The sequence below is a fragment of the Hemitrygon akajei genome, chromosome 9 (assembly GCF_048418815.1).
Source record: "Hemitrygon akajei chromosome 9, sHemAka1.3, whole genome shotgun sequence".
NCBI classification, from domain to species: Eukaryota; Metazoa; Chordata; class Chondrichthyes; order Myliobatiformes; family Dasyatidae; genus Hemitrygon; species Hemitrygon akajei.
Window position 1 is genome coordinate 117,847,873 of NC_133132.1, and position 144,179 is coordinate 117,992,051.

The window sequence follows — 144,179 nt, forward strand, 5'->3', positions numbered from 1 at the left end:
GAGAGTGAAATCAGTGAGAACACAGATGTTAGTGTAGCAACCATAGAGTGTAAACCTAGCCATCAACATAGCCATGTTTTCGGGACAATGATAGAGAGGACCATTGTTTATTTCAATGTTTAATTCAAAGTCAATTCAATGACAAATTGAGGTCATGGCTCCCTCTAGAAACTGGAATGTTGTGGCCATACAGAAACATGGCTTGGCTGGCAAGTCAGTGCCCCAGGATACCAATGCTTTAGACTTGACAAAGGAAAAAGGAGTGGATGGGGTGTTGCCTTTTTGATAAGGGAAGACATACTGTAACATCAGTGCTTGCAGAGGATATTCAGAAGAGATTATCTAAGAAGGCCATTTGGATAGAAGTTAGAAATAAGAAAGTGATAGTCACTTTGATAAAGCTATATTATAGAGACTCCAATAGTCAGTAGGCAGATGCTGGAAATCTTGAGCAACACACACAGTTTCTGGAGCAATTCAGAGGTTATGCAAAACATGTGAAGGGAAATAAACAGTTGACATTTAAGATTGGTGATCCAGAACTATACAAGAAGTCCAAGTACGACCTACAGAAAGATATTTTAAGAATGAGAAAGCAATTCCAGTGGAGGTTAGACGTGGAATCAGATACACGTCAGTTCTGGCAAGGTTTGCAAGCTATTACTTCCTACAAAGTGAAACCTAACATGATGGATCACAGTGATGCTTCACTCCCAGATGAGCTCAAAGCCTTTTCTTTTTTATATATACATTGTAATTTATAGTTTTTACTATTATGTACTGCAATATAATGTTGCTGTAAAACAACAAATTTCATGACATATGCCAGTGATATTGAACCTGATTCTGAGAAACAAGGGAGTAGATGCCAGAATAAGAAGGAGGGAAGAGTACGTGACAGCAGGTAATAGCTGAGACCAGGTGGGTGGGTGTGGGGGGGGGGGGATTGATGTAAGAAGCTGGGAGGTGATAGGTGGAAGAGGTAAAGGACTGAATAAGGAGGAATCTAATAGGAAAGGACATTGCACCAAGGAATAAAGAGAAGGAGGAGGTGAAACAGAGGGAGTTTATGAGCATGTTATGAGGGCAGGGGAGGAGAAAAGAAAAGATGAGAAGGAAACCAAAATGGGAAGAGGTGGAGGCAAAAGATTTTGGAGTAGAGTTGGGGTAGAAACTACTGGAAGTGAGAGAAATTGATGTTCATGTCATTAGGACATTGGCCATTGTTGGAGTGGGGCAGTGTTAGAGTGGTCTGGCTTTGGCTCAACAGGCTTGGGGGAGAACAGGCTTGGAAAAGCACAGACGCATACTCAAAATAAATTTACCTAGTCTATTTCTGACACCTTTCTCCCCTTTCTCGATCTCTCTGTCTCTATCTCTGGAGACAATTTATCCACTGATATCTTCTATAAATCCACTGATTCTCACAGCTACCTGGACTATTCCTCTTCCCACCCTGACAATCGTAAAAATACCATCCCCTTCTCTTCCGGTAAGATAGTGGCACATATACACGCAGTGGCTCTTGGGGGATAACAAAAAGTGCTTTTTTTCCTTGTTAAATGTGTTTATATACATACTAAGACTATTCTTGACTCCAATAACTACCTGTACGGCAACTCTACTGTGTTAGTGAGCTTTTCATTGTTTGGAGTGTCTGGCCGGGGTGTCGTAAGAGCCAGCCAATGGTTCAGAGAAGGTGAGCTTCAAAGGTGGGCCATTGGGCCAAGGATGTTGACATGGGCCATCAGGCCTGGGGATTCAAGCTAGGCTGATGGGCAGGGGAAATCAAGTTGGGCATGACAAGCGAGATAGGATTCGGAAGAGCTGGCCTGGGTACAGACCATGCTGCTGCCTGTTATTCAGAGGCATCAGAGTTGGTGCCTTCGAGTTGGCACAAAGACGATTTGCAGCGAAACCGCGAGTGACTGTCTTGGACATTTCTTTTGCAATTACAAGACCCTGTGGGACATTGATTGCCACGGGCCTGCTTCCCTTGCTTGGTTGTGAGACAGGCGGCAAGGCAGCAGTGTCGCCTTGATTGTAACTAGGACTAGGCCTCAGTTTTTGGGCTTCCATTGTAGTGTGGCATCCAGACTCATTTGGGGGTGTCCTCTCCTGGTGGTGCTACTCTCCAGTGATGGATTGGTAAATTACGGGCAGGAATGCCGGGAACCATAAAATTTGCAAGAATTGTCACTCACAGGGACTTGGACTAAAATATTGTTTTCTTACATGACTATGTTCTTTTATTTCCTTTCTTGTTATGTTGATTCCACATGTATGTTTTTGCACCTTGGCCCCAAAAGAATGCTGTCTCATTCAACTGTATCCAAGTATGGTTTGAATGACAATTAAACTTCATTTGATTTGATTGATTTGATTTCAATTCCTCTGTTTCCTCTTCATATGCTCTGAGGATGAAGCTTTTCATTCCTAAACTAATGAGATGTCATCCTTCTTCAAAGAAAGGAGTTTTCCTTCCTCCACCATCAACACTGCCCTTACCCACATCTTTCATTACATGTATGTCTGTCCTCACCCCATACACCTACTACCCCACCAATAATAAAGTTCCTCTTGTTCTCACCTACCACCCCACCAACCTCCAGATCCAGCACATAATTCTCCAGAACTCCTATCATCTTCAATGGAATCCCACCGCCAAGCTCCTCTTTCTCTCCCCCACCCCCTCTTTCTGCTTTCCACAGGAATCACTCCCTACACAACTCCCTTGTCCATTCGTTCCTTCCCACCGATCTCCCTCCTGGCACTTATCCTTGCAAGCAGAACAAGTGCTACACCTGCCCCTAAACCTCCTCCCCCACTACCATTCAGAGCCCTAAAAAGTCCTTCCAGGTGAGGCAACACTTCATCTGTGAGTCTGTTGGGGGTCACCTACTGAATCCAGTACTCCCAGTTTGGCCTCCTGTATATTGGTGAGACCCAACGTAGATTGGGAGACTGCTTCGCCGAGCACCTATGCTCCATCTGCCAGAAAAAGTGGGATTCCCCCAGTGGCCACCCACTTCAATTCTACTTCCCATTCTCATTCCCATTCCGACATGTCAGTCCATGGCCTCCTGTACTGTCAAGATGAGGCCACTCTCAGGTTAGAGGAGCAACACCTATATTCTGCCTGGATAGCCTCCAACCTGATTACATGAACATTAATTTCTTGAACTTTTGGCAATTCCCCACCCCCCTTCTCCTTCACCATCCCCCATCCCATTTCCCTCTCTCCTTACCTGCCCATCACCTCTCCCTGCTGTTCCTCTCCTTTCCCTTTCTTCCATTGCCTTCTGTCCTCTCCTATCACATTCCCCCTTCTCTTGCCCTTTATTTCTTTTACCAATTGATTTCCCAGCTCTTCACTACACTCCTCCCCCCCCCCATTTCACCTATCACTTACCATCTTGTACTTCTTTCTCCCCTCCCCCACCTCCTTACTCTGACTTCTCATCTCTTTTCCCAGTTGTGAAGAAGGGTTTCAGCCTGAAACAGTGAATGTTTATTCTTTTCCATAGATACTGCCTGGCCTACTGAGTTCCTCCAGCATTTTGTGTGTATTACTTTGATTTCCAGAATTTGCAGATTTTATTGTTTGTTATTCCCAGATGGTTTGCTCCTTCCAGGGTTAGGGACATCTCAGATTGATTCCACAACATTTTTAAGTGGAAAGGTGAACAGCCAGAGGTCATGGTCCACAATGGTACCAATGACACGGGTAGGATGGATGATGAGGTCCTGCAAAGTGAGTTCCGGTAGTTGGTGCGAAGTTCAAGGACAGAATGCCCACCATTGTGATCTCAGGATTGATCCCCATGACACGTGCTAGTGAGGTCAGAAGTAGGTAGATCGTACAGTTAACACGTGAGTGAGGTGTTGGTGCAGGAGGGATGGCTTCAGATCCTTGGATCATTGGGCTCTCTTCCAGAGAAGCTGGGTCCTGTACAGAAGGGAAGATATAGCATTGTAGCTATTAGTGAAACTTGGTTGCAGGACGGGCAGGACTGGCAGCTCAATGTTCCAGGGTTCCACTGTCTCCCCTTGCCAGTCAAGGAAAAGATCATGGCAGTGCTCAGTCGGGACAGACTGGAGAGTTCATCTAGTGAGGTTCTATGGGTAGAACTGAGGAGTAAGAAAGCTATGATCACATTAATGGGATTTTACTGTAGACCACTCAACAGTCTGCAGGAACTAGAGGACCCAATTTGTAGAGAGATAGTAAACAACTGCAAGAAAGATAAGGCTGAGATCTAGGTGATTTTAACTTTCCACATATGAAAAGGCTGGATGGGAAAGAGTTTTTCAAATATGCTCAAGACAGTTTCCTTAATCAGTACATAGGAGTCTCAACTAGAGAGAGTGATCCTAGATCTCCTTTCAGGGAATGAAACAGGGCAGGTGACTGAAGTTTGTGTAGGGGAACACTTTGCATCTCATGATCATAATACCATCAGTTTCAAGGTAATTATGGAAAAAATAGGTCCAGTCCTCGGGTTGAAATTCTAAATTAGAGAAAGACCAGTTTTGATGGTATCACAAAAGATCTGGAAAGTGTGGACTGGGAAAGGTTGTTTTCTGGCAAAATATACTTTGTAAGTGGGAGGCTTTCAAAAGTAAAATTTTGAGAGTATGGAGTTTGTATGTTCCTGTCAGAATAAAAGTCAAGGGTAACAGGTACATGGAACTTTGGTTTATGAGAGATTTTGAGGCACTGATTAGGAAAAAGAAAGGAGTTGCATAGTAGGTATAGGCAGAAAGAGGCAAATGAAATATTTGAGGAGTATAAGAGATCCAAGAAAACACTTCAGAAAGAAATCAGGAGGGCTAAATGAAGACGTGAGGTTTCTTTATCAGATAAGGTCAAGAAGAATCCTAACAGTTTCTACATACATATTAAGAGCAAAGTGATAGCAAGGGACAAAATTGGTCCTCTGGAAGATCAGAGTGGTAACCTATGTGTGAAGCCAAAGAGATGGGGGAGATCTTAAGTGAGTTTTTTGCATCTACATTTACTTGGGAGATGGACACAGAGTCTATAGCTGTGAGGAAATGCAGCAGCGAGGTCACAGACCTCATACAAATTACTGAAGAGGAGGTGTTTGCTGTCTTGAGGCAAATTAGGGTGGGTACGTCCCCAGTGCCTGTCAAGATGTTCTGTCAAACCTTGTGGGAAGCCAGTGCAGGAACTTCAGGGGCCCTTGCAGAAATATTTAAATCACCCTTAGCGACACTGAGGTACCAGACGATTGGAGGGTAGTTGATGTTGTTCTGCCACTGTTTAAGAAAGCCTCTAAGAATAAAGCAGGAAATCATAATCCCATGAGCCTGGCATCAGTAGTGGGAGCCCTAAGGGACCAGATATATGAGTACTTGTATAGACAGGACTGATTAGAGATAGTCAGATATATGAGTCCCATAGACAGGACTGATTAGAGATAGTCAGCTTGGCTTGTTGAATAGTAGGTTTTGTCTAGCCAATCTTAATTAATGATCTGGTTGATATTATGGTAAACTGGATCAGCAAGTTTGCAAATGACAGTGTTACCAGTCCCGTGAGTTTCTCCTGAGCATAATGTAATTGTCTTGTGATATTGGTATGATGTAATTGTCTCCTGATAGTGGGGTGATGTGATGGAATATGATGGCATGCTCCAGCCGGTATAAAAGGGGAAACTGTAATTTGTTGCGTAGTTGTTTTGCTGGGAGTCACAGTAGGTAGTTATGTAATCGTAGAAGGAGAGGGAGAGAGGGGGAGGGAGAGAGAGATTACCAGCTTCGTACGAACCCAAAGAATTGGGTAGAAATCAACGGCATTCTGTGTGTCTCGAAGTGATTGATGTGGATTGTGGCACACACTTTTGGTTAGCCCCTGCATGGTCTCGGGTGTTGTGTGGTGACCACCTCCAGCAAAAGGTCAGTTACTATGAGAAATCTTATTCTTCGGGATCTCTTCGGAAAAGGTATTTCTCGGCTGGGATTTATGTCAACAGTTCCATCTTTTTTCTCAAGAATCGCTCCTCACTGGTTCGGGAAGTCTCCTCTCACTTATTTTATGAATCATATGGACTTATTAAAGTACCACTTTAAGATTCTGCTTGAGTAAGGTCTGTTAAGAATTGTCTCTAAGTTTGACTGTTTGATAACTATAGATGTATCACACTGTGAACTTCTGTTTAAGTTAGTTGTTTGTTTACTTTTCGATGTTTTTGAGTAGAGGTTGACAAATTTTATTGTTTATTTATAAAAACCCAACTCAATTTCATATCTATTGCTGTTGATACATAACAAAAATTAGGGATGTAGTGGATAGCAACGAAGACTATTAAAGCTTGCAGTTGGATCTTGGACCAGCTGGAAAAATGGCAGATGGAATTTAACGCAGACACGTGTGAGGTGTTGCATTTTGGCAGGACCAACCAGGGTAGGTCTTACATGGTGAGTGGTAGAGCACTGAGGAGTGTGGTGGAACAGAGGGATCTGGGAATACAGATTCATAATTCCTTGAAAGTGGATGAAGCCCAGGGACTATTCGATCAGCATACAATGCCAAGTCTTTCCATCTTGACAAGATCAGCCTTCATGGTTGCCAACTTCTCTGGGCCCAGTCTAAGCACGTGGCAGACCGGTTGTGGAAATGTGGTGCTCGGCCCCATGTTTTGTGACTGTAGTGGAGAATGTGGGCTTGGTGAGGTTTGAGAATTTGTCCAGCAGTCGAGTAAACTCACATGCAGTGGTGCATGCACTTGACAGAGTTGTTGTGAGGAACTTACTGGGGAGCAGAGTAATAACCCAATGTCCTTGACATCCACAAGCCGACAGTTCCTAAGATCAACTAACAGTTCTTGGGCACACAGGAAGTCAACACTGAGCAGAGTTCTAGCCACTTTAGCTAGGATGAAGTCCCATGTCTAACATCACCCACTAATGCAGAGTCTTACCTGTTGTATCCCATAAGTCTGGATCCTACTGCCCTGGGCAACCTCCAGTGAGGTTTCTTTACTCTTTACCTTCTCATCAATAGGCAATGCTGGCAGCACACTCACTTGAGCACCCATGTCACAGGGGAAGGGTCGCCCTGAAAGGATGTCTGTAGTGAACAGTAGACATCTCCAACCCATGGCATTCACAGGCCTCGGATGTCCCAGTGTGCTGGCACTGTTGAACCTGCAAGGCAGTTGGCACTTCGTAGTGTTCGTGCCAAAGTGAGCATTGTAAAAACGCAGACCCGGCATTGTTTGTTTCACAGTCGCGGGCATTGTTATCAAGGAAGCCTTTCTGACTGGGCTTATTGAGACAGGGAAAAGAGGAGGAATGATGCACCTCTGCCTGGCTGAGTGTAGAGTATCAGCCATTTTAGCAAGCTCCCTATAGTCCTTCACAGGTGCATTGGTGAAGGCTATATGAATTTGATCAGGCATTTGCTGCATGAAGAGTTCTTTTAAAAATAAAACAAGGGTGGTGATTTCCCAGTAGGGACAGCATGTGGTCCATTTGTTCGATAGATTAGCATTGCCGAGGCTAGGCACGGAGAGCAAATGTTTGGTGTTCTCAGACTCTAATACCCCAAAATTTAGCAAAAGGTGAATTTTCAGCAATCAGTATTTATTGTGTTCAGGTGAGTGTTCTAATAGACTCACCACTATCACAGCCATGGAGTTGCTGAGCAATGCTATCACATAGAAAAGTTTGGTGTTGGTGGTAGAGATTTCTTGCAGTGCAAACTGGACCTCGGCCCATACAAACCAAGCAACAGTATTTTGCTCCCTAAACTCCAACAATTTCAAAGTGCCTGCATTGGCCAACATGTTCTATAGCTCTGAAATTGTCCTAGAGCATCAGGCTCATCAATATAGGTTTTTGCAAAAAAAAAAACAGCATGAGGTGTTTTGTGTTTAAGAGAAACAGTAACAACATTCTCACATTGGAGGCACCAACATCTAATGAGCCCTTACCAGTTTATTTCCCTGGTAAATATCACCTCTCATGTGTCCATCAATTCTCCCCTTGAATTTCCTACCACCTACCAATACGTTGTCTTAATAACTTTACCAACCGATTTGTGGGAGAATACTGGACTATTTAGTGAATTGTGAATTCAGTGAATCTCTAGACTAGGGGTAGTAAGCGTTTATGAGGACATGTGCCCAAATTGCTGATAACTTCCTAAAACCATGCCATTGTAATTTTGAGCAGAGATCATCATTGATTAATGCATTAGTATCAATAATAATGGACTTTTATAAGGATAAAAAGCACGTCCTGCTGCTTATTTACATGTATTCATTGTTTTACTATTAATAAAAATATAACAGAGACCTTGAAAGAGTCTATCCATTTAAAGCATCATAATCATGGAAAATTACTTCAAATATAGTATACGAACAAAAAAGATTTTCTTAATTATGCTATTTTGTCACTAGCATAAAAGTAGCTTTGCAAGTCTTTTTTTTAAATGGGCTTGCAAATTAGGGCACCAGGGTTAGTGCAACGCTATTACAGCTTGGGGCATCTTCGGATTTCAATTCCGATGTCATCTGTAAGAAGTTTTTACATCCTTTCCAAGAGTGCGTCAGCTCCGTTTTCCTCCCACGATCCAAGGACACACCTTTCATTTAATATATTTGAGCAAAATTTCGCATTTTGCAAGCATTGTATTTAATGTCATCCTGCTGTATTTTGTTATAACTAGCATTTATTTGAGAAAAAAGTAGTATGTTTTAAATCCCTCTTAAACACGTTAAAGATTATGAATTGGATTGGCATGTATAATGATGGACACTATTTTCTTTTGGTAAGATGGCAGTGTACTCAGAAGCAGTGGCCTCTCTGAGTCCAAAAGTGCAATTGTTCATACTTTGTCTGTTTTACAATCGCAAGACACTGCTGAATATTAAGAACATCAAGTACGGCAGGTCTACCCCACGAGCATGAGGATGGAATGCGATGGAGATGGGCTTCTTTCACAACGGGCTGCAGATCGCTTTCACCCAGGTGGTGCACAACACAAAAATGGCGACAGATTATTGGCCTTGATATTTTTTCTTGTGATCACAAGGGCCTGTTGGACATTGCTTCTTTGGGGAGACCATCGGAGGAGAGCTGCGTTGATTCGGTTGTTGCGTGGACAAGGCCCTTGTGCCTCAGGATCATCCGTTGTGGTCCCTGACGAAGGAGGTGCCGGAGCTGGCTGTGCACTGCTGGATTCCATACTAGGTTGGGGGCTGGCTCCTCCTGTTGGTGCCACTCTCCAGGATTTCATCCTAGGAAGACAAGGTGGATTACATTCATCTGCAGCTGTGCTTGCTTGAAATGATTAATTTCTGCAGCTTGTTCTGGCAGGAACATGGCACCAGGACAACCTCCATTCATCAACAATCTACATGCCATGACACTCGGGGACATCCACTACTTTATTTGTTATATTATCAGGTAGATGGAGCTCGTCAGCCTGGGAAGGCAGTCCATCTAAGAAAGGGAAAACTCTGATTTCAAACCTCCGCTGCCTTGCGGCCATACCCACTCACGGGAAAGGCTTAGGGAGTAAACTCTGAGGACAAATCCGGAGCTGGAGTCCCTAAGGCAGTCCGACGTTGCCTTCAACCTCACTCTGGCAACTCCTGCGACAACACCAGTGCCAAGCTGTATCGGCCCTTGCCCTTGGACAACATCAGTTTTGTGGAGAGGGGAGACTCGCTGCATGGGCAACTGCCAGTCTTCCATACAACCCTGCCCAGGCCTGCGCCCTGGAGAGGGCACAGATCCATGGTCTCACGAGACTAACAGTTGCCCCACACAGACAGACAGACACAGACACACACACACACGTACATTTTGTGTAAGAGTTTCTCTGTGAACACAATCTATATGTGGTGTGTGTGACTGTTGGCAATGTATATTGCAACTTGGCCCCAAAAGAATGTTGTTTCATTTGTCTGTATTCTTGTGTATCGTTGAATGAGAATTGAAATTCAACTTGAGCTTGAGCAGGAGTTCTCTACTTCAAAGTTCAAAGTAAGTTTATTATCAAAGTACATATCTGTCACCATATAAAACCCTGAAATTCATTTTCTTGCAGGTATAGTCAATAAATCCAATAACCATAATAAAATCAATGAAAGATTGCACCCAACAGAGTGGACAACCACTGTGCAAAAGACAAAAGGAAAATAAAAGAAGAAATAATAATAATAATAATAATAATAATAATAATAAATACATAAGCAATAGATATTGAGAACATGAGATGAGTCTTTGAGGTCTGTAGTTTTTGGTAAAAGTTCAGTGATGGACTGAGCAAAATTGAGTGAAGTTATCCCCTCTGGTTCAAGTGCCTGATGGTTGAGGGGTAATGACTGTTGTGTTGGGGCATGGCCAAGTGGTTAAGGCATTCGTCTAGTGATCCAAAGGTCGCTAGTTCAAGACTTGGCTGAGGCTGCGTGTATGTCCTTGAGCAAGGCACTTGACAACACCTAATGCCCTTCACTTGGACAACATCGGTGGCATGGAGATGGGAGACTTGTAGCTTGGGCAACTGCCGGTCTTCCATTTAAAAAAAAAAACCTTGTCTAGGCTTGCGCCATGAATCAATCAAGGTGCAAATCCATGGTCAAATCCATGGTCTATTGATCCTAACAGAGGCTTACATTACAATAACTGTTCCTGAATCTAGTGGTATGGGTAGTGGGGATGCTGCTTCCCTGCGACAACATTCTGTGCAGATAAGCTTATTGCTGGGGAGGGCTTTACACATCCATTACATTTTGTAGAATTTCCTTATCAGACAATAAGTCAATATTCCCTCTTCCACACATCTATAAAAGTTAGCCACAGTTTTAGATATTATACTGAATCTTCACAAACTTCTAAGGAGGTATAGGGCTGTCATGCTTTTTTCATAATTGCCCTTAAGTGCTGGGCCCAGGACAGATCTTCTGACATGATAACACCAAGGAATTTAAAGCTACTGATCCTCTCCATCTCTGATGAGGACTGGCTCATGGACCTCTGGTTTCCTCCTCCTGAAGTCAATAAACAGCTGATTGGTCTTGTTGACATTGATTGAGAGGTTGTGGTTGTGGCACCACTCGACCAGATTTTCAGTTTCCTTCCTATATGCTGATATTTCACATTTAATTTGGCCAACGACAGTGGCGTCATCAGCAAACTTAAGTATGATATTGCTTACCCTCACAGTCATAAGTATAAAGCAAGTAAGGCAGGGGCTAAGCACACAGGCCTTGTGGTGCACCTGTGCTGATGGAGATTGTGGAGGAGAATATTGTTACCAATCTGAACTGACTTGGGTCTGCAAGTGATGAAATCAAGGAATTATCGAGGTCGAGGTATTGAAGCTTATTGATTAGTTTTGAAGGGAGGATAGTATTGAATACCAAGATGTGGTCGATAAAAAGCATCCAAATTTGGACTTTGCTGTTCAAATGTTCCAGGGTTGAGTAAGGAGCCAGGTGCCGTGGACCTATTGTGCCAGTATGCAAACTGGAGTGGATCACTTCTCAGGCAGGAGTTGATATGTTTCATCACCAACCTCTCAAAACACCTCATCACTGTGGATTCAAGTGCTACCGGACAATTGTCATTGAGGCAGGTTAGCACGTTATTTTTAGGCACTGGTATAATTGAAGTCTGCTTGAAGCAGGTGAGTACCTCGGACTGCTGAAGCAAGAGGTTAAAGATCTGAGTGAACACTCAGTTGATCAGCACAGGACTTTAGTACTTGGCCAGGTATCCTATCTGGGCTGGATGCTTTCCGTGGGTGCATTCTTCTGAAGGATGCTCTCGTGTCAGCCTCAGAAACTGAAATTACTTTGCTGCACGCCTCTCTGAGAAATGCACACTTGGAAAGAGTCTTAGTTGTAAATTGCTGTCAAAGTTATTTAACAAGATTCCTGCTCCTATTTGTGTATAACAAGGACATATGCAAAGATTTAAATAAGTCATTCTTGGACTATGTCCATCTTCAATATTATGGGCAAAACAATTACATGCTCTTGTGTTACTCTTTATTTTTAAGATGGTGCTGGTGAATCACAGTGACTTCTGGCTGGGGGCCAATGAAACAAGAAAAACAACTAAATACTTTGTTAATCACTCTTTTTCTGATAAATGATCATTGCAAGTGATAGTCCATAACTTCTCTTTGGACATGGAGTCAATTCCTTATGGCAGAACCAAGGTGAGGTGAGGCAGCCAGCCCCATTGCCAAGGGTGAGGAAGTCTCAAGATGCAATCAATTTAAATGCTGGGCTGAATTGGAAAGGTCAAGTACAGGCTGAATTGAAGCAGTGGGGCCCAGGCTCCAGAGCGTATCTATGTGAGTCAGTGAGCCTGATGTTTGGATGATGATTTAGGTGCCAGGCAAAATTGAGAAGGTCAGGGCTTCGGGGCCCAAGGTGAGAGATGGGCCAGTTCGACTTGTTGCTCTGTTTGGTGCTGAACTAAGGATCTGGGGAAAAACTCTCTTTGTGGACACTCAGAACGCTATTTTCTTGCATTTTTTGTTTGCATGAGTTTTTTCTCTCTGCAGATTGGGTGTTCAATTTTTTTGTATTGGGTTATTTTGGGTTTCTTCGTTTTGTGGCTGCCTGTTAAGAAGCCAAACCTCAATATTGGATAACGTATACATTCTTTGATAGTAAATGTACTTAGAAGTTTGAATTTTGGTGGGGTAGTTCCCAGAAGATGAAGAATTTGATGTTCATGCTGTCAGATTGTAGACTACCCAGAAAAATACGAGATGCCGTTTCTCTGCATTCTCTTGTGTCGCCACTATATGAGTCACGTAATGTGGTTTTCCTTCACTGTACTTGATTAAAAAAAAAAAAGCATTGGTAAGGAGATCTTATAAAGATCTGTGCTAATTTAACTGTGTCAGGAATAACAAGATGTCCATTTTCAGCTTAAACCAACTCTGTTGAACCAACCCTTCCTGCCAGTAAGAAAGAAAAATCAGAAGTGGGAGTGGGGGGAAGTCATTCATCTGTTTGAACCCTCTGCTGCTGTTTAAGATGTTGACTGATCTTCTTTTCCAGCAGATGCTGACTAACCTGGGTCTGGTGCAAACTCATGTTAAAAGTGTGATGAAACAGCTCCTGACATCGGCAAAGGCAACATTTCTAGTGTGTGTTCTTTAGAGTTCCTTGTTTATTTTTGCTCAGAATAGTTTGGAAGTGAGTGATGTGCTTTAAATCAAAGTGGATTCATATTGGCTGAAAAGTTTCCCCACATGTACCTACTACAGCTGCTGAGATAGGGAGTACAGTATTACTTAGGAAGCCAAAAAACATGCCCATATTTCCTTACTACTTCATGACAGTGAAGGTACTGTAGCCGCTCAGCCCACTGAGTCTAGGCTGGCTCATCGAACAATCCCACTCTTGCTTCAATTTCCCATTCCACTTACACAAGGGGCAATTTACCAACCTGCATGTCCTTGGAAGGTGGAATGAATCCAGAGCACCTGAGAGAGGGAGAGGACAGGATGGAGAACATTGAAACTCCACACAGACAGCATCCTAGGTTAGGACTGGAATGGTGAGGCATCAGGTCGAAAGTGCCACTGTACAGATATGCATACTACTGCCAGAGAGATCAGCTTCTCAAATATCTTCATTTCAAACTGTGATAATTTGATTGCAGATTCACTATTTCAGAAAATGTCTTATCCTTGCACTACAAAGTATCCTTGATTCTCACAAAACTGAATATTAAGGGAGGGAGATACTGGAGTAAAATGAGAGGAAATCAAATGAGACCTCCTCGCACACATCTCCTTACCCACTAACCATCTTTGGGTCAGAGCAAGTTCAGGTAGCAACACTGCATAGGATACATCTATCTAAAGATGAACAATCTGAGGATGAAAACAAGCAGAGAACAAAGGTGTTGCTGGCAAAGTTTGTGCAGTATTGTCTCAGAGTTTGGGAAACAAGTGAAAACGTGAAAGTTTGTGAATTCAATAGAATAACATCTTAAAGTTTGATGCCATGGTAGCGTAGTGAGCACCACAGCCTTTCCATTCCTTTCCTGTCCAAATTCGGGTTGTCAGAGTTTGGTGTTCAGTCCTCACATGGCTGTAAGGAATTTGTACATCCTCCCTGCAATTGCATCAGTTTCCTCCACGGGCTCCAGTTTCCTGACGTGGTCCAAAGATGTACTGGTTAGTAGGTTAATTTGTCCTGTGATTAGGCTAGTGTTAAATAGGTGGATTGCTGGGTGGTGTGACTCCATGAGCTGGAAGGACCAGTTCCACATAACTATATAACAATTACAGCAGGGAAACAGGCCATCTCAGCCCTTCTAGTCCATGGTGAACGCTTACTCTCACTTAGTCCCACCTACCCACACTCAGCCCATAACCCTCCATTCCTTTCCTGTCCATATACCTATCCAATTTTTTTTAAATGACAAAAACAAACCTGCCTCTACCACTTCTACCGGAAGCTCGTTCCACACAGCTACCACTCTCTGAGTAAAGAAGTTCCCCCTCGTGTTACCCCTAAACTTTTGCCCCTTAACTCTCAACTCATATCCTCAACTTTCAGCTGAATGTGCTGTATCTCTAAATAAAAGCATAAAAACTAAGGAGCCCAAAACCAAATTATAATTCAGAACTTTAGGCTGGAGGCTGGAAGAGAGATTGTTTTATAAAGGTACTTTAAACCTTGGAAAATCTTGGTGAAATGTCACAGGGCTGTGTGTATGAAGGCTCAACCCCAAGTTACTTGGGAGGCGACAGGACAAAACATGTCCAATACCGGAAACTAAGCAACCCCAAAGATCACAACAGTTATTTTGGGAACAATGCTAACAAACCCCATAACAGACAGAAACAGGAATTCCACAAGTGAGTGAAGTGCCATGGCACGTGAGAACAAAAAACAACCATACTACAGCAAAATGTCACAGAAAAGAATCACTAGCACACAAGTAGCTAGAAAGACCAATATCGGAGAGGGATAGCATAAATCAATTTGTTGGTGTTAATGAGTGCAAGCCCTGTGTTGGATTTAAATGGAATTTGGGCCACCTGTAAACTGGAGTTGCAATGATGCAGAATACACAACCAGTCACCTCCACTTCAAGCAAATTAAAAGCAGAATAGGTGAGCCAACAAATCAGGAATAAGCTCCTAGAGTTCCTGAGATTAATTTCAATATGGTAATAACAAACAATTATCATGAAAATAAAACATGCTCAACCTTACAGTGTACCTAGGAATGTTTTAAATGGCAAATGTTTTGCCTGAAAGTGTCTCATAAAAGAGAAGTAAAGCAAACTGGCCTGATGTTATTTCTGCTTGTGGTTTTACATCAGCTGAAAGTGATTGCTATAAATTTCTTCCAATCAGAGATGCATGTTAGCAGCAACTTGCAGCGAATAAGCAAGCTCAGCTATAGCTGCAGGTTATTATTCAGCATGGCTGGCTTTAACCAATTAGAAAAACCTAAATATCTCTACATATGGTGAACTGTTTGTCCAGAGGGAATTGATATTCAAAAAAACAGTAACATCTGATACCTGGTGTGTTGCATAAGGAGCAAATACTATCTTCTCAATCAATGCACACTGCTGTAGAGTTGTTTGTAGAAGCCAAATTTGCCTTTACAAGCCTTGAACATTCTACTTACACAATTTTCAATATGTGACATTTGTTTGGCTCATCAAACTTTGTCAAGTTACAAACAAAAGAAAATCTGCAGATGCCGGAAGTCCAAGCAACACTGACAAAATGCTGGAAGAATTCAGCAGGCCAGGCAGCATCCATGGAAAAGAGCACAGTTGATGTTTCGGACCCAGATCTCTCCTGCTGAAGGGATTCAGTCCAAAACATCAACTATACACTTTTTCATAGATGTTGCTTGACCTACTGAGTTCCTCCAGCTTTTTGTGTGTGTTGCTTGAACTTTGTCAAGTGATGAACTTAACTTTTGGCTAAGATTGCAGCCAGGCCTTGAATGGGGGTTTTATGTGTGTGATTATTATGTAATTCTATCAAAAGTGATGGATTTATTTGGCTACCACAGCAATTTTCAAAACTATTTCAAATCTTCATACTAGTTTGAAGAGCAAACAAACTAGTGTTTGAAAATGGAATGGAGATTGTCATCTTTCCATTGAGCTGAGGGTGCAAGGGCAGGTGACTTGTGACATCAACTCTGTATCAACAAAGAGAAGGTAAAGATGAGAATGCCACAAATCTCATCGAGAGATTCCATACAAAGAATAGATGTGAAATTTTATATCTTTTGAATTGGGATAATACTCCTTTTAAGGAAATATGATGCAAACTAAATTACATGGAAGCTGTAACTAGAAGACAATAAAAGATCTTTATTTAGCACAATTACAGCCTGTTATCCTTATAATTTCGTAACTGCAAAATAATCCCTTACAAGGAAGTCACAAGAGACTGCAGATGCTGGAATATGGAACATTACACAGAACATTGCAAGTTCTCGGCAGATCCAGCATGGATACTGCTTGACCCACTGAATTCTCCGTGTTTTTATTCTCCATTTTGTAAGGAGATAATTCTGATTCTGACATTACAGAGATCAACTTGTTTTGTGGCTGATAAGTATTACTTTGACTTCAGTACTGCCTTTACTGTAAGCTTTTGTTTTTCTTTCTGTATCGCATTTGTGCTAGTCCTAATGAAATGTTTTCTTGTGGCCTTGATTAGATGTACAGTGTCTTCTTGTTTGGGAATGCATATGTGAATACCTTGAGCTGAATGAGAAAGGAACACATAACAATTTTTTAAAGTAATTACGTATCAATACAGGGTGGATACTCATCCTGCACAGAGACTGATGGGTTGTAGGTGCAGGACATTGCTTCCTCATCTTGGTACAATACAGCAACCTCAAGGATTGGTATGAACGATTCTCAAAAACACGATTATTACAAACACACTAGGGGTACTGTCAATACACTCAGAAAAACTTTAGATCTTAAATCTGCTAAACATCAGAATTATTGGAAACATCGGAGTGTGACACTTTCTAATTAAAATTTAAGTCTATATTGTGAAAGGTTTTACAGCATGTCAAAGATTCCAGATCATAACCACGCTCTCAACAAAATTATTCATCCTTGCATCCCTGATCATTGAAATTACACAGTGGAATGCTAGCATTGGAAACTCAGTGATTTTTTAAAAATATTTCTTTTGCATCATATTTAAATGGGATATTTGTCTAGTCACTTAAATGAGTTAACACAGGGCAAGATATTTGTGCCCCACGATTTCTGACAATCTTTGAGTTCCTCTTTTTCTCACGTAATTTTTTTCTTAGCTCAAGCAGCTTTCAAATTATTGAAAAGCCCATGTTTTGGCTGCAGCAGGTGCATTTAAAAGTATTGCATTAGGATGCCAGTACTAAAGCCCCTGATACCCCAAGATATTTGTGCGTGCTGCTTTACTCTGTTTGAATCTTTTAACTGTGGGTGGGCTAACAAGTGCATTTCAATCTGGACAAACATGAGACAGTACATTTGAGGAAGGTAAACGAGGAAAGGAAACACACAATAAATAGATGGATTTTAAACAGAACACAAAAACAGACAAGCTCCAAGCAAACGGCTAGATTCTCAAAGGCTGAATTGAGTAGTGTGACATTTGAATACCAACCTTGATTATTAGTGTTCAAAGTTCACACTAACTATATACAACCTTTGAGATTATGGGAGCTAGAAGTTAATGCTACAACAGTATAAAATATTAGATAGGACAGAGTGTACTCTTCTAGTCTCCAGAATACAGGATTTGAAAACACCCAAGGTTTACATGAATATAGCCAGAAACAAAAAATGTTAATGGTGAAAGGTGATTGACTAGGCTAAGGTTGTTTTCTGTGGAACTGTAGAAGGTGAAGTTGTATACACAGGGTAATTATCTAGGAGAACTCATTAGCAGAGTATTACTCGAAGAAGTTAAACTGATTGCCTAAAGAAACCGTTGAGGCAGAAATCCTCATCACAGTGAAAAAGGTCCTGAATGAGTCATAACACAGAGCGCCAAGCACAGTGGGAAGCAAGGTTAGCCTAAATTACTCTATATAGGCTAGTATGAACATATGAGTATGAGTTGAATTACCTCTTCCCTGGTAGGAAATGACAAATAGCTCAAAGAGAACAAACACTTGCAGCATCAAAGGGAAAAACTCCACAGCCAGCAGAATTGCCTTTGACACACACTGATCAGTGAGACCTTACTACCTACAAAATCAGATCACCTAGCTCTGCCAATGACACTGAAGGGAGACCATTTGCTAAAACAAATCATGCTCATCTCCAAAGATAGTCACTGAATTGTTTACAATGCAAAGCAGCAGGATAGAGAGGACAATGAATGACACCTGCAGTAGCACAGCGCTCTACTGCAGAGCTGGCCTGATCCTGGGGGAAACTCAGTCATTTCACATGGGTCTAACAGCATGGCTAACTGAGCTCAATGGACAATACTGTTGATGCTGCTTCTGCAAATATCTCATCATGAATAGTCCTGATAAATAGTTAAGTCTAATAAATGATGACCAACATAGCTACTGATATTCATACTGGAGACAGATTTTACATACTTACTCTATGCAAAAGGATATTTGCATCTGAGCCATAGGCATCTATTTCAAAGACACATCTCTGAGGGAGATCCTTTCCCAGTGTACAGAGCTCAAAGAGAAATGTAGGACATCACCTTTCCAAACATTTATTATTACAGGCCACTTAAATGAAACTGAGTAGAAACCCTGATCTGTCTTACATCTCATTGCTACAGAACTTCACATACTTTCCACCTTCCTGAGGATGTAACGGTAAGTCAGTTTTGGGAATGGCATCCTTTTCTTTGTAAGAAAGACATGTTGCATTTGTGAGGATGCAGAGGACATTTACAAGGAAGAGAGGGTTGGATAACGCTACAAGTAAGAAAAATTTGGATAAACTTAACTAAGATTGATAAAATTATGAAGAACCTGATCAGAATAGGAAGGACTCACTACTCAACAATATGGTTAAAACTGGATGGCATGGATAAACAGAAAAACAAGTGGTAGGATTAGAAAGGAGACCAAGAGAAAAATATTCCACCCAGAGGGTTCTCAAAATCAGTCCAGAAAGGTGTAGAGGCAGAAAGCCTAAGCACATTTAAACAGAACTAGAGTGTGTATTTAAAGAGCTATTACCTACAGAGCTACTGACAATGCTGGACTAGGAGGGGATGTTGACTCTGCATGGAGGGGCAGTGACTTGAATAGATCCTAGTCACTCAGTGCTATTCAAAGAGCATCTCCAACGATGATGAATCACATGATAAAGTCGCCCATGTTACTTTACAAGGTTCCCAGTACACCATTATCAGTAAAGACAGAATGAAGGGTTGGGCCCAGTTGATGATCAGACAATGGGGGCCGGTTCTACATGGGAAGCTGAAGGTTGGAGACAAGTATTGAGTGGTCGGGGGAGGGCAGAGCTGAGGATATTAGCAGTGAGAGTGGGAGCAAACACCATTAAAACCATTTAAGGAAGAACTTACCTGAAAGATAGATGCCTCCAGTTCTCCAGTGGTGGGTCAGGTAAAGTCAGACTCTTTATCTAACACCTTAGTAGTTTGCAACCCTCTTGTAAAAGGCCTACATAAGTAAGTACAGGCCACACCACACAATAGCCTTGCACATGCAAATCAATTTTGAGAATGATCTCAAAGTACGCTATTGGAATACAAAGTAGGATTTCTATTAACACTATTAATTAGTGCACAATATGACTGAATAGAATTGCCAGGCCATTAATCCAAAAACAATGGAAAAGACACCCAAATCATACAACTGAGATGGTGCTAGATTGCTTCCTTTGTGAAGCTGGTGGTGGTTTTTAAAAATAATGCATATTTATTTTCATGATGAATAATCTGAATTTTTAATGGTATTATTGTTAGGAATAATCAGATGACTATTGGATCCTGCCCAGAACTGGGAGAGGTTCTGTTTCTAGCCTTTTCAGTACACTCCGATAGAGTTCATAGATATGTACAGTAAGGAACTAGGCCTTCAACCCAACTGGTCCATCAAAGCTCATCCCATTTGCAGTGCATGGCCCATAACCTTACAAACCTTTCCTATCCATGTCCAAACCTGTCCAAATTCAATTTGAAAATTCTCTAAAGATTTAGGACAACTTTAAGTTCTGGCAGCACAATGGAATTCCGAATATCTGCATCATTTTATTTTAAAAAAGATAAGATACCAATTATATATATTTAAAACACATTTAGTTATTTACAGGCAGGGTAGTCCATGCTTAGCAATACACAGAATGGAGATTATGAGAGCTCCCCATATTTACATGAGATTATAGAAATATTTTGCACTTGCAAGCTATGATTTAAATACAGATTATTACCTTTAACATTGACATGGTTCACAGAAGCATTTTAAGGCATAAAATAGAACCCTTAGCACAATACATACAGTAGATTACAAATTAGATATTGAGACTGGGCTTCAATCACCTGGCAGCGTTTTGGAGAGGAGGAGGAAGAATAAAGCTGACATTATTTGGACATTCCTTATCACTAACATATTAAAAAAACATACACAATAACATTTTGGCAACATTTCTGCATGGAAGCATAGCTATGAATAAACCATTAAAAGTTCTCAAGACAATTACCACCTTTTTGCTGTCATTAAAAGAACCAAAGAAAGAATAAAAGGCAATGTGTGGTGCAACACAAATTACAAGTTACCATGATTACATAAAAATATTCTAAGACCAAGTGTGCTTCCTGATGGAAAACTATTGTATTTACTCTTTTTCCTCTTAAAACATTTTTAAAGAAAAATATTCTTGGTAAACATATTATTCAGCATTAAATATATATGTACAGAAAGCAAGCAGAATATACCAAAGGCCAAAAATGAATCACTGACACAAAAATAACATCTCCAGACAAGCAGTGCGGATGCCATTAAACAGGATGTAGGTTAATACATGGAGAGAGAAAGGAATGAAACACAAGTCGATAGGGTGAGATGAAGCAGATCAGCTGTGATGTTTCTATGTAATTCAGTGTAAAATAAAAGGAGTCTTGCAGTTTTTAGATTATGTGCTCTTTTCAGTGAAGGATTATCCGGAAACATATGCACACAAGTTTCTGCAGTCATTTGTTGGCTCCTGCTTTCTGTGAGATATTTCACAAATTCAAAGAGCTTTAACAAATGTAGCAGGTCAGGCTACAATACCATACGACTTGCCATTTCTAACCAATTGTGGTAACTTGCAGCAAATTGAGAATGATATTTTAGGAAGCACTTCCTGCGATGCAGGAAACTGAGTCAAACCCTGAGCAGTTTGATTTGAAAGGTAGTATTGAATAAATGGGGGTGGTGTGGGTTATCTCATTATATTCCATTCCTTTATCACTTTGAGAAATCATCCCAAAAAACAGGTGCAGATTGCTGGTTTCCATCCTTCTTAACTACCTACTTCTATTGTACATTCATTGTGTGTTAAAGTCAGGGTGCACTGAGAATCCGCATTCCCATTAGCTTACACACACAGTGGATTCTGGTTAATCGGGACACAGCAGGACCACTACATTTTGGCCCAATTAGGGAACTAACACAATTAGCCTAAGTTTGATAGAAATAGTTTAAAAGGTATAAAAAAAACACAAACTACCATTTTACTGAGTAACAAATTATGTATTTAAATGAATTACAGAACAAATTAGAACACTACTAATACAAGTGGTTGCATATCCGATAATGACTGAAAACCTGTGTGGGAGGGTTTTTAAAAGTGGAAAGGCTATAACACTGGGGCAGATCCACTCTCGACCTCGACAGTCTGGGTCTAGTGGTACAATTGGTCATCACGACTGGGTTATAATGGCTTCCTTGGCTGCAGTGAATGATATGATTTCTCTTGTGCCTCATCATGCCCTTCAGTCTCAATGGAGTGGTGCAGAACCACCTCCTGGCCTTATCCACCCATTCCACCAGAGCTGGCTTTCCATGCAGGGATGAGTATGTCCCCACCTCATTTCTTTGACAAACTTCTATAGATAGAGAGAGTCCTGACTGGTTGCATCATAGCCTTGTACGGAAGTACCAAAGCCCAGTAACAGAAAAGTCTACAGACTTGTGATGGACTGGGTGGATACAGCCCACACCATCACAGGCAAAACACTCCCACCATTGAACACATTTACATGCAGGACTCCCACAAGAGAGCAGCATCTATCATCAAGAACCCCATCATCCAGGTCATGTTCTCTTCTTGCTACTACTATTGGGCAGGAGGTACAGGGGCCTTAGGTCCCACACCACTCAGTTCAGGAACAGTTATTACCCTGCAAACATTAGGCTCCTGAAATGGAGTGCATAACTTAAAACTTGCCATAATTCTCTGTTGATTCCACAACCTACAGTTCACTTTCAAGGACTCTACAACTCATGTTCTCAGTATTATTTTATTTTTATTTCCAGTTTGTCTGCCTTTGCACATTCATTGTCAGTCTTTATGTAGAGTGTTCCATAAATTCTATAGTATTTCTCTATTTTCCTGTAAATGCCTGCAAAAAAAAACTAATCTCAAAGTAGTTAGTGTATGGTAACATATATGTACTTTGATAATAAATTTACTTTGACTTTAGTCTTTGTATGGGTTATGCTCATCTGGCAATTTTTTTCCATTTACACAAATTATAAATTGTTAATAGATCTTTTGATCTAATGGAAAGTATTTCTTAATCTGGGCCAATCAAAAAATTGGTGGAAGTTTCTGACAGCAAAACAGCAAAAATAGGAATAGACACTACAGAAGGAATCATCTTACATTGTACAACTGACAATTACCCAGCTAAGCAGAAGATAAGCTTAATAACCACACCAAAAGTTACTGTGTGATAATTTAGTTGTTTAGTCCTTCACTGTTTAATAAATCTGTTTGGGAAAAACAACTGTATTAAGCAGTAAAGATGAAAAGAGTGAAACTATGCCTCCATTCAATCCTCGAATATGCAACACTATTACTCAGCAAGTGAAAGTGACATACAGAGCTCCAAATCCCACAGAAATATCCCTGTAAGAACACAATGGCAATGTTATCCCACAATCCTATAACTATCTGCAAGTTGTCGAAGGCAAGCCAATGTTGCGTTACTAAATAAGAAACTAACTCTGTGCACAATAATTGTTTTGACTTAAAGAAATGGAAGTTAAAACCATAAAACACTTCATGATGGCATTGTTAAAAATAATAACAGAAGTGCAAAGACAACTCAACTAGAGCAACACACAAAGTGCTGGAGAAACTCAGCGAGTCAGGTAGCATCAATTTTGAAAAATGGACAGCCATTGTTTTGGGTCAAGATTCTTCATCTGGACTGAGAAATAGAACAGAGACAGCCAGCATAAAAAGGTGGAAGAAATGGGTAGAGCAAGAACTGCTAGGTAATAGGCATATCCAGGTGATGAAACTGATAGACCAGCTACTTCCCTCCATAGATGCTGTCTGATACACAGAACTCCTCCAGCTTTTTGTGTGTTGCTCAACATTCCAGCATCTGCAATATGTTGTGTCTCCACAACCCAATTAGAATTTTTTCTATCCCCTACAGGCCCAATCCCCACCCCAATTCTGTCAAAAGAAATCACAATATTCCTTAGTTCAACTTAGTATCTGCTTCCTACAAAAAATGCTAGAGGAACTCAGCAGGCCAGGCAGCATCTATAGGAAAAAGTACAGTTGACTTTTCGGGCTGAAACCCTTCAGCAGGACTGGAGAGAAAATAAACTGAGGAGTAGATTTAAAAGGTGGGGGGAGGGGACAGAGAAACACAAGGTGATTGGTCAACCCTGGACGGGGAGGGATGAAGTAAAGGGCTGGCAAGTTGATTGGTAAAAGAGACAGAAGGCCATGGAAGAAAAAGGGGGAGGAGCACCAGAGGGAGGTGATGGGCAAGGAAGGAGATAAGGTGGAGAGCGGGAAAATGTGATGGGGAATGGTGAAGTGGGGGGGCGTAATTGGAAGTCTGAGAAATTGATGTTCATGCCATCAGGTTGGAGGCTACCCAAATGGAATACAAGATGCTGTTCATCCAACTTGAGTGTGGCCTCATCACAACAGTGGAGGAGGCCATGGAGAGATATATCGGAATAGGAACGGGAATTAAAACGGGTGACCACTATTGTGATGAGGCCACACACAAGTTGGAAGAACAACACCTTATATTCTGTTTGAGTAGCCTCCAACCTGATGGCATGAACATCAATTTCTCAAACTTCCAATTACGCCCCCCACTTCACCATTCCCCATCACATTTTCCCGCTCTCCACCTTATCTCCTTGCCTGCCCATTGCCTCCCTCTGGTGCTCCTCCCCCTTTTTTTCTTCCATGGCCTTCTGTCTCCTTCACCAATCAACTTGCCAGCCCTGTACTTCATCCCTCCCCGTCCAGGTTTCACCTATCACCTTGTATTCCTCTCTCCCCTCCCCCCACCTTTTAAATCTATTCCTCAGCTTCTCTTCTCCAGTCCCACCAAAGGGCTCAACCCGAAATGTCGACTGTACTTTTTCCCATAGATGCTGCCTGGTCTGCCAAGTTCCTCCAGCATTTTGTGTGTGTTGCTCAGATTTCCAGCATCTGCAGATTTTCTCCTGTTTATTCTGCTTCCTAGTTTGTACTCCTGTGTTTGGCTTAATTTGCATTTCCACTAAAATTGTGTTCACTGTCTAACTCTGAAAATAAACTTGATAAAAAAAAGCCATCTAATTTTTGTTCTTTGTTACCATAGCCATTCATAATAATTTATTAATGTAAAGATTATTTTTTAAAGTTAGAATAAAATCTCTTACAACTAAAATGGAGATAAATCAAAATGTACTGCAAGAACTTTGTAACTAAAACATCCAAACAGTCATAAATGCAGAGCTCACTGGCATGACTCAATTTCACTCCTCAGTGTGTTATATTTTTAGTGATTCCAATCACTTGTTATCTAAATTTGTTTCAGAATCCTGGTACAATGAAAAAATCCGCAAGATAATTAATTCATGCTTCCAATTACTAGGCATTCATCTTTCAACTACACAAACCCAACAATAATTTTAAGGAGTCATAATGATTTAAAATTAATAGATTATGAGCCTGTTGTATTGATATATATCACAAAATGTATTTGCTAAAATCTAAAAAGCATTTTATAAATGTTTTAGGGCACATCATTTTCCTTTTATCAATTCAGACTTAATTTGTAAGGTTTGAGTTGTCAGAACGAGTGAAAATTCACATAATTTATGCTTAGTGCAAAACAGCATCTTTTGAGGAATGAATTTCAATAAACATCATTCTCACATTAAGACCATGATAGGTGTGGCATGGTTTTGCATTTTCACAGTCCCATAGTTATTAATCAGTCTCTAATCAGCACTCAAAATTATAGATACATTACTACAATTTTCTAATAAGAATCAATGCACCTTTATGTATTCAGAGAATAAACATGGCAATATTATTTTCAAGTCTACATATGGCATGAAAAAAAAATCAAAGGACTTAGAAATGATGAAACCGTTAGATCCCCAATTAAAATAGTCAAAAATGCCTTTTGAAAGAAATTGATACAGAAAATTTGACCTTAGTCTCTTTATAGAAAAGGATGTGGGCTTTTTCATGTTAAAAAAATAATTCTGATAGAACTTGCAATCGTAACTGAATGCCTTCTCTCTATTTCTCCTGAAACATCAGCTTGCTTCTCATCCATGCTCTGTTTACTCCAAAACTGCACATTTTCCTTCTTGATACAATCAATAAATCTAGCACTTTAGTGTACAGCTGTACACGATCAAGTGCACCGCTTCTTTTAGAACCATTCAAGAAAGTATACTTTTAAGCTTGCTTCACATATTCCAGAAGTTTGTGCAGTATACCATTTTCCAGTGTGCTCTCTTGGACTAAACTGTCCCTAGTATGATCTAACTGCCTCTTTTCTGCACTTAAAAAAAATCACTGCTCTCTCACAGACCCTGGACTTGTGCAAGGTGGAAAATAAATGCTTACACTGGGAAGTATTATGAGACAAAAATCAGACATTTTGAGATGATAGTTATGTAGGAAAGAACGTTCATAGAATTCCATCCTCCAGTTTTCTTTATCGGGGCATCATGCTTATGTTGGTAAAGGATCATCATCCCCTTTGTTACATTTACACTTGCAGCAGAGGACAAACGGCGTGGCAAGCAGAAGGAAAGGAGATGCTACTAATAGCAAAAGGCCAAAGCCTGCAAATATTCCAACTACCTAGAAGAAAGAAGATAAAATATGATTGTTGCAGTCTGCAATAATAAAGAAAAATGAAAACTCTCATCCAATAATTTTAAACGAGGCAATCACTAGTGAAAATGGACCAAAGATCTCTTTATTGTCTTTTTGTAACCCATTTGTATTAATTGTAACAATAATATAATCAAATGCAGTGGACAGACATAAGGGTTGAAAAATAAGGAAAAAGTATGTGATTGCAGTGGAAATTTGTGTCTTATAACTTGACAATCCTCACAGCCACAGAGTTTTCCATCTAGCAGTCACAACCATCCTTTCTTCACTCAATTTTGTAGCAATGTGTCTGAGTTCTAAATTAAGCAGCTATTTTAGCACAGGATGAAAAGGTCAAAAGACCTCAAGCCCATACCGTCTTGAAACTGCACTGGTAAACCAGATGCTGGGCTGTCAGATACATTCTTTGAAAAGTTAAAACCAGCACAAATTCCAACAGACTTCAAAGCAATATACTGTATGTCATCAGAAAACTCCTTTTTGTATGGAATACACAAACACTATTAGATTTTAAGTTTTCAATTATTTTATTTAATGAGATACAGTGTAGAACAGGCAGGCCTTTCCTGCCCTTCTAGAAGCACTACCCATCAACCCCTCCGATTTAACCCTAGCCTAATCACGGGGCAATTTACAATGACCAAATAGCCTACCAACTGGTATGTCTGTAGACTGCAGGAATAACCTGGAGGACTTGGAGAAAACTCACATGGTCATGGGGAGAACTTCCGAACTCCTAACAGTCAGTGGCAGAAATTGAACCCGAGTCACTGGTACTGAAAATTGTTGCACTAACCATTAATTTACTATGCTGCCCCAAATTATTTATCATATATTGTAATTATGTATTGTTCTTTTAAAAATTTGCAGCTACTGTCAATCTGAAATAAAACAAGAAGTGCTGGCAAGTCTCACAAGTCAGGAGAGAGAAAAGGAATTACAGTTTCGGGTCAAACACCAACTTTTAGAATACCTCCTTCTTCAGCTGCATGCCATTCTGAAGTTGACTAGGTGATGCTAGTGCACAGGACAACAAACTGGCTGAGGAATCTGCCTGGATAACCAGTAGCTTGAGGTGGAGCCTCCCAAACCTGATCATCGTTGGTCCAACTTAGTGTTTGGCAATTGAGCTTGGAGTTGGCAATGCATCCACTGAAGTTGATGCATTGGTGGTTAAAAAGTCCAACTTCATGTACTGACACCATCAGTGACCAAGTCTCTGGGTTATTATGGAGAGTATACATGATGCAATGGTCTACCTTTGCTGTTGTTTTTATGTAAAAATGCCAGCTGCATCTTTTAAACTGTTTCATACTTTTGAATGTCTTACAGCCATCATAAGTGGTCTCCAATTCACAATCAAAACTTTGTAAATGTCAAGCAAATATCACTGACCTGGGTTCTGTGCCAAATGACAGAGGCACGTGTATGGCCAAGCTTGTTTCGACAAGGTCCTTTATCATAGTGAATTAATAGGAAGTCATCCTATTTAAAACAAACAGATTTAAAAGATTTACATTCTTTTACTCAAAGCAAAATCCAGTTAACACTGTACAAGATAATCTTTTTTAAATGTATTCCAATTTTAAACTTGAATTTCATCTCTTCCAACAAATTAAAATGATTAGTATTTTTATTTACAATGTCTTGCGACATTGTTTCCCCTCCCCCCCCCCAGACTGTTTTTAACCTCCTGCTAGCTTTATTTTTTTTCCACTCGCCTCTTAGGATTTGCAAAACATGACAAATACACAGTGGGGCAAGGGAGAGAAGAACAGACCGCTGAAAGCCAACAATGGACTGCCCAGTTAGGTATATAAAAAGGCAGCTGGCTCAGCACTGCAAAAATATTCCAGTGTTCTATTGCTACTTTCTAAAATAAAACTATGAGGTAACTTGTTTTAAATTAGTGTCTCACATTTAGTCACACGTCAACCAGTAGGACCCATTCTGTTAAGTGATAAACATAGAAAATTCACAACAGCATACAATACCTAACGGCGACTCCTTTACTTGTATCTTCGGAAACAGCTCTATTTCTATCTTTAATATGTCTGTGTTTTTCTTTCAGGGTTCTTTTGAAGACCCTGACCTGGAATTACACGCTGACTTTGGGTCTTTGCGGGAATGGGACCCGCTCTCAGGGCTTCACAACTGGCCGTTATTTGATATGCCAAGTATGCGGCCTAGGAGATCAGCTCGCTTCCAGAGTTCAGGGATTTCAGGGCTGTGGAGACGGGCGGACCGGAGGTTGGTACCTCTGCAGGAATCCAGTATGTCGTGGGAGCCAGAAGATCGAAAGCAGCGAGCTGGCTACATGCCCAGAGACCCGAGTTCTTTGGACATAGAGCTCGGAAAAAGTGACAAAAAAGGCCTTTTAACATCATAAACCAGCGAGTTGTTTGTTATGTCTCCCCTCTTGCTGTGAAATGGAGACACCTCTTTTTCCTTTATTAGGGAGAGAGAGAGAGCCTGTGGTATATCGAATACTGGGCGAACAAGTAGTCTTTGGGGTACTGCAAGTCTGTGTCTTTACTGCACATTTGAGTGTTCGGTGGTGGGTGCTGATGCCTTTCTTATGCTTGTGAGGGAGAGGGGTTTGGTGCTTTGCTGCTGCTTACACAAGGGGGGAGCAGGGGGGACTTTGGGGTTCTAACATTTAACTGCCATTCATTCTTTGGGGGAACTCTTCTGTTTTGGTGGATGGTTGCAAAGAAAAAGTATTTCAGGATGTATATTGTATATATTTCTCTGACAGTAAATGCACCTTTGAAACCAGCAGGCCACACATAGACCCAAGATCTACAGACTAGGAAAGCCTCACTCTCCTGAAGGAATCTGCATTGAAGTTCACTGATTTTATTAAGTCAAGGCACAAGGATATACTTGGCCATGCTTCACAAGCTTCTCTGGTGCTGGAGAAGGATAACATGTCCGACTTGGCTCCAAATCCTGACACCACCCCTTTGCTGGAGTACAAGCATGAGAGTAGGGTCTCTGCTTGTAATATCGGAAATTATGGCCATTAGCTTTATCAGGGACATTTAACTACAAGTTATTTATCCCCAGAGTCCCCTGCAATCATGTACTTTATGCTAACATTACCAGCCTCTACATCCAAAGTAACACCCTTGGCCATTTCTACTAGATCCAAAAGAACTCCACCATCCATCACATTCTCCTCACTTTCTGCCTTCCAAAGGGACCACTCTTTCCAAGATTCCTTAGCCTGCTTAACCCTTCCCACCTTGCCTTTCTTGTCCCATGACAATTTCCCCTGCAACCATAGGATAGACGACACCTGTCCCAGAACCTCCTCCTTCACCATCATCCAGAGGCCTAACCTGCCATTCCAGGTGAAGCAGAGATTCACTGCACCTCTTCCAACTTGGTCCATTACCTCCCGTGCTCAAGATGTGGCCAACTCTACATTGGCAAGACCAAGCAAAGACCGGTCAGCCATTTAGAAATGTATCAGTGCTCTGTCTACAATGGCCATCTTAAACTTCCAGTAACACCTTAATTCAACTCTTCTTCAGATTCCCACTTCAACCCGTCTGTCCTCAGCCTTCTTCACTGCAATGTGAGGCCCCACACTCACTCAATGAACAACACCTCAGCTTCCACTTAAAAAAAACCCACAGCCCAGTGGTAAATTGGTCTATTATTGTCACATTTACCAAGGTGCAGTGATACCATCCATACAGATTAATGCATTAAAACAGTGCACTGAGTGAGTACAAGGTAAAACATTAGCAGAATGGAGAAAAGTATCAGTTACAGAGGAAGTACAGTGCAGGTAGACAAAAAGGTGTAAGGTCATAATGAGGTGGACTTTCAATAAGAGTCCATCTTATTGTTCTAGGGGAGAACTCAATAGTCTTATAAAGAGTGGATAGATGTTGTTCTTCAACCTGGATACACATGTTTGCAGGTTATTTTATCCTCTGCCAAAAGGAGCACATGCACCATTCCCATCACAATGTCAAAGACCAGTTCATTTTTTTGTGCTGACATTGAGGAAAAGCCTGCTGCCATGACGCCATGTTATTGAGCTCTCTATCTTCTTCCTGTACTCTTAGATTCAGCCCATTTCAGTGGTATCATCTACAAACTTGTCAATGGAGTTGGAGCAGAATCTGAACATGCAGTTGTCAGTGCATAGTGAGTAGAATAGAGGACTGAGAATGGAGTCTTGTGGAACACCAGTGTTGAGAATAATCGTGCTGGAGGTGTTGCTGCCTACCCTTACTGATTGCAGTCTGTTGGTCATTAGGTCTGGCATCCAATTGCAAAGGGAGGCACTGAGTCCCAGGTCTGAGAGTTTGGAGATGAATTTGTTTGGAATCATAGTTTTGATATGAAAATTGGATTTCCAGTTTCAGGTAATCAACTCCACGTGTGTTTCTTTCTCAGTCCCACTAATCCACTAGGGGTCTGTCTCGTTTTGCTCTCCTCTTCCATCCTGCACCATCCCCCACCCATGTTACTAAGACTCAATATCCTTTTACTCCTGGTTCCATCTCGTCTTTCACCCACATTATCTATCCTTCTACAGTTTGTAGGTTTCTGCTCCCTTGGCCAACCCATCTTATCCCTTCCCCCAACTGGCTCCATATGCCCATCACCATTATATGGTTCCACATATTACCAGCCAGGCTCTGTCTCACCATCACCCCTATATATTGGCTACTTCCCCTCTACACTTTCAGTCTTCATGCACATCTTGCCCCAAAACATTGGCCATTTCTTTGTGTCCACAGATGTTGCCTGACCAACTGAATTCTCTCAGCAGTTTATTTTAAACTCTAAATTCTAAGATCTGCAGATATTTCTGTATCAAGTCATTTTTATTGTCATTTCAACCATAACTGCTGGTACAGTACACAGTAAAAACAAAACAACATTCCTCCAGGACCATGGTGCTACATGAAACAACACAAAACTACACTAGACTAGGTGAAACAACACAAAACTACATTAGGCTTCAGACCTACACCGGACTACATAAAGTGCACAAAATAGTGCAAGACAGTACAATAGTTAATAAATAAGGCAACTGACACAATAAAGGGCAAATTACAATATAATAATAAATGATGTAAATGTAAACAATGTTTTAGCAGGAATTGAGAAGAAATGAGCAAAAATTGCAAAGGGAGTGGTTTCAAAGGCAACAACGAGTGAATCTGCAGATGCTGGAAATAAATAAAAACACAAAATGCTGGCAGAACTCAGCAGGCCAGACAGCATCTATGGGAGGAGGTAGTGACGACGTTCCAGGCCGAAACCCTTCATCAGGAGTGAAGTAACATGGGATGGTCGAGGGGGGATAAGAAGTGGGGGGAGGGATGAAGTAGAGAGCTGGGAAGTGATAGGCTGAAGGGAAATGGGCTAGGGGGAAGGTGGAGAATTATGGGAAATAAAAGAGAAAGAAAGGTAGGGCTGGGGGGAGATTATAGTGAAGGGGGTAAAAGAGAGAGAAAGAGAACCAGACTAAAATAATAGATAGGGATGGGGGTAAGGGGGGGCAAGGGTATCAATGGAGGTCTGTAAGTTGAATGTTCATGCCGGCAGGTAGGAGGCTACCTAGGCGGGAGATAAGGTATTGCTCCATCAACCTGCGCGTGGCCTCATCTTGACGGTAGAGGAGGTCATGGACAGACATGTCGGAGTGGGAATAGTCTGTGGAATTGAAGTGTGTGGCCACAGGGAGATCCCGCCACTGCTGGAGGACTGAGTGCCGGTATTCGGCGAAACGGTCTCCCAGTCTGTGGCGGGTCTCCCCAATGTATAAATGGCCACATCGGGAGCACCTACATCACCCCAGTTGACTCGCAGGTGAAGTGGTGCCTCACCTGAAAGGACTGTCTGGGGCCTGGGAATGGTGTAGTGTTCAGGTGTGCGTGTGCAAGTTGGTGTCAGACTAGACTCTCGGAATTGAGGAGTTTGATGGCTTGGGGGAAGTAACTGTTACATAGTCCGGTCATGAGAGCCCGAATGCTTCGGTGCCTTTTTCCAGATGGCAGAAGAGTTTGTGTGAGGGGTGCGTGGGGTCCTTCACAATGCTGTTTGCTTTGCAGATGCAGCGTGTGGTGTAAATGTCTGTAATGGCAGGAAGAGAGACCCCGATGATTTTCTCAGCTGAGCTCACTATCCGCTGTAGGGTCCTACGATCCGAGACAGTGCAATTCCCAAACCAGGCAGTGATGCAGCTGCTCAGGATGCTCTCGATACATCCTCTGCAGAATGTGGTGAGGATGAGAGGGTGGGAGATGGACTTTTCTCAGCCTTCACAGAAAGTAGAGACGCTGCTGGGCTTTCTTGGCTATGGAGCTGGTGTTGAGGGACCAGGTGAGATTCTACCCCAGGTGAACACCAAGAAATTTGGTGCTCTTAATGATCTCTACAGAGGAGCCGTTGATGTTAACTGTGCAGTTTCTTTTTCAACCATAGTTTAAATTTAATTTAACCAGCCTACACCCCATCTATAAACTCCACGTGCCCTCAGGAATAAATTGCAAGATTTTTGTAACCCTTCAGAAGATCTCTCTAAACTGAGCTTGCCTTAAGTGCTCAGCCAGTTGTGAACACTTATTAACTGTATTTTCACATCTTAAAAAAAAAGACCTAAAGCAGACTAAAGCATAAAATATGTAAAATTTGTTCAGTTCAGGTTTCTTTAAAATAATAATTTTTGCTGGTTACATCAGGTTATATACGGGTGGAGGAGCTGAATACCCAAATGAAGCTCAGTTTGATAACTGTTGATAAGCTCAGTTTCAAATACATTAATAAAAGTTCAAACAGTTTACCACTTACAAATATATATATATGGAGAAAAAAATATGCAATTTCATTGGACTGGCCAAATATAATGGCTCAATGAAAATTTTACATTTATGATTAGAAACTTAAATTATAAAATGACCAGTTTAACTTCACTGTTTGACTGTAGACATATACTCCCAAATCCACCCAGAACCAACATGTTTAGTTTTGCTTTCTGTTACTCTCCGCATCTTGTAATTATTTAACATTAATTCTCTCCTGTTACTCTCCTGAGTTTGGCAATTCAATCAAATTAACTCTAGTAAGAACAACAATCAGTTAACACAGAAGTCAAACTTAAGTAAACAGTGAAAAGGATGCTAGTGCCAGAGACATTATTCTAAAGTTAATGTGACATTTTTCTGCAAATTCCCTTGTACAGTGCTAAGCTTGTGAAAAATAAAGATATTCTGAAATGATCTTCTATAGAAAATAAATATATAAAACACTGAAACTACAGTAGTAGCAGAGTAGTACAGCATGGTAACAGGCCAACTGCATCTATGCCAACCCTAACCCAACTTATACTAATCTCTCTTGCCTGCATTAATTCCATATCCTTCTACGTCCTACTAATTCAAGTATCTGTCTAGCAACTAGAGGGACTGAGTTATTCATTTTTATGATAGCTGAGTAACAAAGAGCAATGCTTTATTGCAAGTGTATGTGGTGATGGGGAAAGATAAAGGACTGTACAAAGACCAGAGAGCACAGCTGCAAAATCAGGCATATTTCCCAATGACAAGACATAAAAATCAGAAATTATTAAAAATTCTGAGCAAAGCAGGCAGAATCTGTGGAGTACAAAATGAGTTTCTTGATATGTTTAGGAAGTATGGGATGAAGCTAGGGAAAAGCATCACAACAAGCATTTGCAGCTGCTAAAAATGTTTATGTGCAGTATATCCTCTGTAATTAACTATGCAGATTGGTAGCTTCTCGTAAAATATTAGGAATACATTTCAATAATTAACACCTACAATGATAAGATGCTGCATTCATTCTCAATAGAAATACATTCCATTAAAAGAAAGTTCCTGCCGTGCTGTGTCCTAATGATACTTCTAGAGGTATCTGCAAGCTAGGTGTGACATTTTTTATTTTTCTTCTGTGTATCACACATTTAAAAACATTATAAACATATTCTTTTCACAATGACCTCACTGTGTAGAGCTCAAGTTATATATAAAGGATATGCTGAGGGATTTTAAATTGCATTTCCAATCCTGAGTAAAAATGCACAATGCCCAAGTCTTTTCCTATCTGAACAAAACCTATGCTACACCACTTTTTGTGCAACTCCCAGCTAGGGTGAATCCAATCAATGAATACGCAGCAAAGCAATTATACATTTGGCTGATCAAATTCTAACTCAGATCTTTCAGTAAACAAATGATGCACCTCTTATCACTATCACAAAGAGTAAGGTTCAATCCCAACCTGCTGTAAATTTTGAACTGTGTCTGATACATTTTACAGGACATTACAGGGATCTCTGACGCACATATTACCAATTTACTTTGTGTCCAAGTAAAATCAGGTACTTAAATATACTCTGTAATTCTGTTTGCAATGTTCACATTTTCAGATATTTTACTTCACAATAAACCAATGGGAAATAGAGAATATCGAAATATTTTTATTTATATCTCTTCTATTGTGTGTTCTAAATGTATTATTTAGTAAGATCATCTTTGTCATCTGAAATCTGGCCTCTCTCAATAGAACCAAATTTCAAAAGTGCTGTTTAATGTAACTAGTGGGGAGAACAGAAATGAATCTTCATCCAAAGCTTCTTTAACTCAATCGTTTGTTATTTTATCTTCCACACCTAATAGTCAGTACTGCCATTTTTTGTGAATTGTCAAATAATTTGATGACATTTTGTGACATAATCTACTTAGTTGTTGAGTACCTCCAAGGATATCCTTTGTAAAGGATATCCCACATCATGACTGCTGTTCAGAGGCCTGTGCATAACTCCCATCAGAGTCTATTTATCCTTGCAGTTTCTTAACTCTACCCACAAGAATTCTACATCTTCCGATCCTATCTCACCTTTTCTAAGGATTTGATTTAATTGTATACCAACAGAGCCCTGCTACTTGCCGGTCCTTTTGATACAATGTGTATCCTTGGATGTTAAGCTCCCAACTATGAATGTGCCTGAAAGAGGATATGTTGCAAGGGTGTATAGGAATAGAGAGAAAGGGGAATGAGACTATTAGGATTGTATTGCTCGCTTATTTTGCCATACCTTCACCATAATTCAGTGAAATGTGGTTTCTAAGTAAAAGTATTTTAATTGGTGTACTTACAGCCTTGTTTGTATTTGTGTGTGATGGAAATATGGCCAATTTTTAAGAAAAAAAGTATGGCCATAGTGTTGGATAACATGCACAGGGTGTTAGTTTTAACTATTGCCCAGACTGAAAAGCATCCCTTCATTGTAGTTAGCATCATTGGCATTAAACCTTTTGCTGTGAGTATCACACAAGGTTATCAGAAGCTGATGTTGACATTCTGTCAACCATTCATTGAAATCATGGCTAACCTTATGCCTCAAGTCCACTTTCACATTATATTGCTACATCGTTTACCAAAATTTAATTGATCTTAACCTTGGAGGTACTCAACAACTAAGTAGATGTAGGTGTTATATGTCACAAAATGTCATCAAATTATTTAACAATTCATAAAAAATGGCAGTACTGACTATTAGGTGTGGGAGGTAAAATAACAAGCCATTGAGTTAAAGAAGCTTTGGATGAAGATTCATTTCTGTTCTCCCCACTAGTTGAACAGCACTTTTGAAATTTGGTTCTATTGAGAGAGGCCACATTTCAGATGACAAAGATAATCTTACTAAATAATACATTTAGAACACACAATTGAATCTGCCTTTACAAAGGGAGATTTAAAAAGTATGTTCAGAGGGCAAGGTCATAGGGGATTTCAATATGCAGGTAGGTTGGGAAAAATCAGGTTGATGCTGAAACCGAGTAGAGGGAATTGTATACTGCCTACGAGATGGCTTTTTTAGAGCAGCTTATGGTTGAGCTCAATAGGAGAAAAGCAATTCTGGATTGAGTTTGTGTGTAATGAACCAAATTTGATTAGGGAGCTTAAGGTAAAGGAGTCATTAGGAAACTGTGTTCATAAATTGATAAAATTCACCCTGCAGTTTGAGAAAGTGAAGATAAATACTGTAGAGTAAAAGGGAATTACAGAGGCATGAGAGAGGAGCTGGCCGAAGTTGATTGGAAGGGGACACTAGCAGGGACGACAGCAGACCAGCAACAGCTGAAGTTTCCAACAGCAAAAAAGGGGCAAGATAGATACATCCCAAAGTTGAAGAAGTATTCTAAAGGGAGGAATAGGCGACTGTGGCTAATCAGGGAGGTTAAAGACAGCATTAAAGCAAAAGAGAGAGCATGTAGTATAGCAAAGAAATAATGGGTAGCTAGAGGACTGGGACGTGTTTAAAACTCAACAGAAGGCAACTAAAAAAGGTCATAAGGAGAGAATAGATGACACAAAGGTAAGTTAGTCAATAATATAAAAGAGGATACAAAAAGTTTTTTCAGATACATGAAAAGTAACAGAAATGCGAGAATGGATATTGGACCTATGGAAAATGACACTGGAGAGATAGTAATGGGGGCAAAGAAATGGTAGACAAACTTAATAAGTATTTTGTGTCAGTCTTCACTATGGAAGACACTAGCAGTGTGCTAGAAATTTGAGAAGGTCCTGGGGCAGAAGTGAATGCAATTGCTATTACTAAGGAGAAGTTGCTTGGGAAGCTGAATGTTCTGAAGGTTGATAATTCACCAGGACCAGATGAATGACATGCCAGGGTTCTGAATGAAGTAACTGAAGAGATTGTGGAGGCATTGGTAGTGACCTTTCAAGAATCACTAGATTGTGCACAAGTTCTAGAGGACTGGAAAGTTCCAAATTTCACTCCACACTTTAAGAAGGGAAGGACACAGTAGAAAGAAAAGTATAGGCCAGTTAGCCTGATTTCAGCGGTTGGGAAGATTTTGGAAACATTATTAAGGATGAGGTTTTGGGTACTTGGATCCACATGACAAAATAGGCCAAAATCAACATGGATTCCTTAAGGGGAAATCTTGCCTGACAAATCTGTTGGAATTCTTTGAGGAAATAACAGGTATGATAGACAAATAGTGTTTACTTGAATTTTCAGAAGGCCTTTGACAAAGGGCTGCACTTGAAGCTACTTAACAAGATAAGTGTCCATGGTATTACAGGAAAGATACTAGGATGATAGTAGATTGGCTGATTGGCAAGAGGCAAAGAGTGGGAATAAAGGTAGCCTTTTCTGGTTGACTGCCAGTGACTAGTGGTGTTCTGCAGGGATTGGTGTTGTGAACACTTATCATCACATTGTATGCTAGTGATTTGGATGATGGAATTGATAGCTTTGTGGCCAAGTCTGCAAATGATATGAAAACAGGGAAGTGCAGGTAGAATTGAGGAAGCAGGGAGTCTGAGAAGAACAGAATGCAGATGGAATACAGCGTAGGGAAGTATATGGTCATGCACTTTGGTAGAAGTAGTAAGGGTGTGGACCTTCAAATGTGCAATGTGATCTTGGAAGTCCTTATGGGGGATCTCCTAACGTTTAATTTAGAGGTTCAGACAGTGGCAAGAAAGGCAAATGCAATGTTTGCATTCATTTCAAATGAACTAGAATATAAGAACAAGGATATAAAGCTGAGGCTTTGTAAGGGACTGGTCAATCCACACGGTGAGCAGTTTAATGTATCAGTCTGTACAAACTCTCAGTACTGATGGCTTGGACATTCTCTCTTTCTGCCCTCTTTCAACAGACTGAAGATACAAAAGCCTGAAAGCATTGAACACCAAGTCAAGGACAGCTTCTAATCCACTACTCTAAGACTGCTGTACAGACCTCGCTTTAGTTAAGATGGACCACACAATCTACATTTCACGGCCTTGCACTTTATTGTCTGGCTTGTTTATGGGATTACTTTGCTTAGTGAACTTACTATATATTTCCCCTATAAAAACACACCCTCATATTTAATATCTAGTATTTAAGTTTACCGATGACTCCATTGTCATTGGCCGAATCAAAGGTGGTGACGAATCAGCATACAGGAGGTTGTTTGGAAATCTGGCTGAGTGGTGCCATGACTACAAACTCTTACACAATGTCTGCAAGACCAAGGAGCTGAGTATTGACTTCAGGAGGAGGAATCCAAAGATCCATGAGCCAGTCTTCAGCAAGGGATCAAAGATTAAGAGGGTCAGCAACTTTATTCTCCTCACTGTTATTGCTGCAGAGGATCTGTCCTGAGTCCAGCACATAAATATTATTACGAGGAAAGCACAGCAGCACTTCTACTTTATTAGAATTTTACAAAGATTCAGCATGACATCTAAAACTTTGACAAACTTTTATAGATGTATGGTGGAGAGTATGTTGACTGGTTGCATCACAGCCTGGTATGGAAACACCAATGCCCTTGAATGGAAGATCCTACAAGAAGTAATGGATACGGCTCAGTTCATCAAAGATAAAGCCCTCAACCATATTGAGCACATCCATGTGGAGCACTGTTGCAGGAAAACTTCATCCATCATTCAGGCCATAACCTCTTCTCATTTCTGCCATCAGGAAGAAGGTACAGGAGCCTCAGGACCCACACCACCAGGTTCAGGAACAGTTATTTTCCCTCAACCAACAGCCTTTGAACTAGAACTTTGCTTGCCCCACCGCTAAACTGCTCCTACAACCTATGGCATATATGTCAAACTCAAGGCCCGCGAGCCAAATCTGGCCCGCGGTGGAATTATCTTTGGCCCGCGAGATAATATCTAATTACTATTAAAGCTGGCCCCAGTAATCGAAGCGCCTATGGCGTATGATATGGCTAATGCTGAGTTTATTCAGGTACCAGGTTTTCAGGGTTTTTAGTGTTTATTCGGCAGTCTTCTTCATAAGAAATGGAATTTGTAAAGTGAAACACTTTGTAGTTATAGCAGAGACTGAGACACATGAGAGCAGGCTGAAAAAACGGAGGCAACGAAAGCTGCGTTTGCACGCGTCCAACTGATCCGGCCCGCATGAAGCTGCATTTTGCTCAATCCGGCCCGTGAACTAAAATGAGTTTGACACCCCTGACCTATGGACTCACTTTCCAGGGCTTTTCATCTCACATTTATAATATTTATTGCTTATTTATTATTATTATTTTCCTTTGTATTTGTATAGTTCGTAGTCTCTGCACATTGGTTGTTTGTCCATCCTGTTGGGTGCAGTCTTTCATTGATTCCTGTGTGTCTTAGATTTACTATGTATATCTGCAAGAAAATGAATCTCACAGTTGTACATTGTGACATATATGTACTTTGATAATAAATTTACTTTGAATTTTGAATTCTATGAACAACATTATGGTTACTCTTCCAAAAATTTATTTAGATTTGGTGCCTTTATTTTGTTAAGCTAAGGTGATGAGCCATGTGATTCATAAATGCATATTACTGCTGGTTGATTAGCAAGTTGTTATAGTAAGAGCTCTTACTATAATTTCAACCATCTACCCTGTTTTTGCTGCACTTTACCACAGATTACACTCCGAACTGACAGGACACAGAGAAGTTTCACCAGATATATTCGAGTCTGACTGGTTTGTCATTTAAAAAGAGGTTATGTAGACTGGCTCTATACTTTCTAAAGTTTGGAAGAATTAGATATGATACCATTGAAAAATATGTGATTCTTAGTGGGCTTAACAAAATGGATGCAGGGATCTCATTTCCCTCAGCTGGGTCATCTACAACCAGGAATAGGGATTTCAAAATTAAAGAATTGCCATTCAGGACAGAAATGAGAAGAATTTTTGAGATACTCTACTCAGGAGAGCATTGGATACTCAGTAACTGAATGTATTCAAGAAAGACATTCATAGATAATTAGGCATTAAGGATACAGTTTTATGTAAGAAAGTGGCACTGAAATAAAAAAAATCAGCCACGATCTTCTTGGATGGTGAAGAAGGTACAAGAAGCAAAATTACCTATTTCAGCACCATTTGCTTGTTCCCTGTCAGTTGTGTGAAAATCAAATGAAATTGGTCTTAACTTGTTTTTACCATATGACATGTGCAAACATGACAGCATATATCAATGTGCATAAGCACATACTTCCATCTTTATTCATTAATTGAATTGATTGTTGCTTCACTTACGTCAAGGGATTCCAGGCAGTACCAGCAAAAGGCATGCTTGCAATTTTTACACATCATTTGCGCACAACCCTCATCTCTTTCGATATAGACTTTGCATTTTGGACAACGTTTGATTGGGACATCATCCCCTTCATCATTTTCAAAGAATGAACTAGATGAATGGAGAAAAAATCATTTTCAAACGCCTGCTTCAGGTATCTCAAGCAATACAACAGAAAAGGACCCACCTTATACTGTAACCAGTGTGAAAAATCCGCAAATAATTTCTACTCAAGCAATGATTTTCATCTGTTATCTGCACCTAAATGTAAGACACTCTCATAAAGTTAAGTTTCAGCCTATTTGTAATTTCAGTGCAAGGTACCTCATAAATCACAAGTATAAGGGATTTTGTCAAAACTAATTGAAATGAAGTGGCATTTCCTTCAATGTTATCTGTTCTTTGCATTTTTTTCTGTTCAAATGATGTTCTAGGCCTGAAGCTTTTTGGTGCCTGGATCCTAGTGCAAGGTACAATAAGCCGCTTGGACAATTTAAACGATACATTGGAAAGACAGGGCATCTGGATCGTAGATGAGAGCCGATTTTACTTGCTCTCCCGTAATATTCGCTCCTCTTCCCATGGCACTGAGGCTATGAAGACTGCCCTCAGCTGTTGTGCTCCATACCCACTACTATGATGGATTGATACTGAGGCTTGGGCCTATTCCAGTCTGCTACAGGATTCAGATCCAAGAACTCATTTGGTTCGTAATGTTGTTGCTCAATTCTATTGTTTGCATGATTTATGTTTTTTCCCTCTTTCTCTGCACATCAAATGTTGGTCTTTTTTTTAATGTTTTTTTTGGGTTTCTTGCTTTGTGACTGCCTGCAAGCAAACAAATTTCAAGGTTGTATAATTTATCCATTCTTTGATAATAAATGTACTTTGAACGTTGGGAAGCAAAATAAAATCTATTTTGCATTAGATTATTTTTATAAGTTAACGTAACCGCCAAACTGAACATAGAAATATCTTACACAAAGCAAATGACCAGATAAACTTTATGACAACTTTGAATAAGGAATACCACACAGTGGAACCTTTGACAGATCTATTGAGCCTTTGGAAATATCAATACCAATACTGTACATGACATTTAAAATGGCAGCCTTACAAAATGACCAGACATACGTACAAGTATAAAAAGGTGAATCAAATACTAACTGTTTAATTTTGATCAAACATTGAAGGCTGCTATATACACTATAGGGACAGTGCACTGTTCTGAATTGAGAGCTCCAATAAAGCAAATAGTGAGCACTTGTTAGCTGGAGGAACTCAGCAGGCCAGACAACATACATGGAAAAAAGTAGTCAATGTTTCAGGCCGAGACCTTTCAACATGACTGGAGAAAAAAAGATGAGTAGATTTAAAAGGCGGATTTAAAAGAAACAAGAAGTGGGATCTCCCAGTGGCCACCCATTTTAATTCCACTTCCCATTCCCATTCCGATACGTCAATCCATGGCCTCCTCTACTGTCACAATGAGGCCTCTCAGGTTGGAGGAACAACACCTTATATTCCGTCGGGGTAACCTCCAACCTAATGGCACAAACATCGATTTCTTGAACTTTTGCGTTATGGTCCCCTCATCCCCCCACGCTCTCCTTCACCAGTCCCCATCCTCCTTTCCTTCTCTCACTTTCTCTCTTTTCCTGCCCATCACCTCCCTCTGGCACTCCTCCCCCCTTTTCTTTCTTCCATGGCCTTCTATCCCCACCTATCAGACTCCCCCTTCTCCAGACCCACATCTCTTTCACCAATCAACTTCCCAGCACTTCACTTCACCCCTCCTTCCCCCCACCCCAATTTCACCTATCACACTGTGTTTCTCTTTACCGTCCCCCACCTTTTAAATCTACTCCCCATCTTTTTTTCCTCCAGTCCTGGCAAAGAGTCTTGGCTTGAAATGTCGACTGTACTTTTTACCTGCCTGTCAGTCTGGCCTGCTGAGTTCCTCCAGCACTTTGTGCGTGTTGCTTAGATTTCCAGCATCTGCAGATCCTCTCTTATCCGTGTTAATATTGGTTCTTTAGTATAATGTGTGTCAGAATCCCGAAAGATGTGATGAGGAATGACACAAGTGTAACCCTATTTGTTTCTTCTTTACTTCAGAAATGTCTCTGGGACAGCTACTAGCGCGAATTTTCTATGAAAGTGCCAGAGCAAGGATCCAGTGGGAAAAGTAAACACGAGACTTCCAATGAGATGAGATAGTTAAAATACCGTGCTGTATCAAAGGTTACAAAGCAACGAATGACATTTAAATCCACACCCCTTTACGTTACAACTGCTTAAATTATAACCTTGTTCTCAGCCAAAATTCACATTTGCAGATCTTGCTAAAGCACCAAGATAATTGCAATTTGCTGCACTGGTAAAATCAGAATCTTATGCCAGGTTTGGGGCAAATCCTGTCCATCTGGACCAGTCACAAAGATCAGCACAGTTGATATACTGTAACTGATTACACAAAATTCATTTAAGATTGCTTCTAGTTCTGAACTGGCAGACTGGGCTCAGACCTTTTATTTCCACCACTGCTGGTTATCACTAAGCTCCACGCATGTATCAATCCGATTTCAACATGCCATAAGACATAGGAGCAGAGTTAGGCCATTTGGCCCATTGAGTCTGCTCCACCATTTCATCATGACTGATCTTTTCCTTCCCCTCCTCAGCACCAATCCCCAGCCTTCTCCCCATAACCTTCAATGCCATGACCAATCACAAACCTATTAATTCCCTCCTTAAATTCACCCAACAACCCGGCCTCCACAGCTGTGGTAATAAATACTAATTGCCTGTGGTAATAAATACTACAAATCTACCACCCTCTGGTTAAAGACTTTTCTCCGCATTTCTGTTTTAAATTGATGCCCCTCTATACTGAAGCTGTGCCCTATTGTTCTAGACCCCACCCACCAAGGGAAACATTCTTTCCAAATCTGCTCTGTCTAGGCCTTTCAACATTCGAAGGGTTTCAATGAGATCCCCCCACCCCCCACCCCATGAAATGAATGCTAACATTGCATTTGCATTCCTCACCACTAACTCAACTTGCCAGTTGACCTTTAGGGTGTTCTGCACGAGGACAACCAAGTCCCTTTCAGTCTCAGATTTCTGGATTTTCTCCCCATTTAGAAAATTGTCTGCACATTTATTTCTTCTTCCCAAGTGCATGACTGTGCATTTTCTAACATTATATTTCATTTGCCAGTTTCTTGCCCATCCTCCTAATCTCAGAATCAGGTTTATTATCACCGGCATGTGTCATCTGTCTAGGTCCTTCTGCAGCCTACCTGTTTCCTCAACACTACCTGCCTCTCCACCCAATCTTCATATCAACTGCAAACTTGGCCACAAAGCCATCAATTCCATCATCTCTATCACTGAAATACAGCATAAAAAGAAGTGGTCCCAACACAGACCCCTGCAGAACACCACTAGTCACTGGCAGCCAACCAGAAAAGGATTCTTTTTATTTCCACTCACTGCCTCCTACCAATCAGCCAATGCTCTAAACATGCCAGTACCTTTCCTGTAATACCATGGGCTCTTAACTTGGTAAGCGGCCTCATGTGTGGCACCTTGTCAAAGGCCTTCTGAAAGTCAAATATGCAACATCCACTGCATCCCCTTTATCTATCCTACTTGTAATCTCCTCAAGGAATTCCAACAGGTTTGTCAGGCAAAATTTTCCCTTAAGGAAACCTTGCTAACTTTGTCCTATCTTGTCCTGTGTCACCAAGTACTCCATAGCCTCATCCTTAACAATTGACTCCAACATCTTCCCAGCCACTGAGGTCCAACTAACTGGTCTATAATTTCCTTTCAGTTGCCTCCCTCCTTTCTTAAAGAGTGGGAACGACATTTCCAATTTTCCAGTCCTCCGGAACGATGCCAGGGTTCAAAGCATTATACTTGCATCTTTTCTTTTGTGATGGGAACCTTTACCTTTGAGACTATTAAGCTTAATTTCATTTTATTTTCTGCAAATTATATTGATGTAAAGAATGTAGCAATAAAATTATCCTGCTTTAGTTCAAAGATCAATAATTATGATTATTTTGAAAAGTGGAATGATGTCAATTTTGTAGTTCCAATTCACTCACAAAATAATACTGTATATAAGACCATCTCATGATGGAAATCTTCAATGCAGTTTACCACCCCAATGATGTTCAACAACGGGGAGCAATTTTACAAGCAGAAGTGCTACAGATCTGTCAATGTATCAGTGGAAGAGGCATAAAGAAATGCAAAAGTAGCATCTGCTGTCAGTAAAGCAAAGGAGTACCTTCTTTCTCCAGGAAGGAATGAGGTAATGGGCATGTTTTCTTGGCAAGCCTGCCCTGGATGCCAATTTGCTTTGCAGAGAGCGCAAAACTGCAAGTTACAAGTTGCACATTGCACCATCTGGGCCTGCTGCAACTCCACCTCCTTGATTTGGCAGACAGACTGGCAAGTAGAAGACGGGCACCAAGTTCGGTATGGATCCAAAAGCACTTCTGAAAGACAATTAATTATGTAACCAATTGTGCAAACACAAGGCAGAAATTCTTTACCACCCACAACATGTATTTGCTGAAAGATAGATAGATAGATAGATAGATAGATACTTTATTCATCCCCATGGGGAAATTCAACATTTTTTCCAATGTTCCATACACTTGTTGTAGCAAAAACTCATTACATACAATACTTAACTCAGTAATAATATGATATGCATCTAAATCACTAACTCAAAAAGCATTAATAATAGCTTTAAAAAAGTTCTTAAGTCCTGGCAGTTGAATTGTAAAGCCTAATGGCATTGGGGAGTATTGACCTCTTCATCCTGTCTGAGGAGCATTGCATCGACAGTAACCTGTCGCTGAAACTGCTTCTCTGTCTCTGGATGGTGCTATGTAGAGGATGTTCAGGGTTTTCCATAATTGACCGTAGCCTACTCAGCGCCCTTCGCTCAGCTACCGATGTTAAACTCTCCAGTACTTTGCCCACGACAGAGCCCGCCTTCCTTATCAGCTTATTAAGACGTGAGGCGTCCTTCTTCTTAATGCTTCCTCCCCAACACGCCACCACAAAGAAGAGGGCGCTCTCAACAACTGACCTATAGAACATTATCTTTGAGATTATAGATATTTTCAGGTTACTTACTTAGATTGAAGTAGCTGCAGTGCAAAGAATTTTAAATAAAAAACTGATAAAAGTAGCTATTATTTACAAATTTTGTAACTTATTAGTTGTGCTTTTTAGGGAAAAAATGTGGGTTTACAAAGGGAGATTCTTCTGATGTTCAGAACATTCGATTCAAAATAGTTACTGTGCTCCTCTCTTGTATCTTACTAAAATGGGTTTCCCAAATTCTTCAGTTGATAAAGCAAATAGGCCGTCAGGAAAAATAACTCACTTGTCCAGATTATGTTGCAAAGGACAATGGAAAAGGTCAGCACAGACTCAACACTAACAATCCAATGTCAACCTCCCATAGACTTTTACACATGGCATTAGTTATTCAAAAAGATCTGCTAGAAAAGGAGCAGATGCAGTGGGAGTAAGGTTACAATATAACCAGAGTAATCTGTGCTCATCCTATTAGCCTGGAAAACTGGTTTTGAGACATTAGAAGTAGAACAATATCACTATGGTAACCAGAAGGTATAGGACCTGTCAACAAACAAATTGCTGGAGGATCTCAGTGAGTAGAACAGTACCTGTGAGGGAAATGATACATGGGTGTTGAGGGTCAAAATTGTCCTGATATGAAAGAGAAAGAGGGAAAGTTTCAAGGTGAGAGGTAAAAAATTTAAAAAGGATCTGAGAGGCAATTTCTTCACACAGTGGCTGGTGCATCTATGGAGAGAGCTGCCAGAGAAAGTGGTTGAGGCAGTATAATAAGAATATTTAAAAGTCATTTGATCACGCACAGGGATAGGAGAGGTCTACTCTGCTTTCTACGTCACTGTGTGGCTAAGCAAAACTCCAATGCCATCTTCAAATACGATAATGGCACTACTGCTGGGCAAATCAGGTGGCATTGAGTCAGCTTACTAGAGCAGACATGATACCTGGTTGAGTGAAGCCACAACAACCTCTCACCCAATGTCAGCAAATCTAGAATAACTGACTCTTGACTTCAGGAAGGCAAAGGAGGATGAACATGGGATTTACATGAGTACATTTAGCTACTGGGCAGCAGGCAGAGTCAACAACTTTAAATTATGTTTTAATTCAAATTATATATAAATAATTTTTGTGAATATACAATTTATATTTATATAAAATAGGGATGACAGGGTGGAGATACAAAAGGAGGTGTAAGACGCTCTCTGCCTCTGCTAGCTTACAGGTTACCCTTGGGCAGGTAGCACCTGGTTAGTCCCCCAGGATCAGGATCACATGCAGCCACAGGAGTAGGTGGCGGATGGTCATACAAGCAGCTGGTACACATCACAATTCCTGGTTATATGACCTCTGATGCCAGGCAGACAATCTCTGAAGAGTATTGCTAATGGCTGAGGTCACCCATCTTGTAAAGAAACAGCTCAGAAGACAATGGCAAACCACTTCTGTGGAACAAGTTGCCAAGAACAATCATGGTCATGGAAAGACCATGACAGTTCATCATATGGCACAGCACATAATGAATGAATGATATATAAACAACTTCAAATTATAAATAAACTATAAGTTACATGCACCTAACATAGAAGCTGGGATTTGGTGAGACGAAAGACACTGATTATGAATAAGCATATTAATCTTTTTTTTACAACCAGCGAAAGATTTGACCAAACGTCGAAGTTCTCCCAAGTTGCACAAACTACAAACTAAATATTCAACAAACAGATACTAAGCATGCGGGTGAGCCTCAAGTCTGGAGCATACTTTCCCAGTGGTTCTTCAGCACTGGTCACAACCTCAGTATGAAACAGACCCCAAGGTCAAAGGAAAGAGGCCAAGCCTCACTGTGGCGCTTGAAACCCGACACAGATGCTGTAGCACACACAATACAACCAATGGGAAAGAACTGTTGCATACTTCAAGCAACGGCGGGCACGATGGAAGCTCCTTTCGACCAACAAATAAACTGACACCCACATAACAATGCATTAACATATCACAAGCCCCATCTTGGGCTGAACACATACACTCAGTGGCCATTTTATTATGGATTTCATATACCTAATAAAGTGGACACTGTGTGTATGTTCATGCTCTTCTGCTGCTGCAGCCCATCCACTTCAAGGTTTGACATATATATTCAGAGATGCTCTCTGGACACCACTGTAGTAATGCGTGGTTATATGAGTTACTGTCATCTTCCTATCAGCTTGAACCATTTTGGCTATTCTCCTCTGACCTCTGTCACTAATTAACAAGGTATTTTCATCCACAGAACTGCTGCTCACTAGATTTTTTGGGGTTTTTTGGCACCATTCTCTGTAAACTCTATGTGAAAATCCCAAGAGATCAACAGTTTCTGAGATACTACAGTAATCATTCCATGGTCAGGGCCACTTAGATCACATTTCTTCCCTTTTCTGGTGCTTAGTCTGTATAACAACTGAACCTATTGGCCATGTCTGCCTGCGTTGATCACTGGGTTGTTGCCAGACGATTGGCTGATTAACAAGCAGGTGTACAGGTGCCCTGTATAGTGTGGCACTGATTCAATCAGAAAGTGTATAGTGTATAGTGTGGCACTGATTCAATCAGAAAGTGTATAGTGTATAGTGTGGCACTGATTCAATCAGAAAGTGTATAGTGTATAGTGTGGCACTGATTCAATCAGAAAGTGTATAGTGTATAGTGTGGCACTGATTCAATCAGAAAGTGTATAGTGTATAGTGTGGCACTGATTCAATCAGAAAGTGTATAGTGTATAGTGTGGCACTGATTCAATCAGAAAGTGTGCCACTGCCTTTATTTTCTTAGGAGGTTAAAGCAACATTCCATACCTTCAACAGCAAGTCTTTGAAGTCAATGCCACAGGTGTCTCGAGTATGAGGTTTTGATGGCTACACAGAGGGGGACAATTGCAGCACATACATCATCTGTTGCATGCTGTACCAAGTGAAGGCAGCAGCTGCTGCCTGAGGTGAATGAGCAAGGAGCCATATGGAGTCCGAGGACCATGAGACAGACCTGGAGATAGCAAAAGCTCTTGCTGAACACCCGCAATTTTATCTTTCAGTGGCCAGAGGGAGGCAGGCATTGGCTATGGTGACACAAGTCTACTTACAGATATGATTTTTGCAAAATAAAATCTCCTAAAGCAGATCAAATGTCTCTTCCTAATGCCAACATAGTATACTAATAATCATCTGGGAGATCTCAGAGGATGCATAAAACCACCTACATGAATGCAACATGCAAAGAAATGAATTCCTGCTGTACTTATTTAAATGTTTTTTTTAAACAACATCTTTGCATTTCCTGACAAAGGACGCCCTACATAAGCAAATGAAGCTTCTAGGCTTTCTGTGAGGATCTCCAGTCTATGAAGTAAGGAACCAAGTAGGTGACCTTGATGTACCTTGTAAGATCATGAAATTTTGATCAGCATTATTCTCTTGCATGCAAATTTTGTCTCCTGGTGGAAACCACAGCAAGCCTTCTCCTGTGAGGCTCTTCTTACAGCGATCCTGACAGGTGTCCTGTCCCCCAACCTGCTCCTCACCACCCCCTACTCCAGTGTGGAGGACCTTACTCCAGCCATACTGACCCAAACCTCCACGTCCCATTGTGTGAATTTGGATTCTACCTCCCTATCTAGATCTCCTATATAGTTCCTAAAGCATACTGCTGTTGAATAGCAGCCATGGGAGCAATGGGTGCCATTAATGGGTGAGCCCTCTGTGATTAAAACATGACAAAGCAAAAGAAGATGGCACTCCATCATGGGAAAAGCCCTCCTCACCACTGAGCACATCTACACAGAACACTGTCACAGGAAAGTGGCATCTAGCAAAGACTCCCACCACCAAAACCATGCTCTCTTCTCACTGATGCCATCAGGGAAAAGGTACGGAAACCCCAGGACCCACAACGGCAAATTGAAGAACAGTTATTACCCTTCAACCATCAGACTTGTGAACCAGAGGGATAACTTCACTCACCCCACCCCTGAACTGCTCCCACAATTTTCAAAAACTCTTCTCATGTTCTCGATATTTATCGCTTATCTATTATTAATTTTTTTCTGTTGTATTTGCACAGTTGGATGCTTTTTGCACATTGGTTGATCTGTTGGGTGCCACTATGTTTCTTGGATTTACTGAGTATGCCTGCAAGAAAACAAATCTCAGGATTGTACGATGCCAATTCACCACTCCCACCCCCTTGGAAGTTTTCATGTTTTATAACATTGAATAACAAAGGATTTTTTGGGTTTTTTGACACTGATCAACAGAAAGACTTTCATGTCAAAGTGAAAAAAAAGTCTACAAATTGGTCTAAATTTATTACAGTTATTAAACATAAAACAATTGATTGCATAATTATTCACCCCTTCAAGTCAGTATTTAGCAGCAATTACAGCCTTGAGTCTGTGTGGATAGGTCTCTATCAGCTTTGAACATCTGGACATTACAATATTTCCCCGTTTTTCTTTACAAAACTGCTCAAGCTCTGTCAGATTGCATGAGGGTTGTGAGTAAACAATCCTTTTCAAATTGAGACACAAATTCTCAATTGGATTGAAGTCTGGACATTGACTTGGCCACTCCAGGACATGAATGCTGTTGTTCTTAAGCCATTCCTGTGTAACTTTGGCTTTATACTTGGGGTCATTGTCACAGTATCCCCACAGCACAAAGCACCCACCACGTTTCACTGTAGGGATGGTGTGTTTTTGATGATGTGCGGTGTTTGGCTTACACCAAACATAGCGTATAGTCTGGTAACCAAGAAGCTCAATTTTGGTTTCATCAGACCACAGAATCTTCTTCCAGCTGACTTGACAGTGTCCCACATGCCTTCTGGCAAATTCTAGTTGAGATTTCATGTTAGCATTTTTTTCAAATAGTGGCTTTCTCTTTGCCACTCTCCCATAAAGCTGTGACTGGTGAAGCACCTGGGCAGCAGTTGATGTATGCACAGTCTTTCCCATCTCAGCCACTGAAGCTTGTAACTCCATCAGAGTTGTCATAGGTACTTAGGTGGCCTCCTTCACTCGTCTGCTTCTTGCATGTTATTGAAGATGGCTTGCTCTATACAAATTTACAGCTGTGCCATATTCCTTCCATTTCTTGATGAGTCACTTAACTGTACTCCAAGGGATATTCAGTGACTTGGAAATTATTTGGTATCCATCTTTTGACTTGTGCTTTTCAATAACCTTTTCACAGAGTTGCTTGCAGTGTTCTTTTGTCTTCATGGTGTAGTTTTTGCCTGACTCACCAGCAGCTGGACATTCCAGGTACAGGTGTATTTTTACTACAGTTAATTGAAACACCTTGATTGCACACAGGTGATCAACATTTAACTAATTACATGAATTCTAAAACTAATTGGCTGCACCAGTGATGAATTGTTGTGACATATTAAAGGGGGGGGGGTTTGAATACTTAAGCAATCAATTATTTTGTGTTTTATCTTTGTAATTAATTTAGATCACTTTGTAGAGATCTGTTTTCACTGACACGAAAGTGTCTTTCTGGTGATCAAAGTAAAAAGAAGCCAAATTAAATCCACGGTAATTCAATGCTCTGAAACTATACAAATTGATACCTTCCAAAGGGGGTAAATACTTTTTATAGGCTCTGTATAAGGTAACATATATATTTTGATAATAAATTTACTTTGAACTTCGGGATGTGAAAATGTAGAATCACATGGGTCCCATTTCCATGCTTGTTTCTGGGAAAAGATGTCAGCTAGGTTGTCATTTCAATCTAGATTTCAACCAACTTCACAATTTTCTACAGGTTATCTCTCGATTGTTTATGCTAATCATAGCCACTTATTGAGGTAAAATCTAATTTCTAAACAATAGCTTAATTTCCCATGCAACAAGCTGTGTTTCCTCAGCAACTTACTCAGCAATGGAATTTTGTATCCCAATTCCCACCAATAAATGCTGCACCAAAGGCTATTACTAGTTATTCACCTAGTAACTGATTTACTTTGACATCCAGCAGAGTTAACTGGATGTCAAGAATTATTTACCATGTCCAATTAACACTGTAACTCATAAACTGTTTGTTTTCTCATGGGCTGCTTAACACTGCCTGGCATTTTCTTTAAGAGAATAATTAACCTCTGAACATACAAATGCTTAAACCAGATGGACACAGCAGACCCACTGGGGTAAATTCCACCACTACAGAAATTCAGAGAAAGCTATTATTATGATTGGACAAGAACACACACAGCTGTGTGCATAGATTTTGATTACACATAATTGGATTTTTGGTCCAGTTCCACATTTAGGATGCAATTCTCGTGTTGAAATTCATGGTCTTGGCAAGAATGAAGCTCATCTGTTGAAAATTCTAGCACTAGATCCACAGTAGTACTTGGATAGAAGAGGGAGAAGGATGCAGACCCTGCAAGTTTGCTGTGCTTGGAAACAGCCTGCAGGTTCAACATGAAACATTTTTATTTTCCCTAGCTGTCAATTGAGGAAATGGAAGGATTTTCCATTACCTTTGCAGAGCAGCTTCCGGAATTCCGTTTGAGGTTTGCTCACAGGCAGAGAAAATTGGATTGAATCTTTGGGAAACATGACGTGACCTAATATAATCCAATTTAGCAGTGAAATCAGGAAGAGAGGTTTGGGTCAAGGCTTTGCAAATTATGGGCTTGATAGTTATTCAAGGCAAATACTTGGGATGACCAAGTAATGTCCTAGACAACAAAGAGTTCAAGACAAACTATTTCAGCTACATACATTGCAAACAAAAACAGAGGAGTTGCTTTACACTTATGACTGTTCATCTGAGATCACAGCTCCATGAAGAAAGCAAATGATGAATTAAAAAAAATAGACATACACTTATGTTTGGTTACATGTGCATTTACATACATATTTGAATACTGAGCACACCTACAATCAATGTTTTTGATGTTCTTTAGAGCCTAGCTATTTGAATGCATTAATACTTTTCCCATAACAGTAATAGCTTCAGCTAGTAGAGTTCCAGCTCTATGGCTCTGTATGACTAATTTTTTCCTTTAATACTGAATAATGTGTGGATGCAATATGGCACCGCTTTCTCCAGTGAATGAACTTTATATAATAAATAATCTAACCCTCCTAAACCTTGACAGTTTCAAGCTAAACACTGGAAATCAACTTCATCCAATTAAATCTCACTGGAGTTCAGCAGGCATGTGGACTAGCAGAGCAGGAAACAAAAGTCTATTTTCAAATAAATAAAGAAGTTTTGCTTTTTTCTAGCCATCACATTTTTATTGATCCATATATGTACTTTGATTCTAAGCTGGAATGAATACTTTTGCCTTTATTCAGGCTGTTTTATCAAATAATTTTCTAGCACCTGGCTGGACGCATCTTGTCCTGGCCAACCAGGCCAGTCATAGCTCAAAGTTCAAACACACTACACCCTTGTACTACCCAGTCAGTTTGCAGGCTGCATCTACTCTATAAATGGTTTCACAAATCTTCTAATTCATATTTCTTCTTTACATCCATACATGAAGTATTAAAGGGCTATAATAAGTTTTGTAACTTGTTTTTATAATATTAAGTAATGTGACATATGATGGTTCTTCTAAAAACCATCCACATGCACATTTTAAGCAGTTTACAAAAAATGACAAATTACTTTGAACAAAGCAAGGGAATTTGACTGATGCTGGCTCCACCAGTGGCCAGCAAAGACTCGATGGGCCTATTATACCACAACAGTTCCTCAGTTTTATGAATATCACGATCTAATGAGGGGTGATTTAGCAAAGCAATGCTGTTGCATGTCAAAAGAAGGTACTTAGATATTCTCTCAATAAGAAGATAGTCATTGCCAGGCCAATACGTAAAGTGTTTGCTGCTTGTCACTCATTTGTGCAAGCCAGACTTGTCTTGCTGAATCAGGACCTGAGCGGCTTCATCATCTTCCAAGATAAAAATGAAACAATGCTACAGGTTCCCTTTCTCTTGACAAAGAGTGTTTAGCCAAAATGAATGGAAAAGCAAATGAGCAGGATAGGTAACTATACTGACAAATAGTCTATCGCTATATGCTGCAATGATTGATAAATTCAACCAGATATTCCGAAATAGGTTGCTTTAGTATTACAGTACAAAATCTTCACATACAAGAAATGCAATTAAAATCAAAATGAATTTGAAATACAAGACAAAAAATATAAAGCATTTACCCGTATATATTACAATTTACTTGCCTTTTTCAAACTGCAGTCTTTTATATCTCTGCATAAGTTCTGCTGCGACAATGCATTCAATCTGTTCATGAGATAAACAATGAGAAACAGTTATGGAATGGAGAAAACAAGTTAAAAGGACTACAAAGTGCTCAATAAAGATTTATGAGAACAGTTTTGGAGTTACTGTGTTATACTTTGAAATAATTTATGTAAGTATATTTGTAATGAGAAAGCCAAGATATAATAATCCAATACTAAATATTATTTCTGGGATGAAGAGAGAGACAAAGATTCACCCTAGTGCGTGCACATCCACATGAAGAGTGTTACAAAAGATCTGTAATTTATATAATTTCTTTATTGTTAAATTTGAGAAATACCTCATTCTCCTGTAGGTGACCTCTCTTAGGGCAAGCAGCATCAGGACAGGTAACTGCAGATTCCAAGCCCTCCTTTATCAAAAGCTCCACATATTGCTTCAGACACTGTTGGCAAACCAGAGAGTTTTTACAGATATATTCTCTCCACTGTATGGCTGAATTGTCATTGCATCTAGATATGCCAAGGTGGTTGAAATTCACATGACTGAAGTACACTTTGTGTCCAGTTCCACCCACCCCTACCTCTCCCCATCCATACGCATCTGAAACCATATCAGGCCTTACAGCTTCAGATAAACCTTCTTCAGCAAAAAAGGATCTAGTGCTTTCCCTTGTTTAGGACAGCGAAAACCTGAGCGAAAGAGGACTAACCAATCAGGAGGGATGTATAAATATCACCACACTAGATATGCCCAGGCGTCATCCCTGATGAAGACTGCAGAGTCCGTCATTGAAATATCAGTTAAAATCGATACTTGTACCCGGCTGGAAGTCCGAGAAGAGACCATTCTTCAGCAAGTCTTAACTGGCTCAAACATTCGAGCAACAGTATGTTGTGATGTCATGCGATAAAAGAAATATCATGCAAGCTATTAAATAAGATTGCCAGTTAGTAGCAGAATATTAGGCAGGGTTGTGCTATGGATGAATAGCTTATAGAAGATGGATTAAAACTGACACCAACTTCCAATACATAGGACTTCAGCTAGCTTAAAAAAATGTGGAAGACTTGAGTTGATTTATTTTCTATTTAGAGATACAGCATGGTAAAATGGCCTAATTCTGCTCCGAGGTCTTATGGTCTCTTATAGTAACAGGCCTTTCTCACTTAGCAAACCTGATCTGCCCAGTTACACACACGACCATTTAACCCACACATTTCTGAGACGTGGAAGAAACAGAAACACACACGGTCACGGGGGGAATGTACAAACTGCTTACAGACAGCAGTGGAATTGTACCCGGGTCACTGACACTGTAAAGGATTACACTAACGACTGCACTAATGTAAAACCCTTTATACTGTGCTGTTCATAGCCAAAGTTCTTTAGCACTGAGTACCCTGGTTTCCTAAATCTACTCTTATTATACATTTGCAAACAATTTCAACAAAAGAATCTACAAATAGTGATGAACATGTGACCGAACATTCTGCTCTAGTGATATTGGGTGAGGGACAATACTAATTCCATATGCTATGACAGCAGTGAGATCCAAGTTTACCGAATATCCTCAACTTCCTCTCTTATGGCAGATTGGATTAAAAGCAGGAGATGGCCTTGATCCCACAGACCCATAAACGCAGGTGAATATCAAGATGGCACTGGTGATACACGATGGTTTACCAGCAACACACAAAACCTCTAGAGATACTTCTTCTGAACTACTATCACTGCAATCTGCAGCCTGCCATTTCCCTTTCAGAAACACACTTTTCAACCATCTTAATGAACTAGCAATTTTACAAACAAGGGAAAATTGTTTGATGCTTCCTGCAGATGCTGGAAGTCAAAGTAATACACAGAAAGTGATGGAGGAACTCAGCAGAACAGGCAACATCTATGGAAAAGAGTGAATAGTCAACATTTTGGGTTGAGACCCTTTGTCAGGACTGGAAAAACCAGATTAGATGAATAAGAATAAGAATTGGGGGGGATGAGAGGAAGAGCTACAAGGAACTAGACGATAGATGAAACCAGGAGAGGGGAAGGGGTGAAGTAAAGGGCTGGGAAGTCAAGTAGTGAAAAAGATGGGGGGCTGGACAAGGGAATATCTGGTCGGAGAGGACAAAAGGCCATGGAAGAAAGGGAAAGGGGAGGATCTCTAGCAGGAGGTGATGGGCAGGTAAAGAGATAAGATGAGAGAGGGAAATGGGAATGGGGAATGGTGAAGGAGAAGAAGAGGGGTCTATTACCAGAAGTTCAAGAAATCAATGTTCACGCCATCAGGTTAAGGGTGCCCACACAGAATATGTGTTGCTCCCCCAACCTGAGTGTGCCCTCATCACAGCAGCAGAGGAGGGATGGACTGACATGTCAGAATGGGAATGGAAAAGAGAACTGAAATGGCTGGCCACCAGGAAATCCCACTTTTTCTGGTGGATGGAGCATAGGTGCTCAGTGAAGCAGTATCCTAATCCATGTCAGGTCTCACCAATATACAGGAGTAGCAGATATAGTAGATGACCCCCAATAGACTCACAGGTAAAGTGTGGCCTCAGCCGGAAGGACTGCTTGTGGCCCTGAATGATAATGAGGGAGGTGGTGTAGGGGCAAGTATGGCACTCGTTCCGCTTGCAAGGATAAATACCAGGAGGAAGATCAGTGGGGTGGGACGAATGGACAAGGGAGTCGTGTAGGGAGTGATTCCTACGGAAAGTGGAAAGTGAGGAGGAGGTGAAGATATGCTTGGTGCTGGGATCGCATTGGAGATGGTGTAAGTTACAGAGAATTATGTGCTGGATGCAGAGGCTAATGGGGTGGTAGGTGAGGATAGGAGGAACCCTATCCCTGGTGGGATGGCAGAAGGAATGGGTGAGGGCAGACTTGTGTGAAATGAATGATGCAGGTGAGGCCAGTATTGATGATGGAGGAAGGAAACCCCTTTTTTTGAAGGAGGAGGACATTTCATCAGCTCTGGAATGAAAAGTCGCATCTTGAGAGCAAATGAAGTGGAGACGGAGGAATTGAGAGAAGGGGATTATATTTTTACAAGTGACAGGGTGGGAAGAGGCATAATCCAGGTAGCTGTGAGAATCAGTGAGTTTATAAAAGATATCAGTGGATAAACTGCCTCCACAGATAAAGAAAAGTGAGCAAAATAGACCACGTAAATTTGAGGGCAGGGTGGAAGTTGGAGGCAAAACTGGTGAAGTCAACAAGCTCAGCATGCGTGCAGGAAGCAGCAGCTATGTTGTGTAGGAAAAGTGGGGGAGTGATGCCGGTGTAGGGTCGGAGCATAGGCTGTTCCACATTGCCGACAAACAAACAGGCATAGCTGGGACCCATGCAAACCCCCACGGCTACAACTTTTGCTTGAAGGAAGTGGGAGGGGCTCAAGGAGAAATTACTGAGAGTGAGGAGCAGTTCTGCCAGACAGAGGAGAGTGGGGGTGGAGGGGAACTGGTTGGGTCTGGTGTCCAGAAAGAAGTGGAGGGCTTTGAAGCTTTCCCGGTGCAGGGATGGAGGACTGAAGCCTCTTGAAGTACTTGAACTTGACTCTCAAGAATGCAGGTATAGCAAACTTCAAGCCAGACCAAAGCTTCAGGGTATGAAACTTCCTCTCCCCAGGATCTTATTAGCTAAGTGCAAGATGTGTGTACTGGAGGAAGAAGAGGGATTGCTGCTTTCTCTGTTTAACAGACATGGCTCACTCTGGATATGCCAGGTATGGCAGCCCAGCCAGAGGTTTTCTCGATCCACTGGACTGACCAAACTGCTGATTCAAAGGCGGCAGGGGGTGGGGATCTGTGGTTCATTATAAATTCTTCGTGGTGCTCGGATGTAGTGGTCTTGACTCACTCTTGTTCTCCTGACATGGAACATCTAATGAGGTGCCATTTATTCAAATTATGAAGTGAGTTCTCCTCTGTGGTTCTGACTGCCAAAGCCTGATGTTAAGCAAGCATTTTATACACTGAGTGCCATGATTAGCAAACAAGAAACAGCCTACCCTGACACTTCTCATATCATTGCTGGGGTCTTCCACCTGCAGCACCAGGGGTCCCAACACACTCAAACCTTGTTACACTACCATCAGGAATGTCTACTGTACTTGGGGAAATCTTATCTTGTTGTCCTCCTCCTACCTGCATACAGGTAGAGGCTAAAGAGCAAGGCACCATAGACAAGGACAATAAAGAGAATGGCATGGGAGGCAAAGGAGTGACTTTGGGATTGCTTTGAGTCAGTAGATAGCCATGTTCTCAGACTTCACGGATGAGTGTTCCCACAAAATCATTCGGAGTCTTCCCTAACCAGAAGCCCTGGATGAACCAAGTGATCCACAATCTGCTGAGAGCTAGATTGGTGGCGTTCAGGACTGGTGACCAGGAAAAGTCTAGGTACAACCTCCAGAAAGCCTTCTCAAATGCAAGTGGCAATTATGGGCCAAACATGAATCACAGAAGGATGCTTGATGGCTGTGGCAGGGCTTGAATGCTATCATCTTCTACAACTTAAGTCAAATGACATAGGGGGCAACAAGGTTTTGCTCCTAGTGAGCTCAATGCCTTTTATGCTAGATTTGACGAATATAACCTGGAGGCACCGTCACAAAAAATTGAAGACTTCACACTTTAAAGGTTGATTTTGCCTTTCACCAAGTTAAAATTACATTGGCTTACTTCAAAATGAAATAATATTCAGTGTAAACTTACTTTAAAAGCCACTCCTGTCAATTTTTATTCTATCTTACATGATAATATCTTTATAGACTAACGAATGGTTTTGGACCTTCCAGAGAAAGATGACACAAAATATTTATCATTAGTAGAACAATTACAAGGGCAGTTATACCCATGAGTTTACAAAAGCTGGCCATGTTACAGAAGGGTTATATTCCTATGAAATGGCCTATATTGTGATTTTCAGTAAAGCGATCCATCCCACTTTTCCCATTAAATCTTATGTTATCGATGAGCTCCTATGGGATGTTTTCCTCTCATATAAGCCATTCATCAGCAAAGGCAAAATGATTGTTATTTTAAAGCTAAGGCTAATTAGATTTGGGGAACAAACAAGGATAGTGCAAAAGAAACAACCAAGTGTATCATTTTTCACTCTTAGTCACTCAATACTGCGGGGCAGTAAGATCTGGATATGAAATCACGGTGTCAATCGGACTCATAGTCACAGCCAAATATCTCCTTTACAATGCCCTCTCCAGTCTGAGGAGATGTGAACAGGTGTTTCAGAATGTGCTCCTTCATCAACAAGGCATTTTCTTTGAGCCAAGAGCTCATGGATTTGGAAAAGGATTGGGAAAGGGGTAGTACATGAGGATCATGGTTCATGGGAGAAAGGTGATTTAGAAGGATTTCAGTGGGATAATGGGTTAGAACAGCATGGAACTGGAGTGGAAATGGAGTCAAAGCTGAAGGATTACTTGTAAAAGTTGGGCATAGCTGTTGTGGCTTCACACAATGCATTATGTCAAAGAAAATTATAGGCTAAAGAAAATCATTAACAATTGCATTAAAAATAAAGTTAATCATTTTAAATTCAATCAGTAATAGAGACCAGATATATTAATAATCCAAAATTTGTGACAGGATGCAAAATAAATCCCAATGCCAAAAGCTCTTAAAATAGAAAATCTGTTTTGAGTTCCAAGCAGAGGAGATGATGCATTCAACATGAAAAATTACTACAAAGCAAAATAAATCTACATTTTGAATTATAAAATATAAGGTGTTTCAGCATTGTTGGTAAAACAAATTGAGCAATATCTTACAAAATTAAAATTGTGACAAATCATTTAATAATCATACAAGATCAAGCACCACAAACTGATAACAGTAAATAAAAATAAAATCCATAAATGACAAAGATTTCACTCTGTAGAAATTGTGAATTAAATTACTACAGTGGATCCCGGTTAATTAGGACACATTGGGACCAATACCTTTTGACCCAATTAGCCAAAGTTTTATGGAAATCATTAAAAAAGTATGAAAAAGACAAACTGCTGTTTAACAGAGTAACAAATTGTGTATGTAATACAGAACAAATTAAAACACTACCACTACAATACTATAAAACTGGGTAATAGCTCCAATAGTTATCGATGGAAGAATTCATCTGGCTCTTTTGATTGACTGTAAAATCAGACCAGACACCTTCATACAATGATTTCAATAATCTTCTAAATCTTCATTTTCATTGTAATATTCAAGATATTGTCGATACCTTCAAATTCTTTGTAGTCCCTAACTTGAAGTAGTGAAATTTTTTACTCCCAGCAACTTCTGGCTTCTCCAAGCCTCAATGCTTGAAACCACAATGAACAATACAGTTCTGAATTGTCTTACTGCCTATTTCTCACCAACTTCCTGTGACAAAAAATCACTACTTTTTGAACACAAATACACACAACTGACACGATTTAAAAACTGTTCACTCTAAGCACAGTGTAGTGTCTAAAGGCCACACAAGTGCACGCAACTGACAAGTTAGAATTTGTTCGGCAACAAGTTCCTGTCCCAATTAAGTGGCATAATGTCCCAAATAAACAAAGGGAAATTGGCTATACCACAATTAGTTTTTGTTCTTTAAGAGTTGTTCCAAATAAGTGGCTGCCCTGATTAACTGATGGCCCAAATAACTGGAATCCACTGTATAGTAAGTAAACAGATTACAATATTAACATTTTAAGTTATTCTTCCCATTCTGAGATTTAAAATATGTTTACTATTTCATGCTTTGTTGTACAAATTCAGCAGTGATAAATTCTCTTCCTGCAATTTTTATAATTGAAATTGGTTAAAACGTCAAATCTATTAAGACAATTGCATATGGGACAAATTAACACTTTGCAAAATTGGTTCAAGTACCTACGAATAGTTAGAGAGTATCAAAAATAATTGTACCAACCAGAGTGCAGAATACACATTGGCACTGTGATATTGTTGTCATTTGCTCTAAAGGGTATTCCCCAAGGCACAGTTTACAGGATACAAGGGGATCCAATGCCAGGTCCCAAGTAGGCCTATACCTTTCTGTTGTCATTCTACGTTGAATCTGGAAGAAAGAAAATACCTGCAAGTGCAACAATATAATCACATTCATTTTTTTTTTTAAAAAGGCACAACAGAGCTATGAAATGTGATACTGACATTGATGACTTCCCTAAAACTGAACAGCTTTAGTCACATTTAATGTTTACAATATGCAGAATATAATGTGGCAGGTAAACACATTATTTTGGGAAGTAAAACTGAGCCGTACACCATATACATCTCTGCAGGCAGTTTTACCAACTTTGGGGGGAAATCGTTCAAATTCTCCATTAGCTAAAAGGGAATTGATTATTTCAGTTTTTAAACATGCTAGGATTTCATGACACTTTCAAACAAACAACATCTGTATGGAAAATTGTAGTTCAACCTTACATCATCGAAGTCTCTTGGCCCACTGTGGCTGAGCTAACTCTTTGAAATAGCTCTCCTATTAGTCTTAGTACACTGTTTTCCTCATTGTATTGTAACCACCTTCCCTCAAGGCATTTATCTGGCTTGTTATTCAGTTATTATTGAACCTGGCCCCAGCAAACTTCCAGCCAATGCATTCCAGATCATAATAATTCTCTGCATAATAAATTAATTTAACTTCTGTCTCCTCAGTCAATTTTGGTCCTTCTTTGTGATTGTCCTTCTTGCCAGTGGTTGTAGTTTCTCTTCTTTTACTCTTCCTTTTGAAAGCCTCTCGACTTTGCTATAACAAGTTACAGGTTCTCTAGTTCTGTAATTAAGTTAAGCCTACGCCCCTGATAAATCCTCTCTACAGTCTTGAAATCTTCTTAAAATGGCACGTGGTACTCTAGCCATTTTGTAACCGGCATCTTATATAGAAAAAAAATGGTATGACTATCTGGCTTTTATCTGCATCTATTCACAGTGAAGGGTTGCAAATACCTTTCTCTTATTTAATAAGTTTGTCAAAAGGTCATGTCACCTTGGAAGAGCTCTACATGTAAAACCGCAAAACTTTTTATTGCTACAGCCAATTTGCATTTAAAACCCTGCCTCTAGAACTGTTTGTTCATAAGGAAATTCCTAGTTTACTTACCAATATGTGCAAAATTATCTTACCTCAACCGATTTTTGGGCATTATAACTAGCCTCACTAACTCAGAATAATTTGAAGAAACAAACCAGGTTTCATTTTACTTTCAAGCTTTGAAAAGGAAATTTGGGGGGGAAATATTATCAGGATTTTCTCCTCAATTTAAATCCTTCACTAAACAAAACACATTAGGTTTAAAAAAAGTAACATTGATATAATGACTGTTAGTATATAGAATTCCCTACCAGAAACAGGGCTCAGGGCCGAATTTATAAAAGCAGAATAAGGAAGTAGATAAATGATTGTTAACAGAAAGCCTTGATGAAGTACCAGCGCAATTAGACCAAATGATTATCTTGAGAGATAGCACATGCAAGATGGACCCATTCCACAGTGCACAACGATGACTTCTCTTCAGGATTCACCCTGCTGCCACCAAAATACCCATCTGCACCTGTCAAGCCTTGCCCGAAATTACAATTGAAATGTGGTGGCAGTTCCCAGAAAGAATAAAAAAAGAGAAGCAATCTCCACCACCAGTCTTAAATTCACATGGGATGAATCATCAGTTAATCAAGAAGTAATTGCCTCACTCATGATAAAGATTAAAATACACCATCCTCAATCTACCCATCTGAGATACACCTGTCACAGAACAAATGTCGTGACATATGTCAATGATAATGAACTTGATTCTGGTTTTGATTTTAAATTGCACAGCGGAAGCTTTTTCTCGTGCATGAGAAATTACTTACAGTATTAGTTAACATTGATGAGCAGCAACAATTTCAAATATTCTCACCTTGTTAACATATTAACTCAGTAAGTTCGAAGTGATTAGAAAACAAATTTAGCTGTTTTAAACCATTTTTAATTCAATGATTTTTGTAGTACTACTTCACATTAGACAGTGATCTGAAAACCTGCTTTTATATTTAAGTGCTATGTCCACAAGTAAACTGGTATCATATCCAACTTAAATAACAAGACTTAAATATTCTTTGCCACCATAATATATGCAGTCTCAAGTATGCTGGTGACATTTTATGTGAAGGCCCACCACTTCAAATGACCAGATGGAAAAGAGAGGGGCTACACACCATGTATTCAAAGATCTTTCTTCCACTCATCATTGCCTGGGAAAAGGTGCTTGCTGTGGTGCTGGGGAACTCAAAAGTCAGGACTGGCTTTGGAGTGGGTGTCAAGATTGTAGTCACTGGAGGTGAAGGGGGGAGGTGGAAAAGAATGTTCAGGTCATAATCAGATAGATCAAGGGTGAGTGAGGAAAATATTGGTGATGTGGTGGATGAAAAACAGTTTCAGATAGTCAGGAGAGACTGGGCCAACCAAAAGTAAGTTTCCAGCAGCTGGGATCTATTCAAGCAGCTTCACAGCAGCAGTAGCCTCACATACAAAGAAATTACAAGATACATGGAAATGGCATTCAGAGACATGTGGCACACTGCTGGAGGTCACCATGTCTCCATATCTTCATGTGTGCAGTGCTCAAATGATTCAGAAATACACTAATAGATCTTCCAATCCTCACAGTATGTCACTAAATTCCCTTACATTTTTTTCCTCAAAATTTCAATTGGATAATGCACATATCCTGATATCATTAGCTTGGAAATATTAGTGGAAAGTTCTGTAGAACTTTTAAAAGTATGCAACACAGTTTATTAGCATGCTGATTTAACAGACGACTTCTTCAGCACTTGGCTCCCAGTGCAGAATAGGCCATCAGACACATTATTAAGTCTGAATATTTTCCATTCTTTTCCAACAGCAGAAAATGCTGATAACCATAACATATGCTGCTACATGGCTTTAATAACATGTTAAATTTCTGTAAATTACTACATTAATCTGTTTTAATTGTACATCAAGTCTTTTCTTCATGTTTTCAAGTTTAGCTGTAGTAATCTACTTACTGGTGGACCAAGTTCCAAACAGGCCAGAGAACAAAGAGGTCATTGGTGGCTGTTCGTAAACATATCATGAAATTGATCTGAAATGACATGCAGAAAATTGTAAAAAGGTTTAAAGACTCTTAAGTTGATGCTATAAATCTCAAATTATAAATACCACACTGAATTTTAGCTAAATCAATAAGTTTCAAAGCAACTCACTCTCAAAATTTAAGCTTCTATTATAACACTATAACTTGAATAAGCACAGAGTTGGACAAATATTTTTGTGTAACATATTTCAAAAAGTATCATTAAAACTCAACTCTATATACATGCAAAACTATAGTAACATAAGTAAAGTTGCCACTTACATAAAATCTAGCTGAAATTTTGAAGTACATTCCCATATCTACTTTTTTGTGGTTATTTATTTTACATAATTTATTATTTTTTTCTGGGCAAGCTCTTAATGTAGAACCAAAAATGTTAACAGTATATGAAGACCTTTTACACCTTCTCACCCATTCCCTGCTCTTTGAGCTGGAGAAATAGGCCAATTGGGATAATCTTTCAAACTCTTTCATCAGATTGGTACAATTTTCCCTATATTTCCATAATATCCATCATCTTACAGAAATTGCCAATGAAGCTGCTTCTTCCACCCTTCCAGGCAGTGTCAAAACCTCTTAACCATGTCAGCATGTTTTTATGCATTGGGCAACTGCACCATGATTGGATGATTAGATATTTGCACTGACATGCAGGTGGCCACTGATTGCAACTCATTCATGATACAATTTTGTAAAATCTCTTCCAGACTTTCTCCAATGCTTTAACATCTCCCTTAAGTGCAGTTCTCAGAAACAGACACAAATCTCCAGCTGTAGCTAACCAGAGCATGGTGCAGCTTGTTTGCTTTTGTACCTAGTACAATAAACCCAACAATCCCAATTGCATTAACAACCTTCTCATTGTGTAACACCATCTTTAAAGATTTACCCATACCATATTTCTCCCTTTATTTTCAGGAAGGCATTCACTTCCACAAAGTGTGGGTGATGGAGGTCTGGAGCATGCTTCTTCAGCTGCACATCACAATTCTCAGCAGATACAGGGTGAGGCAAACTGGGATGTAATTGGCCAGGCAAAGTGTCAGACTCACTGATCTTTACTGTCCTTCTCAGCATATTTGTCAAGCAGTAGTGCTTTTTAAGATTCAGACCACTAGCGAGTGACTGACTAACATGGATATAGCTAGGCAACCACAGTTGATAAACTTTGAATACAGAAACGGAGGGATAATAAACCATGGTTTCAGATGGGAGATTGCAAATTCAGAGCAAAATTAATTTAGAGTATTCACAAATAAAGCAAATAAATTGATGCTGACCTGCTGTATAAATTATATTAATAATTCCTAGCATTATTGCATCTATTTTTATAATTTTACACTATGACTAGATTTCTAACGTTAAAAAATCTCGAACTTTGCTGCCTACATGATTATATGCCTCTAATCTAAGTACTGACACATAAAATATATGTAATAGATTAACTAAATAAACAGAACTGGATCTTCCATTACCACACCAGCTGTAAAATTGGAAAGTAATTGCATTCATCCATGGAATTTCTGATTTGCATTGCTGGCACCAGCCTTAACTGGCGACAACATCTTCTGACCTGCCTACTTCTGCAATGTGAATCTCTTAAACCAGGAAGCATATGTGATAGATTACATTGTGCCAGATTAGTCACAGTGAACACAAACAAAAGGAACTGATCAGTGAGAAAGTCAAATTGAGCTTGTTCTTCAAATTAAATTGCATTTACTGTATTTAAATGCTTTTTGTATACAATTTATTTACTGTTAAATGCAAAATATTTTGTAGTATTTGAAACTTTTAAAACTATTCCTAATACCTCACTGGCTGTCGAAACATTCTGTAAGCAGGATCTCAGCACTGGCCCTGCCACCATGATGTTACAGTATATACCATATTGTTCAAACCGGAACAAAAAAAATTGTCAAAGGAAAGACAATCTGCAATTTGGGCCAAAAAAAGCTGTCCTACTACAACTAGTAGATAAAGTGTTGTTTTATAGCAAGTAGTGGATAGACAGATGAAATAGATCATGCAATCTGTCCACAAGATGTTGTAGCTTCGTTGTCTCAAAGCATGTTCAGATAATCCAATACCTTTTCTTGTACCTGAAATGCAAACTCAGTTTCTTTCACCATGGGTGATGCCCTTCTTCCGGAGCACTTCAAGCCTGTTCTGTTTTATGTCAACTTTCTAGCATCCGCAGTATTTTGCACAAAGAACTCTGCTTGTTTTTACCGATTATATTTCTCTGCAAATTCTCTTCAACTTATGTCCTCTTTCTGAGACTATGAGCTGGAGTTTCTAATCCAAGGAGTTCTATCAAGCAGCTCAGTAGCCATTAACTGGGCAATGCCCAGAGTTTAAAACTCGAAGAGCGGCTTCAATGCCATAATTATTGGTTCAGCATTCAGGCCATTGAAAAGAAACACATAGGCTGGACTAAAAATCACAGAGAACCTGATACAAACCTCAAAGCATAGCTCCCATTTCTGATTTATAGATAAAATGAATACATTTATTAAAATATAGTATATTACTCAGGAGCTGCCTGTGGAACTTCATTAGATCTTATTGCTAACCCTAACGTGCAAAGTTCGTGAAAAAATTAAAACAAAGTGAAAAGTTATATTCAACTTACAATGCAAAATGCATCAGAAAACTCCAGTCATTTTAATTTTTAAATTACCTTGGATATTTGGGAACAACAAACTGCTAGTTATAAGTGTGGTCCAAAAACATTCACAGTTCAAAAATAATAGAACAAAAAGGCAAAGAATATAGAAGTTGGTTCACTATATGGCAACTTCACAAAACATGAGTTAGACCATGCTTGGAGCCCTGTTGGGAGTTCTGGTTGGCACACTATCGACAGGATGTCTTTGCAGAGTTTGGAAGACTTTACTCATGGGGAGAGATTTTTATAAATGCTGGAAGAACTCAGCAGGCCAGGCAGCATCTATGGAAAAGAGTACAGTTGATGTTTCAGGCCGAGACTCTTCATCAGGACTGGAGAAAAACAGATGAGGAATTAGAGTTAGAAGCTGGGGGGAGGAGAGGAACAAACACAAGGTGACAAGTGAAACTGGGGGGGGGGGAGATTGAAGTAAAGAGCTGGGAAGTCGATTGGTAAAAGAGATACAGGGCTGGAGAGAAGGCAGTCTGATAGGAGAGAATAGAAGGCCAGGGAAGAAAGAAAAGTGGGAGAAGCACCAGAGGGAAGTAACAGGCACATAAGGGGATAAGGTGAGAGGGTAAAGGAATTAGGGAATAGTGAAGGCGTGGGGGCATTACCATAAGTTCGAGAATTTGATGTTCATGCCAGCAGGTTGGAAGCTAGCTAGATGGAGTACAAGGAATGAGGTTTGTTATCTCTAGAACAAAGGGGCTGAGGAGGTACTTGATAGAGCTATGCAAACTATAAAGACACAGATAAGATATAGTCCAAATCTCTTCCCATGGGAACGTTACTCAAAAACAAGAAGGCGTTGGTTTTAGATGAGAGGCAGGAGCTTTAAAAGAGATTTGTAAAAGTAAAGTTTTTTAAAACATGGAGTGGTTGATATCCAGAACTCACTGCCAGAAGAGGTGCTGGAGTCAGATATAGTTACGAAGATAAAGAGATACAGGGAAAGACATAGACAGACCTACTGCAGGCAAACTGAATTTGTGTCGATGGAAAAAAGAGGTCAGCAAGGTCATGGCGGCTGAAGGACTGGTCTCAGTGCGAGACAACTCTACTATTGTCTTCAGGGGAAGAGAGCAAAAATATTATTAAAGTTGTGAATTAATCACAACCAAACAAATGTTCTAGAATAATCCTGAATGTCATTTCACAGTCCTTGTATATTAATAACTTTGAACATTGCAGCTAAATGTGTTTCCAAACAATTATTACGTAGTCCAATCCACAACAAAAACAGTTGGCTATATGTATATCTGTCACGAACTGGAATAATTTTCCTGCATGACTATATAAATTAGACCACAAGAGATTAGATTAGACCATAAGATATAGGAACAGAATTAGGCCATTTGGCCCATCAAGTCTGCTCCACTATTTCATCATGGCTGATCCATTTTCCTTCTCCTGCCTTCTCCTCATATCACTTCATGTCTTGATGAATATACCTAATGACTGGGTCTCCACAGCACCTGTATAAGGCTATAAGTAACACTGCACAACAAGCTAAATTTGAAACTACCAAACACCTTCCCGTCCTGCATCTACACCCTACCCACCATATCAGAGGCATTATGCAAGGAATTCAAAAATGTTTATTATGGACATAGAAAGGACTTTGGCATTGGCCATAAAAAGCAACATCTTGTGGAGGGTACAAATGTTCATTTAGAGAGAAAGGATATTGGGAGAAACAAGGCTCCATCTATAGTATCAATTCAAATCTGGCAGAGGAAGATGGATTCTGGCAGTTCCCTGGGAATGGAACGTCATTTATGGAAGCATTCTCACCTCTAAGTCTCACTATCCCAGTCCAGACATTCAGGCCTAAAAGTCCAGGATGACGCTTATCCGCAGCATTTTGCCATATTTCAAGTAGGATATTAAGCCAAAGGTCTGGTGCTGAAGCCCACCCAGTCACAATGGAAAGGAAAATGATGAAACATTTAGCTTTGTGAGGTGGCTTTGGTAAGAGGCAAGAGCTTGCCATTTGCAAAACAGTTTCTAGGCAAATCTCAGTGTGATCAGGCACACAGATTCCACAGGTAATGGAAAGGCTTAAATTAGCTGGTCACCTGGACAAAAACAACGATTACTAATCCAGCAATCTACTCTCAGAGGTAATGTTAGTTGCCATGATTGGGACCATGACAGATACTCCATTTGACTGGAGCACATAGTAGACACTTTGGAAATATGTACATTGGAAGCTCGACAGGCATGCTATAAGTATGGCAGAAACTGCTCCCTCTATCTCACTTCTCAATCTGGATTGAGAAGTTTCAGAACCTGGGCCTCTGTACCTCCCTCTGCAATTGGATCCTTGACTTCCTAACCAGAAGATGAAAATCTGTGCGGATTGGTGATAATCTATCCTCCTCGCTACAATCAACACTGGCGCACCTCAGAGGTGTGTGCTTAGCCCACTGCTCTACTCTCTATATACCCATGACTGTGTGGCTAGGCATAACTCAAATAACATCCATAAATCTGCTGATGATACAACCACTATCAGTAGAATCTCAGATGGTGACAAGATGATGTACAGGAGCAAGATACGCCAACTAGTGGAGTGGTGCCGCAGCAACAACCTGGCACTCAACGTCAGTAAGATGGAAGAGCTGATTGTGGACTTCAGGAAAGGTAAGAAGGAACACATACTAATCGTCATAGAGGGATCAGAAGTGAGAGTCAAGATCCTCAAGATCTCTGAGGATCTAACCTGGTCCCAGCAGATCGATGCAGTTATAAAGCAAACAAGACAGCGGCTATACTTCACTAGGAGTTTGAAGAGATTTGGCACTCAAGAACTTCTACAGTTGTACTGTGGAGAGCATTCTGACAGGCTGCATCACTGTCTGATATGGTGGGGGGGGGGGGGGGGGCTACTGCACAATACTGAAAGAAGCTGAAGAAGGTTGTAAATCTAGTCAGCTCCATCTAGGTACTCACCTACAAAGTACCCAGGACATCTTCAGGGAGCGGTGTCTCAGAAAGACAGCGTCCATTATTAAGGACATGCCCTTTTCTCAATGTTACCATCAGGTAGGAGGTACAGAAGCCTGAAGGCACACACTCAGCGATTCAGGAACAGCTTCTTCCCCTCTGCCATCCGATTCCTAAATGGACATTGAATCTTTGGACACTACCTCACTTTTTTTTAAAACTATACAGTATTTCTGTTTTTGCACATTTTTAAAATCTATTCAATATACATATACTGTAATTGATTTACTTGTTTATGTATTATTATATTTTTTCCTCTCTGCTAGATTATGTATTGCATTGAACTACTGCTGCTAAGTTAACAAATTTCACATCACATGCCAGTGATAATAAACCTGATTCTGATTCAGATTCTGAAAAGCCTCAAACAGGCATTCTCTACTGCCAAATCACAATCATCCATGGAATCCTATGAGTTCAACTATATTGTAAATGATTATTATTTGAACACCAGATATCATTGCAAATGCAGTAGCTTTCTATGAATGCAGTTCACACTTGTCGGTGATTTTGGCCAATGGAACCGGTTTTAAAGGAAGGATGGAGAACTGCTTGAGTGCATGTACAGTGTTTGCTGAGGGTTGCCCTCAAAACCACTAATAAAGTCTTTACCAATACACTAGATGTCTGCAAGGTCAATGTAAAGCTTCCTTCTTTCTTTGAAATGGGCAGGAGAAAGACAGCCCAATCACTCCTCTGCTTCTCCTGGGTGCCCAACTTTGTCATCAATGTACACATCAGAGAGCTGGGATGCTAGGCGCCATCTTCATCCTGTCATTCCTGGTTCCAGCATTCCAGCTCTGCCCTGTTCCACTTTGAACACAGGACCTGCAGGAGCCGGTCACTGCTATCATGTTACACTTCTCAAATGACTCTTGAAGATGTGCATGGCTATTCTATGTGAACTCCTGAACTCAGAGAAGTTATGTGTTGGAAGCATAAGAGAATTTCTCTCCTATAGTCGGCAAAAAGCCTGAATCAAATGCACAAGGCCATTTTCAAAAATCATCCCAAACTCAAGAAATAGTTACTATAACCACAGAAAACATCACAAAACAGTTATTCAACCTCTCATTGCATTTCAAATAACCAATGACCTACTTCAGGCATGAATACAGGGCCTAAAAAAGAATGTGTCTACTTTACCCAATAAGGTAAGCAATATAATTCCCTTATGCCATTTTCAGAATGACTGAAGGAAGTATGCTGCTTATCTTATTGAGTAAAGATAGTCTTCTTTTGAATACAAAACCGGTTCCTATCAGATTCCTTAACTTCAGAACCATACGGGTTTCTGGACTATCACCTACCCCTTAGGTTTTAAGGCTGTTGAATCTTCTGAACTCTTCCAGATACAATGCATGATTCAGCAGAGGTTTGACCAGCCCCAAATGAATTATCTTTGCATTTTATCAAGGTGATTCACCAAATGTTAACATTTCAATGCAACCCAGTTAACTTCAAATGTTTTTTCTTAAATGCGGTCAAGTTGTATATTATATTGTAAACTTAGACCTATAACTGTTATATTCTACAGAATGAAAGAGTGTCATGGTGTACTTGGGACATTATTAGTGTGGTTCATAATGATTTCACTTTGACTGGGTATGTTTCAGTGACCAAGAAAAGTCTGCTTTTATAAACATGTTTCTTCTATAATGAATGTACTTCTACCACATGCACATTTAGGTTTTTGACATAAATCTTCTCAGTAATTTCACTGGGCCTTAAACATTTAGTTACCACAGAATACTAATTCTCAAGTCTACAATATAATGAACAATTTGGCATCTTAGTTGCAAAGAGAAGTTTAAAGGTATCAGAGCTGTACAGAAATGTGAATATTTGTTTGAATCATAAGAAAAATGGGGTTAGATCAGATCAAACCTCTAATGCCTATATGCATGGAAACTGGAGGAGTACAATGCTGAGGAGCTTCAGTTCAATCAACAACCTTAAATCTAATGTCATTCAGGGAAACAGAATTACCCAAACTCACCTAAATCAATTAACTATAAAGGTACTTCAGTGACGCATAATGGTCCATCTAATGCAATTCAAACTGATGATCGTTGATAGCTTTTTTGATCTTGGGAACTACTTCCAACTCTTTCACACTATTATAGCAACTATTTTGACAAACTACATGTGCTATACAAATCAGCGGTTTTAAATTTGCTTTTTCGCAACTTTATAATTTCTTTCTAATTTTTTCATATTACGTTGAATTGACTTTGGATAATGGAAACAAATCACTTAATTCAAATTCATTCAGAGATACAGTACCTTTATACAAGTGCCAAATAAAATATATACAGTCTGTAGCTCTCGTAACCTGTGCTGGATCAAAGTAGTGAGCAGGCTCTGGTTTCTGTGCTAACTTTACAAAGCAATTTTGGTAAACTTAGTAAACTAATTGATACCCAAATTCGAGAAAATCTGCAGATGCTAGAAATTCAAGCAACAGAAGCACACAAATGCCAGAAGGAACTCAGCTAGCGAGGCAGCAACTATGGAAAAGCGTAAACAGTCGAGGCCAAGACCCTTCATCAAGACTGGAAAAAAAATGAGAAATCAGACTAAGAAGGTGGGGGAAGAAGTACAAAGTGATAGGGGTGAAGTCAATAGCTGGGAAGTTGAATGGCAAAAGAGATAAAAGACTGGAGAGGTGTGAATCTGAAAGGAGAGGGTATAAGACCATGGATGAAAGGGAAGGGAGGAGCACCAGAGGGAGGTGATGGGTAGGTAAGGAGATAAGGTGAGAGGGGGAAATGGGAATGGGGAATGGTGAAGAAGAGTGGGGGGGGGGGGGGAGGAGCTGTACCAAAGTGTTCCTCTTCTTCCTACACTATGAATGAGGGAACAAGATGGATAGAACTATCTGCTGCATAGGAGGAAGGAAGGACAACATCCAAATAGCTCCTGGAGGCACATAGAATTACTGTTTTTCTCAAGATAGAGACTACATAAATAACTGTGATAGCACACACTCTGATTATCACAGGTCTACAGAAATTGTGAAAGCACAAATCCAAACCTTTGCCAGTGTACAGCGAAGCCATCTGAGCTGCAAAAATACAATATAGCTTAGCGAGACAAGAGAAAGAGGGAGTTTCCGTGATGGAGTGATCAGGGTTCTCAGTTGTAAAATTCAGTATTGGCAATAGTCATTCAATTAAATGTCACTGTGTTATGTCCTGTACATTCCCTGGCCTGTGTTTCCTCTTTGACCTGTGTTGCAGTTCCTTGGGATACCTGCAACTACCTTTCCACTGCTGGCACTGCTGTGGACTGCTTGAAAACCAGGTCGCTCCCACACCCAATACCTCTCTCATTCTGCAGCCAGTACTACCACACCTCATATCCCCTATTTCCCTTCACCTTAACTTTAATAAATATCTTTTGTTGGTAATTCCTGTTTTGGCCTGCCTCCTTTGCGTTACTTCCGGAGAGCAGAGGTCGTAACAACCGTTTGCTTCAATGACCCTCTTGTGTTTAAAACATTATTGCTTAAAATAACCAAGCAAGACTAGATGCGCCTCTGAAAAGCTTTGAGATCATTTGTGTTTTACTAACATGCCGAGTGCAAAATTTTTATTTCAGATGACACCTATTTTTCTGGAATGGTCCCCTTCTCCTAGAAAAGGCATTCCCTTCCTTGTACTCAAGAACAAAAGTAACTACATAAAATGTATGTGAAAACTAAAGTAAAAATAAGGAACTGTTTTTCAGCTTGTGGCTTTCAGCTTCACATTACAAAAAAGCACCAGTAGACTGTTTTCTGGGAACTCAACTACCCCTTACACATAGGTACTCCTTCAGGCAACATAAAATTATTCCATTTAGTAATGCAGGTTTGATGACTAACCTGGTGAAACCAATGGCCTGCAGGGAAGTGGAACCATCTGACATCCCAGAACACTTGGCTCCAAAGTTAATGTATAAAGACCTGCCTGACAGTTTACTTCCTATTGTCCAATACCACCCAGTAATGTCCAGCCTAGACTGATGATGACTAACAGCTAGATGGCTAAAACCATCAGCCTGCAGCATGTGGGAAATCAGGGATACTTCCAGTGTCCCTGATGACTATGTGTGCAGGAAGTGTGTCCAGCTGCAGCTTCTGGCAGACCGCATTGAGCATCTGGAGCTGCGATTGGATTCATACTGGAGCATCCGCGATGCTGAGAAAGTTGTGAATAGCATGTTCAGTGAGTTGGCCACACCACAGGTAAAGGCTACACAGGCAGAAAGGGAAGGGGTGGCCACTAGACAGCGTAGCAGTAGGCAGGTAGTGCAGGAGTCCCGAGGTCACCTTCCTCCTGAACAGATATACTGTTTTGGATACTGTTGGGGGAGATGTCTCATCAGGGGAAGGCAGCAGCAGCCAAGTTCATTGCACCATGGGTGGCTCTGCGGCACAGGAGGGAAGGAAAAGGAGTGGGAGAGCTATAGTGATAGGGGATTCAATTGTAAGGGGAATAGATAGGCGCTTCTGCGGCCGCAAACGAGACTCCGGGATGGTATGTTGCCTCCCTGGTGCAAGGGTCAAGGATGTCTCTGAATGGCTGCAGGACATTCTGCAATGGGAGGGTGAACAGCCAGTGGTCGTGGTGCACATAGGTACCAACGATATAGGTAAAAAATGGGATGAGGTCCTACAAGGTGAATTTAGGGAGTTAGGAGATAAACTAAAAAGTAGGACCACAAAGGTAATAAACTCTGGATTACTACCAGTGCCACGTGCTAGTCAGAGTAGAAATAGGAGGATATTTCAGATGAATACGTGGCTAGAAAAATGGTGCAAGGGGGAGGGATTCAAATTTCTGGGGCATTGGAACCAGTTCTGAGGGAGGTGGGACCAGTATAAACAGGACGGTCTGCACCTGGGCTGGACTGGAACCAATGTCCTTGGGGGAGCGTTTGCTACTGCTGTTCAGGAGGGTTTAAACTAATGTGGCAGGGGGATGGGAACAAGTGCAGAGAGACAGAGGGGTGTAAAATGAGGGTAGAAGCAAAAAGTAGTAAGGTGAAAAGTAAAAGTGGCAGGCAGGCAAATCCAGGGCAAAAAGCAAAAAGAGCCACTTTTCAACATAATTGTATAACGGCTAAGAGTGTTGTAAAAACAAGCCTGAAGGCTTTGTGTGTCAATGTGAGGAGCATTCGTAACAAGGTGGATGAATTGAATGTGCAGATAGTTATTAATGAATATGATATAGTTGGGATCACAGAGACATGGCTCCAGGGTGACCAAGGATGGGAGCTCAACATCCAGGGATATTCAATATTCAGGAGGGATAGACAGGAAAGAAAAGGAGGTGGGGTAGCATTGCTGGTTAGAGAGGAAATTAACACAATGGAAAGGAAGGACATTAGCCTGGAGGATGTGGAATCGATATGGGTAGAGCTGCATAACACTAAGGTGCAGAAAACGCTGGTGGGAGTTGTGTACAGGCCACCTAACAGTGGTAGTGAGGTTGGGGATGGCATTAAACAGGAAATTAGAAATGCGTGCAATAAAGGAACAGTAGTTACAATGGGTGACTTCAATCTACATATAGATTGGGTGAACCAAATTAGTAAGGGTGCTGAGGAAGAGGATTTCTTGGAATGTATGCGGGATGGTTTTCTGAACCAACATGTCGAGGAACCAACTAAAGAGCAGGCCATTCTAGATTGGGTATTGAGCAATGAGGAAGGGTTAGTTAGCAATCTTGTTGTGCAAGGCCCCTTGGGTAAGAGTGACATTATTATGGTGGAATTCTTCATTAAGATGGAGAGTGACATAGTTAATTCAGAAACAAAGGTTCTGAACTTAAAGAAGGGTAACTTTGAAGGTATGAGACATGAATTAGCTAAGATAGACTGGTAAATGATACTTAAAGGGTTGACAGTGGATATGCAATGGCAAGCATTTAAAGATCGCATGGATGAACTACAACAATTGTTCATCCCAGTTTGGCAAAAGAATAAACCAGGGAAGATAGTGCACCCGTGGCTGACAAGGGAAATTAGGGATAGTATCAAGTCCAAAGAAGAAATATATAAATTAGCAAAAAAAAGTGGCACACCTGAGGACTGGGAGAAATTCAGAGACCAGCAGAGGAGGACAAAGGGCTTAATTAGGAAAGGGAAAAAAAGATTATGAAAGAAAGCTGGCAGGGAACATAAAAACTGACTGTAAAAGCTTTTATAGATATGTGAAAAGAAAAAGATTGGTCAAGACAAATGTTGGTCCCTTACAGTCAGAAACAGGTGAATTGATCGTAGGGAACAAAGACATGGCAGACCAATTGAATAACTACTTTGGTTCTGTCTTCACTAAGGAGGACATAAATAATCTTCGGGAAATAGTAAGGGACCAAGGGTCTAGTGAGATGGAGGAACTGAGGGAAATACATGTTAGTAGGGAAGTGGTGTTAGGTAAATTGAAGGGATTAAAGGCAGATAAATCCCCAGGGCCAGATGATCTGCATCCCAGAGTGCTTAAGGAAGTAGCCCAAGAAATAGTGGATGCATTAGTGATAATTTTTCAAAACTCCTTAGATTCTGGATTAGTTCCTGAGGATTGCAGGGTGGCTAATGTAACCCCACTTTTTTAAAAAGGAGGGAGAGAAAAACCAGGGAATTATAGACCGGTGAGTCTGACATCGGTGGTGGGGAAAATGCTGGAGTCGGTTATCAAAGATGTGATAACAGCACATTTGGAAAGAGGTGAAATCATCGGACCAAGTCAGCATGGATTTGTGAAAGGAAAATCATGTCTGACAAATCATAGAATTTTTTGAAGATGTAACTAGTAGAGTGGATTGGGGACAGCCAGTGGATGTGGTATATTTAGATTTTCAAAAGGCTTTTGACAGGGTCCCACACAGGAGATTAGTGTGCAAACTTAAAGCACACGGTATTGGGGGTATGGTATTGATGTGGATAGAGAATTGGTTGGCAGACAGGAAGCAAAGAGTGGGATTAAATGGGACCTTTTCAGAATGGCAGGTAGTAACTTGTGGGGTACCGCAAGGCTCAGTGCTGGGACCCCAGTTGTTTATAATATATATTAATGATTTAGACGAGGGAATTAAATGCAGCATCTCCAAGTTTGCGGATGACACGAAGCTGGGCGGCGGTGTTAGCTGTGAGGAGGATGCTAAGAGGATGCAGGGTGACTTGGATAGGTTAGGTGAGTGGGAAAATTCATGACAGATGCAACTTAATGTGGATAAAGTGAGGTTATCTACTTTGGTTGCAAGAACAGGAAAATAGATTATTATCTGAATGGTGGCCGATTAGGAAAAGGGGAGATGCAACGAGACCTGGGTGTCATTGTACACCAGTTATTGAAGGTGGGCATGCAGGTACAGCAGGCAGTGAAAAAGGCAAATGGTATGTTGGCATTCATAGCAAAAGGATTTGAGTACAGGAGCAGGGAGGTTCTACTGCAGTTGTACAAGGCCTTGGTGAGACCGCACCTCGAGTATTGTATGCAGTTTTGGTCCCCTAATCTGAGGAAAGACATTCTTGCCATAGAGGAAGTACAAAGAAGGTTCACCAGATTGATTCCTGGGATGGCAGGACTTTCATATGAAGAAAGATTGGATCGACTAGGCTTATACTCACTAGAATTTATAAGATTGAGGGGGGATCTTATTGAAACGTATAAAATTCTAAAGGGATTGGACAGGCTAGATGCAGGAAGATTGTTTCGGATGTTGGGGAAGTCCAGAACGAGGGGTCACAGTTTAAGGATAAAGGGGAAGCCTTTTAGGACTGAGATTAGGAAAAACTTCTTCACACAGAGAGTGGTGAATCTGTGGAATTCTCTGCCACAGGAAACAGTTGAGGCCAGTTCATTGGTTATATTTAAGAGGAAGTTAGATATGGCCCTTGTGGCTAAAGGGATCAGGGGGTATGGAGAGAAAGCAGGTACAGGGTTCTGAGTTGGATGATCAGCCATGATCATACTGAATGGTGGTGCAGTCTCAAAGGGCCGAATGGCCTACTCCTGCACCTATTTTCTATGTTTCTATGTTTCAAATGAGAGAGCAAGTCAAAGGGCAAGATAATGCGAACATAAGACAAGCAGAAAATGCTGGGGATTAGGCAGCATATTGGAGAGACAATAGACAATAGACAGTAGGTGCAGGAGTAGGCCATTCGGCCCTTCTAGCCAGCACCGCCATTCACTGTGATCATGGCTGATCATACACAATCAGTACCCCGTTCTTGCCCTCTCCCTATATCCCCTGACCCCGCTATCTATAAGAGCTCTATCTAACTCTCTCTTGAATGCATCCAGAGACTTGGCCTCCACTGCCTTCTGGGGCAGAGCATTCCACATATCCACCACTCTCTGAGTGAAAAAGTTTTTCCGCATCTCTGTTCTAAATGGTCTACCCCTTATTCTTAAACTGTGGCCTCTAGTTCTGGACTCACCCATCAGCAGGAACATGCTTCCTGCCTCCAGTGTGTCCAATCCCTTAATAATCATATGTTTCAATCAGATCCCCTCTCATCCTTCTAAATTCCAGTGTATACAAGCCCAGTCGCTCCAATCTTTCAACATATGACAGTCCCGCCATTCCTGGAGTTAACCTTGTGAATCTACGCTGCACTCCCTCAATAGCAAGAATGTCCTTCCTCAAATTTGGAGACCAAAACTGCCCACAATACCCCAGGTGGGGTCTCACCAGGGCCCTGTACAGCTGCAGAAGGACCTCTTTACTCCTATACTCAATTCCTCTTGTTATAAAGGCCAGCATGCCATTAGCTTTCTTCACTGCCTGCTGTACCTGCATGCTTGTTTTCATTGACTGATGTACAAGAACACCTAGATCTCGTTGTACTTCCCCTTTTCCTAACTTGTCTCCATTTAGATAGTAATCTGCCTTCCTGTTCTTGCCACCAAAGTGGATAACCTCACATTTATCCACATTAAACTGCATCTGCCATACATTTGCCCACTCACCCAACCTGTCCAAGTCACCCTGCATTCTCATAACATCCTCCTGACATTTCACACTGCCACCCAGCTTTGTGTCATCGGCAAATTTGCTAATGTTACTTTTAATCCCTTCATCTAAATCATTAATGCATATTGTAAACAGCTGCAGTCCCAGCACTGAACCTTGCAGTACCCCACTGGTCACAGCCTGCCATTCCGAAAGAGACCCATTAATCGCTACTCTTTGTTTCCTGTCAGCCAGCCAATTTTCAATCCATGTCAGTACTCTGCCCCCAATACCATGTGCCCTAATTTTGCCCACTAATCTCCTATGTGGGACTTTATCAAAAGCTTTCTGGAAGTCCAGGTACACTACATCCACTGGCGGTCCCTTGTCCATTTTCATAGTTACATTCTCAAAAAAAACCAGAAGATTAGCCAAGCATGATTTTCCCTTCATAAATCCATGCTGACTCGGACTGATCCTTCTACTGCTATCCAAATGTGTCGTAATTTCCTCTTTTATAATTGACTCCAGCATCTTTCCCACCACTGACGTCAGGCTAACCGGTCTATAATTCCTTGTTTTCTCTCTGCCTCCTTTCTTGAAAAGTGGGACAACATTAGCCACCCTCCAATCAGCAGGAACTGTTCCTGAATCTATAGAACATTGGAAAATGATTACTAATGCTTCCACGATTTCTAGAGCCACCTCTTTAAGTACCCTGGGATGCAGACCATCAGGTCCCGGGGACTTACCAGCCTTCAGACTCAACAGTCTATCCAACACCGTTTCTTGCCTAATATAAATTTCCTTCAGTTCATCCTTTACCCTAGTTCCTTTGGCCACTATTACATCTGGGAGATTGTTTGTGTCTTCCCTAGTGAAGACAGATCCAAAGTACCTGTTCAACTCGTCTGCCATTTCCTTGTTCCCCATAACAAATTCACCCGTTTCTGTCTTCAATGGCCCAATTTTGGTCTTAACTATTTTTTTGCTATTCACATACCTAAAGAAGCTTTTACTATCCTCCTTTATATTCTTGGCTAGTTTACCTTCGTACCTCATTTTTTCTTGGCGTATTGCCTTTTTTGTTATCTTCTGTTGCTTTTTAAAAGCTTCCCAGTCCTCCGGTTTCCCCACTCATCTTTGCTATGTTATACTTCTTCTCTTTTATTTTTATACTGCCCTTTACTTCCCTCGTCAGCCAAGGCCGTCCCTTACTCCCCTTACGATCTTTCTTCCTCTTTGGAATGAACTGATCCTCCACCTTCTGCATTATTCCCAGAAATACTTGCCATTGTTGTTCCACTGTCTTCCCTGCTAGGGTATTGTTCCATTGACCTTTGGCCAGCTCCTCACTCATAGCTCCATAGTTCCCTTTGTTCAACTGTAATACTGACACATCCGATTTTCCCTTCTCCTTCTCAAATTATAGGTTAAAACATATCATATTATGGTCCCTACCTCCTAATGGTTCCTTTACCTCGAGGTCCCTGATCAAATCTGGTTCATTGCACAACACTAAATCTAGAATTGCCTTCTCCCTGGTAGGCTCTAGTACAAGCTGTTCTAAGAATCCATCTCGGAGGCACTCCACAAACTCCCTTGCTTGGGGTCCAGTACCATTCTGATTCTCCCAGTCTACCTGCATGTTGAAATCCCCCATGACAACTGTATCATTACCTTTGCGACATGCCAATTTTAACTCTTCATTCAACTTACACCCTACATCCAGACTACTGTTTGGGGGCCTGTAGATAACTCCCATTAGGGTCTTTCTACCCTTAGAATTTCTCAGTTCTATCCATACTGACTCTACATCCCCTGATTCTATGTCCCCCCTCACAAGGGACCGAATATCATTCCTCACCAACAGAGCCACCCCACCCCCTCTGCCAGTCAGTCTGTCCTTTCGATAAGATGTATATCCTTGAATATTCATTTCCCAGGCCCTGTCCGCTTGAAGCCATGTCTCTGTTATTCCCACATCATACTTGCCAATTTCCAACTGAGCCTCAAGCTCATCTACTTTATTCCTTATACTTCGTGCATTCATATACAATACTTTTAATTCGTTACTCCCCTCTCCTTTCATATCAATTCCTATTTCACTTGGCCATACTGTATGATCTCTTCTTGAGCTTTTTACTCCATTGATTCTGTTGTCCTTGTTAACTTTTCTTATTTTCACTTTCCCTTTAACTCCATCCTTATATTTCCAGTTCATCCCCTCCCCCCCACTACTTAGTTTAAACACATTCGTGTTGCAGTGGCAAACCTGTCTGCCAGAATGCTGGTCCCCCGCCTATTAAGGTGCAACCTGTCCCTTTTGTACAATTCATCCCTACCCCAAAACAGATCCCAGTGGTCCAAGAATGTAAATCCTTGCTTCCTGCACCAGTTCCTCAGCCACACATTCAGATCCATTATCTCCCTGTTCCTGCCCTCTCCAGCATGAGGAACTGGAAGCAAACCAGAGATAACCACCCTGGAAGTCCTGCTTTTCAGCCTTCTTCCGAGTTCTCTGAAGTCCTGCTGCAGAATGTCCTTCCTCTTCTTCCCGATGTCATTTGTGCCAACATGCATTATCACTTCCGGCTGCTCACCTTCACCCTTAAGGATTCCCTGCAATCAGTCCATGATGTCCTGGATCCTAGCACCAGGGAGGCAACACACCATCCTTAAATCTCGCCTGTTGCCGCAGAAACCCCTTTCTGTACCTCTTACTATGGAGTCCCCTACTACCACGGCTCTTCCTGATGTCTGACTCCTCGACAAAGAGAAAAACACATGTATTGTTTTATGTCAGTGATCTTGTAGCAAATTAAGATATGGGCATGGGAAAGTACAGTATAAACAAGATCATTAAGTGTATTGGAACTGAGACACTCCCAAGGTTCCAGGAAAAAATTCAAAGTGGTGCTGCCCTCTCTGTAAAGTAAAAGGTGCTGGTGATTAACAGATATTTTAAAAAACTATAGTTTTATAGATTAGATAAAGAGATGTATCTCCATTGGTATTTAGTCCAAAATCTAAACATGGAAGCAAATAAAAAAACTGCTGAAAATCTGAAAATGTTAGAAATACTTAGTAGACAATCAACATTTATGACAAGCACAGAAGTAATGTTTCTCTTGCTCTGAAAGGGCATTATTGGAAATGCTTACTGTCTGCACACCAGTACCGCCTTGTGTGTGGAGTTCACTGGTGACAATTTTGGTGTAGCAGACAGCAGAGAGACTCCTCTCTAGCTCCTTCAACTGGCTTTATCTCCTCTCTAAGAGGCAGTCACTATTACAGTGTATTTGAGGACCAATGGCTCTTCAGTTTTTGTTTTTATGTTAGAGTGCCTTATTTGTCAATCCCAAGAGATTGAAGGAGAGATTGATCCAGTTTTGTGGATCCTGAGGTAATGGTAAGGTCAATGTGTAACTCCCACACTCTGACCGGAAGAGTAGATGGGAGACATTACATTCTTTCACATTTTACACTGGGCTGCCACTTTTTCAGTCAAGAAGCTCAAGGTCTTCAGCATCATACCTCACGCTCTTCTCCATTTTGTTCAATCACTGACCTGGGATGAGTCAGCAAGAATGTGACATCTTTTCCATTGAGGTTTGGGAAGAATTCAAGTGTATCCTCTGATCTCTTGCCACGACAGCTCGCAGCAGGGTCTATGTTTCAGGACTTTGGTGTTGAGGATGCAAATGTTGTAGTCAGGCCAATGAACCCAGTGAAGTACAAGGAGCAATCCACATTTTCCAGCTTCTCCTTGTGGACCCCAACTGTCGTAGGGCATTGTTGGTCAATGGGAACTGCCTTCTAGAAAAACTTTGTTTCACCAGCATTGAATGCAATGGTTAGGGTTATGTGCATGTTGCGCATGTTTACATGACCAAATGGTTGATGACATGCGTTCAGTCTCTGAATAAATGCTAGTATCTGTATTCTGCACTCAAAATCTAATAAATCTCTCAGAATGGATGCATGGTGAAGATCATGTCCACTGTGACACAAGGCTGCTAGAATCTCCATGGAACCTCCATTGGAACCACTGGGAGAAAACAATCGAGGACAACTTTTCTACAGCAGAAAGCAGGGAGACCGCTGTCTGGTTTCTGCAACCAGACGTATCTCCTTTCTTGGATATTGTCACTATTATGGCACCTGTGGGATCCATCAGCATGTGCTTTACTTCCTATACATGGGAGGTGACATCAATAAATTTGTGAATTTATAACTTCAGTAGGAATATTATCTGTACCTGAGGTGGTGGTGTTTTTTTGTCATAAGCCCTCTTAGATTCTTGCCCATCAAATGTGTCAGCAAAGTTGGACTGATTAATGCAACAAGTCCTGGGTGCTCATGTCAAGGACAATCAGACTAGAAGAGTTGCTCGCAAAGTGTTTCCTCCAAGGAGTATTCACCTCCTCTCCATTTGTCCCTGACACTGCAGAAGAATCCAGATATATAATAATAGTGAGTTAGTTGCTGACCTCCTGTGCACTTTGCTCCCACCATGAGTTGGCTGTTGTAACTCCGCCCTCAGATGTCCGTAACCTTGAATATTTTCCAGTCCAAGGAAGCACTGCACGGCTCCTGTATCTCTTGGTCATTCTCACAGAACCAGTCCTGGAGTGTTCTGATAAATAAACCAAGAGTCTCCTCACAGGAGCTAATTGAAGTGGACTTCAGGGCAGACTAAACACAATGTACACGTTACAGCTCATGCTGTTTGGAAGCCGTTCGGCAGAGTCTGAGATGAGACATCTTTGTGAAGTCTTCAAATCCTTGTGCACCTAATGTCTTGCAGGAATTCTTCTGTTGATGCATTTACTTAAGGAGCAAAGGAAGGTAGCACAGCAAATAAAGCAGTGGTTGCTCCAACAGTTACTAGTGCTGACCACAGCATGGGTAGTCTGCTGCTTGTTGTAGGATAGCCTGTACTTGATGTAGAGATACTGCCATGAGATCTTCTGTTCATGTTAATGGAACAACAGGAATTTTGAAAAGAGGTGGACTCTTTCAAAGTTAGCCCACCCTTCATGTCTTGCCAGAGGATTCTATCCTTCACTATTTTCTCAATATAGTGTCACCAACAAAGACTTAGCCTGCTTCCCTCTGGAATGTTGGGCAACTCCCTATTTCTACTAGGATTGAGGTGTATGAACTAATGACTGCAATGTGTTAGTTCCACATCAGGTTGAGCCAAGGGCCGTGAAATGTACACTTTCAGAGATAACCAGACTGGCTCACACTTGAAGACAGTGCTCACCTTACAGCTTATCCTTCAAGCTGGCCATCTCCTGTCCAACTCTCCCAACCCAATGATGTCAATGACAAACATCTGAATTCCCAAGCTATGATTGGAGAGCAATCTTCTATGAATGTCCTGATATTTACAATCATGAACTTCACATTGAAGAATTAAACTTGCCAATATGCGAGTTGGTTTAACGTGGGCTAGATACCACACAGACATGACAGTTAGATCTTAATCCAAAATCGAAGAGTCCAAGGCAGCTGGAGACAAAGCCCTACTGCTTGAATGTTAACACATGTACAATCAGTCATACGCGTCTCTTTCTCAAGACAAATACACTTCTGCTAACTGGAAAGGGAAATAGAAATGAGAAAGAATGTGTTAGTGTTAATGTTAATGTGACACTGCAAATACAGTAAAAACAGGAAATAAGCAATTACAAAGGAGATGCTTGTTTATAAACAGTAGCTGAGATGGGAATAAGAGGAGGCAGAATTTCAAAGGACATAACAGTCTAAATGACTGCAATTCACTGCCATAGCTAAAGCCCTGCCCAATTTCCTTGTGGTCCAAAAATCTTAAAGCCTTAAACATACTCAGAGCATCCACAGCTCTCCAATGAAGAGAACTCCAAAGGTTTAAACCCTCTCTGCAAGCTCAATACTCAATGACTACTCCTCTGTCCCAATATCCCGGATCTCCAGCTCTTTGGAATCCTTTACATTTTAATGAGATCATATCTCATTCATCCAACTTATATTGAGTTAAGGTAAATAAATCTTCATTGGCCTCTATTAAAAGTTGTTGATCTTCAATTCTCCATCAAAGCCATTCTTTCCTGCACAAACTTATTTTGTAGAATATGAAGTACAATTGCACTTTGGAATTAGCACGGATTTACAGTGTTTGTTCCTACGTAACACTCTTCCTGTGGCAGTGTATGACATTTCAAATTTTCATGAGCTGCTCTAATAATAATGATCTCCGAAAATACCCAAATGTGCAATTATAATATATTCACAACATTGGGCATGATCCAAAACATTTCAGGTGCTGTTAAGTTCTGCAGATATTTCTACCATTTTCTATTTTTACTCTGTCAAATTTGAACTCAATACTAGAGGCCACCAAAAATAAACTTGACATCAACCATTCCACATTGTTTTTGAACGACTGAAATACAGAATGTTGGAATAAACTTGTGAAAAAGATGTTAACATTTTATTCTAGTTAATAGGCACAATGTATAAGAAAAGCATTCTCTAAAAATATTCCCGAGAGCATTTTTTTAATTCCTACTTTAACCAAATTTGTTCTTTAAAAATCTAGTTCATTTTCAGAATACTTAACATTTTCAAACCTAGACAAAAGAACACTGATAGATTGTGGCACACCATTCATTCCAAAATATTTTCATAAATTTAATTAATTGAATTTCCTTTTTACAATGAGGCTGAAATATAGATTGATTATAATGTTCCTTTGGGAAAATATGATTTAAAAATTGATTTCCTACTTGGTCATCTTTCAAGATAGGATCATGATGAATATGATGGCCACTCAGTAGTGGCTTTTCAGCATCAGCAAATTTTGTTCCAACTTCAAAAGTAATCCATTCAAAACCCATTCCAACACAAACTACATATGCCTCAAAATACATTCATGGTTGACAGTGGTAAACGTTGTGTAAAGTAAGTATGCTGAACTCAGTTTGCAAAATTCATTCCATTAACTTCCTTCAATGAATTATCAGAAGTTGTATGCCGTGTGCTGATATTGCTATAGTAATATTACTGTATATCGTTAGTACCACTGAAAAGGAATGAATTTCCAAGCAACAGCCTTTCTGATGAATATCCTTCCTCTTCTATTTCTTAGCCAGGAATTAGAGGTCACAAAATGTAAAGATTTAAGTTGTTACATTCCCTGTTCAGTAACAACATACTTCTCACTGGCATTCTCAGCTTGAAATACTTTTTGCCAGCTGTTCAATGGCAGGTTAATTTTTAGACAGCTATTCTGCACAATCCAACTTTGTTTAATATGGCAATCAGGTATAAAATTACCCCAAACCTTTTAACAGTCAAAAGAACAGCAATTCCAATTTCAATAACAAAGCTTCACCTCTCTTCTCCACAATAACCAAAAGCAATTTCCAGAATCAAACCAGAGTAGAAGTCGCAGCTTTACACTTTTCAATTGTCTTCAATTGAAAATAACAGACATGAAACAATTTGAAAGTCTAAGGGACCTTTGAAATTTTCATTATTAGGACCTTATCAGTTCTCCATATGCTCCCTATCAAACATACTTGTATTGGGGAAACTACAAAGCAGACCAAGAAACCTATGTATTTAAATTTAGCAAGTTACTGTATGATCAGACTACAAAGACCGTTAGAATGTAAATTGGATTACAATGAATGAAGAGAATTGCTGTCTGCAGTCAACATATTAAAAAAGAGACTTAAGAGATGCATTACCTCTTATTCCACTACTGAACAACGTCCTTCCGGTAAATGGCAAAGGTGCACAGCACGAAGCCCACTTGCTGATCCATTGCTCTGATGCACTGTTTAATAACTCAAAGAAACTGTTCCTCCATAGCTGCACGAGAAATACCAATACTGTATAAGAAAAATGTTGCAGGAAAGAAAAGGACATTCAGCTCACAAGCCCCTTTATCTTTCTGACCATCATCTTTTTGAAGGAATTAAATAGGGCAGAAACTAAGAAATTTGATCAGCCCCATTGGTGAATTGCTTCCCAAAGTAAATCCGGGAAGATAAAACAAAATATCAAGCTATCATTTACTAATTACTCTCATCAGTTAACCACAGGTGACATTTCAGAATTAGCTTGCCAGTTAACCAAAAAGACACAGGAATCATAGTAATCTATTAATATTCCAGAATCTGATCATTTGTCTGCTTTCGTCAGGCAGCCAACCCAACAACTATTCTGATATCTTTGAAAAATACTCATCAAGTGAACTAATTGTCCTTGCTGGGAATTTGATTTGCAGCTTCATTACTCTGCACAGAAATAATCGACCCTTTGGGATACTGAGAAGCGCTTTGATGAATGAAGAATTTAATTTATATTGTCAGCTTATCACATAAAGAGTCTAACCATATTTCAAATAATTACGCATGGAATGGCCATTAAACCAATTTAATGCTCAAGTAATTAAATGACAAAAAGTTATCCACCAATAAGGTTGTGGGGCAGCTAACAAATACCAACATCGTAGTTTTGGTTTATGAATACTGTGAAATATAAACGACTTTCAGACAAGTATAAAAATAATGGCTACATTAAATTTTTAACAATTGCCCCATCCAGTACATTCTGGTGTTTAACCTCCACATAAGTAACTGTAGTTCCATGTGACAGTGTGGTTGCATCACCCTTCCACATATATACTTGGCCTTCACAGCTGCCTGTGGCAAAGAATTCCACAGATTCATCACACTCTGGCTAAAGAAATTCCTCTGCATCTCCGTTCCAAAAGGACACCCGTCGATTCTGAGGCTGTGTCCTCTGGTCTTAAAACTCTCCCATCATGGTAAATGTCCTCTCCTCATCCACTCTATCAATGTCTTTCACCAATCAAGGGGTTTCAATGAGGTCACCCCTCATTCTTCTGAATTCCAGCGAATATAAGCCCAGAACCATCAAAAGCTCTTCATGTGACAATCCAGGAATCATTTTTGTGAACGTCCTTTGAACCCTCTCCAGTTTCAGCACATCCTTTCTAAGATAAGGAGTCCAATGTGTTGATACCTCCACTAGAAAGAGCCTCTGGACATCTTAACTGCATTGAAGATTTATAGCGTGAAAGATGTGGTTCAAGTAAGTCTTCACATCTTTCATGGCATTAAGTGTTCTTGAAGGTGGAGCTCAAATATTAGCTGTGCTCACAACCTGCAATTTTCAAATACTTACTAGACCTAGACAATACATACAATCCTACCATTCAAGAGAATAGACAAGACTAGCCAATAAACTACACATTAGATCTTCTAACCCATCAAGTGGAAGATGGTTCTAATTCTCTTCGTTCAAGCCAAATATAACACGCATACAATGCCAGTTTTCTCCCCCCGTGTTCTATTCAGAACAACATGTAAAGTTTGGTGCAACTTCCAGGAATAGAGTTGACAGCTATTGGAACACCCATGGCACCAACACCATTTGGTATGGTGGCGATAACTCTAAGAACAATAAAGCTGATCTATCAGAAATCAGTAGTTCACACCGGATGAAGTTACATTCACAAGCTCTCTTTCACCTCTACAAGCCGCTAATACAGAAGCTGTCACAACCTACGATGTCAAGATCTGGATTGGAGATGCAAAAAACAAAGTAGGGATCCAAAAGCCCTCCACAACTGTTAAAAGGCCACAACTATGCCAAGATCTGGCTTGATTTTACACTTTCTGAATTCAGAAGCTAAGCACTGCTGATGGAATTCTTACAATCCAAGAAGAATTCCCTATTTACATGTGCTTTAAAAAGTATTCACCCTACTTAGAAGTTTTCATCTTTTATTGTTTACAACACTGAATCACAGTGGATTTAAACAACAACACACACAAAATGCACAGTGGATTTAATTTGGCTTTTTTGACACTGATCAACGGAAAAAGACTTTTGTGTCAAAATGAAAACAGATTTCTACAAAGTACCCTAAATTAATTACAAATATAAAACACAAAATAATTGATTGCATAAGTATTCACCCCCTTTAATATTATACAACAAATCATCACTGGTGCAGCCAATTGGTTTTTGATGTCACATAATTAGCTAAATGGAGATGTGTTTTTGGAGATCTCTGTGCAGACATGGTGTTTCAATTAATTATAGTAAAAATACACCTGTATCTGGAAGGTCCAACTGCTGGTGAGTCAGTATCCTGGCAAAAACTACACCATGAAGACAAAAGAACACTCCAAGCAACTCTGTGAAAAGGTTATTGTAAAGCACAAGTCAAAAGATGGATACAAGAAAATCTCCAAGTTACTGAATTACAGTTGGAGTACAGTTAAGTCAATCATCAAGAAATGGAAAGAATATGGCACAGCTGTAAATCTGCCTAGAGCAGGACATCCTCAAAAAATGAGTGTGTGCAAGAAGGGGATGAGTGAGGGAGGCCACTAAGTGGCCTATGACAACTCGGGAGGAGTTACAAGCTTCAGTGACTGAGAAGGGAGAGACTGCATACAACAACTGTTACCCAGGTGCTTCACCAGTCATAGCTTTACTTATGGTATAGTGGTAAAGAGAAAGCCACTGTTGAATTTAAAAAAAACTCACATCAAATCTTGGCAAGAGTTTGCCAGAAGGCATGTTGGAAACTCTGAAATCAGCTGGAAGAAGGTTCTATGGCCTGATGAAACCAAAATTGAGCTTTTTGGCTTTCAGACTAAACGCTATGTTTGGTGTAAGCCAAACACTGCACATCATCAGAAACACACCATCCCTACTGTGAAACGTGGCGATGGTTGCATCATGCTGTGGGGATGCTTCTCTGCAGCAGGTCCTGGAAGGCTTGTGAGGGTAGATGGCAAACTGAATCCAACAAAATATAGGAAATCCTGGAGGAAAACCTGATGCAGTCTGCAAGAGAACTGCAACTTGGGAGGAGATTTGTTTTCCATCAAAACAATAACTCCAAGCATAAAGCTAAAGCTACACAGGAATGGCTTAAGAACAATAAGTTAGTGCTCTGGAGTGGCCAAGTCCTCAATCCAATTGATAATTTCTGGCTGGACTTGAAAATTGCTGTTCACACACAATCCCCATGCAATCTGACAGAGCTTGAGCAGTTCTGTAAAGAAGATTGGGGAAAAATTGCAGTATTCAGATGCACAAAGCTGAGAGAGATGATATCCACACAGACTAAAGTCTGTAATTGCTGCCAAAGGTGCAACTACTAAATACTGATTTGAAGGGGGCGAATACTTATGCAATCAATTATTTTGTGTTTCACATTTGCAATCAATTTAAATCACTTTGTAAAGATCTGTTTTCACTTTGAGACGATTCTTTTCCTGTTGATCTGTGTCAAAAACAAATTAAATCCACTGTGATTCAGGGCTATGGGTAATCTTAGGGAATTTCTAAATAAGTACATGTTCAGCACAATATTGTGGGCCAAAGGGCATGTATTGTGCTGTAGGTTTTCTATGTTTCTCTGCTTCTAATGCAATAAAACATGCAGACTTCTGGAGGTGGGGGGGTGAATACTTTTTATAGGCACTGCATGTACCATACCAGAATTCTGAACATTGAAAAGGTGCAAATATATTAAAATACACTCAGTGTATCCCTCAAATTCCTATTAAGTTTTATTATTTCAATATTAAAGGTTTTTTCTCTTTTTAGAGGTTATGAAACATGTAAGAGGGTAAAGATTAAATCAAATGTTTTACAGCAACAAGTATTTGAAAAGAAACACAACCTCTAGTTCTTTAGATATAGTGGAATGCAGTCATTTATCAGTGATAGTGTGGAACAGGCCCTTCTGGCCCAATGAGCTGCACTACACAACACTACCCAAATCACAGGACAATTAACAATGACCAATCAACCTACATCTTTGCACTGTGGGAGGAAACCAGAGCTATCAGAGGAAACATACACAGTTCATGGAGGGACGTCTAACCCAAAGAAAATTCTCTATTTCACTGTAGCCCTGTACCCGATGCAGTCACAAGAATACCACTTCATTTGCAATTCTGATGAAACCTATCAGAAATCACTTCAAGACTTTAAGATCATAGATTACACTGGGTTGAAAAATCTGTTAATACATTATTGCAGTGCATACCATTTGTAATAGGATCCAGCACAGTAGGAACACAGGAAATGAAAAAAAAGGTAAAATTTAAATGGGAACCATCAACTAAAGAAAAGAATTAACAACATAAAAACATTCCTCACCAAAATAAACACTGAAAAAAAGGAGAAAATAGTACCAAATCAGATGTCAAGTGGATGTCAGTCGTAGGTAAGATCAAATAGCAATAACATATTTACCTCATAAAGACTGAATAATAAAAATGTTCAAGTAACATTCAGCTATACTGACCCTCATATAGGTTAATCAATCCTGGTCCAACTTTCAAATTAGCTAACTTCTTTCTGGAATGTGAGCACATTAATAGATCACATTTAACATTTTATCTGCTCACTACAATTTAGTTTGTACAGGGACAAGAGAAAGCTTGACTATTTGATTTTGACATCACAAAACAAAATGACATAAGAATTTTACTTCAGAAAATTATAAAAGTGAAATTGTAGAATGATGAGAAAAAAATACAGCTCCAAGTTTTCACAGGATGTTTGCAATGTTATACAATAGGATTTCAATTCGATTAGCTGACACACTTCAGAAGATTTGTAAAATACAGAATAAAATGTAACGAAATCATGCACCTTTAAATTATACCTCAAGGATTTTCCTTGCTCAATTTTAACTTTGCACATAGATAACTCCTACATTTTGGCATTAAAACTTTTTTAATACGAAATTCAACTAGGATACAATAGTTTACGTTCAACAAGCTAAGAGGAGAATATCAGAATTGGATGAAATTTGTTGTTTTGTGGTAGCAGTACAGTGTGAAAACATAAAATTCTATGAATTACATAATAAATACCTAAAAAATGAGATTGTTGTTGGATTCTGATGTTGGGTTCTTTTACAAGTTAGAAAAGAGGCACAACACTTGTTTCTTCATAAACAGTTTATTAAGTGTTGATAAAACAAAGGAAACAGAAACTCTTGGAGAAGCCTTAAAGACAAGTGACGAACTTGATAAGATGGTGCCCGGCATGGAGCAGCTATCTTTATACTACAGAGATAAGGAAAATTCCAATCAAGTTTGTAGAAAAGTGTCAACCAATGAGAAAGCACTTATTCAAATAATCCAGAACAAAGAATCATACCTTGTATAGCAACTAGAGGCATATTAAACTGTTACATGCAAATAAGACTTATGTAAAATACAAGCAGAAAACTAACTGTTAATCTACAAATAAAATAACAATTAAACAGTCTAATCTAAGAATTAAATAGTCAGATCCAACATAGTATTCATGGACCATTCAGAAATCTGAAGGCAGAGAGGAAGAAGCTGTAAAAGCAGGTCCTAAATTGTTGAGTATTGGTCTTCAAGCTCCTGTACTTACTCCCCAAAGGTAGCAAACAGAATAGGCATGTCCCAGATGGTGAGGGTCCTTAATGTTGGATGCCGCCTTCTTCGGGCACTACCTCTCGGAGAAGTGCAGAGGGTTGTGCCTGTGTTGGACCTAATTGAGGCTATAGCTTGCCTCTTGCAATCTTCTGCATTGGAGGCTCCATACCAGGCTGTGATGTCCTCCACCATATATATAGAAATCTGAGAGTCTTTGGTGACATACCCAATCTCCACAAATGCCTAATTAAGTTGATCATAGAATCATAGACACAAAACAATAACTGCCACAAAATGCTGCTGCATACTGCCTCTACTATTAAAGTAGCCTGTTAGTTAAATAGTCAGGCAAGCTGTTATCACACCATTGGGAAAGCTCTCATAATTATGTTCACGTTATTTGCATCTGGGCAAAAGTATTTAGTAAGGATCATTGTTAAACCATACGATTTCCAAAGGCATGTTCACATACAGGTAGTCACGATAAGTGGCTTGTATTAAAATAATTAATGGCAGTAATCATCCCCCTCACACCTCCTCTGTTCACATGCCATCGCACTCATTATTTCCTAAGTAGGCACTTTACAGAAATTCTAAACAGTACTGAAACACAAACATGTTAATGTTTGACGAGCACCACATTTCAGTCTGGTGGCGTGGAATTTTCCTGTCATGCATTATTTATGAAGAAAATAATTCCACTGAACAACTCAATTACTGTTGAGCCAGCTGCTATCGATTCAATGTGCAACTGCATTTTGCTGCAAGAGGGAAAGAAAATTAAGTGTGCACACCAATTCACACTTTCATCTAGCATTCCATTTTTGGTGCTAATTTCAATTTAGACTACTAGCATTTACATAAACACAAGAAATCCCGCAAGTGCTGGAAATCCAGAGCAACACACATAAAATGTTGGAGGAACTCAGCAGGTCAGGAAGCATCAATGGAAATGAATAAACATTTGATGCTTCAGAACAAGACCTTTCACCAGGACGGGAAAAGAAGGGAGAATAAGAAGGCGGTGGGAGGGGGAAGAGGACAAGTTCAACAGTGATAGGTGAAGCCAGGTGGTAGTGTGGGTGGGGGGGGGGGGAGTGAATGAAGTAAGAACCTGGGGGATGATAAGTGGAAAAGGCAAAAGGCTGGAGAATAAATCTGATAGAAGAGGTGAGTGTATCACGGGAAAAAGGGGAGGAGGGGAAGCACTGGAGGAGGTGATAGGTAGGTGAAGAGGCCAGAGTGGGAAAATGAAGAGGGAAGGGGGAGAGGAAAAAATTACTGGAAGTTGGAGAAATTGACATTTCTGCCATCAGGTTGGAGGCTACCTAGACAGAATATGAGGCATTGCTCCTCCAACTTTCACAAGTTCAAGTCACTGCAAAGAACAGAAATGAAGCACAATGACTTCTGAAGACCCTTAACTAGTTACCAGGGCTGTAACCAGTGACTTGCCAACAAAACAGCAACATGTTAATGATCACACAACATCTTTTGATGATGCTGACTTATGGATAATCACCAGCTAAGATGTTCTCCTTTGAATAGTTCCACAACACCCCTCAAATCATTTTGCCTGATAACATGAATAAACCCAGTTACCAACCTTATCCTCTGTGTTAAAAGAAATAGATCTTTTCTATCCAACCTACCGGGTATATGCTTTTCTGATCACTTTATACATTCAATTAAATCACCATTGTCTCGCCTGTTCCAAAGATCCTAAACAACTCCAACCATGGAAATATCAGAGTAAATCTCGTGCAAAAAAACAAATGTAACGCGCTGTAAGGTTTTACTGCTAATGTAATGGTTTCTCTGTAGTAGCAATGTTTGGGTTATGACTAGAGATATCAGGGCTTCGGCATGTGGGGCTATCCAATGAAACAGATGTTGTTCCTTCTTGTGGGTCTGGGAGCAGGGATTTCACGGTGTTTTGCCGGGAAGAGATGAGCAGAGAAGACACGAATGGAGAGAGTTGGTAGACCATCCGACGGAGTGGACTTGGAGTGAGGGTTTGAGGAGGTACACTCGGAGGAGGTTGGTGGGAAACCCATGGACTGAACCGTGAGCTCCAACATTGCACGTTAGACTGCTTCATGAAAATGGACCCTTTTCTTTTGTTTTTTTACTAACCATATAGTCAAATTAAGAATTATAAAGCTCAATCATTTAATCGCATATTGTGTACTGTTTGTTATTTTGTGGTACTGATTTGTAACAGGACACATCACACAGCATCCACCCAAACAAGATTTCTTAAGTTTGGCTGGGCCGAGGGCGGTCTTCCCCTAGATTAAGCTGCTAGTCGAACCGGGAGTTACACAAAATGCTGCAGGAACTGACTGGATAAAGTAGCATTAATGGGAGGAAACAGATTGTCTATGTTTCGGGTCAAGACCCTGCATAGGTACGTGAAATCGGATAATTCCTCCCTCACCCCACACCTCGCCTCACTGATTTGCTCCAGCAATTAGTTTTTTTGGGTCCAGATTCTAGCAAAAAAATTGGCTATGGTTCTCCAAACTTTTCCCAGCAATGACCAACATTTAGCATTGTATCAATGCTGTTACTTAACGAGGACTTTATAATCTTGGTGTGATTAACCTTTTCCCATTCCCCATCATCTGCTGCCATTGTCAGGGATCTATGGAAATGCACTCCAAGGATCCTCTGCACTTTTCAACATCCTAATGTATTAACTCACAGTTCTTTGGACAAAATTTCATTAGCAACCTACCATGCCTGTGCCCATTGGTCTTATCTTCAGTCTTTTGTCCTCAGACGTACCCATACATGTAAAATCTCCAAATTCACTCATCATCCACCTGATGTTAAAGTCAACTATATTTTTCTTCTAAATTTCAACCTTACATTTTCTACATTCCTCTAGGTTTTATTCAATATTGAGTTCTAGGTATCAGACATAAACTCTATTTATTTTCCAATACCCTATAATGTATGCATCTCCACACAGAATGGTGCAACAATCTAGAATTGGAGTCCTAACCCATATGGTGGGAACCCTCCTAATCTGAATCTTTACTCCCACTAAGTTCGTTACTGCCCATTATGACACTAGTGCTTAGGGCAGCAATGAAGGTCTTCCATTTCTGGCAGTGTTCGGAACTTCCTTCCTCACGTCAGTAGCTTCCTCTCAGCTTTCACTACTGTCAGTCATTCAAGTCCTGGGTGGAGACTCAAGAATACCGTCACACTCAGATGTAGAATGATTCTTCATGGCTGTTTCTGTAACAATTTTGTTTTACCAGTCAGGGTTGTAGCCCTGAACTGAACCCCTGATCCTGGAAGACCAGTTGACCACTCTTAGTCTGGCCTCTACCCTTTGACCTGTTTGGCATGGGTGACCCTACCAAGAGCCAAAGCATAAAGCCCTGACTTCAGCCAACATAGCTCTCTGGGTCCTTGGCAGTATGCAAGCCTCCAAACTCTCTTGGAGGTTTACTCCCATGAAAAAGCTCCTTCAGTCCACTTCTACTAAAATGCATCTTAGACTGGAAAACTTGACCCTTGTGTTTTGGTCTACCTTTATCCATTGACAAATATAATACATTTGCTGAATTACAGTCACTAGCCTCAAAATACACCTTGACAATCTCAATTTAAATTCAGAACTGCTCCCTCTCACGTTTAACTTGTTATGTGCTAATTGAAAGAATGGCTTTTAAGATCTCTGCACCCTCTTCACTGTTACTCTATTTTCTGTCCCAGATAATTAACTGAAATCAATTTTTTCACTACCCAAAGATTTGCTGATAGTATTGTTTTTCCTTCTACCTGACCCTTCCAGGGACTGTAGTACACCTTCAACAAATTACTTCCACTCGTTTTCTCAGTTTAATTACCATAGAGCTCATATTTGTTCATCGTTCAATCATATCATCCTTTTACAGCTGTAATTATTTCCTTAACCAATCCTGTTTCTTCAGCATGGTTTAATTCTGGTCTTTATTTCATACGAAGAACACTGTAAATCAGAAGTTCAGAAGAATGCCACTCCTGCTCCATGTGAAGTTTAAATTCAGTAACAGCTAAAATATCACATGTCCCATCGTTCATTTCTGCCCTCAGTTCTTGGCTTTATTTCCTTCATTCCTTGCATTAAGTATGTGCTGCTAAACACTGCCAAACTGCTGTTACCTTTTCTTCCAAAAGCATTTTTTTTTATCACTTTCCAAAATCACTTCGTTTTCCAAACTTACTTACTAACCTCCAGCTTTCCATAGCATTTCCTCTCTATTCTGCAACTACGCAAGTTCCCATCCCACTGTTAATATAGCAAATCGCAGGTGACTTATACCTCTGTGTGATTTATCCGCTTCAGCACTTTAGCCAGTAGCATTCATATGCCTAAGAAATCTATTATTCTGAGCTCTGATATTTCCTTCAAAACATGTTCAAGTGCAATGGAAGATCCTCATACTTCAAATAAAAATTAATTTTGGATGCCGAATGCAACACACACAAATACGTTATTGAACAAGTAAAAACGCAGAGATTTATTTTCTTATTTATGGAAAGTCATGCGACTTGGGTCTTTGGAGGTGGTGTTGCCTCCGTGTTCCTGCTGCTCTTGCTCTTTAAGATGTTCGAAGATGCACTTTTGGAAATGCAGCTAAAGAATCCCTAATCAGAATATGGGTGGCACACACAGAAATCACACTGGGTCTGCGACAGAGAAAACAAGACACAGCCCACTCAAGTTCACCGATTGAGTACATTAGGCACTGAGTTGTGATATTTTGGTGTTTTGAGCAGCAGCCAGCGATTGGGATTGAAAAACATTTTTAAAAGGTGGGGCAAGTTGAACAGCCATTTTTGGAGTGGACAGTGTTAGTTTTAAGGCTTTAGCTCTTCGAGGCATGAGTGAGAGAAAGCGAAAAGCTGTAGGCAGATTTTTTCCCTAAAGTTTACTTATTGTTTTTCCTTTTTATATTTGCTCACTTAGAACAGTAGGCAGGATAGTTGAATGTTCTTCTTATGGGATACGGGAAGGCACGGAGGCCTCCAGTGTCCCTTACAACTACACATCACAGATGTGCATCCAGCTGCAGCTTCTAACAATCCACATTAAGGAGTTGGAGCTGGAACTTTGTCTAAGGTGCAGGACAAAGGAAACTGGGTGATAGTCAGGAAGGGAAAAGGGGTTAACAGCCAGGGCAGAGTACCCCTGTGGCTATCCACCTCAACAACAGGTATACCACTTTGGATACTGTTGGGGGAATGACCTAGCAGAGGAAAGTCACAGCGGTCAGATCTCTGGAACTGAGTCTGGCCCTGTGACTCAGAAGGGAAGGCAGCAGAAGAGGTAAGCTGTGGTGATGTGGAATTCATTAATTAGGGGAACAGACAGGTGCTTCTGTAGACAAGAACAAGATTCCCAGATGGCTTTTAGAACGGAGATGAGGAGGAATTTTGTCAGCCAAAGAGTGATGAATATATGGAATTCTTTGCCAAAAGGAATTGTGGAGGCCAACTCTTTATGTATATTTAAGGTAGAGTTTGATAGACTTTTGATTGGTCAGGGCATGATGGGATACAGGAAGAAGGCAGGAGATTGGGGCTGAGATGAAATGGCAGAGTAGACTCAATGGGCCAAATGGCCTATTTCTGCTCCAATATGGTCTTATGGTTTGTCGCTTCCCAGGTGCCAGAGTCCAGGATATCTGGGATCAAGACGTCATGATTCTTAAGTGAGGGGATGAATAGCCAGTGGTTGTAGTCCATATACATACCAATGGCATGGGTAGGAATCACAGGATTTAGAGGAACAAATTTATAGAGATCAAAAGAAATTTAAGGCTGTTGTTGTAGGTGATTTTAACTTTCCACATATTGACTGGGATTCCCATACCTGTAAAAAGGACTGGATGGGATAGAGTTTGTGAAATATGTTCAGGAAAGTTTTCTTAATCAGTACATACAACTCTCAACGAGAGAGTATGCGATACTTGATTTGCTATTAGGGAATGAGACAGGGCAGGTGACAGAAGTCTGTGCAGGGAAACACTTGTAGTCATAATGGCATTACTTTCAAAGCAAATCTGCAAAAAGATAGGTCTGGTCTGCAGGTCGAGATTCTAAATGGAAGGCGGCCAATTTTGATGATCTGGCAGGTGCGTATTGGGACAGGCTGGTTTCTGGCAACGGTGTACTTGCTAAGTGGAAGGCCTTCAAAAGTGAAATTTTGCGAGTACAAAATTGTATGTCCCTGTCAGAATAAAAGGTAAAGGTAACAAGTGTAGGGAACCTTGGTTTTCAAGAGATATTGAAGACCTGGTTTAAGAAAAAAAAGTACATAGCAAATATAGGCAGATAGGTACACCAAATATGCTTATGAAGCTGGCAGTAAATGTTGTCAGAAGTTACAGCGGCACATCAATAGGATGCAGAACTGGTCTGAAAAGTGGCAGATAAGAGTTCAACCCAGATAAGTGTGAAGTGGTTCATTTCGGTAGGTAAAATTTGAAGACAGAATATAATATCAATGGTAAGACTCTTACCATTGTGGAGAATCAGCAAGATCTTAGGGTCCATGTCCATAGAACACTCAAAGCTGCTGGCAGTGTTGTTAAGAAGGCATATGGTGTGTTGGCCTTCATCATCTGTGGGACTGAGTTTAAGAGCTGTGTGGTAATGTTACAGCTATAGATGACCTTGATTAGACCCCACTTAGGGTACTGTGTCCAGTTCTGGTCATCTCACTACAGGAAGGATGTGGATACATAGAGAGAGAATGCAGAGGAGATTTACAAGGATGTTGCCTGGATTGGGGAGCCTGCCAATTAGAATAGGTTGAGTAAACTCGGCCTTTTCTCCTTGGAGCGTTGCAAGATGAGAGGTGACCTGATAGAGGTGTATAAGATGATGAGGGGCATTGATCAAGTGGATAGCCAGAGGCTTTTTCCCCAGGTTGAAATGTAAGAGAAGGGAGTAAAGTTTTAAGGTGCTTGGAAATAGATAAGGCAGATGTCAGAGGTGAGTTTCTCACACAGGGAGTGGTGGCTACATGGATACGATAGGGTCTTTTAAGAGACTCTTAGATAGGGACGTGGAGCTTAGAAAATAGAGGGCTATGCAATAAGAAAGAGGCCCCATGTGCCACCTAGGCACTAAGGGTTCAGAGAGAGATGCAGTAAGAAAGTTCTAGGCAGTTTCTAAAGTAGGTTATATGGTCTGCACATTGTGAGCAGAAGGGCCTGTAATGTGCTGTAGATTTCTAGGTTTCTATGTTTTTTCTATGTCTACTTGGACTTTTGCAAAGTATTTGACAAGGTCCCTGCAGTGAGGTTGGTCAAGAAGGTTCAGTCACTCGGCATTCAAGATGAAGTAGTAAATTGGATTAGATGTTGGCTTTGTGGAAGAAGCCAGACAATGCTAGAACATGGTTGCCTCTCTAACTAGTGAAGTACCGCAGGGATCGGTGCCTGATCCATCGCTATTGATCATCTATATCTGAATGATAATGTGTTTAAGTGGATCAGCAAATTTGCAGATGACACCAAGATTGGGGGTGTAGTGGACAACGAGGAAGACTATCAGAGCTTGCAGTTGGATCTGGACTGGCTGGTAAAATGGGCTGAAAAATGGTAGATGGAATTGAATGCAGAAAAGTGCAGGCGTGCTGCACTTGGGTAGAACCAACCAGAGTAGGTCTTACACAATGAATGGTGGGGCACTAAAGAGTACTGTAGAACAAAGATCTGGGAATACAGATTCATAATTGGTAGATAGGGTTATAAAGAAAGCTTTTGGCACTTGGCCTTCATAAATAATAGTATTGGGTAAAGGAGATGGGATGTCATGTTGAAGTTGAAAGTGATGCCTAATTTGGAGTATTCTGTGCAGTTACCTGCCTGCAGGAAAGATGTAAATAAGGTTGAAAGAGAAAATTTACAAGGACGTTACTGGGACTAGAGGGCCTGAGTTATAGGAAAGATTGAATAGATGAGGTCTTTATTTAATGGAATGTAGAAGAAGATTGGGGGGATATTTGACAGAGGCATACAAAATTATGAGGGATATAGATAGGGTAAATGCAAGCAGATTTTCCCACTCAGGTTTGGCAGGATTACAACTAGATGTCATGGGTTAAGTGTGAAAGGTGAAAAGTTTAAGGGAAACACAAAGGGAAACTTCTTCACTCAGAGGATCATGTGGAATGATCTCACAGTGCAAGTGGTTCATGTAAGCTTGATTTCAACCTTTAAAAGAAGTTTTGATAGCAACATGGATAGTAGGGCTAAGGAGGGATATGGTCCCAGTGCAGGATGATGGGAGTAGGCAGTTTAAATGGTTCATCATGGACTAGGTAGGTCAAAGGGCCCGTTTCAGTGCTGTAATTTTCTATGACTCCATGTTTATTGTGATAGGTGGTGCTAATCAACTTGTCTGTTTGTCCTAGTTGGCTTAGCACTTCACGTTAATGGAGATGCCTTCACCTAGTCAAATAGCCTGTACTCTAACACAATCCTGGCATGCCTTGTCAGTGGTGAAAAGGCTTTGGTGAATCAAGAGGTGAGCTTCCTGCCACTGAATATCCAATAAGGTGTCCAATACTTGCTCCGCTGGTCTGGTAAAGTTTCTGGTTAAAGTAATAACCTACCCTTATCCACTATTTTGGTGGCTCTTGACAAAATTGGTGTTACTGAATGTATTGCAAAAATGTCTATATTTTCTACTGATAGAGATGGCCATTATTTGACATTGTGTGACATGAATGGTACCCGTCAACTAATTGGCCTAAGCCCTGAAATTACATAGGTCTTGAAGTAAGAGGGCACAGACTCCATTATCTGGGGAATTATGAATATAATTGAACACACTCACTGAAACTCTCATATGTTAAGCAATGATTACTGGTAAAGAGGCTGGTCATGATTTGGTTTTAGACACTGTCTTGCGGAGTTCTGCATCAAAGCGTTACGGCTGGGAATACTGGCACGCAACACCACAGTCACATCTTTTGTGCGAAATTTATACATCATCAAGTGGAGTGCTTCGTCCAGAGTCCCTGCTGACTTCACTTTTTCCAGGACTTCTTTGTTGCTACACTTGGTCAAAAACTACTATAGTATCAAGAACAAATCACTTTAACTTCAAATTTTGATCAACAACGTGAACCAAGATGTTCTGAAAGCAAAACTGAGCATCCCAGTCTTCCAAGTCCAATGTATAGAATCTCAATCTGTTTGAGTTTCTCTCATAGGACAACTCCTCCAATCCTAGTTTCATCTTGGTGAATCTCCCCTGAACCACCTCCAATGAAATATCGTCATTCCCTCAATAAATTTGTTCACTGTACTCTCAATGTCATCTTGCTACATACGTTGAAATAAGCACTTGAAATTTAGCCTTCTCTATACCTTGGTTGGGATGAGTGGTTCTCCAATCTTGGCAATGAATTTGCAAACATTTAATCACCAGAGGAGGAGACATCATCAGTGTGCTGTTAATTGCATCCTCACAATGCTTGGCCTTTATAGACTTATTAATCAGCTGATTGGTTGTCATCACGGAAACCAATTCTGATGTAGGGAGGGGGTCTTGTTGCTGATTGATTGCATGGTGAACTCTGTGTATTGTGAGCTCTGTGTTCCGGAATTTAGCCTGCAATGGCTTATAAATAAGATTCTCTATTAACTCTTATGCTGCACAAGGGACCCCCAACCATGAGATCATGAGATATAAGAGCGGAAATAGCCTCTTCAACCCATTGAGTCTGTTCCACCATTCCATCATGGCTGATTTATTATCCCTCTCTACCCCACTCTCCTGCCTTTTTTCCATAACCTTTGACGCCCTTACTAATTAAGAACTTAACACCTCCGCTTTAAATAGATGTTCTGACTTGGCCTCCACAGCCATCTGCAGCAATGAATTCCATAGGTTCATTACCCTCTGACTAAAAAATTTCTCCTTGTATTCTGCAGCTATGCCCTCTGGTCTGAAATTCCTCCACTATAAAAAAACATTCTCTCCAAGTCCACTCTATATAAATCTATTCAAGGGGTTTCAATGAGATCCCTCCTCATTCTTCTGAATTCCAGTGAGTACAGGCCCAGAGCCATCAAATGCTCTGCATATGTTAACCTTTTTATTCCCAGGATCATTCTCGTGAACCTCCTCTGGACCCTCTCCAATGCCAGCACATCCTTTCTTCAATAAGGGGCTCAAAACTGCTCACAACACTTCAAGTGCGGTCTGGCCAATGCCTTATAAATCCTCAGCATTATATCCTTGCTTTCATCTACTAGTCCTCTTGAAATAAATGCTAACATCGCACTTGCTTTCCTTACCACTGACTCAATCTGCAAGCTAACATTTAGAGAATTCTGCACAAAGACTTCCAAGTCCCTTTGCACCTCAGATTGCTGAACTTTCTCCCCATTTAGAAAATAGTCTAATCCTTTATTTCTTCCACCAATGTGCATGAGTGTACAATTCCGACATTGTATTCCATCTGCCACTGCTTTGCCCATTCTGCTAATCTGCCTATGTCCTTCTGCAGCCTCCCTGCTTCCTCCACCTACCTTTGTATCATCTGCAAACTTGGCCGCAATGCCTTCAATTCCATCACTGACATACAAGGTAAAAGGGATCGGTCCTAACACTGACCCTTGCAGAACACCATTAGTCATTGGCAGCCGATCAGAAATGGCCCCCATTATTCCCACATTTTGCCACTTGCCAGTCAGCCAATCTTCTATCGATGCTAGTGTCTTTCCTGTAATACCATGGTCTCTTATCTTGTTTAGCAGCCTTGTGTGCTACAGCCTGTCAAAAGCCTTCTGAAAATCTAACTGACTTTGAGCTCTAGCTTTCTTGAATATTCCTCCATCTAAATATTATTTCTTTATTCTTCCTCCCAGGATGAACAACTCCACATTATACTCCAATTGCCAACTTGTTGCCATTCACTTAACTCATCTACAAGTATCCATAAACTGTATCTGAAGATTCTTGACCTTGCAGCAAATGAGGATGATAGGGAGAGATCAGACAGTCGACAGGGTAAAGAAATGAACTGAAAGGCAAGCTGAAGCTCAGGTCCACATCTGCCAAGTGTCTCTATTTCTCCATTGTACAATTATAGGTGTAGATACCTATGGAATAGGCAAAATTATATAACAGCACATGTTCAGCTTTAATAAAAGCCTATTTACATGAGTCTGTACTTAAAAATTGTTCTAACCTGTTTTGATTCCAACCTGTTTTGTTTGTATATCAGGAAGCACTTTATTAACTTCAGCTCAGCATTCAATACCATCATCCCCTTGAAACTAATCAATAAACTCTAAGGCCTTGGCCTCAATACCACCTTGTGCAACTGGATTTCCTCACTGAAGGCCCAAGTCAGTAGATTGACAACAACATCTCCTCCATGATCTCCATCAGCACAGGTGCACCACAGGGCTGTCTGCTCAATGCCTGCTCTATTTGCTTTACCCTTATCACTGTGTGGCTAAGCACAGTTCCAATGCCATGTTCAAGTTTGCTGATGACAACACTGTTATGGGCCAAATCAGCGTTCAGCCGGGAGACTGAAAATCTGGCAGAGTGGTGTCATAACAACAACCTCTCACTCAATGTCTGCAGGACCAAGGAACTGATTGTAGACTTCAGGAGCATGAGAAAGTCCTCATTGGAGGATCAGAGATGGAGAGGGTTAGTAACTTTAAATTCCTATGTCACTATTTCAGAAGATCTGTCCTGGACCCAGCACATAAGCACAATTGCGAAGAAAGCGTGGCAGTGCCTCTACTTCCTTAGAAGTCTGCAGAGATTTGGCATGACATCAAAAACTTTGACAAACTTCTACAGATGTGTAGTGGAGAGCACATTGACTGGCTGCATCATGGCCTGGTATGGAAATACCAATGCCTTTGAACAAAAAGTCCTACAAAAGGTCATGGATTCAGCCGAGCACATCTTAGGTAAAACCCTCCCAATCATTGAACACACCTACATGAAATGCTGTCATACAAAAGCTGCATCCATGATCAGAGATCACTACCACTCAGGCTATGCTCTTTTCTCACTGTTGCCATCAGGTAGAAGGTACAAGAGCTTCAGGACTTGCACCACCAAGTTCAACGAGGGTTACTACCCCTCAACCACGGGGCTGTTGAATAAAAGGGGATAACTACACTTGCCCATTCATTTAGATGTTTCCCACAACCAATGATCTCATTTTAAGAACCCTTTATCTGATGTTATTGTTATTTATGGCTATTTATTTATATTTGCATTTGCATAGTTTGTTGACTTCTACACTCTGGTTGATCTTTCATTGATCCTGTTACAAGAATTATACTATAGATTTGCTGAATATGCCCACAGACAAATAAATCTCTGGGTTGTATATGGAGACATATATGATAGTAAAATTTACTTTGAACTTTGAATTGAACAGGCAACAATAGCATATAGCACAATACGCAAGAGATCTGTTTGAGTGTCATTCACAACAACAATGCAAAAAGGCTTCAACCCTAATTTGTGCGCTTTTCATATTCGGGAACATTTTCAATCACAACAGTGTAAATGATGTAAGAAATTACTTCATACATCACCTGACAGTGTTAATCCCATGTGTACCAACCCAATCCATCGCTACTCTGTGCCTGACATCAACAACATTCCATACAAGTCAATGAGATAAACAGCCCTGTCATTTACACCTTCCCATCAGGGCAACTCTGAACCATGTGGATCAATGAATACCCAGCAGACCTCAGTATTTGTTTTTGCATGTTGAGCAAGTTTCTCTCAGATTCCAAGTATCTATTATTCTCAACTGCAGGTAATTGTCAGAGACTTGAACTGAACAACTGAGATCTATTCTTCTCAAGCGCTCCTCAAGAGCAAGGATGTCTTGCTTATGCTCTTGTTTTGTGGGTTCAGAGGTAGCTAATAAGATGCCAACATTTTAGCTGCTTAAATGGAAGTAAATCTGGAGCTTAACTTCATGGGGAAGTACCAAACTATTGATGAATCTGGAATGCTAAAATCTTCACCACACTGAGCTCTGTACTGCTGATAATCTAGAGTTATTAAGCCAGAGAAAAATTATCTCTTGATCTGGCACAAGTCACCTAATAACTGAAATTTTAGGGCTTGAATTATACAGGGAATGCTGAAGACAGGTTCCTTCTTAAATATTGTTTTGGCAAAAGGTTTCTGAATTTTGTACATGTTTTATGTGTTTTAAATTTTTTTTCACTTTGCAAAGATTTTTTTTTAATTATTTGCTTCAAAGTTATTGGCTGTTGAAGCTCGGGTACTATTCCACCAGTCGGCCCTGCCATAGGACCCAGAGGCCCTCCACATCCAGGCCAGGAGAGTACAGATGCAGGGAGATGGCAAGTAGACATTGAGAGCAATAGACAAAAACCAGCAAAATATGCACCATTAGTCATGTGAAACATGATTGTAAATGAAAATAATGTTGTGTTTTTAACCTCCGAATCAATGACTCTGTACAACTTGCAAGTCTTACCTGGCATGATTGAAGGGCTATCTTACTGATGTTTACAAGGAACAAATAATCCAAAGGTATTTGACCAAGAATTTCACATTAAGATGTTTAAACCTATCACACTGTGGTTCTCTGTAGCTTCTGAAGTCCTCTTCATTGCCAGACTTTTCCCCAGGATGGAAATGTTAAATATTTGAGGGCATAACTTTAAAGTGAGATGGAGAGAGGCAATTTTTTTTTTTTTTTTTTTTTTAAACACACAGGGAACAGTAGGTGCACGGAACACACTGCCATGGGAAGTGGTGGAAGTAGAAACAGAGTGTTTAAGAAATATTTGGATGGGCACCTGAGCAGACAGAAAATGAAAGGATATGGACCATGTGCATGCAAATAAGATTAGTTTGGATTGGCATCATGATCAGCACAAATACTATGGCCCAAAGGGACTTTTGTTGTTCTATGTTGTCTGCAAATACACACCATACCCCAACATTGTGCCTCTTCTTACACCTTTAGGCCTAATGTTGGCCTCTTCTTCCAAATTTCAATTAACATCCTTGCACTTACTGACAAACTTGCAACCTGAACCTCCTCCAGTCTTTTCATTTCCCTCAGCAATTCAAATTCTTCACAAAATCACCAATCACTCATTCTAACTGTGCCCTACAAAATTTATTTTCCTGAAAACATTTATTTGCAAGGTACAATAAGAGTTTCTATTTTATGTCGATGTTTCTGTTACAGTCTGGACTTGTACCTGAAGAATGTTGACTTTAAAGCCGTAAGTGGCAATCATACACAACAAAAAGAGGCATAATGAATGGGGATGGATGTACACTATAGACACATCCCTTCTTCAAATCCCTACTCTGGTTCCTCTCTTACCTCTTCTCACCTGTCTATCACCTCCCCCAGTGCCCCTTTTTCTTCCCTTTCTCCCATGGTCCACTCTCATTTTCCATCAGATTCCTTCTTCTCCAGCCCTTTACATTTTCCATCCATCACCTCCCAGCTTCTTATTTCATTCCCCTCCACTACCCACCTGGCTTCACCTATCATCTTCTACTTTGTATTCCTTCCTCTCCTCTTATTCTGGCTTCTTCTCCCTTCCTTTCCAGTCCTGATAAAATATCTCAGTCCAAAATATTGACTGTTTATACATTTCCATAGATGCTGCCTGACCTGCTGAGTTCCTCCAGCATTGTGTGTTTTGCATTAGTACACCATTCAGTCTCTGATGCCTGCTACCACTTAATAAGATTATGGCCAACCTTTTACTTTCACTCCACTTTCCAATGCACTAGCCCCCATAATCTTTACTATAAAAGACTTACTGTCTCTCTATGATTCCTGGTATGGCTCAATTCCTTGACAATATTAATGAAGAGTTGCTTTACTTCACAAAAGAAAGACAGTTGCATAACAACAGCATGAATAAATCTATAAAGTATGATCAGTCTAATGGTTTATTTGTAGATTATAAAATGGGAACAATGTTCAATATTAATTATCTCACTTTGAAAGCAAATAATAAATATGTAGAAAAGCACATTTCTCAGAATCTAATGGGAAGTAAACTCAACAGGTATATCCAGAAACTTGACATATACTGTGATCTGTATCAAAGATAAATTATCAACCTTGTTCAAAATACAAGCAACAAATGACATTATTGTGAATTAACCACTGCTTAGAACAGGACTGGGGACTTGAGTTATAAAGAAGCAATTGGACAGGCCGGGACATTTTTCCCTTAACAGTAAGAGACTAAGTGGTGACCTTACAGAGATCTATAAAACCATGAAGAGCATAGATAAGGTCTTTATTTTTCTCAGGATGGGGGAGTCTAAAACTAAACAGTTTATCATGAAAGGGTAAAGATTTAAAAGGAATTTAAAGGGAAGGTTTTCCAAACAGGATGTATTGAATGAGCTGCCCAAGGAAGCTGTAGAGGTTGGTATGATGTATGGATAAAGCCATGGCTGATTAGCAAGAGGCAAAGAGTGGGAATAAAGGGGACCTTTTCTGGCTGGCTGTCAGTGACTAGTGGAGTTCCACAGGGGTCTGTGTTGGGACCGATTCTTTTTAAATTATATGTCAATAATTTGGATTATGGCTTTGTTGCAGAGTTTGCAGACAACATGAAGATAGGTGGAGGGGCAGGTAGTTTTGAAGAAGAAGAGGGGCTACAGAAGGACTTAGACAGATTTGGATAATGGACAAAGAAATGGCAGATGGAAACAATGTCGGGAAGTGTATGGTCATGCACTTTGGTAGAAGAAATGAAAAGGCTGACTATTTCCTAATTGGAGAAAAAATACAAAAATCTGAGGTACAAAAGGACTCGGGAGTACTTGTGCAGGATTCCTTAAAAGTTAACTTGCATGTTGAGTCTATGGTGAGGAAGGCAATTGCAATTTTACCATTCATTTCAAGAGGACTAGAATATAAAAGCAAGGATGTAATGTTGAGACTTTATAAAGAACTGTTGAGGCCTCACTTGGAGCATTGTCAGCAATTTTGGGACCTTTACCTTAGAAAGGATGTGCTGAAACTGAAGAGGATTCAAAGGAGGTTCGTGAAAATGATTCCAGGATTGAATGGCTTATCATATGAAGAGCATCTGATGGCTCTGGGCCTGTATTCGCTGGAATTCAGAAGAATGAGGGGTGCCCTTATTGCAACCTATCAAATGGTGAAAGGCCTTGATAGAGTGGATGCAGACAGGATGTTTCCAGTGGTGGGAAGTCTAAGACCAGAGGACACAGCCAGAAAAGAGGGGCATCCTTTTAGAACAGAGATTTTCTTTAGCCAGAGAGTGGTGTATCTCTGGAATTCTTTGCCACAGCAGCTGTGGTGCCCAAGTCTTTATGTATATTTAAGGCAGAGATTGATAGACTCTTGATTGGCCAAGCATGAAGGGATACATGCAGGAGATTGGTGCTGAGAGGAAAATTGAATCAGCCATGATGAAATGGTGGAGCAGACTCGTTGGACCAAATGGCCTAATTCTCCTATATCTTATGGTATAACTGCAACATTTAAAAGACACTTGGACAGATTCAATATAGGAAAGGTTTACATAGAGATGGACTAAAAGCAGATGTGTAAAACTAGCTCAGACAGACATCCTGGTCAGCTTGGACGTGTTAGACCAAATGGCCTCTCTCCATGCTGTATAACTCTCTGCTGTGGACTTCAGCCTTTTTCAGCACACTCAGACATCGCTTTCCACTTCAGACCCAACAATCACAACTGTGCAATTTTGGCCAAGAAGATGTTTGAGACAGAGTTAGGGTTATACCTTGCTATGTGCAAAAACATGATCTACACAATTCTCAGTGGGATCACAGCGGCAGTAATCATCAAGGAAGGAGGCTGCAGGAGCTTAGAGTTCAGTGAAAGAGACTTGGAAAGACATATATGTGAGTTAAACTTCAGTGATGAAGGGCGCCAGGAGATGAGTTAAGGACAACATTTGAAAAGTCTGGCAGGAGATGCCTACAGTATTACCACACTCATTCGGCAATGGTGAAGGGTCAGTGAAAAAAATTAACACAGCAGATCAAAGTGTTCACACAAGGTGCACTGCAGATGCTGTGGTCAAATCAAGACGTACAAAAACGCTGGATGAACTCAGCAGGTCGGGCAGCATCCGTTGAAAGGAGCAGTCAACGTTTCGGGTCGAGACCCTTCGTCAGGACTAAAGAAGGAGGGGCAGGGGCCCTATAAAGAAGGTGGCGGGAGGGTGGAAAACCAATCAGAGGAAAGATCAAGGGGTGGGGGAAGGGAAGCAGGGAGGGGATAGGCTGGAGAGGTGAAGAAGGAATCTAAGGGGAAAGAATTATGGGTAGTAGAAGAAGGCAGAGTCATGAGAGGTGATAGGCAGCTAGAAGAGGAGACAGAGTGAAGGTGGGATGGGGGAAGGGAGAGGGAGGGAATTACCAGAAGTTGGAGAATTCAATGTTCATAGCAAGGGGCTGGAGACTACCCAGACGGTATATGAGATGTTGTTCCTCCAACCAAAGTTTGGCCTCATCATGGCAGTAGAGGAGGCCATGTATGGACATATCCGAATGGGAATGTGAAGGAGAGTTGAAGTGAGTGGCAACCGGGAGATCCTGTCTGTTGTGGTGGACGGAGCGTAGGTGCTTGACGAAGCAGTCCTCCAATCTGCGTCGGGTCTCGCTGATGTAGAGGAGGCCACACCAGGAGCACCGGATGCAATAGATTACCCCAACAGACTCACAACTGAAGTGTTCCCTCACCTAGAAGGACTGTTTGGGGCCCTGAATGGTGGTAAGAGATGAGGTGTAGGGACAGGTGTAGCATTTACGCTTGCAGGGCTAAGTGCCAGGTGGGACAGATCAAAGTGTTGTTGACTTGGAATGTTTTGTTAGCTCTACTTACCTTTCCATGGCTTGCAGAGAATTCCCAGCCCTTTCTGGTTTTCATTCAAATTCAAAATCCACTTTTCCTCATAAATAAAAGGCTAGTGAGCTTCAGACAACCCAAAAGCATTTCTGCCAGCTAATTCAGTAGCTTGATTGGGATTGATTCATTCATTGACGTCCTTAGTCAATTAGTGCAGGTGAATCTGCACAGCAACACAACATTAATCAAAGTGTGTGGACACCCCTTGCTGTGACTGAGTGCAGTATATTATTGTGGGGTTACAATTTCACAGGGTCCTTGCTGGAGGCATGTCCCATCTACTCTGTTGTGATGCAGCAAACTGAGACTCATTGTGGGGATCTGCTGCAGTTCCTTGGAATTAACTTGTGTGAGGAAGCTGAGAGTCAACAGGAACTTGAATAAAGCGGGGGATGCCACTAGGCACAGAAGACTGATCAAAGGTATCCCCACAACATTTCACACACCCCCAGGTCTGAAAGTGCTTTGTCCATCAGATACATCTGATCTGTTCAGAAGTGGTAACTCTAGAGGTTCTGCAAGTGTGAACGGCATCCTTCTCTCCAACCCCAAGCTCTACAACTTATCCCGTGGCCAAACACCAACTACAATGACTTCTCCAGAAAAGGAGTGGTGCCAGCGGCATCCCCACCGAAATATCCACTGCAGAAGCACGTAAGCAACTAGATGCTGCCCACATTTAGCGTCGTATGGAAGGTGAGCAGCCTGCAGTCAGTTCTGAGGCTGCCGAATAGGTCTCCCGATGTCAGCGAAACGGGTCGGTTAAAAAAATAAGAATAGCAACAAAGTCGCTCAATGCACTGCTTCTAATTGACAGCATTCCACTAAGGTCAAGAGGCAGAAATGGCAATTGCAAAAACAATGCAGTAATTTGGTGCACGTCTTAAACTGGAAAATCACTGAACATACTAGATTGAGCAACGCACGTTAGTGCCTGGTCCATTGTCCCGATCGGCAGAACGGCAATCAACACAGGGTTAAAATTGTTTTACATGTACATGAAAAATTGGTGCCAACCGATCCAGTTTCTTGACACTCGTCATGGGAAAAAAAACAAAAGTTTGGTATAAGAAATATATTATTACTACCTATGTTTTTCTCTGTGACATCTATGATTAGGATAGCTTAGGCAAAACCTACCAACTATATTATCTGTGGGCTCGATTCTAACGAGGAGTTGCTACTTAGCACTTGGATCGTTGCGTACAATTTAAAAATGTAACCGGTTTTACAAAGTATAATGTCCGAAGATAAATATACAAACTGGTTACCATTGATGCAAACCGCTTCTGTCAATTGAGATGCAGCAGCCAATATTGGGCAACAAGGGACTGTGTAAAAAATACATTTGCTCCTAATTTTTAGCGGTATTTATTGCATGAAAATTCGCCATAAACGTGCTTCCCGTGGCGAGATTAACAAAGTATTAATACTTAAGAACCGAGCAAATTACAGAGGTTGTCTCGGCCAACTGGAAGTCCCAGTTTAGAGGGGTAACGACCTTATCACCGAAATGTCAGGAGAGCCGCAAGTTGCTAATTGCATAAAGGGCAACGAGACAGGCCCAAACCATGGATTACTACAGACTCCCATCCTGTCTTGTCATGCCAGAGACATTCAAGATTTTAAGATGCAAGACCCACCTTTGTCTCTTTGTTTGGGTTCAGTTGCAAAACCTATCGAGGCAGACAGAGGCTAACCTCCGGTTGTCCAGGGAAGCTGGGAGCGGAAGAGGTTTATTCTCTACTTTTCCCCGTCTTCTTTAACCAAAACCGAGATCCACTGTCCAATTTTCTTTTTTCTCTCTCTCCTTATAGTCTACAAAGGTGGCAGCGGCTGCATCGAGCAGCCTACCCACGAAACCGTTTGCACTCCATCAACGGGCGGCTGCGTCACCATCAGGAACCCTCCGCCCACTAAGCTGCGCTGATTGCAGCCGCTGCCAATGAAAGTGAACGTAGAGACAGACGGGAGCTGCGTGCAGAGCCAGACAATGGGAGCAGAACCCGGGACTGAACCGTTGCTAGGCGGCGATCGGAACGCGGCCGAGTCCGGCAGCGGCCCGTTGTCAGCTGCTGCCAAGCTCGCATTTGCGCGGCCCAAGAGCCGGCTGCTCGCATTTAGCGAGGTGTGGTCTTGAGCTAGCATGCGTATATTTGGGACGAAATCACCCAGCAGGTCCGACATCGGTGCGGCGAGAAACGCAATCGACGTTTCCGGGTTTTCGCTCTGGCTGTATATTTAGTTGCATCTTTGCGTGGGATCGGCTTCATTTTTCACCTCTGTAGTGAAGAGAGTTGAGCCCTGTTCCTGATACCGACCCACGGAGGAAGCCGGGGTTTTAAACTGCATCACAGGCGTTCAAGCATTTACGGTGTTTGACAGGGATGCAGTCTTTGTGCCTCAGTCCAGAAGTACTAATGGCCTCACGGAGAGATGCCATGTAAATGTATTGTTAGAAACCAAAAGGAGTGGTTTGGAGCGACCTGACAGACAGGGTTAGTTGCTGGAATACTGTGAATAAATCGGGGGTGGGGGGGATTCACGATGGCTCGAAGTGTCCCACCTGCGCCCACCCACTCATGCAAAACCTGAACCCACATAAAATTACGACTGAAAACAAAAAAAGTGGAATTTTTATCAGTAAGTACAAACTCCGTTAACTATTCTGCCGAAACCTGACAACTTGACCCACCCAATTTCATGCCATCCTGCTTTTTCCTGTGTACAGTACTTAACTTCCTTTCACCGCCTCTATTCTGTTCCTTGTTTTTGCATTGCCGTCCCTTTGGGGGGCTAACTACATTTTTGTGGATTTATTGAATCTGCTTTAAGTTTTATAGACAATTATGATTTTCTTTTTTTTCTACCCTATTAGATCCCTTCATTATTTTGAAGATTCCAAATCATTCCGTGGGCACAGTTCCATTAATCCTACTCAATTACAGTACTTTATTAACTGATAGATCTTTTCAAAGTACAGCGTGTTTAGCAGCACCGCATCGTTTTCTGATGCTCTACTGATACAGTTTTGAGCATTTTAAAGTATCTTGATTGTGATTTTTCAATACTTGAATTCACCTTTATCGCAGTATAATTAACGTTAAAAATTACATAGCTTCCCTGCTGGCAATTCATCAATTGTTGAAAAATTCCTCGGGGGATTATTCAGGATCCGCAGTGTGCGCTCGGGTCGCTAGAAACTTAAGATGATGTGAATTGGAAAGCCGCTCAGCGGATCAGTCAGTGGAAGAAGCGAAATTTGTCACCGTGTCACGATGTCGTTTTCTTTTTGATTTCTGAAACTACACTTGCATCGTACCTATAGGGGTTCCATACTTCTTATATGGCCAAAAGACATAGGAGCAGAATTAGGCCACCCAGTCTGCTCTGCAATTTCATCATGACTGATTAATTATCCCTCTCAACCCCATTCTCCTGCTTTCTCCCTGTAACCTTTGACGCCCTTAACTCATCAAGAACCTATTGACCTCTTTTAATTATACTCAATGATTTCGCCTCTGCAACCACCCGTGGCAATGAGTTACACAGATTCAGAATCAGGTTTAATATCGCCTGCTTATGTCGTGAAATGCGTTGTTTTGCGGCAGCAGTACTTGGCAATGCAGTGGAATTAAAAACTAGAAATTACAATAAAAAGTATGTATACAAAAGTCAATTAAATAAGTGATGCAAAATGAGAGGGGGAAAATACTGAGGAAGTGTTCATGGGTTCATTGTCCATGAAGAAACCTGATGGCAGAGGGGAAGAAGCTGTTGCTGAAATGTTGAGTGTATGTGTCTTCAGGCTCCTGTACCTCCTCCTTGATGTTAGCAATGAGAAGAGGGCATGTTCTCAATGATAAATGCATCTTTTTGGAGCTTCGCCTTTTGAAGGTGTACAGGATTGTGGGGAAGCTAGTGCCTGTGATGGAGCTGGCTGAGTTTATAACTTTCTGCCGCTTTTGCTGAACCTGTGTGGTGGCTCCTCCATACCAGACGGTCAGCATGATATATCTGTAGATATTCACATGTGTTGTTGGTGACATACCAATTCTCCTCCAACTCCAAATGAAATATTGCTGCTGTATGCCTTATTTGTGATTGCATCAATATACTGGGATCAGGATAGATGCTCAGAGATGTTGACATCCCAGGAATTTGAAACCACTCACCTTTTCCTGTTGATCCCTCAATGAGGACTGGTGTGTGTTGCCTCAACTTACCCATACTGAAGTCCACAATCAATTCCTTGGTCTTACAGATATTGAATGTAAAGTTATTTCTGCAAAACCACTCCTCTATACTTCCTCATCACCATTTGAAATTCTGCCAGCAATATTTGTGTCATCTGCAAATTTATAGATGGTGCTTGAGCTGTGTCTAGCCACACATTAACTGGTGTAGAGAGAGAGGTGAGCAGTGGGCTAAGCATGCATCCTTGAGGTGAGCAGATGTTGACTGTTGATGATTCGCCAGCATCAGACTAAAAAAAATTCCTTCTCATCTCTGATCTAAATGGATATCCCTCTTTTCCGAAGCTGTGCCTGCTGGTCCTAGAGGAAACATCTTTTCCATTTACAGTACACCTTTCAATATTCGATAGGTTTTAATCAAATCCCATCTCAGTCTTCTAAACTCCTGCATGTACAGGCCCAGAGCTATCAAGCACTCATTATACATGAACCTTTTCATTCGCGTGAATCTCCTCTGGACCCCTTCCAATGCCAGCACATCTTTTCTTAGATAAGGGCCCAAAACTACTCATCATATTCCGAGTGTGGTCTGACCTATGCTTTATCAAGCCTCAATGCTTTGCTCTTATATTCTGACCCTCTCGAAATGATTGCTGACGTTGCATTTGCCTTCCTTACCACTGACTCAACCCACAAGTTAACATCTATGGAATACTGCACAAGGACTCACAAGTACCTTTGCACTTAAGATTTTTGAATTTTCTCCACATTTAGAAAATAGTCTATGCCTTTATTCCTGCCAAAGAGCATGACCATTCACTTCTCTACACTATGTCCCATCTTTGTCTATTCTCCCAATCTGTCCAGGTCCTTCTGCAGACTCCCTGCTTCCTCAACACCACCGACCTCTACACCTATCTTTGTTTTGCCTGAAAATTTGGCCACAATGCCATCAGAATCAAGCTTATTATCACTGGTATGTGTCGTGAAATTTGATAACTTAGCAGCAGCAATTCAATGCAATACATAATATAGAAGAAAAATACATCAATCAATAAATTATAGTACACACACATTAAATAGATTAAAAATTGTACAAAAACAAATAATACATATTTAAAAAGTGAAGTAGTGTTCATGGGTTCAATGTTAATTTAGGAATCAGTTGGCAGAGGGGAAGGAGCTGTTCCTGAACTGCTGAGTGTGTGCCTTCAGGCTTCTGTACCTCCTACCTGATAGTAACAGTGAGTAAAGTGTGAGGTATTGCACTTTGGAAGGACAAACCAAGGTAGAACATACAAGCTAAATGGTAGGGCACTGAGGAGTGCAGTGGAACAGAGGGATCTGGGAATACAGATACAAAATTCCCTAAAAGTGGCGTCAAAGGTATATAGGGTGGTAAAGAGAGCTTTTAGTACATTGGCCTTTTTAAATCAAAGTATTGAGTATAAGAGTTGGAATGTTATGGTGAGGTTGTATAAGGCATTGGTGAGGCTGAATTTGGAGTATTGTGTGCAGTTTTGGTCACCGAATTACAGGAAGGAGATTAATAAGGTTGAGAGAGTGCAGAGAAGGTCTACAAAGATGTTGCTGGGACTTGAGAAACTGAGTTACAGAGAAAGGTTGAATAGGTTAGGACTTTATTCCCTGGAGAATAGAAGAATGAGGTGAGATTTGATAGAGGTATATAAAATTATGATAGGTATAAATAGAGTGAATGCAAGCAGGCTTTTTCCACTGAGGCCAGGGGAGAACAAAAACCAGAGGATATGGGTTAAGGGTGAAGGGGGAAAAGTTTAAAGGGAACATTTGGGGGGGTCTTCACACAGAGAGTGGTGGGAGTGTGGAATGAGCTGCCAGATGAAGTGGTAAATGTTGTCTCACTTTTAACATTTAAGAAAAGCTTAGACAGGTACATGGATGAGAGTTTGTATGGAGGGATATGGTCCAGGTGCAGGTCGGTGGGACTAGGCAGAAAAATGGTTCGGCACAGCCAAGAAGGGCCAAAAAGCCTGTTTCTGTGCTGTAATGTTCTATGGTTCTAGAAGGGCATGCCCTGGCTGCTGGCGGTCCTTAATAATGGAAGCTGTCTTTCTGAGACACCACTCCTCGAAGATGTCCTGGGTACTTTGTAAGCTTGTACCCAAGATGGAGCTGACTAAATTTACAACCCTCTGCAGCTTCTTTTGGTACTGTGCAGTAGCGATCCCCTCCCCCCCCCCCCCCCCCCCCCCCACCAGACAGTGACGCAGCCTGTCAGAATGCTTTCCACGGTACATCTAAAGAAGTTTTTGAGTGTTTTGTTGACATACCAAACCTCTTCAAGCTCTTAATGAAGCACAGTCACTGTCTTGCCTTCTTTATAGCTGCATCAATATATTGGGACCAGGTTAGTTTCTCAGAGGTGCTCATCAATTCATCAACCAAATCATTGACATATAACATGAAAAGAAGTGGTTCCAATACCATCCCTTTGGACTCCACTTATCACTGGCAGCCAATGAGAATAGACACCCTTTTTCCTGTCTATCCATGCTAGTATCTTCCCTGTAATGCCATGGACATATAAGTAACATATCTTGTTAAGCAGCCTCATGTGCGACACCTTCTCAAAGGCCTTCTGATATCCAAGTAAACACCACCCAACTCTCCTTTGTCTATTCTGCCTGTTACTTCCTCAAAGAATTCCAACAGACTTGTCAGGCAATATTTCCCCTTAAGGAAACCATGCTGACTTTGGCCTACTTTAACATGAGCTCCAAATACCCCGAAACATCACCCGTAATAATGGACTCCAACAACCTCTCAGCCACTGAAGTCAGGCTAACTGGTGTATAATTTCTCTTCTTCTGCCTCCCTCACTTCTTAAAGAGTGGAGTGACATTTGCAATTTTCTAGACCTCCAAAACCATTCCAGAATCTCCTCAATCTCTTCAGTTACCTCTTTCAGAACCCCATTTCAGGTGACTTATCTACCTTCAGACCTTTCAGCTTCCCAAGAGCCTTCTCCTTAGTAATAGAAACTACACTCATTTCTACCCCCTGAAACTCAAATTTCTGGCATACTTAAAGTGCTTTATATATGAAGGCTGGTGCAAAATACTTAATAGGTTCATCCACCTCTTCTTTGTTCCCCCTTTGTTTCGTCAGTGTTACTTTCCAGCGGTCCAATATTCACTCTTGCCTCTCTTTTACTCTTCATATATCTGAAAAAAACTTATGGTATCCTCTTTGATATTTTGGCTAGCTTACTTTCATATTTCACCTGTTCTCTCCTTATGGTTCTTTAGGTGCCTTCTGTTCATTTTTAAACATTTCCCAATGCTCTAAATTCCCACTAATTTTCTATATGTGATGTTTTCTTTGACATCCCTTGTCAGCCACTGTTGCCTCATCCTCCCTTTAGAATGCTTCATCTTTGGAATGTACAGTATCTACCCTGTGCCTTCCAAATTGCCCGCAGAAAGCACAACCATTGCTAGTTTCCACTACCAATCAACTTTGGCCAGTTTCCCTCCCATGCCTCCGTAATTCCCTTTACTCCACTGTAATAATGATCGTTCTGACTTTTACCTTCTCCTTCTCAAACTGCAGGGTGAATTCTATCATATTATGATCACAGCCTCCCAAGGGTTCCTTTAGCTTAATCTTCCTAATCAAATCTGGTTCCTTACATGACACCCAATCTAGACTTTCCTCTAGTGAGCACAGCCACAAGTTACTCTACAAAGCAATTACATAGGCATTCTACAAATTTGTTCTCTTGTGATCCAGCACCAATTTTCCCAATCAACCTGCAATTGAAATCCCCCATGACTATTATAACATTACCCTCATTACATGCTTTTTCTATTTCCTGTTGAAATTTATATCCCACATCCTGACTACTATTTGGGTTTTTTTTACTCTTGCATTTTAACTTTACTGTTGAGGATTCTACATGTTCTGATCCTATGTCACCTCTTTCTAGGGATGTAATTTCATTTTTGAGCAACAGAGTCACCCACCCCTTCTGCCTACCTGTACAGCTGTTCGATACAAAGTACATCCTTGGATGTTAAGCTCACAACTATGATCTTCAGCCATGACTGGCAGATGACATCATCATACCTACCAATCTGTGCTACAAGATCATTTACCTTATACTGTGTACATTCAAATATAATGCCTTTTTCTCTGTATTCATCACCCTCTTCAATTTTGCCCCCATGTTACGTTTCACCTCATCCCAGTGACAATCTGGGATGCAGGGGGCAGGGTTTCAGATTTCTGGATTATTGGAATCTCTTATGACGATCGGATGATCCGCTTCTCCTTCCTCACAAACTCATCACACACTGCATCTATTTGTATACAAACTGCCCCATCCTCAGCCCTATCACTCCAAATACCATCCCCCTGCCAACTCAGTTAAACCCTAACAGCTGTAGCAAACTTACCCGCAAGGATATTGGTCCTCCTCGGGTTCAGGTGTTAACATGACCCTTTGTTACAGGTCATAACTTTCCCTATAAGAGATTCCAATAATCCAGAAATCTGAAACCCTTCCCCCTGAGCCCAGATTCTCAGCCATAATCACTGGGAGTAATCCAGAGATTATGTAAAAATAATGAAGATCTGTTTAATATTAACTAAATGAGTATTGCTTTTCTCAATAAATTTCCAATAAAAGTTATTGAATACCATATAGGCACCACAGATTTTATCATTTTATTAACATGTTAATTCACTTTGATACAAAATATATTTACAATAATATAAATTGAATACATTGAATCCTGAAAAAATCAAAGTCAAAATCAAAAATAATAAAAATCAAATACTTTACAATAGTTACAAGCAATATTAATATTCTAACTTGCACCAAAATCCTGTTCAGTTATCACTATATTCATGATGCACTTTGGCATCCAGTACAGCAATTTTCAGACTTTTGACTGCTCTTTTCCTTTTCTCTGTAATCTCCTCTGGACCTACAACCCTCCAGGGACCCTAGTGCTCTTCACCTCTGGCCCTCTGCACACAGCGGGCATTTGTCATTCCTCAACTGACATCATACCTTCAGGGTGCAAACTCTGAAGATCTGTCATTACGGTTCTTCCATTTAAGATGTTCCTTAAAATCACATTCTATTATGTCCTGTATGACATTGTTCATATGAAGTACCTTATCAACCTTATTGTGTTAAAGCTATATTAGTTTACAAGTTTGTATAAATTCCATCTAAAGCACAAAATACTTTTTTGTTTCTGGTAAGAATGGTTTCTGTTAAGATTAGGCAATTATACTATATATATAACATAGGATATAGATTGCTAGTGATTTACAGAGATTGTTCGAGATACGTGGATGCATTTTACTGTGAAACACTAAAATACATCAACTTAACATTCTTTTGAAATTGAAATGTTTCTGATCTATGAGGATATCCTGTATCACTGTGGTTTAATTGCACATATCCTCAAAGTTTGTTTGTGTGAACTATCATTTAGATTGGGATGTTCTTGGTAAAGTGATGAAATGGGTAACAGAGAATAAGATATGTGGGACACAACACAGAAATACATAAAGGGGTATGTTTATCAAATGCTAAATAATGGAAAGGGTTGGTTAGAGCAGGAGAAAGTATTTTACAAAAATTAGAGAGAAGTACAGGACTGAAGTACAAAGGTAATTGGGAAAGGGAGCAAAATTATAGCAGAAAGGCAGAAAGATAAATATGTAAGTGAGGAGACCAAAAGATTATTTTTAAAATTTATATCACAATGAAATGGGGATTATAAGCAGCACGATATTGGCAATGAACAGATTACAATAACAATGAAACAACATCAATGTGAAAACTAATGTGATTTACACAGAAATTCATCCTTCAATTTTTTTTAAGTAGCTGGTGCAAATCATGATGTGTCCATGGTGACCTATACATATTTTAAGTACAATAGAAATACAAAACATTCGATACATAAATGTTCTTTGACTAGTATCTGTAGTAATGAATCTATTATTGTGGTTCAATGATGGTGAGAAGTAAACATCAGAGCATGGATTTTAAATTACTTTGTAATATAGACAATTTAAAAACTTGCAATATAAAAGCATTGCAGGAAATATTGCAATACATATCACAGTTTAAAAACAATGTTATGCTTAATACTTTGTTCAAATTGCAATTTTACAGAAGTTGTGTAGTGGACCTACTGCAACTGCAAACCTCTACTGCAACATTTTGGCCTGAGATATCAGTATTCAGTACTCAACTCTCACTCCCTCACTCCATTTCACACATTAAACCTTACTGGTTTTAGTGGCCTTCTCCAAAGAAATGTGAAGGATGTGGTGGACCGTGCAGACAAAAGGAGGAATCAATCATCCACACCCAGAATCAGGTTTCAACCACCATTACAGAGCAAGAAATATGCTGGGTGTGATGGTTATGATGAGCAAGCCGGCCCTGCAGGTAAGAAGCAGGTGGACTTGCTTCTAGGTGTGAATTTGACCTGTTGTTGGGACCATGCCTTGCTTGGCCTGAGAGGGGAAAGGAGCAAGGCAACCCAGAAAATCAGTACCGGAGCCTCCCAGAAGCTCGGTTCTGAATAAAAATCCATATTATTTTCCAGTAAGTTTATCTGCTATACTGTATCTGAAATTCAATCTAGAAATTTAGAGTTCATCTTGCAGTTTTTGGTTTTGCTCCATTCAGCTCTTAACACAAAGGTTTAGCTATTAAAGGCATAAAGTACAGCTGAGGTGTGAATACTGTTCTGTTCCCGTGTGCAAGGCTGAAAGAGCAGTCAACAGTTACCATTCCAGCCGCATATCTGCTTTACTCCATTTGTACTTCCCTCCACGTTTAAAAAACATCTTCTCATCAAACCCACTAAACTTTATAGCGTTCTCCACGCCGACATCAAGGATGGATTTGGATGGATCTTTTCTACCTCTTGTGCAATCTAGGAAGCGCATCTGAAAAATATTAACAGAACATTCAGAAAATAACTGAGTAAAGGCATGAAAATAAAATTCCTATTAGCATGCATCATTTGTCATATATACGATTGGATATCCCCGTATTGTGAATAATGTATTTCATAAATTAATACATTCATAGTTTCATTGCATGGGAACAGACCTTTTACTTCAATTTGTGCATACCAACCAAAATACCTATCTACATTCATAACTTGCCTGCATTTCCCTCTAATCCCTCTGAATTTAAGTTTTAAGATACACCAGGCCCAAGTATGCCCACAAAACTCCTCTGAAAAGCTTCTGACTGCGAGTTAAGACATGCGTTTTGCCAGCTGTCTAAGCCATACAAGGGATTTTAATCTTTCTGAATATTGCTCATAAGCAGAAATATTGAAAAGTAAGTATAAAAGAATTTTGCAAGTTGGCTTAGCAAATAAAAACTAGTATCTTAAACTTCATTTAAGTAATATATTTTCATATCTACAGAAAAGTGTTTGTACTTGTGTCTCTTCTTCCCTACCCTTAAACTACCAATGATAAGAATGGGCTGACAGATACTCCCCCAGGTTTCTCCTGACAGAGAGCCTTAGGGCAGATTCCTGAGCATAAAAGCTCATCTGTACTGCTGGACTCCATGCAAAATCTTCAAGACTCCCATTTTCTCAATCATAAACAAGAGGAATAATTAAGCTTCATTGTGATATTGGTAAATAAGATCATAAAAATGTAAAAACGAAGATGCATCTGAACAAACCTCCATCTATATCAATTGCAAACATATTTTAAAACATACAAAAAAGCTCCAGTGTTTCCCGTCACTCCTTAAATTGTTAAATATAAATTCAGATGGCAAAAAGTACAACTTCTGGGTAGTTTCCCCTTAAAATTATAGAATGAAATACTACATATAATATCACTAAGGATTTCTCATAATGTAAAACTGATCTTATTGCCCAAAAATTCCATTGTAATAGTACTGAGAAATGACTAGGATAATTTTTACACAATATTTAATAGAGGGAACTAGACAGGAGGGCATTGCAATTGTAATAAAGCACTACTTACATATTCATCAAGAATGAGGTAGGAATCTCGCATCTGGAGAGAACAAAATCTATGTTATTTAACAGTTATTCATTTTTAATCACATATCTATGAATAAGAATTAAAACTAGAACAAAGCAAAGCAACAAATATTGAGGAGATACAGATAAATCTAAGATTATGCTATTTATATAGGAATGTTCTTAATATTGAGACGACAGCAGTTGAAATGCCAGTAGGTAATTAAACCTAAAGAAAGGGCATAACATAATTTTTCAATTTTACTTCAGTCTACACTGTAACAGCAGTACCCTTGATAGTCTGCATATTATGGATATACTAAGAATATATCTTGAATTTTCAGTGAATCTTTGTCATTTTGAGTAGAAATCATTGGAGGGGATTAACTTTCCTTTGAAATCACAAAAGGCATCATCAGACATCAAATTTTACCTGCAACATAGTGGAGACTCAGATGTGTCTACAAGTGTGATATTTGTAGTAGATCCATCAACATCTTGCAGTAGTGCAGAAAAAATGTTTAAATTGTGATAGCAAAGGTCCTGAAAATACTCATTTTAACGGAATATACAGCAAACTAATGAGATCAGAAATGCTGAGTGACAAATAAGAAGGGAAAGAAACAATCTAAACTATCACAGAAGTATGTAATTATATAATAATTGCAGTACTCATTGGGTAGTTTCAGTTCTGAGTTTTACACTGTACACCTTACCTTCTCATTGGATTCGGGGACAAGGCATTTGACATCCTTATGCCGACCCAGGAACCTCTGGAAGTCTTCATTGTCGATAACAAATGTCTCTGCATGTCTTAAAGCATCTTCTCCAGCATTCTCTCCATCAATCAATAAGCACTGAAATACCTGTATTGAATAAAGTAAGTTAATCTATTATGTTGGATACATTGCTACAAACCTAACTGGGTAAATCAATCATCCAGGGCATGTTCCTGGTTACCTACAATGTTATGCTCTCTGATTACCTGCATTCAAATTGCCTCTCTAAATAATACTAACCACTAATTGCAAGTTAACATTAAGCTGCATGTAATGTCTTACATTCAACCTGAGTTGAATGGATTTGTGAGAGGAAAGTGACTTCCACGTATTTTCATTCTCTTAACTTCAGCAATAAAGTATAGTCATCTGATAAATATTTGTGACGTTTCTAGATAAAATCAGAATCAGAAACTGTTGTGAAATTTGCTGTTTTGCAGCAGCAGGACATTGCAACTATAAATTACAGTAAGAAGTACAAAACAAAATAAATAAGCAGTACAAAAAGAGAGGGAAAAATACTGAGGTGGTGTTCATGGGCTCATTGTCTATACGGAAATCTGATGGCCGAGAGGAAGAAGGTATTCCTGAAGTGTTGAGTGTTCAATGGTAGAGGACATGTCCTGGACGAGAGGGTGCTTAATGATGGATTCTGCTTTTTTGAGGCATTACCTTTTGAAGGTATCCTGGATGCTGAGGAGGCTAGTGCCCATGATAATGCTGGCTAGGTTTTCAGCTTCCTCTGATCCTGTGCAGTGGGCCCTCCATACAAGATTGAGATGGAACTAGTTAGAATACTCTCCATAGTACCTCTGTAGAAATTTGTGAGTGTCTTTGATGCTATACCAATTCTCCTCAAACTCCTAATGAAATGAGCTGCAGTATTACCTTCAGTATAACCACTGGGCCCAACAGAACAAGTTACTCATTCACCATCTGCACATTCCCTGACCATCACCGGTGACTGAAGAATTGTCTGACATAACCCAGTTTATGTCATTTCACTTCAAATTCTGTTAACCAGCAATTCATTCCAACATTTAAATACAGTTCAATATTTTGAGTGTATTTCTGCTTCCCCTGCCCTCCTGTTTTAACATCACCAAGGATCTCACGTGCTCTGTACATACAAAGTATTAGCCGCATGATGAAAAAGGCACCACAGCACCTCTTTCACCTCAGACGGTTGAAGAAGTTTGGTGTGGGCCCCCAGATCCTAAGAACTTTCTACAAGGGCACAATTGGGAGCATCCTGACTGGCTGCATCACTGCCTGGTATGGGTACTGTACCTCCCTCAATCACAGGGCTCTGCAGAGAGTGGACAGTCCAGCACATCTGTAGATGTGAACTTCACACTATTCAGGACATTTACAGAGACAGGTGTGTAGAAAGAGCCCAAAGTATCATTGGGGACCTGAGTCACCCCAACCACAAACTGTTCCAGCTGCTACCATCCGGAAAACAGTATAGCAGCATAAAAGCCAGGACCAACAGGCTCTGGGACAGCTTCTTCAACCAGGTCATCAGACGCTTAACTCATGCTGACACAACTATATTTCTATGTTATATTGTCTATCCTGTTGTACATACTATATTATAAATTGCACTTTGCACATTTAGATGGAGATGTAGCATAAAGATTTTTACTCCTCATGTATATGAAGGATGTAAGTAATAAAGCCAATTCAATACTTCCAAAGCATTGTATTAGACTGGAATTAGACTGAAGCCCAAAACAAGGACATTATTACTGCTAGAAATCAGTCTTCCAAATAGAGGTTCAAGAGGATGAGTTTTATCTGAAATTCAAAGAATAAAATGTAATTTAATTGAAACATCTTGGATTCTCTTCACATACACAATGTGTACATGGACAGGGTATTTCATTCTATTGAAGAATCCAGAAACAGGTGCCACCATCTGAAATTAAGGGTATCATTCACTTAACGCATAAAGTGATTCTTTTTTTTCTCTCGGAGATCTTGGAAGTGTTTGGAAATTTTCTCCCTCAAAGTACAGTGGAAACAAGAGTCTTTCAAAGTAGAGACTTGATAAGCAAGGAGTGAAACATTACTGCAAGCAAAGGCAGCAGAGATAATCTTATTAAATGCAGAAGACAAACTTTCCTGCTCCATATTATTCTTGCTTGTTGCAATAATTGCAAACTGAGTCATAGACATACAGCATGATGACAGGATTGTAAACTCTACTATTGCATTTCAATAAAGGTGTCTTTCTGCACGAGACCCATTTGCTTGCTTTTAACCGAAGTCAATTTCCTGCCAATGTACCTGTCCAAATGACTTTTACATGCTGTAATTGTTCTTGCCTCTACCAACTTCTTTGGCAGCTCATTCCATATAGCCCCAACATCCTTTCTGTGGAAAAGCTTAAATCTAACCCTTCAGCTTTAGACGCCCCTATCTTTTATGGTAAAAGACTGTAATCAACTATCTTACCAATGCTCTTCATGACTTTATAAAGCTGTATTAAGGTTACCCCTCAACATCCTTCAGTACAAGGGAAAATTGCCCAGCTTATCCATTATCTCATAATTCAAGCCGGCCAGTTCTGGAAACATTCTCATGAATCTCTTCTGCACCCGCACCCCCACCCTAATTGCAGTCTTCCTATAGTATGGTGACCAGATCTTCACACAATATTCCACAATAGTTCTGCTTCATTCTCCAAAAATCATCTAAATAAACTACAGATTTAATAAATACATTCAGAGAGCATGAAGATTCAATTCTGGACTCTAAGACATGAAGCATCTTAAACTGCTTTTCGACTGTTCTTCTACAACCAGTTGCAATTAAAAAAAAGTCATTAACTTCCTCTTTTTGTTAGGTCTTCTTAAATTCCACAGTTTTCCTAGAGCCACAAGATATACTATTCCATTTGTACTATTGAGGCCCTCAGGTAAGTGATAATGCTGCACAACATGATGTGTTAATACATAATTGTACAAGCAGTATTTGTGTCATCCTGCTAGAATGAACACTACCCCAGTGAAACAGTGTGTCAACTAAGCACCAAGCCCCATTTCACACCAAAGTATAAAGCAGAGGTGGGGTGGAGGAGTGCCAAGTTAGATCGATATTCCAAACTGAAAGGGAGAGTGAAAGATCTGTTACACATATTTTATTTTTAATCTGTTCTTATTTTTTGGATTTGAGCATTGCCGGCAGGCTTACATTAATTCCCTATCACTAAGAAAGTGATGGCAAAGGACTCCAAATTTATCAAAATATTTGGTCCATTTCAGCAAGTAGAATTGCCTGCAGCTTAACTTGGTAATTTTAAAGTGACCCCAAATTACAATGCCACTTCCTACAACCACTTCTCACCATGGTCAAATTCTGTCCATTTTCTTAAGTTTTAAATAGAAATTATTTGAATTACCTTCCACCTGATTGGATCCAGACTCCTGATTTGTTCTGTCATATCCTCCTCAATATTGAATCTGTTAATGACAGAGTTGATTTTGAAAGCCACTTTGTAATCCCTGCACCACTTTCTGATCTTGTAGAGGTTCTCAATGTGATTTTGCTTCCCCTGCCCACGACCAATAAGACGATTGGTTTCTTCATTAAAACTGTCGCATGAAATAGCCAAAATGTCCAAATCCTCACCTATAAACAATAAACATTTGATATAATCTGTTATTCATCAGCATTACTTTTTAAAACTGGAAAATAGCAATAATTGTTTTTGCTTGAAAAGGGAATGGCATTTTTACAGAAGACAGAGTGGCAAGAGGTATAGTCAAGGTGGTCATGGGCTATCCTGTCTCCCACTCTTAACTCCTGTAAAAATGCCTTTCCCTCCACTTAGTCTCTTCATCTCTGCAACATCTGTTCGCAAGATGAGGCTTTCCTTCCCAGGTCTTCAAATACGTCCTCCGTCTCCATACAACGGTGTTTTCCTTCCTGCTCTATTTCATACTGCCCTATCTGCATTGTCTCCATTCCCTGGATATCCATGCTCACCCCATCTTCATGTCACTTTAAAAGGGTCCTTTTGACCTCACCTACCTCCCCATGAGCCTTGGCATCCACAACATGATTCTCCATAACTTCCATCAACTTCAACAAGACCCTACCACCAAATACATCTTTACCTCCCCCTCACTCTCTGCTTTCAACAGCTATCACTCCCTCCGTGACTCCTTTGTCCTTTCATTCCTCCCCACTAATTCATCTCCTGACACTTGTTCCTGTAAGCAGCAGAAATACTACACCTTCCCATTCACCTCCTCCCTCACCTCCATTCAGGGTCCCAAATAGTCCTTCCAGATGAGGCAACATTTCACCTGCTAATTTTTTGGTGTTACCTACTGTATTGGGTGCTCCCATCACATACTCCTCTCTACATGGGTGAGACCCAGTGTAGACTGGGGGGGGGGGGGGCATTTTGCTCCATCCTCAAAAACCAAGATTGCTCAGTGGTCAACAATTTCAATTCCAATCCCCATTCCCATTCCATCATCTCATCCCACAGCCTCCACTTCTGCCACAATGAGACAACTCTCAAGTTGGAGGAGCAAGACTTTATATTCCATCTAGGTAGCCTCCAACCTGATGGCATGAACATGTTTCCAAATTCTAGTAATTTTCCCCTCTTCTTCATTTTTCAACACTGCCCCCCTTCCCTCTTCTTCTCACCTATCATCTCCCCCTGTTGCCCCTCCTTCCCTTTCTCCCATGGTCCACTTGACCCTCCTGTCAGATTCCTTCTTCTCCAGCCCTTTAGCCTTTTCCATTTATCATCTCCCAGCTTCTTACTTCATCCCTCCTACCCCACCCACCTGACTTCATCTATCACCTCTAGCTTATACTCCTCCTCCTTGCACCTTCTTATTCTGGCATCATATTTATATAGAGATACAGGCCTTTCGAGCCACAGCACCCAGCACCAACCAATTAAACCCTAACCTAATCATGAGAAAATTTACAATGACCAATTAACCTAAACAGTACATCTTTGGACTGTGGGAGGAAACTGGAAACCCAGAGAAAACCCATGCATTCCATGGGGTGGACATACAGATTCCTTTCAGAGGATGCCGGGATCTTTCCCCTTCCTTTCCAGTCTGAAAGGACAGCTGCTTATTCATTTCCATAGATTACGCCTGGCCAGCTGAGTTCCTCCAGCATTTTGTGTGTGTTGCTTTGATTATATATATTGTGCTTTATGGTTTGCTGGTTGGAGGAGCTGATTGGCACCTCTTGTACAAGTTAATTAATTTCTGTTTGGCAAGTGTGGTTGCAAGAAGTATTATGGAATCAAACAGTACTTCAAAGGGTTGAGTTAAAAGAATTCAATTAAGAAACACACACAAAATGCCGGAGAACTTAGCAAGTCAGGCAGCATCCATGGAAATGAATAAACAATCAACGTTTCTGCCCAAGACCCTTCTTCAGGATTGGAAAGAAAGCAGGAAAAAGCCAGAATAAAAAGGTGGGGGAAAGGGAATAAGGATAGCTAGAAGGTGATAGGTGAAGCCAGGTGGTGGGAAAGGTAATGGGCTAGAAAAAATCTGATTGGAGAGAAGAGTGGACTATAGGAGAAAGACAAGGAGGAGGGAACCCATAGTGATTAGCAGGTGAGAAGATGTAAGAGACCAGAGTGGGGAATAGAAGAGTGGAGGGGGAGGGAAATTTTTTTAACTGGAAGGTGAAAGAGATATTCAAGCAATCAGGTTGGAGGCTACCCAGAGAGTATACAAAGTGTTGCTCCTCCACCCTTAGGGTGGCCTCATCTTATTCTTTGCCTTAGACAAGGTTGGCATTTACTTGACAAATACTTCCATTGAATCATTTTTCTCAAGACTGCAAGTTTAGAACAGAATGGCATTTTTGGCTCTTTGGTCCCAGTTATGCCCAGGAGTTCATCTAATAAAGACTAATTGTCACGCTATAACATACACAAATTTAGCATACAATAGACATTTAGCAATTGTGATTCCCAACAGAGTGACAGGCACAATTCAGGTACTTCCTATTGAGGTTAGAGAGGTAAAATCAAAATATGTCAATGGGCAGCCATGTAGTGTAGTGGTTAACACAGCACAGTAAAGGTGAATGGGGTTCAATTCCCGCCGCTGCCTATGAGTTTGTATGTTCTCCCCATGACCGCGTGGATTTCCTCCCACAGTACAAAGATGTACTGGTTGGTAGTTAATTGGTCGTCATAAGTTGATTGGGCTAGGATTAAATGGGGAATTGCTGGGCAGCATGGCTCCAAGGGCCAGAAGGGCCTATTCCTTAAGACCAAAAGACATAGAAGCAGGATTAGGCCCTCTGGTCTATCCAGTCTGCTCCGCATTCAATCATGGCTGATCTATTTTTTTCTATCTCCTCCTCAACATCAGCTCCCGGCCTTCTCCTTGTAGCCTTTGATGTCATATCCAATCAATCTCTGCCTTTAATACACCCAACAACCTGGCCTCCTCAGCTGCAAATGGCAACAAATTCCGCAAGTTCACCACCCTTCGGCTAAAGAAATTTCTCCGCATCTCTGTTTTGAAAGGGCGCCTCTCTATCTTGAAGCTGTGCCCTCTTGTCCTAGACTCTCCCACTATGGGAAACATCCTTTCCATATCTAAACTGTCTAAGCCTTTCAACATTCGAAAGGTTTCAATGAGATCCCCCTCATCCTTCTGAATTCCAGCAAATACAGACCCAGAGCCATCAAACATTCCTCGTATTACAACCCTTTCATTCCCAGAATCATCCTTGTGAACCTCCTCAGGACCTTCTCCAATGCCAGCACATTTTTTCTAACATGAAAAGATGTGCACAATACTCAAGGTGAGGCCTCACCAGTGCCTTAAAAAGCCTCAGCATTCCATCCCTGTTCTTGTATTCTAGACCTCTTGAAATGAATGCTAACAAGGCATTTGCCTTCCTCACCACTGACTCAACCTGCAAGCAACCTTCAGGCTGATCTGCACAAGGACTCCCAAGTCCCTCTGAATCTCAGATTCCTGGATCTTCTCCCTGTCCGCACATTTATTTCTACCACCAAAGAGCATGACCATGCATTTTCCAACATTGTATTTCATTTACCACTTTCTTGCCCATTCTCCTAATTCTTGTAAGTCCTTCTGCAGCCTACCTGTTTCCTCAACACTACCTGCCCTTCCACCAATCTTCATATCATCTACAAACTTGGCAACAAAGCCATCCATTCCATGCTGTATCTCAAAAACTAAACCTCTGTTCACCTTGGTTACAAAGCATTGGTATTCTAGATGCCTTTGTTCAACATCTAAAGTAAATCTATCATATGGCTTATTAGAAGAGTATATGCCTTTGTATTTTATTTAAGTGTTTTGTTATAGAAAGTCAACTATGTCCCAAATGTCCTAGTTTGTAGGGGCAATAAAAAAATTACCATAGTTTTTAAACCATTTCTCAGTGATTCGGCTCCCATTACTAACAATGCTGACACTGGGCAGGTTGAGTTCCTGTTTACAATATCGCACCAGCTTTCCTAGGAACTCCCCACGATCGTGTAGAAAAGGTTCTCCTCCTGAAAAGTTTATTTTCTCCATACCTGGACAAGAGAAAAACATGATTAAAAATCAAATTATATGAAGCTAGTAGATGGCAAAAATATCAGTGTTGCCCTGCCAGCCTTTGTTTTACAGAATAGATAAATGAACCTATATCGTTAGAATATATAGACATCAAAGTGAATCTAGTCATCTGAAAAAATAGTAAAGTTGTCATCAGTAACCACTTTACCTGTGCAACTGTCGGGCACTTCAAAAGAATTAGCTCAGAAAATGTCATTTTTATAAGATATGGAATGGATCCATATTTTAAAAAAAATATGACCTTAGACCCCACTTGGAGTACTGTGTCCAGTGCTGCTCACCTCATTACAGAAAGGATTTGGATGCTAGAGAGTACAGAGGAGATTTACAAGGATGTTGCCTGGATTGAAGAGCATGCCTTATGAGAGCAGGTTGAGTGAACTTGGCCTTTCCCCTTGGAGCAACAGAGGATGAGAGGTGACCCAACAGAAGTGTATAAGGCATTGACCACGTGGTTAGCCAGAAGCTTTTTCCCCAGGGCTGAAATGCTAACACGAGGAGGCATAGTTTTAAGGTGCTTAGAAGCAGGTACAAGGGGGATGTCAGAGGTACTTTTTTTTCACAGAGTGGTGAGTGCATGGAATGCACTGCCAGCAAAGGTGGTAGAGGTGGATACAATAGGATCTTTTAAGACACTCTTAGATAAGTATATGGAGCTTAGAAAAATAGGGGGCTATGCAGAAATTCTAGGCAGCTTCTGCAGTAGTTTACATGGTCGGCACAACATTGTGGGTTGAAGGACCTGTAACATGCTGTAGATTTTCTATATTCTGTGTTCTATTTTCAGTCAATCCAAGTTTTCCCCTCTTTTTGCAGTTAATGCAATGCTAGTTATTAACTTATTAACCCTGCATTTTTAGAGGGGATTGAGTTCATACTGGCAAAGCCCCATTATTTCAGGATTGGACCCACTTCTTGGCACACTGATCATGGTGAGCACAAATTTGAACTGTACTGCGTCCTGCTCTATCTGATTTTATATACTTGCTCATGAACTAACATCTCGTTTTCTCTGGTCAAGCAGTCAATCAAAACATCACCTGACACCAACCTACCTTTACTTCCACGCTCGCCATGATTCAGATTCATATTACTGTCATTTAGAAACCACAAATGCAATGCAGTTAAAAAATGAGACAACGTTCCTCCAGAATGATATTACAAAAGCATATGACAAAACAGACTACACCAGAAAATCCACATAACATTTGGCAATCCCCAATCCAGAGTCCGGAGAGGCTGCTGCATATTAATATCGCGCTACCATCTTGGCGCGTTCCGCAGAAAGAAGCTCCAAATCCACCAGACAAAACAAGACCAAAAACTAAAGCTACAAGACCTGCACAAAACCACATAGTTACAACATATAGTTACAGCAGTGCAAACAATAGCATAATTGATTTTTTTTAAAAAACAGACCATGGGCACAGTAAAAATAGTCCAAAAATAGAACCAGACTACAGCACACAGTGAGGACTGCCGAGTGCATCATTGGAGCCTCCCTGCCCTCTATTGTGGACCTGTACTCTTCCAGGTTGAAGAAGAGGGCGGGGAACATCATAAAGGACTCCTCCCATCCTGCGCACTGGACTGTTTGATCTGCTTCCGTCTGGTAGGCGCTTCAGATCCCTCCAAACTAAGACTAATAGGCACTGGAGAAGTTTTTTCCCTACTGCGGTCACTTTGCTGAACAGTTAACTGCCGGTTACTGTCAGCTAACTATTACTTGGATTGCACTACCTGTATGTATAATCTATATTTTCATTTATATCTATCATTATTATTGTTATGAGCAGAGAGACAACATCTGCCGGAAGTAAATTCCTTGTATGTGCATAGGTACTTGGCGATTAAAGTCTGATTCTGATTCTGAAAATGTTAAAAGACTATAAGTTCGAAAGAAACCACCACACAGATTCCACAAGTCCTCAGGATCCCGATTTGACTTGTCATCCCACGCCGGCTGCATTTTAACACTATGTTACTTCAACTGTGCATTGCCGTGCTGTACTTCTGCCCGTTATTGTAACTTTAACACACCCATCCAATAAGCATTTCTACTTGACGTCAGGTAGTAATGACACTAAACAAATACAGCAGGGAAAAAGTTCCTTAGCCTATTCCTAATCAGAGGTGCATTGCTCAGCTATCGGACTTTGATATATACAACAGTATGCAGATTAAACTGAATCAAGTGGTGCTGCACATTGCAGTCTCTACTTCTGCTGCTACTTACCAGCTGTTTTCAGCAACTTCAGTCCCCCTTTGGCTTCCTCCAGAGGCAGCACAAACGATGTTTTGGCCGTGTGGAAACAGAAGCCGCATTTGTAGTTGCACTGACGGGTGAAGTGGTAATTGACACTGAGAGGAATGTTTGCACGCTCTCCGCTCCTTTTCACTTTTAATCGTCCCATCTCACCGATCCCAAACGCGCATAATGCTATCAGCTTCTTCACCCATCGTGACACTTCGCCTACCTTATGGAGGCAAGCTTGCAACAGGAATTTAATGCAAATAAACGCCCCGTACATATTTGGAGTTTTACTTTGTTCTCCGAGTGTTACTGATCGCTATATTTTTCCTCGCCAGCAGTTTATTTAAACCCTAGACGATGCGTATTAATAGTGATACGATTCGCAGAGATAGTGACGTCCGCCAATCGCGTTGAACGACTAAGGTTTCATTTCCTCGGAATCCGAAATCGAAAATGTAAATATCATGTTTCTGGTTTCTAGCTGATACGGAAGCTCCGGACAGATAAGCTCACTTTGCCAGCAGGGCGGAGGGGTGGAATTGTGCCAAATGGAGAGTTGGTGACTGTGGCAAGGTATTGAGAGGTAATTTCATGTATTCCAGTATCGGTTTCAATTGCAACCTGATTCCCGTGAACCCTCCCTTCAGCCACAGTTCGCTCTCTGTTAGCGACAGACCAGCAGTTACATATTTGTTTAAATGCCCCGCAAGAGGCATCTTCCACAAAAGCAATTAACTTGATGTCATTTATGTTTTGTTAAATGACTTCAATCCTTACTCCTTGCTGGCCCGATGTGATGCGATTTTTCCATTCCTCAATCAACAAATCAGAATCAGGTTTATTATCAACGGCATGTGAAGTGAAATTTGTTAACTTAGCAGCAGCAGTTCACTGCAATACATAATATAGACGAGGAAATAAAATAAATAATAATAATTAGGTTGAATACAGTATAAGTATATTAAATAAATTTTTTTAAACGTGCAAAAACAGAAATACTGTATATAAAACAAAATGAGGTAGTGTCCAAGGATTCAATGTCCATTTAGGAATCAGATGACAGAGGGGAAGAAGCTGTTCCTGAATTGCTGTGTGTGTGCCTTCAGGCTTCTGTATCTCCTACCTGATGGTAACAGTGAGAAAGGGCATGCCCTGGGTGCTGGAGGTCCTTAATAATGGATGCTGGCTTTCTGAGACACCGCTCCCTGATGATGTCCTGGGTACTTTGTAGGCGAGTACCCAAGATGGAGCTGACCAGATTTACAACCTTCTGCAGCTTCTTTCGGTCCTGTGCAGTAGCCTGCCCCCACCCCCGCCAGACCAGACAGTGATGCAGCCTGTCAGAATGTTCTCCACAGAACAACAATAGAAGTTATTGAGTGTATTTGCTGACATGCAAAATCTCTACAAAGTTTGAAGGCTGTCTTGCCTTCTTTATAACTACGGCAATATGTTGGGAGCAGGTTAGATCCTCAGAAATCTTCACACCCAGAAACCTGAAATCGCTCACGCTCTCCACTTCTAATACCTCTATGAGGATTGGTATGTGTTCCTTCATCTTACCCTTCCCAAAGTCCACAATCAGCTCTTTCATCTACTGACGTTGAGTGCCAGGTTGTTGCTGCAGCACCACTCCACTAGTCGGCATATCTCGCTCCAGTACACCCTCTCGTCGCCACCTGAGATTCTACCAACAATGGTTGTATCGTCAGCAAATATTGTAGCAGCAGTACTCTCAATGGATACGATTAAATATTCCCGTTTCAGCCTGAAACTGTTATGGTCCAGCCCGGAGCCCGCATTCCGGGTCTTGATCCAGTCCGCAGACTCCGGGTCTTGTAACCGTCCCTCTTTTCACCCTTGAGCCCAATTAGTCACACCTTTGGATCATCGTGGCTTGTTTGGGCTCAAGGAGGCACACCTGATGCCCGTATATAGGGGGCTCTGGGACTGAGTGGAGTTGGGGATTGTCCTGGTGTTCCCCTCTTTAAAGATGAGTTCTTTGAGTGTCTGGCAGTCACCCTGGACTTAGTTCCCTTCCTATCTCTTGCCTCTGTTGGGCAAGCCTGGCTGGACTGCTGTTGCCTGGTGGGGGACTCTGCCCCTTCCATCCCTTGCTGCTGATGGGTAGTGCCCTGCAATCTACCCAGGTGCCCTGTGACCTGGTAAAGCCCCCTGTGTTCCTGCCTGGGAGGTCTGGGCCCTGCCTAGGAGTTATGTGGCCTGCCCAGAGGTCTCTGCCCCTACCTATCGCTTGTTGTTGATGGGTTGTGCCTTGCTACCTACTCAGGTGTCCCGTGACCTGCCCAGGCCCCTGTGTTCCTGCCTGGGAGGTCCGATCCCTGCCCAGGAGTTATGTGGCCCACCCAGTGAACTCTGGGATCCTGCCCTGCCTGAACTCTAAGATTCTCCCAGAACCCCAGAATCACCTTGAATGTCATGTCCCTCATGCACACCATGGTCACCACATCTTGTCTATCATTTAGTTGTTCCTGTCCTGCCCCTAGTACTTCAGTGCCTGCGTCCTGCACTTGGGTCCAACCTCCTGTCCCCTTATGACAGATACAGCTAAATGTAGCAGATTTTACAGTGATAAACAGCTTTATTTTGTGTTACTGTCAGTTGCCATGGCCTTCACCATCATTCAGTTTTCCTAAAACAGCTGGATGAATATCTCTCAACTTCTACCCTTTCAGCAACTTTGGAGTCTTTCACAATTCCTCCTGGAGAAAAGATGGTTGACAAGGCTCAAGCAATCTAGGTCCTAGTAGTAAAGTAGGCAAATACAAACTTGGCATTTATTTCAAGGGGACTAGAATGTAACAGCAAAGACGTTTGCTGAGACTTTATAAGGCATTTGGAATATTGTGATCAGTTTTGTGCCTAGTACCCAAGGAAAGGTGTCCTGGCCCTGGAGTGTGTCCAGAGGATTAACTCAGGAATGAAAGATGATTGATATTCACTGGGGTTCCAAAAGATGGGGGTAGGAGGTAATTGAAACCTACCCAATACTGAAATCCTCCACAGAGTTGCTGCAGAGAGGATGATTCCATTAGTAGCAGAATCCTGGATCTGAGGGCCAACCTCAGAATCAAGGATATCCTCCTTTTAAAACTAAGATCAGAAGGAACTTCTTTAGCCAGAGCATGGAGAATCTGTGAAATTTGTTGTCACAGTAGGCAGTGGAAGCAAAGTAATTGGATATATTTAAGAAAGAAATCAATAGGCTCTTGATTGATAAGCCGGGTAAGGGTTATGGGGAGAAGGTGGGATAATGGTGTTGAGAAAAACAATCAGCCATCATTGAACGGCAGTGCAGACTGCAATAAGCTGAATGGCCTAATTTTTCTCCTATATCTTATGGATCTCATAGGGTGGCGAGGTGCTTGCTATGATTGGAAAAACACTTGGAATCCAGAGCTACAGATATAATAGGCCTTTGCTTCGTACAAGAAAACACAAATGGGGAGATCAAGAAAAAGAATGTGTCTGAAAAGAATTATTTGTAATTACAATACACTGCTTCTGATGAACAACCCACTAAATATGAGCATCCCTACTTTTGATGAGAGTAGCAGGAATGTTCATGCCCAAAATACACCTGGGAGATACATTCTCCTTTTTCAGTAAGAGTCCTGGGCAATCGGGGAATTTATAATGTCCATAAGAATATGAAAGGGAAGCTGTTACCATTCAAGACACAAAATTGTTTATTGTCATTTGTAGTACACAAGTGTGGAGGACAATGAAATGATGATTACTCCAGACCTGATGCAACAGAAAAAAACACGCAAATAAAGAACACAACAAAAAAACACAATAAACAGAAATAACTGTCGAGAGTGGCCATATATACATAAGATTCGCTTATATACATGGATTGATTGTATGTACATAAAGTGACAGTAGGTACAGGAGATTCTGTATATGAGTCACCTTTCACAGGAAATGATGAAATTGTGGTGGAGAGGTGGATTAATGGCTGGAGGTGTTGGCTAACCTGACAGCTTGGGAGCAGTAACTGTTTTTAAGTCTGGTGGTCCTGGCATGAATACCAATGGGAGTGGCACAAAAAGTCCATGAGCAGGCCCTTTTCTGGCACCTTTCTAGTATACAGGTATACGCCCTTGATGGTGGTGCAAGTGATGCATGTTGTTGTTTTCTTCAATGCTGCATCCTTCAAGGACTATTTTTAATCTGATCTCCCTTGTGTGTTTGCTTGTTGTGAGTACAAAGCCTGTTATATCTACAGATCTGGACCTCAAGTGGCTTTTCAACAACAGCAAACCTCCATTTGATCCGGTTTGCTTGAATTTTGACTTCTATCCTTTTCACCATGAAGCAGTAGGAGAAAAAGTTGCTGAAAGGGTCAATGTTCTAAGGCAGAGTTCTAGTTGTGCAGATGTACAAAATGATGGTATAATGCTTGGCATCTGACAATAACTCCAAACAAAGCTGTTTCTCTCATTGTAACATCTGCTACAGTCAATGATGAAGGGATGGGAACAGAACATTAAATACTATACCCAGATTTTGAAACTTTACTGATGCAATAACTTACACTTGTGTAGCACATTTATTGTACTTGTACAGAAGCATTCTCGAAGAAAATAATTCTATGCCACAAAGAAAAACCATAGAAGATTACCAAAGATGAGAGGGTGGAATGAGTGTGGCATACACAAGTGGTGCATGTGAGCTCAATTTCAAGTTTAGGAGAGTTTAGATAGGTACTTGGATAGAAGGGGTGTGGAGGGCTATGGTCCCTGTGCTGGTCAATGGGAGAAGGCAGTTTAAATGGCTTCAGCATGGCCTAGATGGGCCAAGGGGCTTGATTCTGTGCTGAACTTCTCTATGACTGTGACTGTATTTGAAGGATTATGCATTGCAAGATGAAACAGTGGTAGAAAAGCAGAGAGACTTTGGCAGATAATTTATTTCAGATATATAATCACAGTGATCTGTAGTGAAGCAATTGCATGTGAGAATGCTCAAGAAGCTACATCTGGAGAAGCAAATGTATCTCACAACATCACGGTGGCACAGCGAAACAGCTAGGAGAGTTGCTACCTCGCAGCTCCCAAGTTCAAATTCAAGTTTAATTATCATTTAACCATACATGAATACAGTCAAACAACATTCCTCCGGGGCCAAGGTGCAAACCACAGTACCTATAGTCATACACAGCAGAAGGCACATATGGCACACAGAAGAAAGCAGGGAAAATACAGTCACACATAAAATATATAACCCAGGCCAGGTAGGTGGAGATGAGTCCATGGCCAGATCAGCCATGATCTTGTTAAATGGTGGAGCTGGCTCGACGGGCCTAATGGCCTACCCCTGCTCCTATTTCTTATGTTCTTATGTGGAGAACATTCTAACTGGCTGCATCGCCATCTGGAATGGGGGGGGGCTACTGCACAGGATTGAAATAAGCTGCAGCAAGTTGTAAATTTCCTCAGCTCCATCATGGGCAATAGCCTCCATAGTATGCAGGACATTTTCAAGGAGTGATGCCTCAGAAAGGTAGCATCCATCATTAAAGACCCCCATCACCCAGGACATGCCCTGATTTCATTGCTGCCATCAGTGAGGAGTAGCAGAAGCTTGAAGGCACACACTTAATGATTCAGGAACAGTTTCCTCCCCTCTGCCATTCGATTTATGAATGGACATTGAAACTATGAACACTATCTCACTACTACTTTTAATTTAACTACTTTTAATTTTTATTTTTGCACTACTTATTTAATTATATATATAATTAAATAACATTGTGGCAGCAGTATATATTTACTGGAATTCATGTTTTTCTCTCTATTAATATGTATTGCATTGTACTGCTGCCACAAAGCCAACCAATTTCACAACAAATGCCTCTGATATTGAACTTGATTCTAATACAGTGGTCTTCTTAACAAGTGGGAACCACAGATTGAAGTAGGGAGTTGTTAACAATACTCACACCAGCTGTTCTGTTAAGAAGGTAAGGACACAGTCAAGAAAGCATCCAGGTCAGGCGCTTTCCATGGGTTTACTCTCTGGAAGACAGATCTCAGGTCTGGAACAGTGACTGTGGTTTCAAGTCCACTGGAGGCTGTCAGGGTGGGTGTGGCATACCCATTCCCTTCAGTTCAAAATGTGCATAGAATGTTCATTGGAAAGAGTGTGCTGTTGTTGGCAATGCTGCCCAACTTTGTTCTGTAGCCCATTACAGATTGTAAGCCACAATGGCTGGAATGGGACTCAATTTTGTACGGGTACTATCCCTTAGCATCTCTCATTGCTTTATAGAGATGGTGTTGCAATTTCTTGTAAGGGTCAGGGTCACCTGATTTGAATGCTTGGGGAATGGACCTCCCAGTTCATCCATGGTTTCTAGTCTGACAACACCTGGATCCTCTTTGGTGCACCGTCCTCAAGATCCTTGCTGGAAAAGTCGTAGTAACATACTCATCAAGACTGGCAGCTGAGTCTTTGAACATGGACTAATCTACCAACTCAAAGCAGTCACAAAGGATCTTGTCAGTTTTCTCAGACCAACATTGTATGACTTTTTATATCAGATCCTCCTGTTTAGCTTCTGTTTTTTTTTAAGCAGGAAGTAGATGGTCTGATTGGTGGGAATTCTCAGTTCGGATGCAGAGCCTAAATGGAGATGTCAATTATCCTTTTGCCCCCATAGATGCTGCATGGCCTTCCAGCTGTTTTGTTTTTTGTCCCGATCCCAGTATCTGGAATTTCTTGTGTCTCTATGTGATGCACCATCAATAACTCTCTCTGAGACGTAAAAGCGAGATATCGGCTTTTATTGACTGGAAGAAGGAACGAGCAGTGAGTGACCGCCATACTACATCCTGGAGACAGAGAGGCCGGGCTCAGACCTCCATCACCTTTATACAGGGGTCTGTGGGAGGAGCCACAGGAGCAGTCAGCAGGGGGGCGTGTCCAGACAGGTATATGTAGTTCACCACACTATGTAAGTAAGATAATGTCATGTTCCTTTTGTATTTGCTGTTCCGAAAAACGTCGACTGTACTCTTGCCCATAGATGCTGCCTGGCCTGCTGAGTTCCTCCAGCATCTTTTGTGTGTTGCATGAATTAGGTATAGCAGGGTACAGCAGTGGCGTCTGCAACTGCCTGTCTACTTGTGTAACGTCATCCAGCATCTGCAGATTTTCTCGTGTTGGTACTTCTGTGTAATGTTAACGGAGACAAGATAGAATAGATACTGGAATCTGAAGCAAAAAAAAGACAAACTGCCCTGTGAACTTGAAGGGTTATAGGCGGTGTAGGAGGGAATTGATCACGGAGTATGTTTATACAGGGAAGATAGTCAGTTTAATGCGCTTTCGGCAGTTTATTTTGCTTCAGCTCACCTTATCTTTCAAACTGGATGACGAGTCTCCGCCCTTGTGCCTCCGCTTGCAAGGAGCGGGAGTTGAAGAGGTCAAGTTTGGACGTGGACCCGCTGACTTTTCGTTTTCCGAGCTGTGTGACTCTTTCGTTTTCCATACGTCACGCTTGTTTACAAACGGCTGGGTTTCGATTACGGAGCGCCCTGTGGTACCACGCCTTTCCCTTGGCTGCAGCGCCGGCTCCGCCTGCACCGCAATCCGGTGATGAGTCTCCGCTGCAGCCTGGACATGGCCAGCTCCTTCGGCTCTGCTCTGTACAAGCAATGGGCGAAAAGGGTCTTCGCAATCGAGTGCGAGAGCAGCGCGGACCCGCTGTATTTTGCCCTCAGACCCAACTCCGAGAGCCCCTGGGATGAGAACAGCAAGCTGCACCAACTCTTCAGCCGAGCTCAGACCTACTCGCTTTGCATCGCCTCTGAAAACAGGATCCAGGACGCAGAGACCTACATGAAGCTGCACAGCAAACTGACCAGGCTGCCCGAGACATGCCGTGTCATGGAGCTGACGGCGTTTCTCCCCAACCAGGAAGGATCTTCCATCAAAGGGTTTCTGGTGCAAGATGACCGATGCTGCCAGAGCACCGAACGTGTACTGCGGGACCTGGTACGGGAGAGCGGGCAGAGCTGTCTGTGCACCTACTGGACGGGCGAGGAGGGCAGGATATGGCAGAGCCTGGGGATGCTCCGTGATGGACAGCAGAAGGAGATTCTCAGAAACTGCTTGTCTCTGACTCAAAAGCCGGAGCTTCACCCATCAGTCTTAAACATCAAAAACTCTGTCGTATTCTATAAGTATGAAGATGCGTATAGCGTTCTAAAGGAGGTAAGTCCTACTTCTCCAGTCTGGAATCTTGAACTCAAACCAGAAAATGCTGGAAATACCCAGCAGGCCAAAAAGCCCGTGTTGGGGAGAGAATCTGGTCGCCAGTCCTGGCCAAATCCCTTTCTGCCCCATTTTTTGAAGTCCTTTCCCCCTTCCTCTTGTTCTTTATTGTATATGGAATGCATGGTCAAGTGGCTGTGCATGCACATCTACTCTTAACATCAACCGTCTTCTGAAAATAAGCATCCAAAGTTTAATCTGCTCAAAAGAATGGGAGGAATAATGCTTCATCTGCACTTTTATCTGAAGAGTCTGTATGCTTAAAAATGACTTGGAGATTCTAGGTTATGAAGGTGAACTCAGATCCTGGAACACACATAAAATGCTGGTGGAACTCAGCGGGTCAGCAGGAGAGGAATAAACAGTGGATGTTTAGGGCTGAGACCCTTCTTCAGGACTGGAAAGTAAGAGCAAGGATGCCAGAATGGAAAGGTCAGGTGGGGAGGAGGATTAGCTAGAAGGTGATAGGTGAAGCCAGGTGGCTGGGAAAGGTAAAGGGTTAGAAGAAAATGATAGGAGAGGAGAATGGACCATGGGAGAAAGGGAAGAAGGAGGGGCACCAGGGGCAGGTGACGAGAAGAGGTAAGAGGCCAGAGTGGCAAATAAAAGAAGAGAAGGGGGATTTCCTGGAACTCTGAGATGCAGTGGACCAAAGAGATATGCTAGCTATACATTGTGATTGAAATTCAGTGTTCTTTCATTGATTGACTATCTTTCTTATGGAGCCATAACAATTACAGCACCAACACAGGCCTTTTAGTGCAATGAGTGTATGCCAACCATGGTGCCCACCCAGCTAGATCTAATTTCCTGTATTCATTGCTTATCCCTCTAAGACCTGCCCCTCCATGTTCCTGTTCAAGTACTTCTTCAGTGATACTGTTGTATTTGGCTCAACCACTTTTCTCTGGCAGCTCATTCCATTTACTCACTGCCCACTGTGTGAAAAACTTGTTCCTGAGGTATCTTTCCCCTCTCACCTTAAATCTATGCTCCCTAGTATTGGACTTCCCTACCCTGGGGAAAGGCTATTACTATCCACCTTATCTATGCCTCTCATTGTTTTCTATAAAGTCACCAATCTTGTCTTCATTTACATTCCAAGGAATAAAGACTTAGCCTGGTCAACCTCCCCCTATAACTCAGGCCCTCGAGTCCTGCCAACATCCTCATAAATCTTTTCTACATTCTGCCCGATTTAACCATGTCCTTCCTATATCTGTACCCAGTACTCGAAGCATAGCATCACCGATGACTTATACAAATGCAACATAATGTCCCAACTCTGATACTCAGTGCCCTGACTGATGCAGGCCAGCGTGCTAGTTCTTAGATCTGATGCAGGCCAGCGTGCTAATTCCTATAGAACTGTAAGCAGCAAATTTACAGACAGAATCAGATTTCACACTTCATGTGATTGATCTTGCATTTGTGGGCTATTTGATAAAGGTGATTGCCTCGTACTTTTTGCATTTGTCAATTGTTACTCAGTTGTCTTGCATGCTGTTAAAAGCTTGTTTGAACAGTATGTAGGACTGTATCTCAGTACATGTGACAATAATAAACCAATAACAATTCCTTGGGTTCTGGTGACTTGATCTGAAAAGCTTGGTTTATGCTCCAGTGTGACAGCGTGAGTGTAACATTGTTGAAACATTAAACCCAGACCCCAATGATTTCCAATCAGAAATACTTAAAATATATCAATTGTTTGTGATCACACTCCAGGATGTTCTGTGTAAATTGATTTTTGAGTTTCTTGTATTAAAACAGGGACTAAACTTCAGAACTCCTTCTTTGGTTGTGGAGTTCATTGGGATGCCTGGAAGCCAAAATCCAAGTTTCTGCTTTCAGTTCATAAGGATAGAATTACAACAAAACTGGATTTCTAGCATTTGCAATATCTCGTCTGTTCACTGTTTTTATGAAGGTTCTTGATCGTATTTTGAGTTACCTTTGAGTGTCCTCACAGATGTTCCCATAAGCAGTGACGCACCAAGTATGCGAACGTGAAAGACAAAGGTGATATATTTGAAACAAAAGGGTAGCTCTGTTTGTCACAATACATTAAAATAATTCCAGGATTGAAAGGCTTATCGTATGACGAGCATTTGACGGTTCAGGGCCTGTATTCACTGAAATTCAAAAGAGTGAGGCATGATCTCATTGAAACCTATAAGATGTTGAAAGGCCTCAAAAGAGTAGAAGTGAAGAGGATGTGGAGTGGATGTGGGAGAGTCTAAGACCAGTGGATACAGCTTTAGAATAGAGGGCTGTCCATTTAGAACAGAGATAAGGAGGAATTTCTTTAACCAGGGAGTAGTGAATCAGTGGGATTAAGTCACTGGGTATATTTAAGGCAGCAGTTAATAGATTCTTGATTAGCCGGAGCATGAAGAGATACAAGGAGAAGGCAAGACGTTGGGGCTGAGAGGGAAATGAATCAGAAATGGTAAAATAGTGGAGAAGACTTGATGGGCCAAATGGCCTAATTTTGCTCCTATATCTTGTGCTAAACACCCATGTCACTAACCTGTTCATAAGACATAGAAGCAGAATTAGGCCATTCAGCTCATCGAGTCTGCTCTGCCATTCCATCATGGCTGATCCTGGATCCCACTCAACCCCATACACCTGTCCACATATGACATAATTTTCAAAGAATTATGAACTTGCACACTTAAGTCCCTCTGTTCCATTATACTCCCCAGTGCCCTACCATTCATATTAAGTCCCATCCTGGTTTGACTTTCCAAAATGCATCACTTCACGTTGATCTGTATTGAAATTCATTTGCCAGTCCTCAGCCCTCTCCCCTAACTGATTAGAATTCTCCCTGGTAAGCTATGATAACATTCTTCACTGCAAAAACACCTCCTAATTTCATGACATCTGCAGACTGACTTCCAAATCATTTATATAAAATAACATATA

The 144,179-nt window shown here is 40.8% G+C and overlaps 3 protein-coding genes across 7 annotated transcripts in view; 1 reads left to right on the forward strand and 2 right to left on the reverse strand.

Moving 5' to 3' along the window:
- Positions 1–24,558: 24,558 nt before the first annotated feature.
- rnf144aa (ring finger protein 144aa) lies at positions 24,559–112,077 on the reverse strand. 5 transcript variants are annotated; one of them, XM_073056857.1, is made up of 11 exons: positions 111,713–112,076; positions 91,024–91,076; positions 86,408–86,531; positions 63,946–64,022; positions 60,821–60,985; positions 54,228–54,332; positions 53,866–53,926; positions 44,792–45,002; positions 40,449–40,599; positions 27,766–27,855; positions 24,559–26,334 (listed from the first exon to the last, which is right to left on the reverse strand). In XM_073056857.1, the coding sequence occupies exons 5-11, from the start codon at positions 60,953–60,955 to the stop codon at positions 26,203–26,205; spliced, it is 885 nt and encodes a 294-aa protein (XP_072912958.1). In that variant the 5' UTR covers positions 60,956–60,985; positions 63,946–64,022; positions 86,408–86,531; positions 91,024–91,076; positions 111,713–112,076; the 3' UTR covers positions 24,559–26,202. The 5 variants fall into 5 exon arrangements, with proteins under 5 accessions (XP_072912958.1, XP_072912959.1, XP_072912957.1 ...); XM_073056858.1 differs by lacking the exon at positions 91,024–91,076 and having other exon boundaries at positions 60,821–60,967; positions 111,713–112,077; XM_073056856.1 differs by lacking the exon at positions 91,024–91,076.
- A 6,891-nt stretch (positions 112,078–118,968) lies between these two features.
- Positions 118,969–133,331, reverse strand: rsad2 (radical S-adenosyl methionine domain containing 2). The gene is made up of 6 exons (XM_073056860.1): positions 132,924–133,331; positions 130,483–130,644; positions 126,487–126,716; positions 123,018–123,167; positions 122,303–122,335; positions 118,969–121,231 (listed from the first exon to the last, which is right to left on the reverse strand). Exons 1-6 carry the CDS (start codon positions 133,216–133,218, stop codon positions 121,067–121,069), a joined length of 1,035 nt encoding a protein of 344 aa, XP_072912961.1. The 5' UTR covers positions 133,219–133,331; the 3' UTR covers positions 118,969–121,066.
- A 6,991-nt stretch (positions 133,332–140,322) lies between these two features.
- cmpk2 (cytidine monophosphate (UMP-CMP) kinase 2, mitochondrial) overlaps positions 140,323–144,179 on the forward strand; it is a 13,064-nt gene continuing 9,207 nt past the window's right edge. The window contains exon 1 of the mRNA XM_073056859.1: positions 140,323–141,185. Within this exon, the coding sequence (XP_072912960.1) occupies positions 140,568–141,185 (618 nt within the window). The 5' untranslated portion in view covers positions 140,323–140,567. The remainder of the gene's footprint in view (positions 141,186–144,179) is intronic.

Coding starts and splice junctions, on each gene's coding strand:
- rnf144aa (XM_073056858.1), bottom strand. CDS start 60,955: ATGACAACAGAAAGGTATAGGCCTACTTGGGACCTGGCATTGGATCCC. Junction 54,333..60,820: donor AATGTGTATTCTGCACTCTG/GTTGGTACAATT, acceptor GTTTGCCAACAG/TGTCTGAAGCAATATGTGGA. Junction 40,600..44,791: donor TTCCTTCCTGGAGAAAGAAG/GTACTCCTTTGC, acceptor CCATTCATCTAG/TTCATTCTTTGAAAATGATG.
- rsad2 (XM_073056860.1), bottom strand. CDS start 133,218: ATGTACGGGGCGTTTATTTGCATTAAATTCCTGTTGCAAGCTTGCCTC. Junction 130,645..132,923: donor GAAGTTGCTGAAAACAGCTG/GTAAGTAGCAGC, acceptor TCTCTTGTCCAG/GTATGGAGAAAATAAACTTT. Junction 123,168..126,486: donor TGGATCCAATCAGGTGGAAG/GTAATTCAAATA, acceptor TATTCAATACAG/GTATTTCAGTGCTTATTGAT.